General features: G+C 35.6%; 1 protein-coding gene across 1 annotated transcript; it reads left to right on the plus strand.

The window, feature by feature from the left end:
- The first annotated feature begins 29,576 nt into the window (after positions 1 to 29,576).
- LOC116895877 lies at positions 29,577 to 82,551 on the plus strand. The gene is made up of 26 exons (XM_032896974.1): positions 29,577 to 29,614; positions 30,210 to 30,291; positions 34,812 to 34,889; positions 36,500 to 36,563; positions 37,097 to 37,279; positions 39,522 to 39,700; positions 40,108 to 40,269; positions 41,262 to 41,371; positions 41,759 to 41,948; positions 43,379 to 43,637; positions 44,566 to 44,708; positions 45,889 to 46,047; positions 48,444 to 48,553; positions 50,213 to 50,399; positions 53,691 to 53,925; positions 59,311 to 59,447; positions 60,701 to 60,859; positions 63,254 to 63,363; positions 64,488 to 64,674; positions 68,035 to 68,272; positions 72,796 to 72,799; positions 73,755 to 73,851; positions 75,080 to 75,238; positions 77,687 to 77,796; positions 78,857 to 79,043; positions 82,351 to 82,551. Exons 1-26 carry the CDS (start codon positions 29,577 to 29,579, stop codon positions 82,549 to 82,551), a joined length of 3,768 nt encoding a protein of 1,255 aa, XP_032752865.1.
- Positions 82,552 to 144,179: the final 61,628 nt, after the last annotated feature.

Consider the following 144,179-nt stretch of genomic DNA (forward strand, 5'->3'; position numbering starts at 1 on the left):
AATATTGTTGCTCTTACAAGTTTGCACAGCACTTCACCTCCTTCAATACTTTCTAGAACTCCTCAATTGGGGACCCTCTTCTGAGTTCAATGGTTTACAGCTAGGATTCGCCTCTGTATTTGTCATGCTTTGGCTCTCAGGTGACAGCTACATCAGGTTCTTGTCTGCATGTACTTCTTGTCTTCAGTATTGTCTACTTTTGTGACTGTATATGTATGGGCTAGATCCTGTAGGACAGAATATGAATGGCCATTCCTTCAGTTTCTGCTCCAATCTTTGTCTCCATATCTCCTCCTATGAATACTTTTGTCTTGACTTTTAAGAAGGACTGAAGCATTTGGACTTGGGTTGTCCTATTTCTTGTTCCTCATTTGCTCTGTGGATTTTATTTTGTATAATTTGATTTTTTGGAGGCTAATATCCAGTTATCATTGAGTGTAAACCGTGTGCATTTTTGTGATTGAGTTATCTCACTAAGTATGATATTTTTTAGTTTCTGTCACATGCTTATGAATTTGAAGTTGAACATTTCATTAGGTACTTCTCAGACATTCAATATTTCTCATCAGAGAATTTTGTTTAGCTCTATACCCATTTCCAGTATGGGTATTGGATCTTTAGAGTCTAAGTTCTTGAGTTCTTTGTATATATTGGATATTAGCCCTCTATCAGATGGAGGACTGGTAAGGATCTTTTCCCAATTAGTCCTAATCACAGTGGGGATTTTTTTTGTTTTTTGTTTTTGTTTGTTTGTGTTTGTCTTACAGAACCTTTGCAGTTTAATAAAGTCCCGTTTGTTGACTCTTGATCTTAGAGTATAAGTCATTGATTTTTTGTTCAGGAAATTTTTCCAGTACTCATATCCTCAGAGACCTTCCCCATTTTTTCTTCTATTACTTTGAGTGTATCGGATTTGATGTGGAGATCCTTGATCCACTTGGACTTGAGCTTTATATATGGCAATAAGAATGGATTGATTTGCAATCTTCTATATGGTGACCTCCAGTTGAACCAGCACCATTTGTTGAAAATGCTATCTTTTTTCCATTGATGATTTTGGCTCATTTGTCAAAGATCAAGTGAACTTAGGTGTGTGGGTTCCTTTCTGGGTCTTCAGTTATATTCCACTGGTCTACCTGTCTATGTGCCAATACAATTTAGTTTTCATGACTTTTGCTCTGTAATACTGCTTTAGGTCAGGGATGGTGATTCCCATAGGAGCTCTTTTATTGTTGAAGTTACTTTTCACTATCTTGGGGCTTTTGTTATTCCAAATGAGTTTGAAAATTGTTCTTTCTAATAGCTCTAGGAAGCAATGAATTGGAATTTTGATGGGGATTGCATTGAATCTATAGATTGCTTTTGGCAAAATGGCCATTTTTACTATACTCAATCCATGAGCATGGGTGATTTTTCCATCTTCTGCAATGTTCTTCAGTTCTTTCTTCAGAGACTTGAAGTTCTTGTCATCCAGACTTTCACTTGCTTGGTTAGTGTAACACAGAAGTAATTTATGTAATTTGTGGCTATTTTGAAGAGTGTAATTTCCCTAATTTCTTTTGCAGCCTATTTATCCTTTGAGCAGAGGAAGACTACTGATTTGTTTGAGTTAATTTTATACCCAGGTACTTTGCTGAAGTTGTTTATTAGGCATAGTTCTTCTCTGGTGGAACTTTCAGAGTTACTTAAATATATTCTTAATCTTTTGCAAATAATATTTTGAATTTTTCATTTCCAACTTGTATCCCTTTGACCTCCTATTGTTGTCTGACAGGTCTAGCTAGGACTTTGAATACTATATTGAATAAGTAGTGAGAGAGAGGGAAACCTTGTCTAGTCCCTGGTTTTAGTGAGATTGCTTCAAGTCTCTCTCCACTTAGTTTGATGTTAGGTACTGTTTTGCTGTATATTGCCTTTACTATGTTTAGGTATGGGACTTGTATTCCTGATCTTTCCAAGACTTTTATCATGAAGGGGTGTTGAATTTTGTCAAATGTTTTCTTAGCAATTAATGAGATGTTCATGTTTGTTTTTTCCTTTGAGTTTGTTTATATAGTAGATAAAGTTGATAGATTTCCCAATATTGTACCATCCCTGCATCCATGGAATGAACCCTACTTAGTCATTATGGATGATCATTTTCATGTGTTCTTGGATTTAGATTGATAGAATTTTATTGAGTTTTTTGCATTGATATTAAGAGGGAAATTGGTCTAAAGTTTTCTTTGTTGAGTCCTTGTGTGGTTTACATATAAACATAATTGTGATTTCATAGAAGGAATTGGGTAATGCTCCTTCTGTTTCTATTTTGTGGAATAATTGAACAGTTTTGGTATGAGGTCTCCTATGAATGTCTGATAGAATTCTACATTAACTTATGTGGTCCTGATATTTTTTCGACTGTCACTTTTAATGACTGCTTCTATGTGGTTAGGAGTTGTGGGAATATTTAGGTTGCTTGTCTGATCCCAATTTAATTTTGGTACCTGGTATCTGTCTAGAATAATTGTCCATTTCATCCAAATTTTCCAGTTTTTTTTAATATAGGTTTTTGTAGTAAGATCTATTAATTTTTTTTGGAATTTCATCAGATTCTGTTGTTTTGTCTCTCTTTTGATTTATGATTTTTTTAATTTGGATACACTCTCTATGCCCTCTGGTTAGTCTGGCTAAGGGTTTATCTATCTTGTTCATTTTCTTAAAGAACCAGTTCCAGGTTTTGTTAATTCTTTGTATAGTTCTTTTTGTTTCTACTTTATTGATTTCAGCCCTGAATTTGAGGATTTTTCCTGCCTTTTACTGCTCTTGTGTGTATTTGCTTCTTTTTGTTTTAGAGCCTTTAGGCGTGCTCTCAACCTGGTAGTGTATCCTCTCTCTAGTTTCTTTTTGGAGACACTCTAATCTTTTAGTATTCCTCTTAGCATTGCTTCCATTGTGTCCCATAAGTTTGGGTATGTTGTGTCTTCATTTTCATCAAATTCTAAATAGTCTTTAATTTCTTTCTAATTTCTTCCTTGTCCAAATCACCATTGAGTAGAATATTGTTCAACTTTCATGTATAAGTGGGATTTCTGTTGTTTATATTGTTATTGAAGACAAGCCTCATTCTGTGGTTATCTGATAGGATGCATGGGATTATTTCAATCATCTTGTATCTATTGAGGACTAATTTATGACTGATTCTATGGTCAATTTTCTAGAAGGTACCATGAGGGGCTGAGAAAAAGGTATATTCTTTCATGTTAGGATGAAATGTTATATAAATATCTGTTAAATCCATTTGCTTCGTAACTTCTGTTGGTTCTCTATGTGTCTGTGTATGTGAGTATGTGTGTGTGTAATTATATATGTATATACATAATTATGTATAATGTATGTAATTTCTGCAAATAAAAGACAAAAATGATTTTTATGCTTCTTATCACTTCTCTTGCTGTTTCCCTCTCTAGAATCTCTATGCAACATGATATATTCCTTTTTGTATTTGACTTCTTCTGTTTTCCTTCTTTTGTGTTTGCATGTAAAATTTGAAGCTAACTATCATAGATGAGAGGGAATATTCAGTATTTGCCATTATGTGTTTGGGATACCAACTTTACCAACTTAAAACAATGGCTTTTTTGTAGGTCTATCAATTTATTTTCAAGTGTCGTTTCAGGTTTTTACAGTTGAATGGACTTCTACAGTATATGTGTATCACAATTTTGTCTAAGAAACAGTTTAAAAACAATTACACTGTTTCCATTTCCTAAATATTGTGAATAAACGGGCAATGAGCAGACATTGTGTGCTGGCTCTGCACCCTGTCCCACAACACCCAGAGGATGCCTGACTCCAAGGTGCTGTGAAACCAACAGGATGACAGGAGAGGCCAAAACATGTAATCCAACACCTGGAGGAACAGGATCCCCCAGGATCTAGAGACATAGGAACCCCGGCCGAACCAGTGGAACAGCTGAACATGGCCTGATCCTGGACACGGAGCACACCAGGTGTGCTGGCTCTGCATCCACTATTACAACACCCAGAGGGAACCCAACTCCCAGAGGCTCTGAAATTCACATGATCCTTAGGATCCCTGGATCACAAAGGAAGCTTGATGCCCAGGAGATCTCACACAACCAGGACCACTGGAGCTCTGATAAACTCAAGATTACATTTGAGGCCATAACATTTTTCCCAATACACAGCATAGCTAGGACCACATAGTAATCAAGGAAACACAGAACCCTGCCCAGCCAGAGAAATGGGTTAATTCCAAGTTGCTCCACTGACTGAAATAAACCCAGGGATCTGGTTCCTAAATTACTCTTACAACACTGTGAGAATACTTGACTCCAAGGACCTCTACATACCCAGGATCTCAGGACCTCAGGATCACAGGATATGAGAATCACAGAATCACAGAGACAGCTGAACTCTGGGGAGTTCTGACAAAACCAGGATCATAGGAGAGCCAGGCTCCAGTCATACTCAGCAATGGGCAGGTAGCAGTACTGATAACCAGAGGGCAATAGGCAAGCACAAGAATATAAGCAACAGAAACCAAGGGTACTTGGTATCATCAGAACATAGTTCTCCCACTACAAAAAGTCCTAAACCTAATGAAGGCAATATAGAGCAAACTAGTAGCCAACATCAAAATGAATGGACAGAAACTTGAAGCAATCCCACCAAAACCAGGGACTAGACAAGGCTGCCCACTTTCTCCCTACTTATTCAAATATACTACTCAAAGTCTTAGACAGAGCAATCAGACAACAAAAGGACGTCAAAGGGATACAAATTTGAAAGGAAGGAGTCAAAATATCACTATGTTTAGATGATATAATGCTTTACTTAAATGACCCTATATGTTCACCAGAGAATTACCAAGCCTGATAACAACTTCAACAAAGTGGCTGGGTATAAAATTAAATCAAACAAATCAGTAACCTTCCTCTACTCAAAGGATAAACAGGCTGAGACTGATATTAAGGAGATAACCCCCCTGAAAATAGTGCCAAATAATATAAAATACCTCAATGTGACTCTAACAATGCATGTGAAAGATCTGTATTAGAAGAACTTCAAGTCTCTGAAGAAAGAATTTGAAGATGATCTCAGAAGATGGAAAGAATATCCATGCTCATGGATTGGCAGAATTAATATAGTAAAAGTGACCATTTTGCCAAAAGCAATCTACCGATTTAATGCAATCCCTATTAAAATTCCAACTCGATTATTCATAGAGTTAGGAAGAACAAATTGAAAATTCATTTGGAATACCAAAAGACCCAGCATAGCTAAAACTACCCTGAGCAATTAAAAAAAAAAAAAACTTTTGGGATAATCACCATCTCTGACCTGAAGCAATATTTCAGAGCAATAGCGATAAAAACTACATATTACTTTACAGAGACAGGTATGTAGATCAGTGGAATATATCTAAAGACCCAGAATTGAACCTATGGTCACTTGATCTTTGACAAAGGAGCAAAAACCATCCTGTAGAACAACAAATGGTGCTGGTTCAACTGGAGGTCAGCATGTAGAAGAATGAAAAATTGATACTTTTTTTTTCTTTTTTCTTTTTTTTTTCAGAGCTGGAGACCGAACCCAGGGCCTTGCACTTGCTAGGCAAGCGCTCTACCACTGAGCTAAATCCCCAACCCAAATCAATACAGTTTTATAGTCCTGTACAAAGCTTAAGTCTAAGTGCATCAAGGACCTCCACATAAAACCAGATACACTCAAACTAATAGAAGAAAAAGTGGGGAAGAGCCTCAAACACATAGGCACTGGAAAAATTTCCTAAACAAAACAATGACTTATGCTCTAAGGTCAAGAATCGACAAATGGGACCTGAGGAAACTGCAAAGCTAATGTAAGGCAAAGGACACTGTCATTAGGACAAAATGGTAACCAACAGATTGGGAACATATCTTTACCAATCCTATATTTTAAAGAGCACTAATATCCAAAATATCCAAAGAATCTAAGAAGTTAGACTCTAGAGAGCCAAATAATCCTATTAAAAAATGAGGTACAGAGCTAAGTAAAACATTTTCAGCTGAGGAGTATCAAATGGCTGAGAAGCACCCAAAGAAATGTTCAATATTTTTAGTCATCAGGTTAATGCAAATCAAAACAACCATGTGATTCCTCCACACATCAATTAGAATGACTAAGATCAAAAATTCAGGAGACAAAAGATGTGGAGATAGAGGAGCACTCCTCTGTTGTTGGTGGGATTGCAAGCTGGTACAGCCACTCTGGAAATCAATCTAGAGTTTCCTCAGAAAATTGGGTACTGTATTAACTGAATACCCAGCTATACCCCTTTTGGGCATGTGCCTGAAATGATGCTCTAACATACAACAAGGACACATGCTCCACTATGTTCATAGCAGTCTTAGGTATAAGTGCCAAAACAGGAAAGAAACTAGATTCCCTTCAACAGTGGAAATATATATAGAAAATGTGGAACATCTAAACAATTTAGTAATATTCAGCTCTCATAAACAATGACTCCATGAAATTCATAGCCAAATAGATGTAACTAGAAAATATCATCCTGGGCAACGTAACCAAATCACCAAAAATCACACATGGTTTGTACTCACTGATAAATTGATAATATCTGAAAATTTCAAATTACCCATGATATAATCCACAGACCACATGAAGCTCAAGAAGAAGAATGACCAAAGTACAGATGCTTTAGTACTTCTTAAACTTGAGAACAAAAATATTCACAGGATGGGATATGGAACCAAAATTTGTAGCAGAGACTGAAGGAATGGCCATTCAAATCCTGCTCCACCTGGGTATATAACCCATGTATATGTGTGTGTGTTTGTGTGTGTGTGTGTGTGTGTGTGTGTGTGTTTGTATATATATATATATATATATATATATATATATTTATATCCACCAAAACTAAATAATATCCACCAAAACTACATAAAGCCAAGAATGCATGCTGAGAAGAGGCTGGTATAGCTGTCTTCTGAGAGGCTCAGCTGAAGCCGGTCAAATACAGAGCTTAATGCTAGAAGCAAAACATTGGAGTGAGAAAAGTATCCATTTTGGAGGAATTAGAGAAAGGGTTGAGGCAGCTGAAGGGGCTTGCAAACCATATAACAACAATTCCAATAAACCAGAGCTCCCAGGGACTAATTCTTTACTCAAAACTACACATGGACAGGCCCATGGCTCCAGCTTCATATGTACCAGAAAATGGACTTGTTGCACACCAATGGGAGGAGAAGACCTTGGTCCTGCCAAGGCTGGACTCTCTTCCTCCTCCCCCAGTAAAGGTGAATGTTAGGGGGGAGATAAGTGGGTAACTGGGGAGGGAGAGCACCCAATTAGAAGAAGGGGATGGGAGGTAAGATAGGTAGCTTATGGACAGGGACCCAGGAAAGGGAATAACTGTTGAAATGTAAGTAAAAAATATTCGATAAAAATAAAAGAAAAGAAAGAAAATTCGAAATACCGTATCACAGAAAAGCAAGAATTGAATTTAAAAATCACATCTCATGATGATGATAGAGGAATTGAGGATAAACATAAATATCTGCCTTAAAGATATACTGGAGAACACCTGTAAGCAATAGTAGAAGCCCTTAAAGAGGAAACACACAAGTCCCTTAGAGAATTACAGGAAAGCACCAGCAAACAAGTTAAAGAATTTAATAAAACCATCCAAGATCTAAAAATCTAAATAGCAACAATAAAGAAATCACAAAGGGAGACAGTCCTGGAGTTAGAACAACTAGGAAAAAGATCAGAACTTACAGACCCTGCACCCAAATATCGTGGGGATGGGAGCAGCACATATAGAGGTGCAGACTGCAGGACAGACTGCCACTTCTGCCCACCTCTAGCCACATCACTGGTCCAATGGAAACTGCATAGTGCTTCTGAACACAGGATTATAGGAACAGTCGACTACTTGCTACCGGTACTATTCTGGCCTGCACCCAGAGCTGAACTCAACTGAAATAGTCAAACAGTTCCCTGCACCCAAATCCTGTGGTGGAGAGAGCTGGACCTTCAGAGGTGCAGACATTCCTGAGAAATCGAAGGAGACAATCCTCTGCCCACATTCCTGACCCAAGAGGGAAGTGCCTAGTGCCAGCTGTTCCCCCTGGGTGCAAGGGATAAAGAGTAGTCAGGGCCAATACACACCTGATTCATGCCTGCCCCAAGAGCTGAAAGACAATCACAAGGAATGCCTAGACACCTGAGAGCAGAGCACCTCTTCCCAGAAAGGGCAGAAAGAAGACAGGAAAACAGTTCTACAGGAGTGCTAACACAGAGGCCAACAGGAGGGTCAAGCCACTGTCAGAGACAGCAAGAGAAGCTAACACCAGAGACAACCAGATGGCAAGAGGCAAGCATAGGATCCTAAGCAACAGAAACCAAGACTACTTGGCATCATCAGAGCATAGTTTTCCAACCAAAGAAAGTACTGGATATCCAAACACACCAGGAAAGCAAGATTTAGATTTAAAATCACATTTTATGATAATGATGGAAGACTTTAAGAGAGACGTAAATAGTTCCCTTAAAGAAATGCAGGACAACACAAATAAAGAAGTAGAAACACTTAAAGAGAATACACAAAAATTCATGAAAGAATGATAGGAAAATACAACCAAACTGGCAAAGGATTTGAAAAAATAACCCAGGATTTAAAAATGGAAATTGAAACAATAAAGAAACCACAAAGGGAGACAACCCTGAAGATAGAAAACCTAAAGAGACCAGGAGTCAGATAGACAAGCATCACCAACAGAATGCAAGTGATAGAAGGGAGAATCTCAGGGGAAGAAGGTACCAAGGAATACATCAATACAACTGTCAAAGATAATGTAAATAGCAAATAGCTGTTTGCCAAAAACATCCAGGAAATCCAGGACATAAAGAGAAGATCAAACGTAAGGATAATAGGTATGGAAGGGAGTGAAGGCCTGGAGAGATGGCTCAGAGGTTAAGAGCACTGACTGCTCTTCCATAGTTCCTGAGTTCAAGTCCCAGCAACCACATGGTGGCTCACAAGCATCTGTAATGGGATCCAATTCCCTCTTCTGGTTTGTCATAAGATAGTGACAACATACTTACATAAATAAAATAATTAAATCTTTAAGAAAAAAAGAAAAAAGAAGAGAATAAATACTCCCAACTTGAAGGGCCAATAATATATTCAACAAAATTATAGAAGAAAACTTCCCTAACCTAAGAAAGACATGACCATAAACATGTAAGAAGCATACAAAACTCCAAATAGATTGGATCAGAAGAGAAATTCCTCCTGTCACATAATAGTAAAAACACCAAAAAGCACAAAATAAAGAAAGAATATTAAAAGCAGTAAGGAAAAAAGGTTAAGTGACTTATAAGCAGACCTATAAGAATTACAAAAGATGTCTTGCTAGAGACTATGAAAGCCTGAAATTCTTGGCAGTTGTCATACAGACCCTAGGAGAACACAAATTCCAACCCATGCTCCTTTATGCAACAAAACTCTGAAACTAACATTCAGGGAGAAACCAAGATATTACATTACAAAACCAAATTTTTACAAAATCTTTCTACAATTCCAGTCCTACAAAGGATAATAGATGGAAAACTCCAACATAAGGAGAGAAACTATGCCATACAAAAAGCAAGATTATAATCTCATTGTAATAAAACCAAAAGAGAGAAACACAAACATGATTCCGCATGTAACAATGAAAATAATAGGAAGTGGCAATCAGTCTTCCTTAATAGCTCTCAATATCAACAGACTCAATTCCCCAATAAAATACATAGATTAACAGAATGGATATGTAAAGGGGACCCAGCATTTTGCTGCATAAAGGAAACACACCTCAGTGACAAAGACACTACCTCAGAGTAAAAGGCTGGAAAACAACTTTCCAAGGAATTGTTCCGAAGAAAGAGTCTGGAGTTGCCATTCTAATACTGAATATAACTGGCTTTCAACCGAAAGTCATCAAATAAGTTAGGCAAGGATACTTTATATTCATCAAAGTAAAAATCCACCCAGATGAACTCTCAATCCTAAATATCTATGCTCCAAATGCAAGGACATCTACATTCCTAAAAGAAACCTTAAAGCTCAAAGAACACATTGCAGCTCACAGGATAATAGTCAGTGATTTCAACATCCCACTTTCATCAATGAGCCTATCCAGGGCTCAGACTGCATATGTAGCAGATAATAGCCCTATTGTGGCACCAGTGGTAGGGGTAGCCCTTGTTCCTGCCAAAGGTGGACCACCAGTACAGTGTGTTGAGGGTCGGTGAATGTGAGTGAACACCCTTATGGGGAAGGAAGAATGGTATGGTAGCTTATGGACAGGAAACTGGGAATGGGAATAATCTTTGAAATGTAAAAATGTATACTAAATAAATATAAAAAAAATTAAAAAGTAAGAGGTATGCTTCTGTTATATTTTGTTAAGAACATATTTTTCTTTCTTCCAATTTTTTTAACATCTACTAGCATTTAAATTTTGATAGTAAATGGATGTTGTCAAGGGATATTGCACCATTGTAAATTTACAAATATGTTTGCAATTGTAGGAGCAATAGTTATACCACATTAGGCATATTTGAGACAGTGTTATTGTTTCATCTGAACATGAGATATTATTTGTGTCACATTTACAAGGGGTGAATTATAGTGGCGATTCCTAGTTGTCAACTTGACTATATCTGGAATAAACTACAATCCACAATGGAAGGCTTAGCTTTGATCCTGATCTTGAGGCTGAGATATAAATGTTTCTGACCTGAATCTTGGCATGAAGAACTTGTAGCATTGTGGCTATGAATCCCAGGAGACTAAGGAAAGGAGGTCTCTGAGTTCAAGATCATCTGGAACAAAGCAAGTCTCTGATCCAGGTATGATGGTGGTATACACCTTTGATCTGGGACACAGCTCCTGCTGGAGACATACATAAGGTCATTAGAAGAAGGAAGACTCTCTATCTTTGCCTACCTGCCTTGTGGGACTGCGCCACTGCTGCTGGTCATTGGTGAGGAGTTGGATTACAGAATTAAGTCATCAAAAATTCTCTTACTATATATAAGTATACCCATAAGTTTTGTGACTCTAGAGAAGTTTTATACATCATTCTTTGCTTTTTTTGAATGTTAGTTTCTTAAGTGTTTTATGTAGTTTAGATATTATCCCCTTGTCTGATAATGGCTTAGTGATGATTCTTTTTCAATATGTGTGTTGCCAATATGTCTATTGATAGTGTTTTTTGCTATACTGAAAGTTTTCAGATTCATGATATTCCCATTTGTTGATTGTTGATATTAGAACACAAGCCTTTAGTGTTGTCCGAAAATTTCCTCCTGTGCCAATGATTTTGAGGTTCTTTCCCACTTTCTAGTCTATTAGATTCAGTGTATCTGTTTTTTGTTGAGGTCATTGATTCTCTTGGACTTCAGGTTTGTGCAAGGTAACAAGTATAGATTTATTTTCATTTTTATAGAAATCAACTGCCAGTTAGACCTGCCCTATTTATAGAAGGTGCCTTTTTTTCCACTGTATATTTTTGACTTCTGTGTCAATGATCAGGTGTGCATAAGGATGTGGTTTTATTTACATGTCTTCAGTTCTATTTTATCATTCTGTCTGTTTCTGTACCAATACATATCATGCTGTTTTTATTACTATTGCTATATATTATAGATTGTGGTCAGAGATGGTGATTCCCCCAAAGTTTTTGTGTTGCTGAGATTTCTTTTTGCTATCCCATGTGTTTTGTCTTTCCATATATAAGTTGATAATTATTCACCCCAAGTCTGTGAAGAATTGTCTTGGAATTCTGAAGGGGATTACATTAAATTAAGATAAACATTTTCACTATGTTCATCCTAACTATCCATGAGCATGGGAGATCTTTCTATCTTCAGGGATCTTCTTTGATTTCTTTCTTCAGGGATTTGAAATTTTTGTCATACAGATCTTTCACTTGTTTGATTAGAGTTATACCAAGATATTTAATATTATTTTGGCTATTGTGATAGGTGTTGTTTGCCTGATTTCTTTCTTAGCATGTTTTAATGAAAGCTAATTATTTGTTTGAGCTAATTTTATTTCCAGCTACTGTGATGAAATTTATCATCTGTAGGAGTTCTCTGGTTGGAAAGAGATATTTTAAGTTATGTTGGTCCAATTCAGAGAGAAGAAATTCAACAAAATGATGAAGTAAATACTTGTCATAAAGTTCCAGAGAGAATGCAGATCAAAATCAAAGAAACATTTGCACTTAATCTTATTAACCATTTTATCCAGCATCAAGTTATCTAAAATACTTTATAGCATCTAGTATCATTTACATCAACATCTCTGTAAACAAATGAACAGTATCACTGTGCTAAATCTGAGATACCATAGTAGAAAGAAGAGTTGTGACCAAGATAGAAAGAAATTACTTTGTAATATTGTAGACACTGTGAAAAGGAGGGCTGTGCATTCAATTTAAATTAATATGGTAGAAATTTACACAGCTATTGATCTGCAAAAATCACTTTTGTCCTAATGACACAGACTTTGGTATCCTTGTACTGTAGTTATGAAATATACATTTGTCTCTCCTTATATTGGAATATGTTTTCTCATTTATAATTTTGGAAGATAATCATGACTTTATAAGTGAGAAGCTTAAGAATATCAAGCTAGTAACCAAGTAATAAACCCAGTGGGTGGGCCTACAAGTAAAAGTATTTTAATTATTAGAAAATACATCCGAGAAAAGTCCCCAGAGTAATAACATCAGAAACATGGGAGGAAACAAAAATCTTAAGGATGTAAAATGTCTAAAGGAAATATAACAGGAGGAAAGTTATAATAAGTGGGAATGATTGACCAATACTTGGAGTCCAATTTAAGCAATTATTTTAGACTATTATTTTTAAAAATAATTGAAAGATTATAAACTACATTAAGAGATATTTGAATATATAAGTCTGTTGTTTTAGATAAATATATTTCTGATAACTTAATGTGCTGTTTAGATAAATGAATAAGATGGTTTGGGTAATTTCCACTCACAGAAAAACACACATGGTATGCACTCATTGATAAGTGGCTATTAACACAAATGCTTGAATTACCCTAGATGCATAGAACACATGAAACTCAAGAAGGATGACCAAAATGCGAATGCTTCACTCCTTCTTTTAAAGGGGAACAAGAACACCCTTGGCAGGGAATAGGGAGGCAAAGTTTGGAACAGAGGCAGAAGGAACACCCATTCAGAGCCTGCCCCACATGTGGCCCATTCATATACAGCGACCAAACTAGAAATGATGGATGAAGCAAAGAAAGGAAGGCCTACAGGAACCGGATGTAGATCTCTCCTGAGAGACACAGCCAGAGTACAGCAAATATATAGGCGAATGCTAGCAGCAAACCACTGAACTGAGAACGGGACCCCCGTTGTAGGAATCAGAGAAAGAACTGGAAGAGCTTGAAGGGCCTCGAGACCCCATATGAACAACAATGCCAAGCAACCAGAGCTTCCAGGGACTTAGCCACTTCCCCAAGACTATACATGGACTGTCCCTGGGCTCCAACTGCATAGGTAGCAGTAAATAGCCTAGTAAGAGCACCAGTGGTAGGGGAAGCCCTTGGTCCTGCCAAAACTGAATCCCCAGTGAACGTGATTTTTTGGGGGGAGGGTAGTAATGGGGGGAGGATGGGGAGGGGAATAACCATAGAGAAGGCGAGGTGGAGGGTTAGGGGGATGTTGGCCCAGAAATCAGGAGAGGGAATAACAATCAAAATGTAAATAAGAAATAACCAAGTTAATAAAGATGAAAAAAAAAAAAAATACCCAATTTAATAAAGATGGAAAAAATGCATATTAAATAGATATTGGTGTTTACTAAATGAAAAAAAAAAAGAATAGGTACAAGCTTCCATATCAAATCTGGATGAGGCAACTGAATAGAAGGAAAATCATCCCAAGAGCAGGTTAAACCTAGATAACCCTACTTCCACTGTTAGGAGCCCTCTAAATACCTCAATCTATGCAAGCACAATTGTATGTGGGGGACCCAGTGAATACCCATGCAGGCTCCCTGATTGCCACTTCAGTCTGTCTGAGCCTCTCCTACCCTGGTTAATGACTCTGTGGGCTCTGTTCTCATGATATTCTTGTGCCTGTGGCTCCTACAATCTTTCATTCTCCTCTTCCACTGGGTTTCTTGTGCTTTACCTTATATTCTCTCATCTTAAAGGCAATAAATTACAGTAATTTTTATCCATTTTGAGTGACCATAAGCCAGGAACACAGATTTGGTTTACTGTAAATTCAATGTTTCAATATAAAAGTAGTTTCAAACTTTTACAGGACAAATAGAGTCCTAAAATACGCATTACTGTGCATATGAGAGAAACGGCTATATGAAGATGGCAGGAGGAATTTTATAAGGGGAAACTCATCTGATGACATTCTTACATTTTCCTTTCATAAAAGCTAGTGGTCTGCTAAGTTAATAAGTTCACAAAAGCTTTCTATCTGTTAATCACAGGGTGTTAGTTCCCAAACATAGTTAGCATGGAATGGTTATTTGGGAGAACCAGAACTTACCCCCAGGTAAGTTAATTGGGCTCTGCACATGCAACATTGCACACTATCCTGTCGTGAAATTCTAATCAGTTAGTCTGTGAAGGTACCACTTCATTGTAAAGAGTTCTCATTCACATAGGAATGGATAGTGAGACAGTTTAAGCTATTATACAGAGAAATTAGTTGACAACTATTTGTGAAGCAGAGCTATGAGCAAAATGAAGGGAAGGAAGTAAACTGTAATCAATAGATTAGAACAGAATTTCAGGCAAGGGGAAAGAGTAGATGAATCTATAACTTACAACATGCTTGGAATATCACAGGAAGCTCAGTGAGGCTGGTTTGCAGTGAAGAATGGGCTTGCTAGATGAATCAATGCTCCCTGCTAATGTTTTAGTCTCCTCAGTTGAGCACCTATACAGCTTTGTCATAAGTGTCCTGGATCTCACTTCTGAGCACTGTGGAGAAAGCTTTCAGCAGAACTGCTCTAGTTTCACAAACCACTCTCAGCTAGGGTTTCTAAAATGCTTGGGAAGGATTGCTTCCACTTTTTTACATTTTTCAATGGGAAGTCACTTTCTATTCAAGCTTACTATGTATTAAAATGTTTTGAAAAACACAACGTACTATAGTTTATATTTGTTTTCCTCACTAGTGTTCAGAGAGTCTCTCTGGGTATCTGCTACATATAATGGATTATTAAAGTCCTTGGAAATTAAACTCCACATGTAAACCTCACTTCTTACATCTTTTCTCTCTCACACACCTTTCTTCTTATGAGAAGTATGAGCATACACACCAGAACATAGAGCATATTCTGTATCATGTCTTCCAAAAGCACCGTTTGCTTTTTCCAGCATCATGACTAAGTAGACTTGGCAGTGGGAAATATTTTGGCAGAGTTGAGGTATGAATTCCTTCTTGCATTTTAGTATGGGCCAAATGGATGAATAGATAGGAACTCCCAGCCCTGGAGTATGCCATGCCTAGAAGAACTAGTCATTGGCACAGTTACAGCAAATCTGAGGAATTCTTTGACTTGTATTCCTTGGCATAAAGAAAAGCAAACAAATCACCTTAAAATGCATTAACGTTAAATTTTTGTTATAATTTTAAAAATTCTTTCAATTTGTGTATCTTCATATAGTAAACCTATCATGAAAAAAAGAAAACATATACATAAAACCTATGTTCAAGACATAGTACTTGATTATGTCTTCTCTTTATTATAATTTACATTAATTTAAAGTTTACAGAATAAAACTAAGGAATATCTACTTTAGGATTCAATAGAAATCCTTGTAAATTCTCAACTGGATATTTATATATGACAAATTGTTGATACCTGTTCATGTACTTCAAATACCCAAAATCTTGTAACTATTTTGTGTTATTGATTATATTTATCATATCTACATGATTTTCATTTATATATGTATCCAATTTAAATATTAAATATTTTAACAGGTGTTTTATTTATGTTATAAATTCAATCCCATATTTCCAATGTACTCTATATTGTAAAAACTTCTTTAACATTCAAAAACCTCATTGTTTTACTATATAATTATTTTTCCTAAAAGTTGATATGTATTTATTTTTCAGGGTAAGTGTACTGAGAGCAACTGAAGGAGTTTTGGTAGTTAATATGTTAAACACATCTCTTTTAATATTTACCTTCTCTTTTGCTTTGCAATGTAACTAATTGTGCAGTTTTCAAATGTAATTCTAAGACTATGCTGTGTAATTATAATAATATATGATAGCAGGATTCATAGATCAAGGTCTTAGTAAGAACATACATGTAATCAAGATGGGTAGTGCCTTTTGAGAGAAATTACTGACTGTCTCACAAAAATCAAGAATGGGACTTGTGATCTTATATGTTATATGTGAGTGTTCCTTATTCAGTTTTCTTTTTTGTTGTTATGTTTACTATATGAAGATAGACAAATTGAAAGAATTTTTTAAATATTCATGTCCTAATGGACCACTTTAAACTGAAATTCTTTTATCGGTTCCACATTCTAATGCCAGTTCAGTAACAAGTAATTGTATGGGAGACTTCCTTTCCTGTTTTGGATAAGGTTATATTTTCATAATATAACAATTATTTAAAGTAATACATGAATAGAAATTAATTTTTCTCTCTTCAGTAATGATACCATTGAAGTGAACCAAGGAGTAAAATGTACTGATGTACTCTCAATGGAAATGAACTTCAAAGGCTATCAGTTAAAAATAAGAGACAACAAAGAATGTTAAAAGTGGCAAAGGAAAAGACCATACAACATACAAAGCTAGACCTATCAGACTTAAAAATGATATCTCAACAGAGTCTCTAAACCGGGAAGAGCCTGGACAAACATATTGCAAGCTCTAAACACCACAGATATTAACCTAGACTACTATGCCTAGGAAAACTCTCAATTACACAGATGGAAAAAACAAGATATCCAAGACAAATCTCAAATTAAAAAATATCTATCCACAAATCCAGCCATGCAGAAAATACTAGAGTTCTAAGATAATGGACCCATGAAGCCAATTATAGTAGCCATTCTAACATCTAATAAAAGAGACATTCAACTAAAATTAAACAAAAGACACAGGTTCCTTCATACTCATCAAAGGAAAAATCTATCAACAGTAATTCTGAACATCTCTGCCCAAATTACACAAGATTGCTACATTTGTCAAAGAAACATTACTAAATCTTAAATTGAACATCAAGCCCCACACATCGATGGTGGGCAACTTCACATCCACACCTTTGTTGCAGATTTTTCTTTACTTTCTTGGGTGTTCAAGCATCCCCATGCCACTCCCAATAGCCAACCAGAATTCCATACTCCTCTCCTGTTTCCTGCTCCAACCCAGCTGTCTCGCACCATCTGCCTTCCCCTGCCATTCCATTCCCCCTTTCAAGCCAGGATCAAGCATGCTTGCTTTTGCCTTTCTTCCTGTCCAGCACTTTGGGTATGTGGAGTGTAGCATGGGTATCCTGTATTTTATGGCTAATACTCATTTGCAAGAGGTGTATGTCCTTTTGGGACTGGGTTACCACACTCAAGATGATATTCTCAAGTCCATCCATAGAATTATTGTGTCCTTAAGCATAAATGCTAACATAATAAAATACTAAAAGGTGTTCTATCTTGCTGATTTTTTTCATAAACACTATTTCTTAAATTCTATATAAAAAAGTGATAATAGAACTTATAAAATCAGACATCATCAAAATTAAATTCTTTTGTTTCAAAAGACAATATGGAGAAAATAAAAAAAAAAGTTCAGAATAAAGAAGTTGAAGTAGTTTATCCAAAGCAAAATGTATGCCTGAGTTTCGAACAAAATGTTATAGCTCAAAATAGCAAATTGTAAAGTTAAAAACTGGCAATTTTGATTAATTATCTTACTAAACACAAAGCATGAATGGCCAAAAATAAATTGAAAATATTCAAAAACCAATATATTTTAACCAATATAATTGTTTACTATACTTTGTTATTCTTAGACCTCATCATAATATGTTAATTTGACATTAACATTTGAAAACAACAAAGGAGGGAAAATTAAAGACAACCTTAATATTCATATTTTTCAATAATTTCAAAAATGCTAGACCACACTGTTACATAGGCAGATATCCTCACTAATTGAAAGCCCCAAATCACAGTTATTAACTCATACATTTTTTACTAGGCATTGGATTTTCTACCTTAGTATTGTTTTCTATACTGATGAACTAAGCTGTTTACTTTGCATACCATTTAAATTTATAATTTATGATGAAGTTATTTATCCCCTCCTTTCCTTCCCCTCTTGTTCTGCCTTCACTTGTGTCAATTTTGCTTTTTGTTATGTTTTTGCAAATTACCTAATTTCAAATTTTGGAGTAATTTGAGAAGTTGAAATACTGAAAACTGTATTTTACTCTTTTTATTTTCTATGTATTTATTTGGAAAAATGAGCATGGAACCATACCTGTGCTTTAGGACATGTGAGGTCACAGCACAACTCAAGGGAGACAGTTACTTTCTTCATATCATTGCTAGGAACTGAACTCAGTACAAGAGATCTGTACTCAGTGAGTCAACTTGAAATTATTCCTGAAATAAACTTTAATGAAATTTATTACAAATCCCATAGTCTCAGACTATGTATGAATGTAGTGTCACATTCAGTTTATTCTGTTTCAGTGTTATAAGCTGGATTTTCCTAACTCACATTATGTACATTTGAAATCTAAATCACTTGTCCTGGCACAAAGTCATCTGATAAGCATATGGATTTTTACATACAACCATTTTATCCATTTCAACACTGGCAATCCAGTGGGGCCATTTTCATTTTTTGCATTTATATTTTCATTAGATATTTTTATTTACATTTCCAATGTTATCCCCTTCCACAACCACCCACCCACCCACCCTTCACATCTCCCTGTGTTGATTTCCTCTACACTGGGAGTCCATCTATTGCAGGACCAAGGGTTTCTCCTCCTGTGCTGCCCAACAAGACTATCCTCTTCTACATATGCAGCTGGAGCCATAGGTCTATCCCTGTGTACACTTTGGGTAATGGTTAATCTCTGTGAGCTCTGGTTGGTTGGTACTGTTATTCTTATGGGGTTGCAAACTTCTTTAGCTCCTTCAATCCTTTCTATAACTGCTCCAGACCCCGTTCTTGGTTCGGAGGATGGTTGCGAGCCTCTGCCTCTGTATTTGTCATGCTATGGCAGAGCCTCTCGGGAGACAGCTGTATCAGGCTTCTGTCAGCATGTTCTTCTAGACATCAGCAATACTGTCTGGATTTGGTGCATGTATAGATCTGGACTGGATCCTCAGTTAATGTTGGCTCTGAATGGTCATTCCTTTAGTCTCTGCTTCATACTCTGCCTCCATTGCTCCTCTTATTAATACTTTGGTTCCCCCTGTTTTCGTTGTATATGATTGGACACTATGAGCTAATCTGCTGTAAGTGTAGTTCTAAGTATGTCAGTGTTGGTAGGTAGTGTCACTTTTAAGGGACTAGGTCTACAAGAAATATCCGTCATTGAACGTGCTGTCTTTTGAAGAGATTAATGTTTAACTGAAAGTTTTAGTACTTTCTTCAATACCATTTTCAGAGAGTAAAGCCCTTTCTTCTTGTCTGGGTTCCTTTCATAGCAGGTAATTGCTTGTAATGACCCATTATGGGGCCATTTGCTGTCATATGACATAGTCAGAGTGGCATGAATAGAGGATTAATGGAGATTATAGACTATTTCTCATTACAAAACAGTAAGCAAAATAAAATAAACTTGTATGTCTAGTTTGGGGAGTATAGTAATTTACATAAGTATATTTCTATTGGTTTTGATCAATATGTATCATCTATCCATGAATGTATGCATATATGTATGCAAGTACCTATCATATGTCTATACCTCTATTATTTATCATATCTATATCTATATCCATATCTATATCAAGATTCATCTATATCTACCTATCTATCATCTATTTATCTATCTATCTATCTATCTTATTATATGGTTTAAAATCTGTTATTAATTACAAAAATATTGTGGTTCAAAATTTTTAAAAGTAATTTTTTAAAGCCAAAAGTAGAAGGTCAGGAAGTATATGTGTCACTTTGTCAGATATGACATAAGCATTGACTTCACAGTGGTCTGTCACCGTGGTTACTATAGAATCCTCAGATATCAGTGGTTGGTCTACCAACTGCAATAACCAGTTTGGTTTTAGTCCAGGGAAATATAGAGATAATATTACAACGATTACTACATTCTCCACTTCAGGCTCTATTGTAAAGGTATGTTCTCAATAACTAATTTGATTCTTACAGTAGTCTAATGGAATCAGTACATGTTTTGTCTTGATTCCTCCAGATCATGTGAACTAATTTTACCTCAACAGTGGGGTCATGAAAATTTACTCATGGTACAGTTTTCAGTACCAATTGTCTAAAAAATCAAAGAAATCATGTGAGGAAAGGTATGCTTTGAGCTTCCAAAGGAATGTTTTTCTGGAATTCTTCTATAACTAAGTAATGAGAGAGGATTATATTCTGGACTATCTAATTGCTTTACCTACTATAACCACAGAATTTTATTGTAATCTTGTAAGACTTCAACCAAAAATCTATGAAATCTCTAATTTTCAGCAAATTGTTATTATTTCCAATATATACATTGTATTCTTTAAAACATTTCTCAGTAATTTGTATCAATTCTGATTAGAAAGGAATAAAGTTCCAAACATGATGATTTACTTCTAATATTCTTTACCATGAAACTTTATTGGTACTATTTTGTAAAGTATTTTTATATTATTTGTGATGTGTGGGATGACCACCATTGACAGATGTTTCTTTTTGACTTTTTGATGGTTAGGAATCTTCAAGTATTTCTATGTATGTTTTGGTGTCTTTGTACATATTTCTTGAGAGACAAAACATGCTTGGGCATAGTGATTTTCACATACCAAATATATACATGAAATAGTTGAATAATATGAGTAGGGAATGAAGAGTAAAAACAATTTAAAAAGAGTATTTACTCCATTATTATCAGAAAGAATGTTATTTGGAGAAAAAATGTTCAGAGGCATCTGGAAGTGTTCAGAGTGAAAAAGAAACAGACGTGGTAAGACCAAGACTGTCTGGTACAGAATGAAGAATATCAGACTAGAAAAATGATAATGCCTGTGACCAGAAGAAAAACACTGCCTCCATAAAGAGGAGGAAATTCTAGAATTTTCTTCTGTATTGCTTTATTTTACAACACTGTAATGTATTTATGTAAAATCAGAGTTATACAGCACACAATGTCCATGAAAAATGTTTTTGATTGATAGAGTTGTGCTATCTTAATTACTTCTGTGTAATTACACATATCAGTGAAAATACAGTTTGCAAAAGGCATAATTTATTACTATCAGTCAAATTCCTTCATTTTAAAGCCATAAGCCTTCTAAGTTTACATGATCTTTCTATGAATATAATGTATACATCATATACTATGTTAATTATGAGGATTACAGATTAAATACCAGGTTGTTTCATTCTGCATATTTTATGTCTCTAGGGTTTACTATAAAAATTTTACGGTATACTCATAAGCATGTATCCTTTATTGTAGGCCTCAGAGTTGTCTGACCATCCTGTGCAGGAAGCATTCTGAGTTTTTCTCACTTAAGCACATTTTTCCTTAAAGTGTCTAGGGAGCTTTGTCTCCATTAGATAATAAGGGCCATAGTGTTAATGGCACCTGAATATTGACATTTTCATGTTGACTTTTCCCAGGTTCAATGAATTAGGTAGTAAGAAACATTGGAGATGAATATATATTATACAATATTTTCAAAGTATTCCTTCAAAATGCAGATATCTACCATCTACCCATCAACCTATCAATGTGTCTATCTCTCTATATATCTATATCTCTCTATGTATCAATGTATGAATGTATCTTTCTATTTAACACACACACATCTATCTATCTATATCTATATATATAACATCTATATATATGCTTTATATATATATAACACACACACACACACATATATATATATATATATATATATATGTGCTTTAAATCCAAAGGGTAGAAGGAGATGATATGCATGTATCACATTGTCAGATAGACCATGAGATCTCTACTATTATATCATAAAATACTGTCAGCCTGACTGTACAGAGTCCTCAGACTTCAATACTTGGTCTACTAAGTGCTGTAAGTAGTTTGTTATTCAGTGTCTGAAATGAAAAGAAAAATTCACATCCATTGAACATTCTCCATTCCACATCTCATTGTAAAGTTAATTTCGATAATAAATTTGATTCTCATGATTGACTAATAAATTGTATTAGGAAGTGGTCTGTCTTGATTTGTTCAAATCATGTGAAATAACTCTCAATTCACTAGTGTCTTGAGAAGCTATTTATGTTAGGAATATTCCCTAACATTTCCTTACAGAAAGAGAGTTATCATTTTAGGACAAGAATGAATTGACCTAAACAGGAAAAAGGTTTCTGTAAACGTTCAAAAAATATCTGTCCAAGTTAGAAGTGAGAATTATTTTATGCTCAATCCAGTTTTTTGTGCACCATGATTACAAGGACTTTTTTTGTAATAGCTCAGACTACAACCTAAAATATAAGAACTCCCTGGATTTCTGCATATTGTTTTCCTCAAAATTTAACATTATCACTATTAGATAGGAACAACACTCCATGCATCATTTGCTTCCAAATTTGTTAAACGTGGAACTGAATTGTTCCTATTTTTTTTTAACCATAACTTTACATTATTGTTGGATGCATTTGAGGACTGCAATTGGCTGCTGTATCTCTTTGACTCTGATACTTGGGGAGACTAAGGGCTTTCTAACTAAAACACATGGTGTCTCTCGACATTTCTTGAAAGAAGTAACATATGATTCAATTAAAATTTTATTCACTTAAGTAAATGTATATTAAGTATTTAAATAGTGTGTGCAAGACACAGTAGAGAAACCATCAAATGAGTAGTCACTATATTCATAGAGGGAAAGCTATGATTATTGATGAAAGAGCACAAATATACAGAGCTCAGGGCAGAGAGAAAAACAATTTTATGTGACAGAGTCTGTCTAGTAAAGAAGGGAGAAAATCATGAGAAACATTGAAAGGTAGCTGGGCCAAAATAAAATTCGCCTTCATACGGAATAATGTTCTAGAACGTTTTGAGAGTTTCCATGCTGTAGAATAGACAGGAAGTTTTGGAAAGTGAAAGATATCTAGATGGAAGATTGAGTCTGGCATCTAGACATCTAAAATCTTTGAGACATAACTAGTTAAATAATTAATTAAAAACTATTTTCTCCACATTTATTCATGTAATGTATAAATGGTAATTTGTGGCATGTAAATACATAGATTTCTTTGTGATATTCTCTTATTTAACATACTTCAAATTATCAGTCTTTTAAAATCAGAATTATGTAGCAGCAAATCTTTACAAAGACATTTAATTTGATAAAATTTTGCTCTTAATAAGTACTGAATTATTACAAATACCAGTTAAACCATATAGTTTGCAGAATGAGTAATTTATTACTATCATCAAAATTCCAATTTTTTAAAGATATAGGCATTCTAATTTTACTTGATCTCACTGGGATGGTCACAATTCCCTGGTATATTAATTACATAATTAATTCTGAGATTTATAGAGTATGTCCCAGGTTGTTTCAATCACATTCTTTTGCCTCTAGGCTTTACTCTATAAAGTTTACTATACAATAATAACTGGTGTTCTTCTCTGTATCCTTCAAAGCCGTCTGGCTTCAGTGTGTGGTGATTTCTGGGTCTATGTCAGTAAAGCACATTCTACGTTAAAGTCCCTTGTGAGTTTGTGTGTATTCAAATCTGAGTTTTATAGTGTTAATGAAGTTTCCATACTAGCTTTTTCACATGGAACCTTGACAGCCAATCTTTGGGGTAGCATATGCATTTCACAATGTTTTACATCAATATTCCTTTTATTATACACATATCTACATCTATCTATCTATCTATCTATCTATCTATCTATTTATCTATCTATCCATGTATCTGTCTTCTATTTCATTTACATCATACAGTTATATCTTCATCTTCATGTATACTGATAGTTGTGAAAATGTCATTCATTACAAACAATTGTGGTTCCACCTATGTTCAAAAATAATGTTTTAAAGCCACACGGAGAGAAAATAAACTGCACATGCCACTCTTGCCCAATGGCATGAGCCTTAGAATCTTGACATCACAATGTCCTTCAGCCTGACAACTACAGAATCCTCCGACTTCAATAGCTTACTGGCCACTGAAGGAACCAGTTCAGTGTTTAGAGGCAGGAAGGCGAACGAAAATTTCACTTTCTTTGATAAGTTCTTCACTGCAGGCTCTACTAAAAAGGTATATTTTAATATTTAATTTGAATCTCATGGTAGACTAATAGTATCAGGAAGTATTCTGTCGTGATTCTTCCAGATCATGTGAAATAACCCTCAACTCAGAGTAGCTTCTTGTAAAGGTTATCATTGTAGCAATATTCAAAACCAATCTTCTATAGAAACAAGGTTATCACATGAAGAGAGGTATATTTTGAGCTACACAGGAGATTGATTTCTATAAACTGAAAAAAACATACAAGTTAAGCCTGAGGATTATTTTACTCAACCCAATTGTTTTATCCACTATGACTGCAGATTTTTTTTAAAAGAAACTGGTAAATCTAATCTACAGTCTAAGAATTCTCTGGTTTTCAGGAAATGGTTATTGTTTCCAAGACACCTTGTGTTCCTTGGAATCTAATTCTCAGAATTTAACATTGAGTCAGATTTGATATGCACAACTTTCATGACATGGTCATTTACTTTCAATTTTGTTCATCATGAAACTGAGGTAGTACTATTTTTTAAACATATCTTTACATTATGCTTGATGTTGTATGATGGCAACTATTGGCTGTTCTCTCTTTGATTCATGTGAGTCAAGTATCTAAGTGAAAGCTATGACATTTCTGTGCCTATTCTTTGAAAGGTGTAACATAGGTAGTGGGTTGAACTGTTGTCACTTAAATAATTATGTATTTTACTTATCCAAACAAAATGAGCAGGGCCCAGTAAAGAAAACAACAAAACAGAAAGCCACTGCATTATTACAGGTACAAATTTTATTATGTATAAAAGAGAAAAAATGTTCAGAGTCCTCTTGAATATTTCAGAATATATAGAGAAAAAACAGGGTTGATATGACCAAGTCTGGGAAAAGAGAAGGAAGACTATCAGAAGAGAAAAATGGAGATAGCTTTTTCATGATAAAGCGCTGATGAAGAGAGGTGGAGTGTTCTAGCACATGTTAGGAGTTAGTATAGTGAAGAAAGGGATGGAGATGTTTGATAAAAGACAGTAACCTGGCAGGAGTTAAATGTAAAACAGGAATGTTTAACCCCTTCAGGAATAAAGAAGGTCGGATGGGTATTGATATCCTAATATGAACAACTTAATGGAGAGCCACATATCCCTTTTGCCACAGCCAAGACAAATGTCTACCTTTGCTAGACAAGACCAATTTCACAAATTTTGATGAATGCTTTCTTTTTCATTTTTGTTATTTTTGTTGTTGTTGTTGTTCTTTTTTGTTGTTTGTTTATTTGTTTATTTGTTTGTAACCATCAGGAATTGTTCTATACTGTATCTTGAGCTAGACCAAGCTTGGCATTTCTGATACCCTCCCAGAGGCCTAACTAAAACATCAAGATAACCTGATCATTTCCTTCACATCTACTATGTTAGCTTACAAAGGTTTAGTTATGGCATTTTCTCAGAGTATTATATCTCATATCTGGTATAACATATATCTACATTAGGATTCAAAAATATTTCAAATTATCAGTTATAAAATAGCGGTGCAATAATTGAATTGGACAGTATCACCGCAACTTTTGGAAGTGCATTAAAGTCTTGCAGCATCTACTGTTTGAGAACCATTTCTCTAGATCCTTCCAACTACACTTCTTCAAACTATTCCCCTTGACCCTTCTAAAAAGGGTCCCACTTCTGAAAAGATCCCAGTTCTTCAATATGCTTAAATAGTTTCCTTCATACATGATATATTTTCTGTTACATTTTAAAGTTGTCTATAGCCCTGCAGAATCATGCTTGGAAAATTGAGTCTGTATTTTAACACCATGCACCCTTTGAAACTCAGTATGATTATCGGTTTTATAACTTACCCACTGAATACTTGTTCTTCTAGGTGGCAATCTTTATCAGGAGAATTCATTTTTTTTCAACATGGAAACTATTGAGTCAGAAGAGGTGGGAGGAGTACAGCAACACGTGGTTTGCCAAGGCCCCGTGAAACTCAAAAGAGGCTGGAAAAGTAATAAACGATATCTCATCTTGCTCAATAATCTTTTGATTGTATCTAATAGACAGTAAGTATATGCATCTTACCTTCCTTGTTATAAGAGTCCACACTGTGGAAAGGTCTTAATGTACAAAGCTATTTATAATTTCCTTTATTTTTTGAGATTATAATTACTTTACTATTCTCCTTCGTTTTCCTCATACATGTCTTTCCATATACCATCCTTGTTCTGTTTTAAATCATGGCTATGTACTTTTTATTACTTTTTCTTGCATATTATTTTATATGGAAGCTAATAAAAGATACACATATATAATAGATATATGTATACATATATATGTATAGTTTCTAAGTACTTAAATATATCTTGCCCAGTCAGCATAATATTGCTTGTATTTGTGTTTTCAGGGGTGGACATTTGGAATTAGATAAGCAATCTGTGTGATAGTCCTAGGGGGGAATTTTTCTTATTTTCAAATTTCTTTTGTGGCATATACCTCGCCAAGTAGGACTGATGTTTATTGGACCAACCTACTTATTTCCAATTTGTTTTGACACAAAATTTTAGCACATTTAAAAAATTAATTAATTTAAGTTATAATTCTGCTGTTTGAATTTGGCAAAAGAATAGCAAGGAAGCTACCAAGGACAGAGATATGCTAGCTTATGCCCACATTTCTAGCATTTTAAAAACTAACTTATTAGAATTGCAACTCTTAATGAGATCCCTGTGAACTATACAGTGACCCATTTCTCTAAATATAATATTAAATTTATCAAAAGAAGAGCCATCTTTTCTTTGGTTACAGAAATATTATAGGAACAAAATGGCTGGACATAAGGGGCCACACATGTCAGCCTCCTGCTCTCATAGCTTCCAAATTAATATGAAGAGATGAGAAGAAGCTGCTCTTCTCCACTAACCAAAGGAAACTGCTGGCACTAGATCTTGCTTGGTGATTTTTGCAGAAACCTGAGAAAACTGATGATTAAATGAAGCTGTGTACATGGTTATACTAGTACAAAAAATTAGGAATGTTGGGAGGAGATCTGTCAGTAAATAGATTGAAAAGGAGAAAGTGACAAAAATTACTAAACACATTGTATTTGTAGTAGAATTCTCGGGGAGGAAATTACTTATAAAAAGAATCACAAAAGGAAATTTAAGTTTCAAAGATTATTGTTTGTTAACACTAATAATAATATCAGAATGCTTGATAGAAAGTCATATTTCTAATTATTTGGATAAATTATTGGAAAAAAGAATCATCATTTTAGTGGCTTGTGTGATAAGTACTTTGTGGCTTTTCTAAAGGAGCTACTGGAATGAGCTAATGTGAAATTTTTAGTACATGGAGTTGGATAAGAGAAATGAAATTTTATTAAGTGAAGCAATATTTTCTTTTTATGCTGGAAAGAATGTAATTGATTAAAATAAAAAATCGTTAACTAATTTCCTTCGTTTATTATGGGGAAAAACAAAGTAAAATAGTTACTCCTTAACTAAATCCAGGTAAGAAATATTGAAATCATTCGATTTCTAAAAATGCATCTGTGATTGAGAGAGAAATGGATGTATTCTCCTTTGCTCTGAGGCAGGAAGAACTGGGTCTTACCACAATTCCAACTACATTGCAATTAAACTAACATAGATAACTTGGTTTTCTCTCTAGGAAAATGAAAAAGTTTAAGATAAAACATGTCATTCCGTTGACTCACCTGTGGCTTGGTGATGAAGTGGACATATTCAGGACAGACAACAGCTCTGCTTCCAGGTCCATTTACCTATACTGGCCAATGGGAAATGCTGTGGCAACCTTTCGGTAAGACCTAGAGTTCAGACCTGTGATCACATGAGGATAGCTTCAGAAATTGTGGGCCAACTTAATGGTGTGTAATTCACTTCCCAGTGAAAGAGTATACTCATTCTAAAATTATACAAGTAAAAAATGATAACCTGATGGCTATTGGTGACCACGGAAGAGTGCATATCTAGTAACTTCTTTCACAAAAAGTTTTCATCATCCCAAAATGTTTGCAAAAATAGAATCATTTTTAATCTATCTGTATATAGCATACCACCTCAAATTTCTCCCTTCTATGATGTCCCTAGATTTTCTATACTCTTCACCCTATATATTTATACATGTAGCTAGGTTCCTCTGGTTTTGATCTGTGATGTTCACTAATTCTCCACAAAAATCATGGGGCAGAACACAGGTGCACTGTCTTCTAAGAATAATGTGTACAGTATAAAGTCTTACTCTATCCTAGACATTCTTCTCCCCAAAATGATCTGCTTTTATATGAGTTTTAAAAGTGCACACAGGAATCACTTTCCAATAATATAGTGTAGTATACTTAAATTTGACAAATACTTTCTACACTCCCACATTTTCTTCAAGATTAGCATTCAATTGTGTTATAAAATATTACTTATGCAAAACCAAATATTTGAATGTTGGTGTGGTAGAATATCACTGGTGTCTGTAGTCAATGAAGAAGGACTAGTGTCATAAGAACATCAGAGTCAGGTGTAATTTACAGAGTTCGAATTTGCATTCTTATCTTTCATGAGAACATGTGCTCATGGCATTCTGATACTTCTTTTCCACATGAAATATTCATGCACAGCCAAAATTTGAATGCTTTTCATTTCTCTGTCCAAAGCCTTAGCATCATCACACAGTTGACTTGTATAACACAAACCCACGTTTTATAAGCTTTCTAGCCTTTATGACTTTCCTTTTTCCTGTAAAATCATTTGTCATAGACCCTGAGCAAGATCAGCTTTTGTTGTTCCCTGAATATTTTCTACACCTCTGTTAAAATCTCTAATGATTGTTCTTAAATGCTCCCTTTTCGAATATGAAAAGTATTATATTGAGAGATGGTAATGCGTCACATGACAGTGTTTCCAGTGCAAAGAATTATGACATTTAGAAGTGGATTCATGTGGACGCTACCCAGTACATCTATACTATAATTGATGGCCACAGAGATAAGATATTTTTATGCATAATAACCTTAAAAATCTTACCATTTATCTCAACTGTTTTTTTCCAATTTTACAGTTCCATGGAACAGACCATTTGGTGGTACTTTTTTCTACAAAGGTATTTTATTATGTTCATATTTTAATTCCTTAGTGATACAGGAATGGTTGTGTGTGTTTTAGTTTAATACACACACACACACACACACACACACACACACACACATATATATGATAGTCTGTCACGAAATCAGTTGTTAATTGGGTGTTCAATGGATAAATCTTTAAATTATCGTGTGTATTGCTTTTTTAATTTTGAGGAATTTCTGTATTTATTATTTCTTCTTTGTATTGGAGTAAACACTACTCTCAACTCTTATTTTAAATTTCACTAATTAGATGTCACTCTAGCAAGCACATTCAAACTTCTGCTGCTTCCTCCTTTGAGGTCAAGCAGATTTATACCCGTCTGTTGGTTTCAGACACATCATTTTGAGGACTGACTATACTACTTAGGTCAATATGCTATTCCCTGATCATGTCCTTGTCTCTGAAATATTTTTGAGTATTTGCCAGTCGAATAATGTATATTGCTTTATTTATTTTCATGTATTGAATGCTAAAATGATTCTAAAAAAAATTAACAGGGATTAGCTTGAAATAAGCTACTAATAAATTAATTTTGCTGTGTTGTATGCCTTTATTGCATTTGGCAGATCCATTCGTGAAGTCAAGAAGCAGAACAAAATAGATCTGTCCATGCAGATATTCACCGAGGACATTGCATGCTCTGACAGTGTATGTGAATACAAAACCAAAACTATTATTCCAAGTTCATGATGAGGAGAGGGACAGTTTGTAAAGGAATGGCAGATGCAGACCTAAGAAGAGCATGGATTGGAAGAGGGAGAGGGGGAGAGAGGTAGAAAGGGAAAGAGAGGGAGACAGAGAGACAGAGAATTTAGGCACTATTTTATGGAAAAGTTATATCTGTGTTCCGTGCAGATACAGGTCTTTCATGTGTGATATGGAGAAAGCAACATAAATCAAGTCTGATCCATTTAGTAGAGATATGAAAAGGGGAAGTACTTTTTGTTAAATCACTGAAAATGGAGTCAGATAATTACAACAGCATATATTTCCAAGTGAAGTATTATTATTACAATTAAACTGACCCCTTTTGAGACTTTATTGCTTATATATAGACTTGTATTTTGTTTCTACAATTCTTTATTCATTTTTAAATATTTGTGTCTAATAATTCTAAATATATGAGATTATCATAAAGAATTAGTTTTTTCCCATACCTAACTGTTCAGTGATATTTTAGCTCTTCATCATTATCCTGTCCTCTTTCTCTACATCTCTTACTGTGCATCATCATACTTGCATTTGAACATCAGTTTCAGAAAATCATGGCTTTTTATCCTCATGTTCATTTGAATGATCTAGTCATAAGGGTATCTTTGCATATAACTTCTGTTCAGAAATTACCCCTATAAATTTAAGAATGCTCTGTGTGTGTATGTTTGTGTGTGTGTGTGTGTGTGTGTGTGTGTGTGTGTGTGTGTCTGTGGTCATCTTTGTTTACAGTGCTGCTCAGGACAAAACTCACAAACACACATGTATTATACAGTAGTTCTATCATTGAGTTAAACACAATTATCTATTAAATAATTGTCTATTTTTCTAATGTTTATATTATTGTGCCCTTTCCAGTATTTGGTTTAGTGCAGATCAAAAATATAACTGTTATGTAGTATGTAGAAAGCATTGAAGACATTTCCTACTGTAATGCAGAATAGACTGTAGTTTAGAGGATCACCATCTCTCTGTCTTTGATAAATGATAATTGATATAAAATGGACCTAGAGTCAATATTTTAACATGTCACTGTTGATACCGCACTAGATGTACAAAGGTTTATAAAATGAAGAAATTATAGATCACCAAGCAATTTCTTATTTATAGCAGGTCTATGCCATACACAACAGTAATTAAAAATAATATAAAAGAAACTTCGAGCCAGTGACATAAATCAGGAGAACACTCACTAGATTGACTGAACCACATGTGTCCTCAAGACGGAGAAGAGTAGAAGAGCAGAACATCCCTTAGGGAAATACTTTCCTGCCTCTGCAGTTTTATTACAGCTGTGGCAAATGCTCAGCATTGTACATAATCAATCTTCTAGATGTCTTTCAATGCCATTGTGATTTAGATCCAATTGCTTAAAAATGAACATTTTTACTGATGTTTTCCCATGACTCTAGTGCTTTAGCATTTTATCCTTCCATAATTATTGAAAACCTTTTGTTTAGTTTAGAAGATTGGTAACAGGTAATTTTTACCTTTTAGTCAGTTTATGATATGTTTATTTCCTTGTTATCTTTGAAGAGATATTATCAGAACATCAAAACTTTCTTCCAACTTACATTAATATCCTCCATTATTTTCTTTTCTCCTAGTTTTCAAGTGAATATTCAGAAATAATGCATATATATACATTTTCATATATATATACATTTTCTTATATATATTCATTTTCTTATTGGTTTTCTTTGATTTTGTTTATTGTTTAGCTTTTTCTTTTTATATTTTAAAATTCTTTGAATCATCAGAGTATTTCATTATACTTAAGATAAACCTGTAAAGATTTTCTGTAGATAAATTGGAAAATGTTTTAGCTATTTTTACTTTAGGACTTTTCCACCTAATGTCACTTTTTTCCTTACATACACTTAAGCTTAAACGTAGGTCACTCAGACACTGCTTTCATTTTAAAATACATCAACAAAGATGATTTTAGAATTATCTTTATTTGATTGTTTCTCAGAAGTGTAGAAGCCCACTGCCAAATCACCTACATAACCCCTAGATTTCAAAAAACCTCCCCAAAATTCATATTCTTTTCTTGTCTTAAGTTCAATAATTACCAACATTAAAAATGTTGACTTTTTGGTTTTATACTGTATAGATAACAACTGCACTGTCTTCATGAGTCAATGCTTATGCCATGGCTGGGGACAGCATTTTACTCCATGCCTACATGGCTTTAAGTGATCTGTTTTGAAATTCATACTCTGTTAGTTATAGCATCACCTCAGTAGCACCATTTAGTTTATTGATATGAATTTTCGATATTTATAGTTTTTATTTCTACTTGAGGGTATAGTTAAATATTTTTCACATTAAACATATTTCTTATGTACCTTTGAACAAGTATTAAAACCTTTTATCCCTCATAAAAGGAACATGTAAGCTACTAGAAGATTTATCTCTCCTAAGTGTTCCTTACATTTCTGTGGTTCACCATGTGTTAAGAAATAATTTAACATATGTAATAAAACTACCATTTACATTTTCATTTTCATGTTTTAAAAACATTATTTTTAGAAATATTTTGTTTAAAATTCTCTCCATATTAAAATCTGTCTGCTTTATTAACAAAATCAACATCAGGTAGAGATATACACATCTTTGCAATCATTAATTAGACCTTAATATACTTCTAATGCTCTGAACACAAAATATTTTACAATAATGTAAATTAAAGTCCAATATGAATTATTACACTTTCATGTGTGGAATTCTATATAATAAAACTTTGCTGTCTTAAAATTATATAGACATTTTCAGATATTCAACAAAATGTCAGATTCTTTACTTTTCTTTAATTGTGCTATGCCCACTCTGTATGTATATGTGTTTGTGTATGTGTCCATGGGTGTATGTGTTTTTGTGCATGCATGTGTGTGTGTGTGTGTGTTTGTGTATGTGTGCCCATGTGTTTTTGTGTGTGTGTGCATGTGTGTATCTGTGCTTGTGTGTATGGGTTCCTGTGCATGTGTGTGTGCCTGTGTGTTTGTGTTAATATGTATGTGTGTGTGTGTGTGTGTGTGTGTGTTATGTGTGTGTACATGTGTATGTGTTCCTGGGAGTATGTGGTATTTGATTGGATGCATTTATTTCAATGTGTCATTTTTGTGTAAGAAGCAAACTTCCAGGTGTTTATTTCCTTCTGTTATGTATGATTTCTGAGCCCTGATCTATATTTTCATCCATAGATGATTAATTTTACATTCTGAACAAAACCTCACATTGATTCCTTCCTTGTTACATTATAACCACAAGACCAGAGCTTTTATATCTTTTTATATTGTAAGATAATTTTGAATAATTGTTAACCTTTGCATAGCAAGATATAAAATCAGTTAGTATAAGTTCTCCTAGTTCATAAAATTCAACTAATCTGACATGTAACATTAGGGTCTGGATGTATCTTCAGGCACACACACACACACACACACACACACAATCATTTTTAAGGTATTAGATTATGTCTCTCAGTTGATTAACAAACTATAACTGTAAAAATAATGAAACCTCTGTGAAAGAAATGGCTTGTGTATTGGTTTCCTTCGATCTTGATTCAAAGTTGTTTTTCTGGATAGTGACAGTTGTGCTGTGTGTCTTATGTAAGGGACTGTTTCCTAGACACTTAACAATCCTCATTACAGATATCTGATAATATAGAAACTAACTTCATAAAAATATACTTATCTACTCTGTCTGGTTATGTATTAGATTTCCAGGACATCAGTGGTTTCTTCTCAGATTACTATGCTTTGATTTCATGCTATTTTTCTTCTTGCTGTCTCCCTAGGCCTCTGGAGCAGATTCTAAATGTGGGAGGCAGTAGAGAGCTAATAGTACAAATACCTCGTTTTTTCCTGGGAGTGCTAAGAAATGGGATCTTGTTTCTAAAATATTCATTTTGGGTTCCTAGATCTATCACTATAAAAGATCTCAACATTCAATATCTGTATATCATCTAAATATTTACAAAGCCTCGTATGATGGGAGTGCTCACTAATTTTAACTTTTGTAGAAATCATAGCTGCTTCTCATCCTCATATCCCTAGAACTGTGCACATGTATCACATGGAAGTAATTTCTAACGATGGAAGTCCAGTAGGGAGGAAGCAAACATGGCTGCTCTCTTTTTAAGTTCCCTCCATGACTGCCTTCTGCCATAATGAAAGAAAAATTAAGATTCTGAGCTCTAGTACACGTGGCGACTCAGTCACCCTTTAACTACAAAACTTGTTGTAGTTATGTTTGTTTTCTCAAGTCCCAAGTACTAAATTTTATGAGAAATATGTTAGACTGGGTGTGTTCCAGACATATTTTACAGGAAGAAAATAAAAGGAGTTGTTAGAGATTATAAATTCTAAATAATGATTAAATCATATTAATTTTGTTGTCATGAGCTTTCCTGTTTTTTATGACATTTTTGCTCTCTGTACATTCTATAGCCTCTATATGTACCAGCAACAAACTTCGATACAGGGAATGACATAATCAGCAAGTTAATACCAATGATGACAAAACATGTAAGTTACTTTTAATCTACTTTGAGTTAAAATTTGAGTTATTCTTTTGAGACTCATATATGTGGAAATGTGAAAATACAGAAGAAATTTGATCACAATACTTTTACAAATCGTATAGGACAAATAGATCCTTTTGAAACTGAAGGCATCAAAGACATAACAACAACAGTCCTTAGGGTGACATTTTTCTTAAAATCTTGTCTACTTTTCTGTGAAATGAAACTCATCACCCAATATTTTAAGCTACATGTTTAGTTTCACTAGATAATCAAGATACACTGTAATAAATTGTGATTCATTTGTGATATGCTCTCACCTAAATTAATGGATGCCAATGTAAGAGGGAATAATTTTCTCCCTTTCTTTTCTTGAAAATTAGACTATATTCCCCATTTGATATGTAATTGTTTCGTCTTTCCAATTTCTACTTGTTTTTATTTCTCTGTGTGGAGTACATGTTCTGGTGTGTTTATTTTTAACTTGTAATAAATCTTTAATAAATGTGTCAATATTCCTATGTTCTTTCTGTGTATATATCTTTGTATATCTTTTTCTTTCTATTTTTAAATGTGTATGTGTATCTCTGTGTAACTGTGTGTGTGTGTGTGTTTATGTGTATATGTGTATGTGTGTGTGTGTTTCTCTGTGTGTGTCCCTGTCTATCACGTTCTGTGAGTTTGTACAATGAGAATCTGTATGTCAGTCTTTCTCTCCATCTCTGTGCCCCTCTGTCTCTCCTTCTCTCACTCTGAGTCTTTCTATTTCCGTCACATTATCTCCTCTCTTTGTATGCTGGGGTATAGATGGGTGTTGGTGGTGTGTCTGCTTTAGTGCTTTTTGTCTGATAGCTTAATACTTAACACGCTTGGGGACAATGTCATAGGCTTTAATATGAATCTACAAGGAAATTAAATTAATAAGAATTCTTGTTAGAGCTACTTCTGGATGGTGCTCAAAATTTTTACAGAATGTTCAGTTTAGATGATTGTTTGAAATGGATCCATAACACTAGTACAGTAAATATGTTCAAGAACTTCTTTTCAGCATTGGGCGTATATTTCAGGATAGACACATGTCCTTCATCTCCACAGACTGAACATCTCTGAATGAAAGCCAAAGGTTGTTTTGACTCCTAGGTAACCTCAAAGACTCTGTTTTGACTATTTTTTTCACTGTAGCTGAAGTTATCATACCTTTCAAATGTTACTTTGCTAAAGTCATCCTAGTCACCATGAATATATGCATCTGTGGGCAATAGGTTGTGTGCTCTTGTTAAGTCCATTTTCAGTATTTCGCACAGAGTCTGCGCAAATGTTAGAAATTTGACAATAATATTTGTCTTGGATAGTAATAATGGTTGGATGCAATTTCTCATTTTGTTGTTGATCAGAAGATTAAGGCTTCCTCACAGAGGTAAGACAAGTACCCTATTGCTTTCTCCTGAAATCAGTCCTTTTTACTCAAGTCTGTGGTAAGAAGACATATGATTAATAATGGTCTAAATAATTTCCCATCCAGAGAGCTAGAAATGTTAAGTAAAGGAGATTGCTAGACTCTTCAAGACTCTGATGTCAGTTTATTTGTGACAGTTGGTTCTTTTTACCTTCTAGAACATTGAAGATTATCAGCTGTGGTTCTGCCCTGGCCATGGGAAAGCTCCAAGGCCACTCCAAGGTAATAATAAAAGGAAAATCGAAGGAGGCACTAGCTGAGTTTGGTGAATTCTCAATGTTTTCTTATTTAGTCTTATACTCATACATTAACACAAAATGACATAAACATAATTTTATTCACTTAAATCACAATTAATAACTAGTATAAACTTCAGACAGAAGACAATAGATCATAAGCATCAATCTGACGTCTGAGAAAAAAATGACTGGAATTTTTCAGTGCTTTTCTATTTGATAAACAGAATTTTCCTGAAAGGCAAACAAAGCAAAACCCTAGACATCATGTTTCTGATAAAAAAAATTTTAAAAATTATTTGGTGATAACTAGAGAAAATCCTCTTAGCTAAAAGAAGAAGAAAAAGAAGGAAGAGAATAGAGGAGGAGGAAGAGGAGGAGGAGTAAGGGGAAGAGGAGGAGCAGAAAGAGGGGGAAGAATGAGTAGGAGGAAAGATACAGAAAAGCTTTCTAAATTGTATCAGAAGGGTTGTCCATATTCAGTAACTTAAGTTACAATTCATGTTTTTTTGCTCATAGGGCATGAGTATCCACATGACATTATGATGATAAATGTTCAAAAGAACTTCCGTCCACAAGAATTAAGAAATTTTACAAGTATAAATTCCTTACCTCAGCTATTCAAGAAATATCTAACATCTGATGCACAGGGGCAATTCATCTTAAAGCCCAAAGACTCAGAAAGAATCCAGCAGGAAAAAAGTGAGTTTGCCATCTTCTTTCAGGTGGATTTCTTACTTCCCATTTTAATTTGTCATAAAATATTCTATCATTCTCTTGCCTGGGAGAGGGGCACTGTAAAAAACAATATGAAAATTAAAACACTATATTCCAGGTCCATCTTAAGAGAACTCTAAATTCTGATATGAAGTCTAGTCTTGTTTATAGGGAGAACATTTCATTTTGTCCAGGCAGATATTTACCATAAACTGGTATGCCAAGACATTGTGTACACACGTTTGTCCCATTATAATTACAGGTCTAGGACATGGATCCTGATAAGTTCTTCATCAAGTGGTTTCATGATCAGAGCACAAAATGACTTATGAACTGCATATTGGCATCCTATTGCAATGAAAGCTACATAGAAAAATTATATGCATTTATATGAAGATAATCTGTTGCAGGCTTGAATAGAAATCACCTTAACCTTGAAGCCCAGGCTCTAATCTCATTTCAAATCAACTAACAAATATCGTTTAGACCTATATCTAGAGTTGAATTGCCCCTAACATTGGTATCCTGGAGCTTTTGAATTTTTTTAAAATATTTTTTGAAATGATAGAATACTTTTATAATTGCTCCTTACTCTCCTATCTTGAAAACCTCCCACTTACATGTCTTGATTTATTTTAATTTTTTTCCTTTTATATTAATTATTTTATTTAGATTTGAATTGTTGTCCCTTTAGTGGTCCCACACCAAGAATATCCCACCTCATTGCACTCCCTCATAGCCACTAAGAGGGTGCTCTCCATCAGCCTACCTACTCCCATCTCAACCCTCTGGCATCCCCCTTCCCTGGTGCATCAAGCCTCCACAGACACAAATACATGCCCTCCTCCTGAGGCCAGAACAGGCAGGCATCTGTATCATATCAAGCAGGGCCCGCAGACTGGCTATGTTTGCTCTTGGGTTTTTGGCTAAGGCCTGACAACTCTGAGGGGTCTGGCTAATCCTCTGATGGGGTTGATACCACTTTTTCCTTCTTCATTCCTTCCCCTAACTCTTCGATTTGGGACCCAGGGTTCAGTCGGATGGTTGGCTGTAAGTATCTGCATCTGTCTCTGTCAGATGCTGGTAGACCTTCTCAGAGGACAGCGATGTCAGCTCCCTGTCTGCAACTATGTCTTTGAATCAGCCACATTGTCATGGTTTAGAGTGTAGGCATGGGTTGAGCCGGAAGTTAAGGCAATCTCTGGATGACTTTTCCTTTAGTCTCCGCTCAGTTTTTGACCCTGCATTTCCTCATTTCCTTTAGACAGAAACAATTCTGAGTCAAATATTTTGAAATTGGTTTTGAGATATATATATATAATATATATATGTATATATACATATATATGTGTGTGTGTGTATGTATATATATGTATGCATATATGTGTATGTATATATATATACATACATACAAACAAACATACACATACACACACACGCACACGCACACACACACCACACTTAGACTTCTTTCTCAGTCTATATTCTATTACTTGTGATGTCAGCCCTCATGATTTTGCATTAGATACCCAGGCAGACAGTATGTTCTACAGTGAACAATACTATATTATATTGTATTGTGTGACTCATTTGTTTACTTTTAATTTATTTGTTTTAAGTAACATATTTAAAATTTTATTTTTCTGCCAATATTCTAAAGAAAACTCAGAAATGAAAAAGAAACTTGGATTTCAGCTTTGAACTTACACTACAGGAAGACAGGTCCAGTGTCTGTCAAAAACAGTCATGTATATTTTCCCATGAGGGAGACATGCTGATGCTGAAATAAACTTGACAATGGTTCTTCAAAATGCCAAACAAGAAAACATAGCATGAAAAGAGTTTCACCATGACAGTTGAAGAAAATAGAAAATTTCTTAATATGAATAAAATGAGGGTGGCTATGAAAATGGATGTGACTACAGAAGCAACAGCCTGTACATAGCTCAGGGAGATTGTTCAACCTATGTATCTAGTATTTCATGATACAGTGTGGAGTTAGACAGCATCATCTTGTGAGAATTCCCACTGGAGAACACTAGACCATGTGTTAGAGACATAACTAAGATTAATAACAGTGAAGGGTATATGGGAAGAAGGCTATATAATATAAACACAACAGGATGATTAACCCATTATAACAAGGACATTTAACAATTGAAATTCGTTTTGTAAAAGGTCTGTATAAATTATACTATCCCATGTGATGATCACATCTCCTCCTCAGATAAAAATGGAAAAACTCTTAAGAAACCAAAAACTTCTATAACATCGTGGTGGCACAGGGGCTCTGTGCGCCACCAGGACCAAGTATGCAGTAGCCCACGAGTTAGTAAGGGAGGAAAACTGTTTGGAAGAGAACTCAGTTCCATTTGTCATGATAACAAACTGCCCTCAGCAATTCTGGTATGTATCACATGGTTCTTCTCTGGCTTGCCTAAGACAAAATCCTATTTCTTAAATACCTGATCCCTTCACTTCTATCAAAATGTGGAGTAAAAGAATTGTGTCTCAAATCATTGGCTTTCCAATAGAAAGATGAGAGAGGGCTATTCAGGTACTGTCTATTGGAAAAGTTGGATTTAATCTCAAGTATTTTGGAAAATCTGATAAAAAGAAATGTCCGATCTTAAAGGGTAAATATTAGGGTAGGATGTGCACAACAAAAGATTGAGGCACAGAACCAGCTTAAGGTCCGCTGTGTTCATGCCATTCCTTGAACTACACTTATGTACATTGGTCTGTTTCTCAAGGAGACAATCGTGCCCTGTGCTGCATGAAGCCTGACAGGTGTTTCTCAATCTCATTCTCAGGACATGCTGTCCCTACTAAAAAGGGAAGGGCCCACAACCAAGGGTGTCTTTACAGTATCTCCGAGTGTAGCCCTGTGCCAAACAGTGAAGGACAAATTGGATTCAGACGAAGAGGTGGACATGAACAAGCTATCTGTGCATGTAGTGGCCTGGATCTTTAAGGTAGGGAGAGTACGTCCTTCATCTATGCTCAGGATTCCTCTGAGTATGGGAATAGTTTTTTCATTTTGCATTCCCTTGAGTGACAGTAGATATGTATGAGAGAAACCTGATAAGCTCCAAGTCTCCTCTGTCAGTGTTAATAACATGGATGATGTTTTGCTCAGAAATTGTTTAAGCAGCATTATTGTTGGATTATCAAAAGTAAACTCTGCCTTCCTTTCTAGGAGCCCAAATCTCATAGCAAAAGTTACTATCCTATTCTCAGGTGTACAATATTTCTGACTCTCTTTACACATGTTTGGGGCCCACAGTTCAGGACATAGTATATATATATATATATATATATATATATATATATATATATATATATAAATATATAATCTGGGGCTCAAAGTCACAGGATATTTTGTTATTTGTTCCTTGAAGAGGTGTTGTTTTCAGTAATAATCTCCATCCATTGTAAAGAGAAATTTTTTATGGGTAAGGGCTATATTATCTGTGAATATTAAGTTAAATATTTATAAAGAGGTAGGAGTACAGTTGTTTAGTGAAATAGTGGCAGGACATTCTCTAAAACAATGACCACATGTGCCTCCATGCTTCCAATACCGGACATGGTTTTGTGCTCTGGAGAAATCAGATAATAGTTCCTATGGTTGCCTTTGTTGTGGTTACAGTAATTGTATGATTCTATCATTTAAAATAGTATTCAAGCTGAAGTATTGATCCCTTATATGTGCTAGTTTACTCAGCCATCCACTAGAGGCATGTTGAGCTAAAGAAAGATTTTTCTCTAGTCAAAGTAAATCTGAAAATCTGTCCTTTGAATACATGAAACTTACTGGACCTATATATCAAGGAATGTTCTAACTAGGGGAAATTTTGGGAGCTGTGTAGAAAGTTGGAACTAAACTGAAATTTATCAGTGAATGTATTTTGAATAATTCCCATGATTAATATTTTCACAAAATATTTTTTCCTCTCTTTATAAGGACTTCCTACAAAACATTGAAGGAAGTCTGATGACTTCAAAGCTCTATGATGAATGGATTGCTGTAACCGAAAAGATCAATGAGGAAGAGAAATTAGCAGCAGTGCAGAGGTAATTGTTGGCCAACTCTATGAACAACATCATCACAATAGAAGTAATATTTGCTTACACACATTAGAGATTATATATCACAAAAAAATTACTAAAAACAATGTCAGACAACAAAAGGTTTCAATTGCTCACAAACATGAGAGACACTTTCAACAGAAATGTGAGTTAGAGTGGTAATTACAGTAGCCCAGCCTTACAATCTTACCTTCATATTCCAGTAATATTTGTCTTTTATTCTGAATTGGGTAAATACTGTAAGCAACAATTTGAGTACAAATTCTTTCATTTTATTTTGAGAGCATCCTGCACTTTCTACAATTACTCTTTCCCTTCCTTCATTTTTACACATTGAGTACACTTTATTACAATAACTGTCTCTGTGTTCAGTCTTTTAGAAAAACTGCCAACTGCAAATGCTGCTCTGCTGGGGCAACTTTTTCAAATTTTATTTGAAGTTAAAAGTAATTCTTCGGTTAATGGAATGTCTTCTTACCATCTGTCTTGTGGGATAGCCCCATGTCTCTTATTCATGCCCAGCTCCTGCAATAATGGGGGGACAAATGACATTGCCAAAAAGGTAATTAGAAAAGAACTTTATGCCTAGCTTTGCTATGTCTTTACAATGAGACCAGAAAACAGGAATATCTCAAGATATTCTCAAGAATTTGTTGGTGCTTGTTGTGATTATTGCTTTGTTTTATTTTTGTTACAATTCATAAATTAAGTACAGCTTTGAAAGGGTTCTTCTGGAAGGGAGGAATCATTGATGCATTTTAAATAAAATATAAATGGGTATTTGAGGCCAATGACTTAGTCTTTTTTCATTGTCACTTAGAATATCCTTAGACTAACTCAGTGAGAACAAATGCTGTGAAATGATACAAACAATAATAATAATCCTAGGTACTGGGTTCAATAATCAAGAATTAATTCTGGTATAATCAGTGTAGAATATGTGAAATTGTACCTGTTTTCAAGGTGGTTTCCCCAACAAAGCAAAGGAAATGCAATTTGAATTTTTTTTATCAGATATGCTCATTAGGACCCCTGATTAGTATGATTAAATATACCATTGGCCTCTGGATGCTGGTTATGATTGGTTTTGAGATCGGTTATAGAGTACATGTTTCTATGTTAGCCATCTTTCAAATACTATAATAAAATACCAAAGTCTATACAGTATAGCAATCAAATGTTTATTTTGACTCTAAGTATTTGAGTTTCTGATTCATTTTTAATTGAGCAATTGCCCTCGGATCTGTAAGGATCACATTGTAAAACAGCCCAACTGAGAAACAACAATATTTCTCACATTTTGTTGAAACAAAGATCAGGAGGAAAAGATGAGGTTCCAAAGTACATGCCATTGGAGATCCATAATTATCCCGTTTCCTCCATGTAGACCTAATTTCATACCTCCCAATATAATGAACCATTAGATCAAGATGTTACGATTGCATTTGTACTGAGTCATCACTGTATTAAGATTAAGTAATTAAGGATATGTGAAGAAATGACACATTGATATATTGATGTAGCTGTTAAAATTGTACTGCACTGAGACATGTGAATTTGACTGCTCAGATCGGTTTGCTTGTCACTTGCATTTTAGACAGCCCATGGGAACTTTCAGTGAGATGGTAGCCACATTCAGAGGCCATCTTCCCTCCTTAGCTCTGCCTTTCTATAGGCATCCTTACAATCATGCTCATACATGTATGTATCAAATGTAACCAAAGCTATTTCAGTGGACAGTACGTATCACGTAGTGGCCATCACAATGTAAAAGCTGGAAATCATACTCTTATATAGCACTGCACTGTGGTGATGACACTTGAACCTTTGATCACACAATCCTTTAAATTTCTGACAGAAGCCTGCCCCTATATATTTTAACAGCTAACTTTTCCTCAGAATTTTGAACTGCATATTTTAGCCTCCAAGACTAATAAATAAAATGTGGTTTACAACCATGCAAAATGACAGAGACCCCGTCATTTGTTGCAGATATCTCTGACAACATTTATGATTGAAAATGCTCGAAAACTATTCGGGGAGGACTTGGTTGAGGTTTGGTATGAAACATCTCTATTTCATCCTCCCGGAGAGAAGTCCTCACGTTCCCAGAATACTGCCATAAACACCAGCACCATGAAGGAAGTAGAACGTGGACACTGCAGCTGCCCCAGTGGCAAGACATGTACTCCTGGCTATGATGCACTGCCGAGAAGTGCAGTTGATCATCCTCCCTATGAGGGCATTATGGGTATGGATAGTTATTCTACTACCGTAACTTCAATTTGTAAACCTTGAGCACTGAAAATATGAATTATAGCAAACAACAATGAAGAATTTGCTAAACCATGTTAAGGGAAACCTCAGCTGTAAGTTGTAGGTATCATCTTATAGTTAGAATTTGCCTCCAAATATTAGAACCTCTTTCCACTGGTCCAGTGTATGTTATAGGTTAATCCCAGAAATGAGATTAATTAATTAAGGATATGTAAGAAATGATACTTACAGTGATAATATTGAGTCTTAACATAGATTCGTAAAATAAAGGGAATAGCAACTCAATAGCGAATTGGATTTTGTCTATGTAACAGTTCTGGCTGTCATGGAACTTGCTTTGTGTACCTAGCTGACATCAAATTTACAGAGATCTTCTTGGCTCTGCTTCCTGAGATCTGAGAATAAAGGCATGTGCCACCATGCTAGTCTCTTATGAATATCTGAAAGTACAGCATAATATACCCATATGGTTGACATAGACGGTATGATCTCAGATTTGAACTCACAGATCAGTGGAGAAAGCCAAGGAGTGTAACAGAAATGCAGTCAGAAAAGTTGTCTTGTGAGCTACAGATACTGTTGTTCATATATTGTTGCCCATGTCAGACAGAAAGTCACAGAAGGGGATGAAGAGATTGTTGGTATATGACTGCTTGATTCTATTACGTATATGCATGGCTTTCAGGGCAAACACAAGAACTTACTTGTTATACTGAAATATGGGTCACATATAAGTATATACCCAGTGCCTTATGAAGGAAGGTCATTATAAATGTTATAATGTTAATTAATTATTTTCTGTGTGTTTGTATTAATGAATAAGGCATGCAGGCTGTAAAATGAAGAGAGTATGCTAGGGCTCAGTGAGTTCATTTACAACAATGATTTACCTTCTTTCTTAGATTCAGAGAAACACAAAAGCAGTAGTGTATATGCCAGCCCACCAGTACCTTATCAAAATCTACCACATCCAAAAAAGAAATGTTATTTTGGGAAATCTCTTACCAGTATTTTTGAAGACAAAAAGATGTCTGATCTAATAATCGTGAGTATCATTTTGGGTCTCTACAGCACCTTTGTTCTAAGTAAGTTATTTAATCAAACTGATTAAGGTTTAGATAAACTGTCTTGAAGGTAAGATCATTAAAATAGAAATAAGTTCCACTGAAATATGAGTCATGTACTTGAACGAAATTGAAAAATAAAAGGAAAAAGAAATAGTATTCCCATATTTTACACTGATTGTTTAGAAGATCCAAACCCACCAGCCTTTTGGAGGAAATGGATCTGTGGATGTGCCCTGCTGACGACCCAACTGTAAGGTCTTCCAGCTTCTTCTTGACTCCATGTTTCTTTGGAGTAAATCCCTTAATATCATTGCTATGAGATTACTCAATCTTTTATAATTAAAAATACTCATAGACTCTAATTTATGTTATCAACACATTAGATATACACATTGTTTTTATGATACGTTAACATATGTAATCCTATTGGACTATATTTAAATGCCACTTAATCTATTTTAAATTAGGAATTTATGCTGAGTGAACAAATTTATCGTGTCAGACACATGAGCATTACTGCCCATTTCTTAGGTATTTTACAACAGAAATTTCTGGTAACCATATTTGTAAACATGTAATCAATTTAAAATAGAGAAAATGTGGAGTAAAGAGTATAGTCATCATTTTCACAGAGGAAAATTAAGGAAGAAGGATTGAGATATAGTTGGGTTCTTAAATATGATGGAATCTTTAGACATATTTAAAACTAAAAAGTCACAGAAAAGGAGAATAAAGGTCTTTGAAGCATAGTGAAAAAATCTTATTTAAAAATACAAAACTTATGATTCGTAATACACTCATGACAGGTAGGAAGTAAAATAGTGATTTGATCTCTGAAAGGGAAATATCTCAATAGTTACTTAGAATAGCATGCATGAGAAAGTTATTCATAGAAGGAAACATAAAGTAATAGAGGACCATTCACCAAAATGCTTTGGGGGACAAACAAAACCATAATGTTTCAAATTGGAGAAAAAATGGATTACAGAAAATAATGTATTTGGAAGTTAAAACAGAAAGAAGTTCAATGTCTTCTTCATTCCTCTCAGTTTGACCTCTGCTTCCAAACTGCTTCTGCTCATATTCACAATAAAAGACAGTTTTGTGCTTCAGTCGTGTGGATCTCTAATAATACAAGCTTATCCTTATCCTACACAGGATATGCTGTCCATAATTGCCGAAAAAGGGCAAGACTCAGATGACATTTTCAAAATTATACCTGAAAATTCACACTATTCCTTGAGGAATAGGATTGACAATAAACAATACATAAATTGGAATCAAGAAAGTGTGATAATTATAGCTTCCGTTTTCACGGTAAGGAAGGTTTTGGCGTCAACAACATTAAGTTTCTCTTCGTAGATGCAAATATTCTCTCTGTCCTTGAGACTACATGATGATGAGTGGTCCCTGGAACTATGGACACATGACATCTTGATAAGAGTCCTGGTAGGTAAAAGTCTGACAAACGCAATGATTCAGCACAAAGACACTGGTGAACAGCTTCTCTTGGAGGTTAACTTCCTTATAGGTCAGAAGGGATTTAGTGTGGCATTGCAAAAGTTCCCACTGATTTCAACACTGACCATTCCTTTTGAAGTAATAGCTGAACAAGTAATAATAGTGGTAAAAGTGTGTTCTACAAAATACATGTATTAAGTAATACCAAAAATATCCTAACATAATAACAGTTAAAAATGGTTACTCCACCACTGACCTACAAAAGGATAGAGAATTTGGAAGTTGCCCCATGTCCAGTAAATACACGAAGTTGTTTTGCCTCTCAATCAAAAAATAAACAAGCACTTTCACTTTTGCCAGATACTGCGATTCTAATTCCATGTCAAATAGTCAAGAGTTAGCCTAACCTACTTTTAACTTGTCTACCAGTCTTAACTTGCCAGTGAGTTGCAGTGACTCTAGAGCCATTAACATTATTTTATTTTTGTTTGGGCAATGATCTGAGTTTGCCTCTCAGAAGATAGTGGAGCTATGGCCCAGACAAAAAGAGAAAAGATAATGCTCTGGGATTAACTATGCTTAATAACATTAGGCAAAGGTACCTATTGATCCATCCTTGGCCCTTGAACTTGCAAAGTGTTTCTAGATCTCATTGCCAGAAACCTGGGACCACATCATGGGGAGAAAGTTAAGATCAGTGACTGAAGGTTGCAATGTGAATTCAAAGCAATTTACAGGTCCAAAATCCCTGGAATTCTTCCATTTTCATTACTTTCTTTTCTTAGTACAACACAAACCTCATTGTGGTATATCATGAACAAAGTTACTTTCCATTCTTCAAACGAGCTAAAGTCTCCAATTAAATTCAAATAGTTGAATATTTCCAATTTTTAAGAAATTATATGAAACTGTGACCTTCTCACATGGAAAACAAATAAGAAACTTGACCACTAGCAGAGGTGTATGTGTATTTTACAGCTTTACTCTGTGAGAGCTAAAAGTACAGAATCACCAGTTATACAATCAGGATGAGGTAACATCTGATGCTGCCATTGTTTGATAGTTTCCTATTTCCAAGAAGAGGACTTTGGTTTTGTTTTGTTTTGATTTAATAGTTGCTATCATTTCATTATATTTTATACTAATTTACTCGTTCACTGTCTATCTTGTATTCTGCCCCGCACCACTTCTCCCCCGCAGAGTTTCTATCTTTCTCCAAGCAGGTTGGGGCCCCTGTGTTATCTTCCCTTCCTGGTACATCAACTCTCTTCAGGGTGAGCACAACTTCTCCCATGTGGACAGTTGGGGAAGGGTTTTCACAGTCATCAGCTTATGGATAGCTTCTCCTCCACCTGTTGAGGGATCCACAAGGAGACCAAGCTTTACATTTGCTATAAATTAGCTGTTGGTCATGCTGCAGTTCCTGTAGTGTTTTTGGTGGGTATTTCAGTCTTTGATAGCTCCCAGAGTTCACGGGCATTTGATTCCCTATCTCTTAGTGTGGAGTTCCTATCTCCTTCATTGCTTGGAATCCTTCCTCCATTTCTTTCACACAAGTCCATGATTGATCCATAAGATTCACAGATTGGCAGTGGCTCTTTACGTCCTATTTCAGAGAAGCATCTTGATGGACCTTTTCAGAGGGCAGTTTAGATAGGCCCCTGACTCGTTGTTCCACAAAGGAGTTGACTTTCTTCAAGGCAGACAGCTTTGGGCTTTGAAGTAGAGTTTACATCTATGATTGCAAGCAGTGGTATGATGAGAACCAGGAGAGCCAAATTGAACATAGAGTATGTTTATTTCATTGCTACAGCAACTAGGACGCTGAGTTTTTATTCTAGTCTTCGGTAAGAAAACACAAGATCCTTCATATAGGTTCCATGTTTGAGCCAAGATTCTGGCCAGATGACAGTTTGGGAAAATTTTATGGAAGTCCAGTCACAACCACTGTTTCTAAGCCATCCTAATACTGTAACACTAATATATTTCCTTATGGTTTGGTGATTCTTAGCCGCCACACCATTTTGCTGCTCTTTTCATAATTAAAATTTTTCTATGATATGAATTATATTGAAAAATGGATATAATATCTAATATGGAGTATATATAATATGTGAACCCCCAAAAGATTATGACACACAAGTTGAGAATCACTGGACCTAACTGTTAGTCTTAAACAAAAATGTTTATCAAGTACTTTCAACAATGTACATTGACCTTTACCTTTTTTGGTTTTATTTTCATTAAAAAAGGACTTTATTAGAAGCATTGATGGAAGCTTGCTGACATCTGATTTATATGAAAAATGGCTTAGCGTCCTAGATGAAGGAACTGTGATTGAAAAAGTTATTGCCATCCAAAGGTAATGATAGAGAAGCACGTGGGGAACTGCACCAATATAGAAGCAGTGCTTTTGTAAGTTACATAGGCTTGTGATTACAGGATTATTAGCTGGAATGATCTCCCAGGCCAAGAGGATACCTTAGCTCAGACTTGCATTGCCACTTTATCAACATGTTCCTTTCACAAACTAGAGGGTTGAACCATGTCTGTTATCCCTCCCAGAGTCGTCCTTATTTATAACTGTCATGGTTTAGAAGTCAGCCTATGTAACACATTGTGTGCAGGTCAACTTAGACTATTGGTTTAGTTCCTGTAAGAGACAAATTAATAAAACTATGTGTGCATAATGCCTGTCAGTTATTTGTATCTTAGTATTATTACCACGATTTTGTGAATATTTCACATATTAAATATATGTCATAGATTAGAACGTGAAGTTATTATTGAATTCTTCTTTCTCAACTATAACTCCCCAGGGAAGTATAGCTATACTTACAGTTCCCAGGGAACTATAACTCCCCTAGGTCAGGGATAGCCTTGACTTCTTGGAATCATTTTCCTGTGTGTTTCTCCATAGAATGATATGGTTTGTAACAGGAGCTTTGAGCTCCACTTGCTAACCAGTTACACTGCACCTCTGCCTTGGCTGACGCAGAAGCTTTTATAACTGCATTGTGTCTTGTCACTAGTGTTATTTCTTCTCCTTATTTTCTAGAGTGTCACAAGACTGTTACATGGATTCATAATACATTAGATATTAAGTGTGTCTCCATGATGGCTGGAAAGATGGTTTGGCATTTAGTAACACTGGATGTTTTCATACACAGAATACACATGGTTTGCAACAATCTTCACTCACTCTATCTTTTTTTTCTCATTGTTTCTTTTTTTTTATCTTTATTAACTTGAGTATTTCTCATTTACATTTCGATTATTATTCCCTTTCCCGGGTTCCAGGCCAACATCCCCCTAACCCTTGCCCCTTCCATTTTGTATGGGTGTTCCCCTCCCCATCCTCCCCCCATTACCGCCCTACCACCAACAATCAAGTTCACTGGGGTTCAGTTTTGGCAGGACCAAGTTGGGCTTCCCTTTCACTTGTGCTCTTACTAGTCTATTCATTCCTACATATGAGGTTGGAGCTCAGGGTCAGTCCATGTATAGTCTTTGGGTAGTGGCTTAGTCCCTGGAAGATCTGGTTGCGTGGCATTGTTGTTCATATGAGGTCTCAAGACCTTTCAAGCTCTTCCAGTTCTTAATCTGATTACTTCAACAGGGGTACAGTTCTCAGTTCAGTGGTATGCTGATGGCATTCGCCTTTGTATTTGCTGTATTCTGGCTGTGTCTCTCAGGAGAGATCTACATCCAGTTCCTGTCGACCTGCACTCCTACTACTGATCCTAACACCTTCCTTTTGTTTCTGTATGTAGTAGTCTTACATCTAGTACACAGATATCCAAACTTAGTTTTAAAATATTTTCCAATGATTTCATACAGAAAAATGATTTCAGAAAATATTTAAATCTAGTACTCTAGCTATATGTTCTTTTTTTTCTTTTGAATTCTGATTATACTATGAGTTGGTCTACAAAATATCTATCTTCTTTTTCTGTAGTTAGTTTTGTAAGTAACATGACATTTCAGATGATCTAACATAAAATTCTTTTTCTTTGTTTAGCCTTTTATTAAAGATCCCAACAGAAAACCTTATACTACTAAACCATCTCATTTCTGTATTAGCAATAATAAAAGACTCATCCATGAATAATTTAGACAGTGACAAATTAGCTCTCCGCATAGCTCCTTATCTGCTAAGGGATGAGACTACAAGGAACTCACCGTTTTTGCAGGATATCTCAAGAAAGGTAAGGGGATCTGATTTTTTGCCTTTGGAAACAAAATACTCAGTGTGAAGCAAGAGTATTCAGAAAGATCACTTCTATAAAAGGAAAACCTAGGACTGCATTCTCCTTGTGTGGAATGGAATATGTCTTGATCTATATCAGGAAGATTTGGGAAAAGAGATTGTTAACGTAGTTTTATATATGTGAATAATATCATTTTTTTTGTTCTTTCTTTCCTTTGAGATATTGATTGTTGACAACACTAGGTTTCACGTATAATGGTAGTCAAAGAAAACTATAGAGAAGTTTAAAAAAATCCTATTTACCTAGGTTTTGATTGCTTTTTTCCACTGTAGCACTATTTGTAGAGTATATAATAATTGTGTTGAATATTAGTGAGACTATTATATTATTAAATATTCATATTAAGTGAATTGATGGTCATATGAAAGCACATTTTATATAAATATATATTTATACATTTAAGTGTACATATATATATTTGTGTACATATATATGTATATATATATATATGAAAAATTGATGTATATGTTGTATATGTCTCATTATTTTAGAACTATCCTATTTTAGGTAAAGTTTTGTGTTTCTCAGGTTTAATGTAGTTAGTAATTTTATTGTAAACTCATATAAAGTAATATTTTTCACTAATTATTTACTCAATATTTTGATTACATTCCCTTCCTCCAAGTCCCATCTTCACAACACCTTCCTTCTTTCATTCTTCTTTATCTCAGTAGGATACAACTTTTATGGACACCAACTCACTCTCATACTTCAATTCAGAATGGGAATAAGTGCATCTCCTCCCTCTAAAGCCAAGCATGGCAGCCCAGCTATAAGAAGAAAATCCATGCTAAAAAACAGAGTCAGAGCCAGTGCCCACACCAACAGTTAGGCAACCTACCTGAGGTCTAGCTGTACATCTGCTACATATGTGTAGGGGACCTAGATCCTGCAACTGGAGTTTATGAAGGGGTGATTCTGCAGATTCAATCCTGAAGGATCACAATTATTAAAGGAAACAACAAGATACCAGGATATAAAGGGAGAGACATGTCTGGGAAGTTCCAGTATTGGGGAAGTAGAAAAATCCACAGGGCTTGAACCAGACCAGTGACTTATTTCAATGTACATTTCAAGTAAAGCTGTTTGAACAAAAGCTTATGTGCCAATACCTCCCATACTACATTTTTAAAAATGCTTTTTAATTTTAGTTTGATTTTTACTTTTAACTTAAAACGTTATTTAATTTTTAATTTTGGAATTTAGGGTATGGGGGACTTTAGCAAAGGATATAATGAAGGACTGAAAAATGAAATGAGAGTTACTTGAAAGCACATTGAGAAATTTACAGAGAATCAATAAAGGACATATACTTTGAATAGGGTAAAAGACCATATAGGTAAAAAAATGAAAGAAAGCAAGGTATATTTTAACTAGTAGTTTCCAGGGATTAGGTCCACAGGGAGGAAGACATAGTGATGTTACATAAGATGGAGGAGGATAGTCTAAGGGACAGCTTGAATAGGCTTCTCATCCAGGACTCTACTTGGCTTGTACTAAAATCATACATTTTTAAGTTACTTTCTAATTACCAAGCTACTGGAAACCTAAAATGCAAGCCTGTATCAAATTGCATGTTAGGTCCAAATGAAGTAATAAATACATTTTCACTCTTAATAGCTATCAATGATTCTTCCTTTATTGGTAATTCTTTTCGAATATATTCCTTTGCATGGTCTAGTATGAAAACAATGAAGTAAAACTATTCTGTACAATCTGCATATAAAATAAGGCAATCATTTGACTGTGATATTCCTAAGAATCATTTCTTTCCTATCCTGTGCAGGACAGTTCAAACATAAACTTAGGTGCATGTTGGGAAGAAACATATGGCATGTGTAGGGTTGACTTAACCTAAGCCATCATCTCAGAAGAAAAGTAACTTATCAGTGTTACTCAATTTAAGAAGTGTCATAATTTTCTATTATTGCTGTGATGAAACACTGATGAAAACAAATTATGCAAGACAGGTTACACTCTGGGATAGACTTGCAGTTACCAGTTAACTACTGGGAAATGTCAGGGCCCAAAATGAAGCAGGGTAGGAACCTGGAGGCAAGAACTGAAGTAGAAGCTGAGAAGGAGTTCTGCCTACTGCCTTGTACATCACATCTTTATTTTTCTGGCTAAGAGCTCAAGGGTGGCACCATCCTGGAAATCTGGGCCCCATGAAATCCAAGGTTAATCAGGACAATATAATTTAAACTTCCTTACACAATAAGTCAATCAGATGGAGGCATTTTCTCAATTAAGATTCTCTCTTCTCCTCAACTTCTTCTCTCAGTCTCCCTTGTATTGCCTTGATAAAATACCAGGAGCTAAAACACCAATTAAAAGTGCACATGGAGGAACCCATGACACCAGCTGGATATGTAGCAGAAGATTGTCTTGTTGGGCATCCCTGGGAGGGGCTCCCCTTAGTCCTGTGGAGTCTTGAAGACCCATGGTACGGAAAAGCTTGGGTGTTGAGGCAGGAGTGGGTGGATGAGTGAGGGAGCACAGTCATGGAGGCAGGGGGAGGAGATACAGAGTTTGAGGAGGGGAAAATAGGAAGGAGTCTAATGTATGAAATGTAATGAATTAAATAAACAATAAAAAATAAAACAATATGACCAAAGAAACTTATTGAAGTAAGTGTTTATTTGGGACTTAGAAATACAGAGGGAGTATAGTCCTTTACTGGCATCACAGAGGAGCATGGCTGCAGAAAGGAAGGACAACAAAATGGGAAGTACGTCCTGATAGCTCTCTTCTTCAGAAGCAAATATGTAGCAGGAAAAGTACTTTGAAAATAGGGCCCTGTAATTTGTGACCCAAATTCTAAGCAGTGGCATACTTGCACCAGGAGGGACAAGGACTTAGACCAGCAGAAATTTTGTCACAAAGAGGATATTGCCATGCCTGGAAGTAGAATAACACCCCATACAAAACATCACAAAACCACCCCCCCAAAGTCAACAAACATCAGTCATTAATTTGATTCATTCACAGTTTTTGTCAGCATATCATTTCTGAAAGGTTCTTCTATTCCTTGCAATCTATATCATATTTTAACAACTTTTGATAAATTTAAAGACCTTAAAGTTGTCATTTCAGACACTATATTTCATGGGTTCCTATCTCTTTGTGGCAACTGTTATTTTTCTCATATTTTTGGATTTTACTTTAAATTTCTATTTTGTAACCTATGTGAAATGAATCTCTTGTTTTTGCCTTGTCGTATTACAGACGTCTCTTATACAAATCATGATTGACAACTATCTGCTAATATTTGGAAATGATAAAACGTATTTTAAAAAAACTGACAAAATAGTGGATGGACTAAAATCCTCTACAGATTCTATAAGGTCTGCTGACAAATCACCTATTATGAAAGAAGCCATAGGTGGACACAATGAGAAATCCTGGAATGATGAAAAATTAAATATTTCACATGCTGCTCTGAAAAAGGGAGGTTCTACAGGTATGAAAAAATTTATTTAGTCATCAAATGTATGGAAGGATGATATCATTCCATGTTTTCATAAATTTGTAAATATCAGAGTAGCATTGAGAAACAATAATATTTGAATATGGGTAAAGCTTTTAAACAGGACTTTAATTAAATTATACTTAAATATGTGCTTCTATAGACAGACAAATATGTATATATACTTAAATGTTCATATATATACACATATAAACATATATTTATATACATCTCGATACAAAAAGGAATGTTTGACAAACTATTTAGAGGATCCAACGATATTTTCTGCTTATTTGCCTTTTTCTTCCCATGGTCCTTAAGTAACAGAGGAGTTTTTGCATATGAAATTTTTATTTTTAATACGATCATTTAGAAATAATGATTTGACTTAAAAGTCCATTAAATATTCTGCAACATTAAACCCTGCACCAATGTCAAGAAACTTTGTTATCCTAGTAAAAAAAACTACTAATATTTGTTTAATTTCCTATGAGAGACAATCTTGCCAAGTGCTTAGATTAGTATAAATATTAAATTGGACAGGATCTGCTACAAAACCTATGTGAAGAATGATAAAGAGGTTAAAACTCTCCTGATTAACAGGTAGTAACTATTATATTGAAATACATTGTTAACTCAGCCAATTCTTTGCACAATGTTAAAAAAATATACAAAGACCCAAATTCCATGGGGAAGAGAGCTGAACACCCAGAAGTGCAGACATCCCGAGACCTCAGGACAGACTGCCACTTCTGCAGACCTCTGCCCACATCCCTGGTCCAAGAGGAAACTGCACAGTGCCTCTGGACACAGGAATATAGGAACAATTAGTTTCCAGTACCTGCGGTTTTGTTCTGTATCCACGATTGTTCTGAATCAACCAAACATTCTAATCGGGGAGGGGAGTAGATGGGGGGCTCATGGACAGGAAACCAGGAAAGGTAATACCATTTGAATTGTAAGTAAAGAAATATATCTAATAAAATAAATAAATAAATACATTAATTTAAAAAGAAAATATACTGAAATATTATTCTAATCTGAGGTGAGGTGAATCTATCATCTAAGAATGTTTGTCTAACTATGAAATTATATGTTTCATTTAGCATGACGAAACAGAATAACTGTCACACATAAGTGGTAGAGCATGACTTAAGAATGTCTAAAGTCATTCTATTTTAGTATTCCCTTCTTACTCCCACTTTATCATAGCTGAGGAAATTATTACAAGTTATTACTTCAGTTTTATATTATACAGTATTAGTTACAAACAGTTTTCAATCATTATACTTATTTTATGCTGTATATACACATTGTTTGCTATTATAAAAATGTTATTAAAATGGGTCCTGCTTACACTCCAATGTGCCTTGCTCATGGCTCTCCATAGTCTTTGGAAATTGGCATTTTTCAGTCTCTACCTCTACAGCCAAGTTACAGTACTAGTTTTCCCACCCCAGTGTCTAAATTATAGCCAGAAGCTAATGACAAGGAATAATCCTTCAGAGTTTTGCCTCATTTCCCATACAATACAAAGTTCTCAATAAAATTCCATTAACAATCAAAATTAATCATCACACATGATGAAATTAGAGGTAGATCATGGTTTTTAGACTATACAAAATGACTTGAAATGACAGTCCAGTGTCTAAAGCTATTAAGATGCTGGCTTTGTGACATGAATTTGGGTCATCAAAACTTACTTTAAGAAACAAACAAAACTAGGTATTGACGTATAAGCATCTCTAGACCAAAACTTCTATCTGAAAGCAGATGGCAGTTGGAGACAGTAATGAACAGAAGCTTTTTGGACAGATATTCCTTACATATTGTTCAGTAATGATAAAAAGAGACCTTGTGGCAGAGAGAGAGAGAGAGAGAGAGAGAGAGAGAGAGAGAGAGAGAGAGAGAGAGAGAAATAGAGAGAGACTGAGAGGCTCTCCTCAAATGTAAATAAGAGAAATCTCTAAATATACTGCAAAAGTTAAATATCTGCATGTGTTTTAAACACCCCACCCACCCACACACACACACACACACACACACACACACACACACACGCACAAAACCCACAAAGCTGCATGTATTACATGCACTCAGAAATGCACAGAAGTATACAGCGTACTTGTTTTATCTCTCTTTATATCCTGAGACCTTAACATGAAATAGTCTTTGTACATGGTTTGTCTATCTCAAAAGTGTCCCTAATGCAAATTTGACATATGGAAATATTAGAGAAAACCTTAAAGTAAATGGTAATTTCCATAATTACTGGTTCTTGTTCCCTCTGAACTACTGTAGGTATAAATCCAAAAACTTTTATTATTATTTTAAAATTTTATTGAAAATTGAATTATAGCACTGTAGTCTGACTTTTTGCATTTCATTCCATCACATTCAGTACACTTTCAAACTCATGTCAATATCTTTTTACATGTTTATTTATATATTTTTTATCTGTGAAAGTATGAATACTACTTGAATCCATTTTCTTGTGTTTCTTAATATGGCTTCCAAGAAGTAGTGTGTGTATTAGGCAATCTATATCCAGATCATTGCTGTTAAATTTAATATTCTGTCAGTCATCATTAGCTGCCTATATGAAATTTGACCATAGCTTTACCATAGCTTTAATATCTGCATTGTTATTGCTATCATTGTGGTTTTGCCATTATTTTTGTGAGAGGCAACATCAAAACAGACTTTCCAGTATGCTGTCTCTTACAGTCTTTGTAACACCTCTCCCACAATGTTCGCTGAGCCATATAGAATTTAGCGATAATGTACATGTATTCACTGATGCTGCCTTTTCCACGGTGCACTTATCTCTTCACTGTGTCCAGGTTTGTTTTGCAGAATGTTATTATTTTATGTACGAAGAAGTTCTCTGATGGAGAACAGTGGCTCCACTTATTTGTGGATATAAGACTAATATTTAGAATGCTGTAATGAACCTGGCTGATACAGTAAATTAATGTAATAAAGTTTAAGGTTTATGGCTAGTCTAGCTCCATAAATCTGGCAAGATTTCTAGCACCACCCATGATTTCAATCCTGTTGAGAGGATTAATTAATTCTTCCAATTGTTAAAATATTTGATATGACTTTCCACAAAATATGGATGCCTTAGGTAGCACTTGGGTTCCTGTCAAGGTGGGAGCTTGAGAGCCTGCTGCCAAAATTCTTGGGGATGTCTCAGCAGTCAACTGATTGTAGCTGGATATGTCTTAGAAGATTTTAGATTTAAGTCAAGTTTCAAAGGTAGATAAAATAGTAGACAGGTTGACATGTTAGGGAAGTAATGATAGTTGTACCCATCTATAACCTCAATAAAGTATGACAATAACCAATATGGAAAGATATTAGTATAGGTGGGATACGTGACACTAACAGGTCAGTTGTAAACAACTGTTCTTTGATTAGACTTAAATGTATTTTCATTACCACATAATTGAACATAGTTCTGTGTCTTTCATTTGTTTTCTCAGACAAAAACTTATTATTTATACATCTTCATAGTACAACATTTTATGCCTTGTTATTTCTCTTTAGAATTTTCTGTACAGGTCCTTTGACTTGTCCAAGTCACACAATTTCACTCTTCTCTGACAAGATAAATTCATCTTCCTAGTATAATATAAAATAAATGAAATATAAATATACAATACTTTCATTTTTGGCTACGTATTTTTCTTCTTTCCACATCTGAAATTAGCCTTTATTGACTATAGTGTGCAATGTTAAAGTTGAAATTTCAAATAAAAAGAGAATGCTTTCTATACTACGTTAAGAACTTTAATAGTGACTGCCTTAATTATGCAATGTTGATAATCATTCTATCACCTAGACCTTCCTTACAGTTTGTGCTGTCCATCATCTAGATACTTATGAACTATTTTGGAACTAATGGCTTGCTGTGCTCATATTTGGTCATACTCAATGGACTCATGTTTTCTACTACATTTGTAATATAGTGGGAAAATATTAAAATTGAATGAGGAGGAGGGGACACACATTAGAAAGGCAGAAGACAAAGTATCTCCTTTTGAAGATAATGTGATAGTAAACATAAGTGAGTCTAAATATTCCATATGAATACTCTTATTTCTTGTAAACTATTTCAAAAACTGTCAACATACAAAATTATCACACAAAGTGAGTACTCTTTTTTATAAAAGACACAAATTGGCTGAAAGTGAAATCAATGGAACGCCATCATACAAAGTAAATTTTAAAGTATTATGTTACTTGGGGGAAACTCTAACCATTAAGTAACAGACTTTTATGATTTAAAAAAATGCAAAAAAGAAAAAAAATGAAAGAAGAAAAAAGAAGCAACTCAAAAAAAACCTACAAAATATTACAAATTGAAGTGATATCAAAATGAAAATATTTTCCCATGCTCATGAATCAGTAAGATTTATATAGTAAAAACTAGACTGTCCTATAACATCATCCCTTTAAAGACTGGTAAAATTGTAACACTCTTTACTTTATTAGGAGTAAAAAATTATAGAACTGATTTTTTTTTACTCACTTTCCTCCCAGTCTTCTGTTATGTTCCTTCACCACACCCACAAAGCCTCATCACATGACTTTGAAAACATTAAATGAAAAAGGACAACACCAATGAACATGAAAAAACTAAATGGGACCTCAAACTATACAAAGAAATATAGGCAATTTTTTCCTGAACAAGTGTATGCAATTTTATCTAAAACAAGTGTAATTTTTGGGTGCAGGAGAAAAATAGAACCTGTTTTCTTATCCAAACTGATAGTCTATATATTATTGTTTGGAGACGGTTAATGCTTAGAGTTATTAATTAGCAGTATTTAGGGGTCTTTGTTATTTTGTTGTTGCCATATATTTTCCCCTTGTTTGATGAATGACTATACAATTATTTATCATTTCTGTCCTCTTGGGTGTATGCTTTATCTTCACTCTGCTATTTCCCATTTGTAGACCAAGATCACTGAAGAGAAATGGATTACTGATATTTAAACTATGTAATGTTTTTCCTCTTTTGTTGTTATGAATGATACTTTTGCTCAGTAATAAAGTGTAGGCTAGTATCTGTATTCTGTGACAACATGTTGAACATTGATCCAGTCCACCTAAATGTTAGAATATCCATTGAAATTCAGGTGTTAGTCTAATGCGGTCAGCTTTATGTGTGACTTAGCATTTTTCCTTCATAGTTTTTATTTTTCTCCTTTTTGTTAGTCTTTGATTATTATGTGACTACTTGATGTTGTCTATGCTTCTAGTACGTTAACAGGTATCTCTTTCTGATTTGGAGGCTATACAATGAAAACGGTGTGCTAGGGCTAAGTGAGTTCAGTTACAACAATGATTTCCCTTCTTTCTTAGATTCAGAGAAACAACAAGGCAGTAGTGTATATGCCAGCCCACCAGGACCTTCCATAAATCCACCACAAACGACAAAGAAATGCTTGTTTGGTAAAGCTCTTAGAAGTATTTTTGAAGACGAAAAGGTGTCTGGTCTAATATTTGTGAGTATCATTTTGGGTTTCTACATCAAACAAAAACATTGTTCTGAGAAAGTTATTCAATCAAACTGTTGAAGGTTTAGATAACCTATCCATGAGTGTAAGATCATGTTAAAATAGAAATAAGTTCCACAGTATTTTGAATCATGTACTTGTAAGAAAAAAGGAAATAGTCTTCCCATGTTTTGCACAGATTGTATCAAAGATCCACAACCTTCAGCTTGTGGGAGGAAATGGGTTTATGGAAGTCCCACTGATTGCCCAAATGTAACGTCTTCCAGCTTCTTTAAGACTCCACATTTCTCTGGAGTCTCCCATAATATAGCCTCTGAGATTACTCAATCTTTTAAATTAAAAATATCTATAGATTTTTATTTACATTATCAATGAATTAGATATACACACTGTACTTGATATGTATTAACATCTTTGAACCTAGTGGACTATATTTAAATGCCACCTAATATGGCTTAATATATTTTCAATGAGGTATTAAACTTCTTTGGAAACATATCTTTACTTTCCAGCATCTATTTTCTCACTATACCTGTACTAGTAATTTATGCTGTTTGTGATCAAATTTATCTGATAAGAAACATGAACATTACTGTTTATTTCTTATTATTCTAGAGCACAATTTTCTGGTAAACATATTTGTAATCATATAATTAATTGAAAATGAAGTAAATCTTGAATGGTATTCATTTTTATAGAATAAAATTATAGAAGAACGATTAAAGTATGCTTAGGTTAGTGTATGTGACAGTATCTTTAGACATAGTTGAAAATAAGAACTGACAAAAAGGAAATGAAAGTCTCAGAAATGTACTGAAGAAAATCTTTATTAAAAACACAAAAGTTAGGATTCATAATAGAGGTCAGGACTGACAGGAAGTAAAATAGTTGTTTGATCTCTGTAATGGAAATATCCCAATATTGACTTCGAATGGCAAACCTGAGAAAGTTATCTTAGAGGGAAACAAAGAGCAATTGAGGACCATTCACAAAAAGGTTTTGTGGAACAGAAGTCCAAAAAGAAAAAAAAAAACATGAATTTTCAAATTGTGGAAACAAAGGATTAGGGAAGAAAAGATATTTGGAAGCTAAAACAGAAAAAAGTTCAATGTCCTCTTCATTCCTCTCTGTTATAACTCTCTGCATCCAACTATCCTTTGCTCAGGTTTACAATACAAGACATATTTGTGCTTCAGATGTGTTGATCTCTAATAATGCAAGTTTATCCTTATCCTACACAGGATATGTTGTCCATAATTGCTGAAAAAGGGCAAGACTCAGATGACATTTTCAAGATTATACCTGAAAATTCACACTGGTCCTTGAGGAATAAGATTGACAGTGAACAATACATAAATTGGAATCAAGAAAGTGTGATAATTATAGCATCCGTTTTAATGGTAAGGAAGGTTTGCCATCAACAGCATTAAGCATCCCTCTAGGATGCATATGTGCTTTCTGTCCTTGACACTGCATGATGGTGACTGGTTCCTGGAATTATGGACACATGACATCTTGATATGTGTCCTGGTAGGTAAGAGTCTGACAAACGCAAAGATTCAGCACAAAGACACTGGTGAACAGCACCTCTTGGAGGTTAACTTCCTTATAGGTCAGAAGGGATTTAGTGTGGCATTGCAAAAGTTCCCACTGATTTCAACACTGACCATTCCTTTTGAAGTAATAGCTGAACAAGTAATAATAGCGGTAAAAGTGTGTTCAACAAAATACATGTCTTAAGTAATACCAAAAATATCCTAACATAATAACAGTTAAAAATAACTAGTCAATCACTGATGCACAAAAGGATATAGAATTTGGATATTACCCATGTCCAGTAGATACATGAAGTTGTTTTCCTTCTCAATCAAAAATAAAGCAGCACTTTCACTTTTGCCAGATACTGCGATTCTGATTCCATGTCAAATAGTCAAGAGTTAGCCTAACCTACTTTTAACTTGTCTACCAGTCTTAACTTGCCAGTGAGTTGCAGTGACTCTAGAGCCATTAACATTATTTAATTTTTGTTTGGGCAATGATCTGAGTTTGCCTCTCAGAAGATAGTGGAGCTAAGGCACAGACAAAAAGAGAAAAGATAATGCTCTGGGATTAACTATGCTTAATAACATTAGGCAAAGGTACCTAATGATCCCTCCTTGGCCCTTGGACTTGCCAAGTGTGTCTAGTTCTCATTGCCAGAAACCTGGGACCACATCATGGGGAGAAAGTTAGGATCAGTGACTGAAGGTTGCAATGTGTATTCAAAGCAATTTACAGGTCCAAAATCCCTGGAATTCTTCCATTTTCATTACTTTCTTTTCTTAGTACAACACAAACCTCATTGTGGTATATCATGAACAAAGTTACTTTCCGTTCTTCAAACGAGCTAAAGTCTCCAACTAAATTCAAGTAGTTGAATATTTCCAAATTTTAAGAAAAATATATGAAACTGTGACCTTCTCACATGGAAAACAAATAAGAAACTTGACCACTAGCAGAGGTGTATGTGTATTTTACAGCTTTACTCTGTGAGAGCTAAAAGTACAGAATCACCAATTATACAATCAGGGTGAGGTAACTTCTGATGCTGCCACTGTTTGATAGTTTCCTATTTCCAAGGAGAGGAGTTTTGTTTTGTTTTGATTTAATAGTTGCTATCATATCATTATATTTTATATTAATTTACTCGTTCATTGTCTATCTTGTATTCTGCCCGCACCACTTCTCCCCCGCAGAGTTTCTATCTTTCTCCAAGCAGGTTGGGGCCCCTGTGTTATCTTCCCTTTCTGGTACATCAACTCTCTTCAGGGTTAGCACAACTTCTCTCCCTGAGGCCAGTTGGGGAAGGGTTTTCATAGTCAACAGCTTATTGATATTCTCTTTTCAACATGTTGGGGGAATCCACATAGAGACTAAGCTTTACATTTGCTATAAATTTGCCATAGTTCATGCTGTAGCTCGTGTAGGGTTTTTGGTTGGTAGTTCAGCCTTTGATAGCTCCCAGCGTTCCTGGTTAGTTGATTCTGTAGCTCTTCGTACTGAGTTCCTATCTCCGTCATGGCATGCATTCCTTCCTGCATTCCTTTCACACAACTCCATGATTGATCCATGAGATTCAAATATTGGATGTGGCTCTTCCCATCCTACTGCTGTCAGCTGCTGGGTGGAGCTTCTCAGAGGGCAGGTATGATAGGCTCCTGATCGGAAGTTCCACATAGGAGCAGGACCTATTCAAGGCAGACAGAGCTTTGGAATGGGGAAGTGGAGTGTAGATCTATGATTGCAAGTAGTGGTGTTGACGAGAAGCCAGGAAAGCAAATATGAACATAGACTAGGTTTATTCCATTGCTGCAGCAACTAGGACTCTGATTTTTGATTCTAGTGTTAGGTAAGAAAACACAAGATGCTGCACATAGGTTCCATGTTTGAACCAAGATTCTGTCCAGATGACAGATTGGGAAACTTCTATGGAAGTACAGTCACAACCAATGATTCTAAGCCATCCTAATACTGTAACACTAATATATTTCCTCATGGTTTGGTGATTCTTAGCCGCCACACCATTTTGATGCTCTTTTTATAATTAAAATTTTTCTAATGATATGAAATATATTGAAAAATGGATATAATATCTAATATGGAGTATTTATAATATGTGAACCCCCACATGGATTATGACACACAAGTTGAGAATCACTGGACCTAACTGCTAGTCTTAAACAAAAATGTTTATCAAGTACTTTCAACAATCTACATTGACCATTACTTTTTTGTTTTTATTTTCATTAAAAAAGAACTTTATTAGAAGCATTGGTGGAAGCTTGCTGACATCTGATTTATATGAAAAATGGCTTAGCGTCCTAGATGAAGGAACTGTGATTGAAAAAGTTATTGCCATCCAAAGGTAATGATAGAGTAAGCATGTGGGGAATTGCACCAATATAGAAGCAGTGCTTTTGTAAGGTACATAGGCTTGTGATTACAGGATTATTAGCTGGAATGATCTCCCAGGATAAGAGGATACCTTAGTTCAGACTTGTATTGCCAGTTTTTCAACATGTTCCTTTCACAAACTAGAGGGTTGAACCATGTCTGTAATCCCTCCCAGAGTCGTCCTTGTTTATAATTGTCATGGTTTAGAAGTCAGCTTATGTATCACATATGTGAAGGTCAATCTAGAGTATTGATTTAGTTCCTGTGTAAGGCAAATTAATAGAACTCTGTGTGTATAATGCCTGTCAGTTATTTGTATCCTAGTATTATTACCATAATTTTGTGAATATTTCACATGTTAAATATATGTCATTGATTAGAACATGAAACTATTACGGAATTCTTCTTTCTCAACTATAACTCCCCAGGGAAGTATAGCTATACTTACAGTTCCCAGGGAACTATAACTCCCTAGGTCAGGGATAGCCTTGACTTCTTGGAATCATTTTCCTGTGTGATTCTACATAGAATGGTATGGTTTGTAACAGGAGCTTTGAGCTCCACTTGCTAACCAGTTACACTGCACCTCTGCCTTGTCTGTACAGAAGCTTTCATAACTGCATTGTGTCTTGTCACTAGTGTTATTTTTTCTCCTTATTTTCTAGAGTGTCACACGAGTGTTACAGGGATTCATAGTACATTAGATATTAAGTGTGTTTCCATGGTGGCTGGAAAGATGGCTTGGCATTTAGTAACACTGGATGTTTTCATACACAGAATACACATGGTTTGCAACAATCTTCATTCACTCTAATACCAGTGATCCTAACACCTTCCTCTTGTTTCTGTAGGTAGCAGTCATACATCTAGTACACAGATATTCAAACTCAGTTTTTAAATATTTTCCAGTGATTTCACACAGAAAAGTGATTTCAGAAAATATTAAAATAATACTCTAGCTATATATTCTTTCTTCTTTTGAATTCTGATTATACTATGAATTGATCTGCAAAATATCTTTTTCTTCTGTAGTGTGTTATGTAACTAACATTTCATTTCAGATGGTCTAACATAAAATTATTTTTCTTTGTTTAGTCTTTTAGTAAAGATCCCACCAGAAAACCTTACACTACTATACCATCTCATTTATGTATTAGCAATAATAAAAGACTCATCCATGAATAATTTAGACAGTGACAGATTAGCTCTCCGCATAGCTCCTTATCTGCTAAGGGATGAGACTACAAGGAACTCACCGTTTTTGCAGGATATCTCAAGAAAGGTAAGGGGATCTGATTTTTTGCCTTTGGAAACAAAATACTCATTTGAAGCAAGATTTAGGAACACTTCGGAAAGCTTATTTCTGTAAAAGGAAAACCTAGGACTACATTCTTCTAGAGTGGAGTGGAATAAGTATTGATCTATATAAGGAAGATTTGGGAAGGGAGATGTAGTTCAAAGTAAGTGGGTAATTTCATTCTTTCTTTGTTCTTTCTTTCTTATTTCTTTCTTTTTCTTTCTTTCATTATTTCTTAGATATTGATTGTGGCCAACAATAAGTTTCACGTATAATGGTAGTCAAAGAAGACTAAAGTGAAGTTTAAAAAAATCATAATTACCTATGTTTTGATTTTTTTTTCAGTTTAGCCCTATTTTTGGAGTATATACTAGTTGTGTTTCATATTGATGAGACAATCATATTATTAAATATTCACATAAAGTGAATTGCTGGTCATATGAAAGAACATTTCATATATATACATTATTTATGTACATATATACACATATGCATATATGTGTACACATAAATGATATATATACATGTACATATATATATATATATATGTACATATATATATACGTGTGTGGGAAGTATTGGTGTATGTTATTTTGTATACTTTCCATTATTTTATAACTAACCTATTATAAGTGCAGCTTTGTATTCCTCAGGTTTAATGAAGCTATTAGTTTTATTATAAACCCAGATACATTAATATTTTCTACTAATTATTTACTCTATATTCTGATTGCATTCCCTTCCTCTACTTTCCATCTTCACAATGACTTCCTTTCTCCATTGTCCTATATCTCAGTAGCATATATCTTCTATGCACACCAACTCACTCTCATACATCAACTCACAACATGAATAAGTGCATCTCCTCCCTCTGAAGCCTGACAAAGCATCCCAGCTACAAGAAAGCAATCCAGTGCTAGACAACAGAGTCAGTGCCAGTACCCACACCAATAGTCAGATAACGTACCTGAGATCAAGCTGTACATCTGCTACATATGTGAAGGGGACCTAGATCCTGCAACTAGTGCTGAAAAAGAGGTGATCCTGCAGATTCAAAGCTGAAGCAGCACAATGATTAAAGAAACAAAAAGATACTATGATATAGAAGGAGAGGAATGTCTGGGGAGTTCCAGTATTGAGGATGTAGAAAAATCCAGAGGATTTGAAGCAGACCAGTGACTTATTTCAATGTACAGTTCAAGGAAAGCTGTTTGGACAAAAGGGTATAATGTATGAAAACTTATGCGCCAATAAATACCTCAAACAATGAATTATTTTAAAAACGCATTTAAATTTTAGTTTGATTTTTACTTTTAATTTAAAACATTATTTAATTTTAGTTTTTGAAATTTGAGTACGGGGGACTTTAGCAAAGGATATACTGAAGGACTGAAAAATGAAATGAGGGTTACTTGGTAGCACACTGAGAAATTTACAGAGAATCAATATAAAAGTCCTATATGTTGAACAGTGTAAAAGGCAATGAACAGGTAAAAAATAAGAAACAAAGCATGGATTATTTTAACTATTAGTTTCCAGGAATTAGGTCCAGAGAAAAGAATATATAGTGATATTACACCAGATGGAGGACGATAGCGAAGGTGACAGGTTGAATAGGCTTCTCATCCAGGAATCTACTTGCCTTAGACTAGAAACATACCTTTTTAAGTTACTTTCTAATTACCAAGCTACTGGAAACCTAAAATGCAAGCCTATATCAAATTGCATGTTTGGTCCAAGTGAAGCAATCAATACATTTTTTTCACTCATAATGGCTATTAATGATTCTTCCTTTATGGACAATTCTTTTCAAATATATTCTTTTGCATGATCAAGTATGAAAACAATGAAGTAAAACTATTCAGTACAATCTGCATATAAAATAAGACAATCATGTGACTGTGATTTTCCTAAGAATCATTTCTTTCCTATCCTGTGCAGGACTGCTCAAACACAAACTTAGGTGCATGATGGGAAGAAACATATGGCATGTTTTGGGTTGACTTAACCTAAGCCATCATCTCAGAAGAAAAGTAACTCATCACTGTTACTCAATTTAGAAGGGTCATAATTTTCTACTTCTGCTGTGACCACACACTGATGAAAACAAATGATGCAAGACAGGTTACACTGTGTGATAGACTTGCAGTTACCAGTTAACTACAGAGAAATATCAGGGCCCAAAATGAAGCAGTGCAGGAAACTAGAGGCAAGAACTGAAGTAGAAGCTGAGAAGGAGTTCTGCCTCTTGCCTTGTACCTCATATCATTATTTTTCTGATTAATAGCTCATGGGTGGTACCATCCTGGAGATCTGGGCCCTATGAATTCCAAGGTTAATCAGGACAATATATTTTAGACTTCCCTATACAACAGGTCAATCTGATGGAGGAATCTTCTCAATTAAGATTCCCTCTTCTCACCAACTTCTTCTCTCAGTCACCTTTCTATTGCCTCGATAAAATACCAGGAGATAAAACACCAACTAAACCCTGCACGTGGGGGAACCCAATGTTCGAGCTGGATATGTAGCAGAAGTTTGCCTTATTGGGCATCCCTGGGAGGGGAGCCCCTTAGTCCTTGATGACCCAGGGTACAGAAATGCTTGGGTGTTGATGCAGGAGTGGGTAGACAAGTGAGGGAGCACAGTCATAGAGGGAGGGGTAGAGATACAGAGTTTGTGGAGGGAAAAATAGGGGGATAATGTATGAAATGTAATTAAATAAAAAACAATAAAAAGTAAAACATCATGAACAGGGAAACTCATTGAAGTAAGTGTTTATTTGGGACTTAGAAATACAGAGGGAGTATAGTCCTTTACTGGCATCACAGAGGAGCATGGCTGCAGAAAGGAAGGACAAGAAAATGAGAAGTAAGTCCTGGCTCTTCACTTGGGAAGCAAACATGGAGCAGAGACAGTTTATTGAAAATAGGCACCTATATTTTGTGACTCCAATTCTAAGCAGTGGCTTACTTTCACAAGGAGGGCCAAGGACTTACACCAGCAGAAATTTGTCACAAAGTTTGTATTGCCATGCCTGGAACTAGAATGGCATCCCATTCAAACCATCACAACAAAACAATGCCCCCAAAGAATTCAACAAACATCAGTAATTAAATTGATTCATTCATAGTTTTTGTCAGCATATCATTTTTGAAATGTTCTTCTCAATTCCTTGCAATCTATTTGATATTTTAAAATTTTCATAATCAAGAACTTTCATTTCATCAGTACCTATCTGTTTGTGGTAACTGTTATTTTTCTCATATTTTTGGACTTCACTTTAATTTCTCTTTTGTAACCCATGTGAAATGACAATCTCGTTTTTGCCTCATGATATTACAGATGTCTATTATACAAATCATGATTGACAACTATCTGCTAATATTTGGAAATTATCCAACATATGGTAAACACATTGACAAAAGGTCTGATGGATTAAAGACCTCTACAGATTCCATAAAGTTTGCTGACAAATCACCTATTACGGAAGAATTCATAGTTGGAAACAATGGGAAATCCTGTGATAATGATGAAAATTTCAATATTTTATATGCTGCTCTGAAAAAGGAAGGTCCTACAGGTATGAAAAGATTTATTTAGTCATCAAATGCATGGACGTATGATATCATTCCCTATTTTCATAAATCTGTAAATATCAGAGGAGCATTGAGACACACAATAATATTTTAATATGGGGTTGTGGATTTAGCTCAGTGGTAGAGTGCTTGCCTAACAAGTGCAAGGCCCTGGGTTAGGTCCCCAGCTTCGAAAAAAAGAAAGAAAAAAATATTCTAATATGGGTAAAGCTTCTAAATAGCACTTTAATTAAATTATACTTAAAGATATGCTTCTATAGACATACAAATATATATACTTAATATATATTATATATATATAAACATATATTTACATGCATCTCTATACATACAGGAATTTATGACACTCTCTTTATTTAGAGAATCCAACAATATTTTGTTTAATTCCCATTTTTCTTCCCATGGTCCTTAAGTCACAGAGGAGTTTTTGTATATGAAATTGTTGTTTTTCATAAGGTCATTGAGAAATAATGATTTGACTTAAAATTCATTAAACATTCTGCAATATTAATACCTGCATCACTGTAATCCATCTTTATTATCCTTGTAATTTATGTTTACTATCCTATGAGAGACAATCTTGCCAAGTTCTTAGCATTGATATAAATATTAAATTGTACAGGATCTGTTACAAAATCTATGTGAAGAATGATAAAGAGATTAAAACACAGCTGATTAAGAGGTAGTAACACTTATATTCAAATACATTGTTAACTCAAGTAATTCTTTGTGTAGTGTTAGAAAATATACCAAGACACAAATTCCATGGGGAAGAGAGCTAACACCCAGAAGTACAGACATTCTGAGACTGCAGGACAGACTGCCACTTGTGCAGACCTCGCCCATATCCCTGATCCCAGAGGAAACTGCACAGTGCCTCTGGACACAGGAATATAGGAACAATCATTTGCAGGTACCTGAGGTTCTGTTCTGTGGCAAGGACTGTACTAAACCAACCAAACACTCTCATTGGGGAGTGGTAGGGGATGTGGGCTTATGGACAGGAAACTGGGAAATGGAATACCATTTGAAATATAAGAAAAGAAATATATCTAATAAAATAAATAAATTAATTAAAAGAAGAAACTATACCAAAATATTATTCTTATCTGAGGTGAGGTAAACCTATAATCTGAGAATATTTGTCTAACTATGACATTTTGTGTTACATTTAGAATGACAAAACAGAACAACTACCAAATATAAATGGTAGAGGATGACTTAAGAACGTCTAAAGTCATTCGATTTTAATGTTCCCCTCTTCCTCCCACTTTATCACAGCTGAGGAAATTATTCCAAGTTATTAATTCAGTTTTATGTTTCACTATATTAGTTACAAATAGTTTTCAAATATTACACTTATTTTATGCTGTATATTACATTGTTTGCTATTATAAAAATGTTATTAAAATGGGTTACTGCTTACACTCCAGTGTGCCTTGTTCATGGTTCTCCATAGTCTTTGGAAAATGTCATTTTTTAGGCTTTACCTCTACACCCCTGTATTACAGTATTAGTTTTCCTACATCAGTTACCAAAGTATGGCCAGAAGCTAATGACATTGATTAACACCTCAGAGTTTGGCCTTGAGTCCAATACAGTACAAAGTTCTCAATAAAATTTCATTAACAATCAAAATTAATCATCACGCATAATAAAATCAGAGGTGGGTCATGGTTTTTAGATTATACAAAATGACTTGAAATGATAGTCCAGTGTCTAAAGCTATTAAGATGCTGGCTTTGTGACATTAATTTAGGTCATCAAAACTTATTTTAAGAAACAAACAAAACTAGGTATTGACGTAAAAGCATCTCTAGACCAAAGCTTCTATCTGAAAGCAGATGGCAGTTGGAGACAGTAATTAGAAAAAGATAAGAGTCCAGAATGAAAAAAGAGACCTTGAGAGAGAGAGGGGGAGGGATGGAGAGAGAGGGGGGGAGGGGGGGAAAGAGGGAGAGAGAGAGAGAGAGAGAGAGAGAGAGAGAGAGAGAGAGAGACCAATACTGGAGGCACTCCTCTAATATAAGTAAGTTTAAAGCTCTAAATATACTGCAAGTGATGTGATCTGCACGTGTTTTAAACACACACACACACACACACACACACACATGCACACAAACCCACAAAGCTACATGTATTACATACACTCAGAAATGCACAACACGGAAACATACAGTGTACTTGTTTTATCTCACTTCATAACCTGAGACCTTAACGTGAATGGTCTTTATTCACGGTTTTTGTATCTCAAAACGGTCCCTAATACAGATCTGAGATATGGAAATATTAGAGAAAAAACTTAGAGTAAAATAATTGGTAATTTCCAAAATGACTGGTTCTTTGTTCCTTCTGAACTCCCATAAGTATAAGTTCAAAAATTTTTAATTTATTATTATTTTAAATTTTTATTAAAAATTGAATTATAGCAATGTAGCCTGACTTTTCTCCATTCGTTTTGTCACATTCATATCACTCTCATACTCACTTAAATATATTTCATTTGTTTATTTATATATTTTTATCTTTAAAAATAAGAATACAACTTGAGTCCACTTTCTTGTGTTTGTTAATATTGCTTCCAAGAGGTACAGTGTGTACTAGACAAACAATATGCAGATCATTTCTGGAAAATTTAATATTCTGCCAGTCATCATTAGCTGCCTGTATGAAATTTGACCTATGAAATTTGACATAAGAATTGACCATAGCTTTAATATCTGCATTGATATTGCTATCATTGTGGTTTTGCCATTATTTTTGTGAGAGGCAACATCAAAACAGACTTTCCACTATGCTGTCTCTTAGAGTCTTTGTAATTCCTCTCTTACAATGTTCCCTGAGCTATAGAGATTTAGCTGTAATGTGCATGTATTCACTGGTTCTGCCTTTTCCACAATACACTTATCTCTTCACTGTGTCCAGGTTTATTTTCTATAATGTTATTATTTTATGTACAAAGAGGCTTCTCTGATGAAGAGAGGTGGTTCAACTTATTTGTGGACATAAGACTAGTATTTAGAATGCTATAAAGAACATGGCTGATTAAGTAAATTAATGTAATAAATTTTAAGGTTTATGGCTAGTCTAGCCTCCATAAATTTGACAAGATTTCTAGCACCACCCATGATTTCAATCCTGTTGAGGGAAATTCTTCTAATTGTTAAAATATTTGATATGAGTTTCCACAAAATATGGATGCTTTAGGTAGCACTTGGATTCCTGTCAAGTTTGGGGGCTTGAGTGCCTGTTGCCAAATAAATCTTACAGAGATGTCTCAGCAGTCAACTGATTGTAGCAGGATATGTCTTAGAAGATTTTAGCTTTAAGTCATGTTTCAAAGGTAGATAAAATAGTAGGCAGGTTGATATGTTAGGGAAATAATGAAAGTTGTATCTTCCTGTAGCCCCTATAAAGTATGACAATAACCAGTATGGAAAGATATCAGTATAGGTGTAATACGTGATACTAACAGGTAGTTGTAAACAACTGCTGTTTGATTAGATTTAAATGTATTTTCATTACCACATAATTGCACATTGTCCTGGGTCTTTCATTTGTTTTCTCACACACAATGCTATTCCACAAACCTCTTTTAGTTCAAAATTTTATTCCTTGTTCTTTCTCTTTAGAATTATCTGTACAGGTCCTTTGACTTGTCCAAATCACAAAATTTCACTCCTCTCTGACAAGATAAATTCATTTTCCTAGTATAAGAGAAAATAAATGCAATACAAATATACAATTCCTTCATTTTTGTCTACTTATTTTTCTTCTTTCCACATCTGAAATTAGTCTTTATCGACTATAGTGTGAAATGTTAACAGTTGAAATTTCAAGTAATAAGAGGATGCTTTCCATACTGAGTTAAGAACATTTAACAGTGGCTGCCTTAATTCTGCAATGTTGATAATCATTCTATCACCTAGACTCTCCTTCCAGTGGGTGCTGCCCATCCTCTAGGTACTTATGAACTACTTTGGAACCGATGGCTTGCTGTGCTCATATTTGTTCATACTCAATGGACTTATGTTTTGTACTGGATTGTAATATTGTGGAAAATATTGCAATTGATTGAGGGCAAGGGGACACACATTAGAAATGCAGAAGACAAAGTATCTCTTTTTGAAGATTATGGGATAGTAAACATAAGTGAATCTAAATATTAAATACAAATAATCATATTTCTTGTAAACTATTGCAAAAAATATCAACATATGAATTATCACACAAAGTGAGTACTATTTCTTTATAAAAGTCACAAACTTGTTGAAAGTTAAATCAATGATACACCATCATACACAGTAAACTTCAGAAGTATTATGTTACTTTGGGGAAACTCTAACCAATAAGTAAAAGATTTTTATGAAAATAAAACAAAAGGCAAAAGAAAAAAAGAAAAAAGGTGCAACCAAAAAGATAATTTAAATATATCCCCATGCTCATGAACCAGCAGATTTATATAGTAAAAAGCCTAAAATAACATTATGTTTCTCTCCTTTTAAAGATTGGTAAAACTGATAAGATTTTTGATGTTATTAAGAGAACAAATATTATACAATGGATTTTTTTTACCCACATTCCTCTGAGTCTTTTGGCATGTTCCCTTGACCTCACCCCCACACCTCAAAAACTTAACTTTGAAAACATTAAATGAACAAGGACAACACCAATGAACATGAAAAACTAAGTAAATGGGACCTCAAAACTATGCAAAAAAATATAGGCAATTTCTTCCTGGACAAGGATATGCAATTTTCTCTAAAACAAATGTAATTTTTGGATGCAGGAGAAAAATGGATAAGTTTTCTTATCCAAACTGATAGTCAGTATATTATTGGCTTGAGACAGTTAATGCTTAGAGTTATTAATTAGCAGTATTTATGGGTCTCTGTTATTTTGTTGTTGCAATATGTTTTTACCCTTGTTTGATGAATGACTACAGGGTTATTTATCATTTGTTCTCTTGAGTGTATGCCTTATCTTCAGCCTGCTATTTCCCTTTTGTAGACCAAGATCACTGAAGAGAAATGGCTTACTGGTGATTACACTATGTAACGTTTCTCTTCTTTTGTTGTTATAAATGATACTTTTGCTCAGTAGTAAAGTGTGGGCGAGTGTCTGTACTCTGTGACAACATGTTGAACATTGATTCAGGCCCACCTAAATGTTAGAATATCCATTGAAATTCAGGTGTTTGTCTAATGTGGTCAGCTTTATGTGTGAATTGATCTTTTTCCTTCATAGTTTGTATTTCCTCCTTTTTGGTAGTTTTGATTATTACGTGACCACTTCATGTTGTCTATGCTTCTAGTACATTAACAGGTATTTCTTTCTATTTCATTATATTTCTATACAATGAAAACTGTAAGCTAGGGGTAAGTGAATTCAGTTACAACAATGATTTCCCTTCTTTCTTAGATTCAGAGAAACAACAAGGCAGTAGTGTATGTGCAAGCCCACCAGGACCTCCCGTAAATCACCACAAACAACAAAGAAATGCTTGTTTGGCAAAACTCTTAGGAGTATTTTTGAAGACAAAAAGGTGTCTGGTCTAATATTTGTGAGTATCATTTTGGGTTTCTACATCACCATTGTTCTGAGAAAGTTATTCAATCAAACTGTTGAAGGTTTAGATAACCTATCCATGAGTGTAAGATCATGTTAAAATAGAAATAAATTCCACTGTATTTTGAATCATGTACTTGTAAGAAAAAAGGAAATAGTCTTCCCATGTTTTGCACAGTTTGAATAAGAGATCCAACCTGACGAGCTTCTGGGAGGAAATGGGTCCTGGAAGTGCCCTGCTGATTGCCCAAATGAAAAGTCTTCCAGCTTTTTTATGACTCCATATTTCTCTGGAGTCAATAACTTGGTATCATTTCCTATGAGATTACTCAATCTTTTAAATTAATATCTACAGACTTTTATTTTATATTATCAATGTATTATGTATACATACTGTATTTGATAAGTATTAACATCTTTGATCATAGCAGACTATATTTAAATGCAACCTAATATGGCTTAATCTTTTTTAAATGAGGTAGTAAACTTCTTTGGAAACTTATATTTTCTCTCCAGCATCTATTTTAGAACTATAGCTGTGCTATAGTGAACAAATTTATCTTCCAGAAACATGAGCATTACTGCCAATTTCTTAGGTATTCTAGAGCAGAATTTTCTGGTAACCATATTTTTAACAAATAATTAATTGACAATGAAGTAAGTCTTGAATGTTATTCATTTTTATAGAGTAAATTTGTGGAAGAACGTTTGAAGTATGCTTGGGTTATAAAATGTGACAGTATCTTTAGACATAGTTGAAAATAAGAACTGATAAAAACGGAAATGAAAATCTCAGAAATGTACTGAAAAAAATCTTTCTTAAAAACACAAAAGTTAGGATTCATAATAGAGGCCAGGATAGACAGGAAGTAAAATAGTGGTTTGATCTCTGTAAAGGAAATATCCCAATAGTAACTTAGAATCGCAAGCATGAGAAAGTTATCTTAGGGGGTAACAAAATGCAATAGAGGACCATTCACCAAAATGTTTTGTGGAATAAAAGTCCAAAAAAAAATCCATGATATTTCAAATTGTGGAAACAAAGGAATAGGCAAGAAAATATATTTGAAAGCTAAAAAAGAAAAAAGTTCAATGTCTTCTTCATTCCTCTCTGTTATAGTTCTGCATCCAACTTTCCTTTGTTCAGGTTCACAATACAAGACATAGTTGTGCTTCAGATGTGTGGATCTCTAATAATGCAAGCTTATCCTTATCCTACACAGGATATGTTGTCCATAATTGCCAAAAAAGGGCAAGAATCAGATGATTTATTCAAAATTATACATGAAAATTCACACTTTTCCTTAAGGAATAGGATTGACAGTGAACAATGCATTGACTGGAATGTAGAAAGCGTCCTAGATATAGCATCCGTTTTCAAGGTAAGGCAGGTTTTTGAATCAACAACATTAAGCATCCCTCAAGAGATGCATATGTGCTTTCTGTCCTTGAGATTAAATGAAATGACTGGTTCCTGGAACTTTGGACCCATGCCCTCTTGATAAGAAGTATGGTAGGTAAAAGTCTGACAAACACAAAGATTCATCACAAGGACACTTGTGAACAGCTTCTGTTGGAAGCTAACTTCCTCATATATGAGAAGGGCTTTAGTTTGCCGTTAACAAATGTTCAAACTGATTTCACCTCTGACTATACCACGTCAAGTAATAGCTAAGTTATAATAGTGATAAAAGTGTGTTTTACAAAATGCCTTCCTTAAATAATACTTTCCAAAAAATATCCCTCACAAATAACTGTTCAAAATGGCTAGTCTACCACTGACCTACAATAGGCTATCCAGGTTGGATATTGATCTCTGTCCAGTAGATATATGAAATTGTTTTTCTTCTCAATCAAAAATACTCCAGCACTTTCACGTTTGCCAGATATTGCCATCCTAATTCCATGTCAAACAGTCAAGAATTAACCTAACCTACTTTTAACTTGTCTACCATTCTTAATTTGTCAGGGAGCTGCAGTGACTCTAGAACAAATATCTTTGTTTTATTCTTGTTTGGGCCATGATCTGAGTTAGCCTCTCAGAAGACTGTGGATCTATGGCCTAGACATCAAGAGAAAAGATTATGCTCTGGGATTAACTATGCTTATTAACATTAGGCAAAGGTACAAAATGATTGCTCCTTGGTCCTTGAGTTTGCCAAGTTTGTCTGGTCTTCATTGCCAGAAACCTGGGACCATATCATGAGGAGAAAAGTTAAGATCAGTGACTGAACTTAGCCATGTGCATTCAAAGCAATTTACAGGTACAAGAGGACCTGGGATTCTTCCATTTTTATGACTTTCTAGCCTTAGAACAATAAGAAAGTTCATTGTGGTATTTGAGAAACAAAGACACTTCCTGTTCTTCAAACAAGCTGAAGCTTAAAACTTAATTTAAATAGATGAATACGTACAGATTTTAAGAAAAAGATAGGAAACTCTGAGACCTTCTCTCATGGAAAGCAAGGAAGAAACTTAACCACTATTCCTGCTGGGTCTGTAAGCATAGGTGTACACATATATTACAGCTTTACTCTGTGTGAGCTAAAATACAGATTCATAAATTATACAATCACGATGAAGTAATTTCTGGTGCTGCCATTTTTTGATACTTGCCTCTTTCAAAGAATAGGATTTTGGTTTGTTTGTTTTGGTGATTTTATTATTAGTTACTATCATCATCATCATCATCATCATCATCATCATCTATCATCATCATCATCTACAATTATTTGTTTTTTCACTTTAATTCTTGTATGCTGCCCTCTACCTCTTCTCCCCTCACAGAGTTTCTCTCCTTCTCTGAGCCGATTAGGGCCCCATGGGTTATACTCCCACCTTGGCACTCCAACTCTCTTCAGGGTTAGCACATCTTCTCACCTTGATGCCAGTTGGGGAAGGTTTTTCACAGTCAACAGCTTACAGAGACCCCCTGTGACACATATTGGGGGCCTCACATGGAGATTAAGCTTTACATTTGATATAAATGTGCTGTATGTCATGATGCAGCTTCTGTGGGGTTTTTGGTTGGTAGTTCAGCCTTTGGTAGCTCCCAGTGGTCCTGGTTCTTTGATTCTATAGCTCTTTCTATGGAGTGCCTATCTCCTTCATCGCATGGAATCCTTCCCGCATTTCTTCCACACAAGTTCTTGATTAATCTATAGGATCCAATGATTGACTGGGGCTCTTCATATCCTATTTCATTCAGCCTCTGTGTAAAGCCTCTCAGAGGGCAGATATGATAGTCTCCTGTCTGGATGTTCCACATAGGTGCTGGCTCCCTTCCAGGCAGAGAGAGATTTGGGCTGGGGAGTGGAGTGCAGATCTATGGTTGCAAGTTGTGGTATGGACTTTAATCCAGGAGAGGCAATTTGAACAGGGATTAGGTTTATTTCTTTGCTACAGGACTCTGTTTCTTTGCTTCTAGTCTTAGGTAAGAAAACACAAGATCCTGCATATAGGTTCCATGCTTGAGCCAAGATTCTGGCTAGATGACAGTTTGGGAAATTTTTATGGAATACATTCTCAACCAGTGATTCTCAGCCACCCTAATACTGTAACTCTAATATATTTCCTCATGGTTTGGTGACTCTTAACAATTACATCATTTTCTGCTCTTCACAATTAAAATTTTGCTGATATGAGTTATAATGATAAGTGGATAGAATATCTGATGAGGATTATACATGATATGTGACCCCCAAAAAAGATTATGACACACAAGTTGGGAATCACTGGCCTTAACTGCTCATTTTAAACAAAAATGTTTATCAAGTACTTTCAACAATGTACATTGCCCATTACTTTTTTGTTTTATTTTCATTAAAAAGGACTTTATTAAAAACATAGATGGAAGCTTGCTGACATCTGATTTATATGAAGATTGGCTTACCGTCATGGATGAAGGGAGTCTGGTTGGAAGCATTACTGCCATCCAAAGGTAATGATAGAGCAAGCACGTGGGGAACTGCACCAATATAGAAGCAGTGCTTTTGTAAGGTACATAGGCTTGTGTTTACAGGATTATTAGCTGGAAATGATCTCTCATGCCAAGAGGTTTCCTTAGCCCAGACATGCATTGCCACTTTTTAAACATGTTCATTTCTCAAGCTAGATGATAGAATCATGGATGTAATCCTACCTGGCAGTCTTCTCCTTTATAACTGTCATGGTTTAAAAGACAGCCTACGTAACACATTGAGTGCATGTCAGCCTAGAGTGAGATAAATTAAAAGTATGTGCATATAATACCAGTGGATTCTTTGCATCCCAGTATCGTTGCCATGGTATTGTGAATATTTCACCTGTTAAATATATGTGATTTATTAGAACATGAAGCTATTACTGAATTCTTCTTCCTCAATTATAACTACCTAGAGAAGTCTGGGACAGGTATAGTTTGACTTCTTTGAATCAATTTCCTGTGTGATACTCCATAGACTGATTTTGAGCTCCCACTGCTACCCAGGAGCCCTGCATCTCTGCCTTGCTTGAAGCAGAAGCTTTTACAACTGAATTGTGTAGGTTCACCAGTTTTATTTCTGCTCCATATGTTCTAGATTGTCACAAGTGTGTTACATGGATTCATACTACTTTAGATATAAAACGTATCTCCATGGGGGCTAGAAAGATGGTTGGCTGTTTAATAACACTGGATGTTTTCATACACAGAACACACATGGTTTACAATAATCTTCATTCATTCTAGTACCAGTGATCCTAACACCTTCCTCTGGCTTTTGCCATTTGCAGTCATACAACTATTATTCAGAAATTCATACATAGTTTTAAAGTATTTTCCATGATCTTACACAGAAATATGATTTCAGAAAATATTTTATGTAATACTCTAGCTATATATTCTTACTTCTTTTGAATTCTGATTGTATTATGATATGGTCTACACAATATTTACCATGTTTTATTTTTTGCAGTTAGTTTTATAACTAACATTAGTTTTCAGACTGTCTAACATAAAATTCTCCTTTTTCTTTGTTTAGACTTTTACTAAGGATCCCACAAGAAAATTTTAGTGTACTAAACCATCTCATTTCTGTATTAGCAATAATCAAAGACTCATCCATGAATAATTTAAACAGTAAGAGATTATCTATCCGCATAGCTCCTTATGCCCTTTGGGATCGGACTAGAAGGGGCTCATTGTTTGGGAGTGATATGTCAAAAAAGGTAAGAGGATCTGATTTTTGCCTTTGGGAACAAAATTCTCATTGTGATGCAAGAATTAGGAACACTTTGGAAAGATCATTTATGTAAAAGGAAAACCTAGGGTTGCATTTTTTCTGGAGTGGGGTGGAATATGTATTGATCTGTTTCAGGAACATTTGGAAAGGGAGATTGTTAGTGTAGTTCAAAGTAAGTTAATAATTTCATTATTTCTTTGTTCTTTCTTTTTTCTTTTTATATATTTATTGTGGCCAATTATATGTTTCACGTATAATGGTTGTCAAAGAAGACTAGAGTGAAGAGTATAAAAATCCTGATTTCCTAATTATTTTTTTCCAGTGTAGCCCTATTTTGGAGATTAGAATAGTTGTATTTCATAGTGGTGATAATATTATATTATTTAATATTCACATCAAGTGAATTGCTGGTCGTGTGTGTGTGTGTGTGTGTGTGTGTGTGTGTGTGTGTGAATGAAGAATTGGTGTGTGTATGTTATTTTGTGTAATTTGTATTATTTTAACACTAAACTATCTTAAGTACAGTTTTAAACACTAAGGTTTTATGTACCTATTAATTTATGGTAAACACATATACATTAATATTTTTCACTAATTATTTACTCTATATCAAGATTACAGGCCCTTCCTCTAAGTCCCTTCTTCACAACCACTTCCTACCTCCATTCTCCTTTACTGCAAGAATTTAGACGTGAAATTCTTACTCTTATATATAAATTCACAATAGGAATAAATTCACCTCCCTCTGAACCTAGACAAAGAAGCCCAGCTAAAAGAAACAATCCAGTGGTAGACAACAAAGTCAGAGCCAGTGCACACACCAAAATTTAGGGAACCTACCTGAGATCAAGCTGCACATCTGCTACATATATGTAGGGGACCTAGATCCTGCTGCTAGTGCAGATGAAGGGGACATCCTACAGATTCAAAGCTAAAGGATCACAATGATTAAAGGCTACAGCAAGGTACCTGGATATAGACGAAGAGGCATCTCTAAGGATTGCAAGTATTGAGGGAGTGAAAATCCAGAGGGATTGAACCAGACCAGTGACTTAATTCAATGTACATCTGCAAGTAAGCTGTTTGGACAAAAGGCTATAATGCCTGACACCTTATGGCACATCACATCTCACACAGTGCAATTTTGAAAATGTTTTCTAATTTTAGGGGTTTTTTTAATTTTTAATTTAAACCTAAAATTTAATTTTAATTTTTGAAATTAGGGAAGGAGTATTATTACCAAGGGATATAAGGTAGGATTGAAAATGGAATGTGATTACTTGGTACTATAATGTGAAATTTACAGAGAATCAATAATGGACATATATTTTGAGAAGGATAAAAGGCAATAAACAGATAAAAATTAAAGAAAACACGGTACATGTTAACTAATACTTTCCAGGGATTAGGTCCAGAGGAAGGAAGACATAGTGATGTTACACAAGATGGATGAGGAGGCCTAAGTGACAGCGTGAATAGGATTCATACCCAGGAATCTACTTGGCTTGGACTAGAAACATACCATTTTAAGTTACTTTCTAATTACCAAGCTACTGGAAACCTAAAATCCAAACCTATATCAAATTGCATGTTAGGTCCAAATTAAGCAATAAATACATTTTTCACTCTTAACAACTATTAATTATTCTCCCTTTATGGACAATTCTTTTCAAATATATTCTTTTGCATGATCAAGTATGAAAACAAAGAAATAAAACTATCTCTACAATATGCATATAAAATAAGACAATCCTCTGACTGTGATTTTCCTAAGAATCATTTCTTTCCTATCCTGTGCAGGACTGCTCAAACATAAACTTAAGTGCATCTTTGGAAAAAACATATGTGATTAGTAGAGTTGACTTAACCTATGCCATCATCTCAGAACAAAAGTAACTTATCAGTGTTGTCAATTTAAGAAGTGTCATAATTTTCTCTTATTGCTGAGACAAAACATTGATGAAAAGCAACTTATAGAAGACAAGTTACACTGCGTGATATACTTGCAGTTACCAGTTAAGTACAGAGAAATGTCAGGGCCCAAAATGAAACAAGATAGGAATCTGAAGGCAAGAACAGAAGTAGAAGCTGAGAAGGAGTTCTGTCTCCTGCCTTGTATCTCACATCTTTCTTTTTCTGACTAATAGCTAAAGGGTGGCACCATCCTGGAGATCTGGGCCCTACAATTTGCAAGTTTAATCAGGACAATATACCTTAGACTTTTATAAAATACATCAATCTGATGGAGGCATTTTCTGAATTAAGACTCCTTCTCACCAAGTATTCTTTCAGTCCCTTTCTATTGCCTTACTAAAGTACCAGGAGCAAAAACACCAACAAAAGAGTCCACATGGAGGAACCCATAGCTCCAGCTCAATAGAAAATTATGACACTTCTTATATTGAACAACACTGATAAGTTACTTTTGATAAGGCACAGGATTGCCTTATTGGGCATCACTGGGAGGGTAGCCCCTTAGTCCTGTGGAGTCTTGATGACGCAGGGTATGGAAATGCTTGGTGTTGAGGCAGGAGTAGGTGGGCCAGTGAGGCAGAACAGTCATAGAGACGGGGAGGAGAGACAGGGTTTGTGGAAGGGAAACTGGGAAGGGGGATAATGTCCAAAATGTAAATAAATAAAATAACAAATAAAAAATAAAAAAACAATGACCAGAAAATCTCATTGAAGTGTTATGGAGAGGGAGTATAGTCCGTCAATGTCATGACAGAGGAGCATGGCTGTAGAAAGGCTGAACAATCAAACAGGAAGCTGAGACCTGATGGCCCTTATCATGGGAAGTAAACCTGTAGCAGGGAAAGTACATTGAAATTGGGTACCTCTATTTTGTAACCCTAATCTAAGCACTGTCATATTTCCATCAGGATGGCGCAGGGATTTAACCCACCAGAAATTTGTCAAAAAGTGTGTATTGCCATGCCTGGAATTAGAGTGGCATCCCTTTCAAATCATCACAACAAAACCACACCCACCCCCGAAAAATTCAACAAACCACTGACATCAGTTCGATTCACTCACAGTTTTTGGCAGCATGTCAGTTCTGAAATTTTGCTTTGGTTGAGTAGTCCTTCTGTTCCTTGCAATCTATATGAAACTTTAACAAGTTTTAGTAAACTGCAAAGAACTCAGAGTCTCCATTGCTGAGACTTCATTTCATGAGTTCCTATCTGTTTGTGGCAACCGTTATTTTTCTCATAATTTTGGATTTCATTTTTCAGTTTCCATTTTGTAAACTATGTGAAATGACACTCTTGAATTTGCCTTGTGTATTACAGATATCTCTTATGCAAATCATGATTGACAACTATATTCCAATATTTGAAAATGATAATAAATATTGCTCTGATGGACTAAAGACATCTGCTGATTTCATAAATTCTTCAGGAAAATCAACTATTATGAAAGAAGTCATAGGTGACCACAATGGGAAAACCTGTGATGATGAAGAATTAGATATTTCATATACTATCCTGTAGGAGGAAGGTCCTATAGGTAAGCCAAGATTTAGTTAATCAACAAATGACTGGAATGATAATATCATTCCCTGATTTCATTAATTTGTAAATCTCATAGCAGCACTGGGGCACAAAATTATATTAGAGTACAGGAAATTTTTTAAAAGCAGTTTCATTAAAATATGCTTAAATATATATATTTAATAAATATATATATAGAAGCATATATACATATATATATATATCACATGCTTATGTACATCTACATACACAGAGTTATGTATGGCTGAGTATTTAGCCCCTATAAGAATCCCACAATATTGTCTTTCTTCTCATGGTCCTTAAGTCATAGGGGATATCATTCATTTGAAATTATTATTTTTGATAAGATCATTTGGAAACAATTATTTGATTTATATATCCATTACACATTCTGCATACTTAAGCCCTGCACCACTGTCAACATGCTCAATTAACCTAGTGCAAAAATACTAATTTTTTAAATTTCCTATGACAGACAAACTTGCCAAATGATTAGCTAGCTTTAGTACAAATATTAAATTGCACTGGATGCACTACAAAACATATGTGAAGAATGATAGAGGCTAAAACACACGTGATCATTAGGTAGTAACACACATACACATCCATTGATAACTCAATTAATTCTTTGTATAGAGTTAAGAAAATATATTGAAATATTACCAGTATCTGAAGTAACATGAATCTATCATCTGAGAATATTTGTCTAACAATGACATTTTTTGTTTCGTTTAGCAGGACAGAACAGAACAACCACCACATATAAGTGGTAGAGGATGACTGAAGACATTCTAAGGTCATTCTATTCTCATGTTCCTGTCTACCTCCCACTAAATCATAGCAGAAGATATTATTACAAGATCCTACTTCTGCTTTATATTTCACCATATTAGTTACAAATAGTTTCCCTAATTATTATTATTTTATGCTGTAGTTTATATATTGTTTGATATTATAATAAATTTTATTAAATTGTGTTATTGATTTCACTACAATGTGTCTTGTTCATGATTCTCCATAGTTTTTGGAAAATGGCATTTTTCAGTCTCTGCCTCTACAGCCCACTTCTAGTACTAGTTTTCCCACCTCAGTTACCTAAGTATGGCCAGAAGCTAATGACATTAAAAATCTCTCAGAGTTATGCCTCGAATCCAGTGCCATAAAAAACTAAATAAAATTCCATTAACAAAATTAATCATCACACTTGTTGAAATTAGAGGTGGATTATGGTTTTTAGAATACACAAAATGACCTGAAAACATAAGTGCCTAAGCAATTGAGATACTGCCTTTGTGAAATGAATTTGGGTCATAAAAACATACATTAAGAAACAAGCAAAACTGGGTATTGTAGCACCAGCATCTCTAGACCAGAAGCTTCTACCTGGATGGAAATCAGAGTTGGAGACAGAAATTAACAGAAGGCATTTGGCCAGATTTTCCTGACATGTTGTTCAGTAATGATTAAAAAGAGATCTTGTGACAGAGAGAGAGAGAGAGAGGGAGAGGAGAGAGGAGAGGGGAGAGGGAGGAGGGGAGGGAGAGGAGAGGAGAGAGGAAAGGGGAGGAGGGAGGGGAGGGAGGGAGAGGAGAGGAGAGGAGGGAGAGAGGGAGGGGAGAGGAGAGGAGGAGAGGAGGGAGAGGAGAGGGAGGAGAGGAGGAGGAGGAGAGAGGGAGAGGAGAGAAGAGGAGAGAAGGAAGAGAAGAGAAGAGAGAGAAGAGAGAAGAGAGAGAGACAAACCCTGGAGGCTCTTAAATTTCAATAAACTGAAAGCTGCATTACATACACTCAGATATGCACAGAAGCATACAGCATATTTGTTGTATCTTCATAATCTGAGACCTCAACGTGAAATAGTCTTTATTCATGGTTTGTCTATCTCAAAAGGGTCTTTAATACATTGGAGATATGGAAATCTTAGAGAAAATCTCCAGTAAAGTAATTGATTATTTCCAAAATTATTTTTTCTTTGCCCCTCCTGAACTCCCAATATTACTAGTTCAAAATGTTTTCATTTATTACTATTTTTTCATTTTTATTGAAAATTGAATTATACTACTGCAGGCTGAATTTTCTCCCTTCAGTCACTGCAATCTCAAATTCATTTGAATATTGTTTTATATATATATACATATATATTTATAAATGTGTGTGTGTCTTTAAAAATATGAATACAAGTTGAGACTGTTTTCTGTGTTTGTGAATATGGTTTTCATGATGTTCAGTGTATATTAGACAATCCATATGCAGATATTTGCTGGAAAAATAAATATTCTGGCAGTGACCTTTAGCTGCACATAACTTTGAAACATGAAATTTTAACCATTGTCTTAATACTTCATTGACACTCCTGTCATTGTGGTTTTCCACCCATTTTTATGAAAGGCAATTTCAAAACAGACTTTCAAATCTGCTGGCTTTTACAGTAACCACTCTTCTACAATGTTCCCTGAGCTACAGAGAGTTTAGCCATAATGTACATAAATTCACTGGTGCTAGATTTTCCACAGTGCACTTATTTCTTCATCGTGTCCAGATTTTGTTTTCTGGAATGGTCCCCATTTTCTGTACAAAGGAGCTTCTTTGATGATGGATGATGGCCCCACTTATTGGTGGATATAAGACTAATATTTAGAATGCTGTAAGGAACTTGGTGACTTAATAAATTTATGTGATAAACATTAATGTTTATGACCTCAGTAGCTCCATACATCTGACTAGATTTTTTCATACTAGTCATGATTTCAATCCCTTTGAGAGAAATTCTTCCAATTGTTAAAGTATTTCAAGTGACTTTTCCCAAAATATGATGCTTTAGTTAGCACTTGGATTCCTGACAAGGTTGGGGGCTTGAGTGCCTGTTGCCAAATAAATCTTACAGGGATGTCTCAGCAGTTAACTGATTCTAGCTGGATATGTCTATCTTTAAGTCAAGTTTCTAAGGTAGATAAAACAGTATGCAGGTTGGCATGTTAGGGAAACAATTGATAGTTGTACCCACCTTGAACACCTATGAAATATGACAATAACTAGTATGGTGCGATTTCAGTATAGGTGCAATGAGTGACACTAACAGTTCAATTGTAAACAACTGCTCTTTGAGTATACTTAAATGTATTTTCTTTTCCCCAGAATTAAACATTGTTCTGGGTCTTTTGTTTGCTTTCTCAGAAAAATGTTATTCCAAAGTATTCCTTTAAAGTTCAACATTTTATGCCTTGTCATTTCTCTTTAGGACCATCCATGGAGGTCCTTTCACTTTTCTAAGTCACACAATTTCACTCCTCTATGACAAGATAAATTCATCTTCCTAGTAGAATATAAAATAAATGAAATATAAATATACAATTCCTTCATTTTTGGCTACGTATTTTTCTTCTTTCCACATCTGAAATTAGCCAGAATTGACTATAGTGTGAAATGTTAAAAGTTGAAATTTCAAGTAATAAGAGAATGCTTTCCATACTGAGTTAAGTGAAGAACATTTAGCAGTGATGGTCTTATTTCTGCAAGGATGATAATCATTCTATCCCCTAGAGTTTCCTTACAGAGGGTGCTGCCCATCCTCTAGGTACTTATCAACTATTATGGAACCAATGGCTTGCTGTGCACATCTTTGGTCATACACAATGGACTCTTGTTTCATACAGCATTTGTAAACAAGTAGGAAAATATTACACCTGAATGAGGCCAGGGGGACACACATTAGTACTGAAGTAACCAAAGTTCTCTTTTTGAAGATTCTTTGATAGTAAACTTAAGTGACCCTAAGTATTCCGTAAAATGCTCATATATCTTGTAAACTCAACATGTAGCAACATACAAAATTATCACACAAAGTGAATATTCTTTCTTTATAAACATCACAAACTTGCTGAAAGGTAAATCAATGAAACACCATCATTCCACAGTAAACTTCAAAAGTATTAAGTGTCTTGGGGAAATTCTAACCAAGAAGTAAAATAGCTTTTGATTAAAAAAAAATAATGAAACCAAAACCAAAAGAACAAAAAGAGAGAGAAAATACAACCCAAGACAACAACAAAAAATAATCTTATAAATTGAAGAGATATCACATAATGGAAAGATTCCCCCATTCACATAAATCAGTAAGATTTATATAGTGAAAAACCTAGACCACTCTATAACACCATTATGATTCTATCCTTTTAAAGCTTGATAAAATTTATCACACTTTTGATGTTATTAGGAGAAAAAAAATACTAAAGAATTGATTTTTTTTACTCACTTTCCTCCCAGTCTTCTAACATGATCCTGTGACCTCACATATAAACTCTCACCAACACGACTTCCAAAACATTAACTGAACGACGACAACACCAAGGAACATGTAAAACTAAATGGGACCTGAAACCTACACAAAGAAATGTAGGCAATTGCATCATAACAAGTGTATGCAATTGGATCTAAAACAAGTATAATTTTTTGATGCAGGAGAAATATGGAAACCCCTTTTTGTATCCAAACAGATAGTGTGTATATTATTGTTTTGAGACTGTTAATGCTTAGAGTTATTAATGAGCAGCATATATGAGTCTTTTTTATTTTGTTGCCATACACTTTTCCCCTTTTTGATGAATGACTACAGGGTCATTTATCATTTTTTTCCTCTTCCAGATGTACCTTATCTTCAGACTGCTGTTTTCCTTTTGTAGAACAAGATTGTTAATGAGAAACGGCTTACTGGTGATTACATTATGTAATGTTTCTCCTCTTTGGTTTATATGAAATACACTTTAGCTCAAAGTCTAGGCTAGTATCTGTATTCTTTGACAATATGAAGGAGGTTGATGCAGGACCAACTGTATTTTAGAATGTCAATTGAAAATTCAGGTGTTGTTCTAATGTGGTCAGCTTTATATGTGACTTGGACTTTTTCTTTCATAAATGTTTGTATTTTCAATTCTCTCTTCAGTTTCTCTTTGATTATTATGTGCCTACTTGATGTTTTCTATGATTCTAATGCTTTAATATGTATCTCTTTCTGATTTCCGGGAAATTGTTCTCAGACAAACTCTATACAAATTGTTATAGTAGCAGTTTTATTCTCATGCTTATTGTAGTGTCCTGAAATTATGCATGAGGAACCCTGTCTCAGTTGGTTCTGATTGGTAAATAAAGATGTTGATAGCCAGGGTCTAGGCAGGGCACACAGAGGCAGCAGGTTTAGGATGCTTGGAAAAAGGACCAGGGAGGAAGGAGGCATGGAGACTCACCAGGACAGAGGCAGTGGAGAGAGGTTCAGGACAGAGAAGCAGCTGACATGTAAGAGGCAGAGAAAATGCTGGCCCACGGGGGGCTGCCCAATGGGGTCCAGGGCAACAAAGATGAATATAGACTTTAGCAAGTAATAGCGTGGGGATATCAGAGGGGCCAGTTTAGGCACTTGGAGGATAGGAAGTTGTCTCACCATTGAGATGTTAAAGGCATATAAAAACAAAGACTGCTTGTATGTGTTTTCACTTGAGAATGTAAAGCATTGGGGTGGTTAGGAGGAATGTGCCTCAGCCCCTCAGCTTTGGGATCACTTGAGTAGGATTTATTGGGTACAGAAACAGATGTTGTTCAATGTGTAAGTGATAACTCACTCTTAAAAATTAATTGGATATTCCCGAATGTAAAACAGGACCTGTGCCTTGAGATTAAGGGGTGGGAAGAATTGGATTCCTAGCAGAGCTGCATGATTTTTGCCCTAGCAGCACGAGTTTTGGACTGGGACCAAAGACTGCGCTAGGTTGGCATGAATACTTCTGGGGTTCATGCCTTAAGACTGGGACACACAATGGTAGACCCAGAGATATGAGCAGTGGGCTAGTGATTCAACCACTCTCTCAGCTTCTGCAAAAGCTTATGTTGTGTATCTTAAAAGCTCCTGCTGGGAGAAGGCAGGCAGCAAATATCAGGTAGTTCCTGCTGAGGAGAAGGCAGGACACTGAGAACAAGTCTAAATAAAATACAGGAATGGAGGAATTGATGGAAATTTAAGACTTTATCATATAGCAAAATCTTGGGTTCCTTAAAAAAGAGTCCCACAGGAATCCTAGGCTTGCTTCTCATTGCATACAACACTGTCAGCTTCAGTATAGGCTTACACTTAATAGAAGACACTTAATTGAAATTAAGTAGAAAAAGATATTAATTCAATTCATATAAAGAGGAAGGTGATATAATATATATTTATATCTCCACAAAAATATTAATCCCCAAAGGGGAGAATGAATGAAAATTCCTTGTTTTTAACTATGTATGGCTATATAAAACAATTCAGGCCTTTGATCTACAAATAAGCTCGGGGGGAAACATTAAGTAATTTGGAGGACTGTTTTCTCAACAGATAATTTGTTTAGGATTGCTTTAAATTGTTTTAATTTCCAAAACACAGATGGTTATAAGTTTGGTGGTTATGGTATTACAAATCTTCTGTGACAGAGGTCATGATAGAGGAAGCCTAAAAAACAGGTGGCTGCTAATATGAATCAATCTGTATTTTTAATGATTTTGTGTTGCTGGGCCAAGGACATGCTATTTTGAGAAAGAGGTTCAGTATTTGTGTTAACAGAAAATAAGACAAGGCTTTGGATCTCTCCCCAAAATAGATTGATTAGATAAGATATGGCAAGTCTCCCTGAAGGTTTTGACTACAAACAGGAAAGAAAAATTCAAGAAGACCAAACAGGATAGGTAAGATGATATCCTGATTCCTTCACATGAGCAGCAATAAAACTGTTTACACATAAAGAAAAAGTTTCTAGCCAAAACTTCAGCTAAAACTATCCAATAAATCTCATTGGTTACAGAATCCTTAAGAATTAGCATGCTGTATTTCACATAGCATGAATGGTGATCTACTACATTTGGTTAGTGATCAAATTAACTCATAAAAAGACAGTTGTCTTTCATCTTCTCAAACAGGGAGCAAAAATTCATATTTAACTGCTCTGTGTACTTTGTATAATCCATATGAATATCTTTATATAACTAAAATTTTGGTTGTAAGATTTTTATATTGCAGAAAGAAACACCAAGTTGCTGCTCTGACAAGACACATCCTTGGTGATGCTGAAAAGACCTACTCTTGAGTTTTCCTGACTGACTCTGCCTCCTGATGCTGTTTCTAGAGACTTGCTTCAGGAATAGCTACTGATTTCTGATGAACTTGTTTCAGCCAGGATTTCAGAAAGATCGTCAGAACTTTATTCAAGCCCTAGATTTTCTTTGCATGAAAATACAGGATAAAATATATATTATTTTATATACTTAAATTTCAAATGCTATCTCCCTTCCCAGTTTCATCTCTGTAAAAGCCCCCTATCCCTACCTCTCTATCCTGCATTTATGAGGGAGCTCCCCAATCCATCCACATATTCCTTCCTCACCACACTTAGCTCTGCCAAGACAGGGTAAATTAGCCATTCATAATTTTGGCTTCGCTTGATATCTATCAGATTGTTCTGGACCAGAAGGCTAAAGACAGATGCTCCAACTTTATGAGAAATACAGACCATGGTCAAGGCAGTTAGCTGTTTGTACTAATTATATAATTTTTTGGAAGAACATATATGGGCTACTTATATATTCAGATAATATTTAATTCAATTTCATAGTTCTGATGAGGTTTTAAGAAGTTATAGGCTCATAATCCAATTTAAGGTGTTAAGCATTAAGGAAGATATTCTAGATTTGACAGGATGATTTTCTGATGATAATGCATGTTAAAATCAAAATATAATTTAGGTAGAGAATTATAAACTTTTTTATTGGATATTTTTTATTTACATACTGTTATACCCTTTCCCATTTTGTGTCCTTAAGGGTTTATCCCATTCGCTCCACTAAATCTATAAGGATTTCCCCCTCCCGTACCATCCCCTCATATCATCTCCCTGCCCTGAAATTCCCCTATACTGCAGGGTCCAGCTGTAGAAGGAAAAAGATCTTTCCTCCATTGGTGCCCCACAAGGCCATTTTCTGTTACAAATGCAAATGGAGCCATAAGGTCCATGTGTATTCTTTGGGTAGTGATTTAGTCCATGAGAGCTCTGGTTGATTGGTATTGTTGTTCTTATAGGTTTAAGGCACTTCACCTCCTTCAATACTTTCTATAACTCCTCCATTGGGGACCCTCTTCTCAGTTCAATGGTTTACAGCTAGGATTCACTCTGTATTTGTCATGCTTTGGCTTGACACTCTCAGGTAACAGCTATTTCAATCTCTTGTCTACATGTACTTCTTGGCTTCAATATTATATATATAGTTTTATATGATATATATATATATATATATGGCTAGATCCCTAGATAGGACAGGATCTGAATAGTAATTCCTTCAGTTTCTGCTCCAATCTTTGTCTCCATATCTCCTCCTACAAATATTTTGGCCCACCTTTTTAAGAAGAACTGAAGCATGTTTCACTATGGTCATCCTTCTTTTTGATCTTTATGTGTCTGTGGATTGTATTTTTTGGTAATTTGATCTTTTAGGCTAATATTCAATCATAAGTGTATAGTCCATGTGTGTATTTTTTGTGATTAGGTTACCTCACTCAGGATGATATCTATTTGCTACCATTTGCCTAGGAATTTCATAAAAATATTGATTTTGACAGCGGAATAATGCTCAATTGTGAAGCTATACCACTTTTCTTATCCATTCCTCTGTAGAAGAGCATCTGGCTTCTTTCCATTTAATGGCTATTATAAATAAAGCTGCTACGAACATAGTGGAGCATGAGTCCTTGTTATATGTAGGAGCTTCTATTGGGTTTATTCCCAGAAGTGGTATAGATAGGTCCTCAGATTAGTACTATGGCCAAAATTCTGAAGAACTTTTTGATTTCCGAGAGGTTTTCATCAGCTTTTGGAGGAGGTTCCTCTTTCTTCACATACACCCAGAATATGTTGTCACCCTGTTTTTTTGATCTTAGCCATTCAGTTTGGTGTGAGGTAGAATCTCAGGGATGTTTTGATTTGAATTTCCCTGATGACTAAGAACGTAGAATATTTCTTTAGGTACTTCTCAACCATCGATAATCCTCATCTGAAAATTCTTGTTTACCTATGTATCCATTTTCAGTATGGTTATTTGGATCTTTAGATTCTATGTTCTTGAGTTCTTTGTATATATTGGATATTAGCCCTCTACCAGATGTAGGATTGGTAAAGATCTTTTTCCAATTTGATGGTTGCCATTTAGTCCTAATGACAGTGTTTTTTGACATACAGAAGTTTTTCAGTTTTATAACGACTCATTTGTTTTTTCTTGATCTTATAGCATAAGCCATTGGTGTTTTGTTCAGGAAAATTTGCCTAGTGCCCATATGTTCGAATCACTTATGAACTTTTTCTTCTATTACTTCGAGTGTATCTGGTTTAATGTGGAGAAATTTGATCCACTTGAGTTGAACTTTATATAGAGAAGTAAGTATGGGTTGATTTGCAATCTTCCATATGCTGACCTCCAGTTGATACAGCACAATTTGTTGAAAATGCTATATATTTTAACTGGATATTTTTAGCTCCTTTTCAAAAAATCAAGTGAACATAGGTGTGCAGGTTCTTTCTGGTATTAAATTCTACTGCACTGATCTACCTGTCTGTCCCTGTACCAATACCATTTAGTTTTTAAGACTATTGCTCAGTAATACTGCTTGGAGGTCAGGAATGGTGATTTCTAGAAGCTCTTTTATTGTTGAGATTATTTTCACTACCTTGGGGCTTTTGTTATTCCAAATGAATTTGCAAATTGCTCTTTCTAATAACTCACTGAAGAAATGAATTGAAATTTTGTTGGGGATTCATTGAATATGTAGAGTTCTTTTGCCAAAATGGCCATTTTTACTATATTCAGTCCCTGTGCAGTCTTTGCATCTTCTGAGGTTTTCTTCAATTTCTTTCTTCAGATTTTTGAAGGTCTTGTCATAAAGATCCTTTACTCTCTTGGTTAGTGTAACACAGAGGTATTTTATGTTATTTGCAGAAAGAAGCACCAAGATGCTACTCTGGCAAGATACATCCTTTAGGATGCTGAAAAGACTTACTGTTGAGACTTCCTGACTGTCTGTCTCCTGATGCTGTTTCTAGAGACTTGTTTCAGAGCAGCCTCAGGAATAGCTGCTGATTCCTGATGAACTTGTTTCAGCCAGGCTTTCAGACATATCCAGTCAGAACTTCATTCAAGCCCTGAGTTTTCGATGCATGCAAATACAGGATAAAATATATATTATTTTATATACTTAAATTTCAAATGCTATCTCCCTTCCCAGTTTCATCTCTGTAAAAGCCCCCTATCCCTACCTCTCTATCCTGCATTTATGAGGGAGCTCCCCAATCCATCCACATATTCCTTCCTCACCACACTTAGCTCTGCCAAGACAAGGTAAATTAACCAGTCATAAGTTGTGCTTCACTTAATATCTGTTAGGTGGTTCTGGGCCAGAAGGCTAAAGACAGATGCTCCAACTTTATGAGAATTAAGGACCACTATCAAGGCAGTAGTTGTCTGTACCAATTATATAATTTTTGGAAGATGCATACTTGGGCTACTTATATATTCAGATAATATTTAATTCAATTTCATAGTTCTGATGTGGTTAAAGAAGTGTTATAGGCTCATAATCCAATTTAAGATGTTAAGCATTAAGGAAGATGTTCTAGATTTGATAGGATGATTTTCAGATAGTAATGCAAGTTAAAATCAAAATATAATTTAGGGAGAGAATTATAAACTTTTTTATTGGATATTTTTTATTTACATTTCAACTGTTATACCCTTTCCCATTTTGTGTCCTTAAGCCACCTATCCCATCTCGCTCCACTAAATCTATAAGGATTTCCCCCTCCCCAACCATCCCCTCATATCATCTCCCTGCCCTGAAATTCCCCTATACTGCAGGGTCCAGCTGTGGCAGGAAAAAGGTCTTTTCCTCCCATTGGTGCCCCACAAGGCCATCATCTGCTACATATGCAATGGAGCCATGGGTCTGTCCATGTATAGTCTCTGGGTAGTGATTTAGTCCTGTAGCTCTGGTTCATTGGTATTATTGCTCTTACAGTTTGCGGCACTTCACCTCCTTCAATACTTTCTATAACTCCTCCAATGTGGACCCTGTTCTCAGTTCAATGGTTTACAGCTAGGATTCACCTCTGTATTTGTCATGCTTTGGCTGAGCCTCTCAGAGACAGCAATATCAGGTTCCTCTCAGCATGTACTCCTTGGCTTCAATATTGTCTAGTTTTGATGACTGTGTATATATGGGCTACATCCCAGGTAGGACAGGATCTGAATGGTCATTCCTTCAGTTTCTGCTCCAATCTTTGTCTCCATATATCCTCCTATGAATGCTTTTGTCCCACATTTTAAGAAGGACTAAAGCATTTTCACTTTTGTTGTTCTACTTCTTCATCTTCATGTTACTGTATGTGGACACAATGTGGATTGTATTTTGCGTAATTTGATTTTTTTGGATAATATCCACTTATCATTGAGTATAAACTATGTGTGTAATTTTGTTATTGAGTTACCTTACTCACTATGATATTTTCTAGTTTTTTCTTTTGCCTACGAATTTCATGTTGAACATTTCATTAGGTACTTCTCAGAAATGCGATATTCCTAATTAGAGAATTCTGTTTAGGTCTATACCCATTTTCAGTATGGTTATTTGGATCTTTAGAGTCTAAGTTCTTGAGTTCTTTATATATATTGAATATTAACCCTCTATCAGATGTAGGATTGGTAAAGATCTTTTCCTAATTTGACAGTTGCCATTTAGTCCTAATAACAGTGTCTTTTGCCTTACAGAATCTTTGCAGTTTTATGAGGTCTCATTTGTCGATTCTTGATCTTAGAGCATAAGCCATTGGTTTTTTGTTCAGGAAATTTTTCCAGTACTCATATCCTCAGAGACCTTCCCCATTTTTTCTTCTATTACTTTGAGTGTATCTGGTTTGATGTGGAGATCTTTGATCCACTTGAACTTGAGCTTTATATATATCAATAAGAATGTATTGATTTGCAATCTTCCATATGCTGATCTCCAGTTGAACCAGTACCATTTGTTGAAAATGCTATCATTTTTCCATTGGACGGTTTTGGCTCAATTGTCAAAAATCAAGTGACCATGGGTGTGCAGGTTCCTTCCTGGGTCATCAGTTCTATTGCACTGATCTACCTGCCTGTCTCTGTACCAATACCATTTATTTTTTATCACTATTGCTCTGTAATACTGCTTGAATTCAGGGATGGTGATTCCCCAGAAGCTCTTTTATTGTTGAGGATACTTTTCACTATCCTGAGGCTTTTGTTATTCCAAATGAATTTGCAAATTGCTCTTTCTAATAAGTATTAAGAAATGAATTGGAATTTTGATGGGGATTGCATTGAATCTGTAGATTGCATTTGGCAAAATGGACATTGTTACTATACTCAATCCATGAGCATAGACAGTCTTTCCATCTTCTGAGATCTTCTTCAATTTCTTTCTTCAGAGACTTGAAATTCTTGTCATCCAGACTTTCACTTGCTTGGTTAGTGTAACACAGAGATAATTTGTGTACTTTGTGGCTATTTTGAAGGGTGTAATTTCCCTAATTTCTTTCTCACCCTGTTTATCCTTTGAGTAGAAGAAGGCTACTGATCTGTTTGAGTTAATTTTATACACAGGCACTTTACTGAAGTTTATTATCAGGCTTAGTTCTTCTCTGGTGGAACTTTCAGAGTCACTTAAGTATACTATTAATCTTCTGCAAATAATGATATTTTGAATTTTTTCCTTTCCAATTTGTATTCATTTGACCTCCTACTGTTGTCTGACTGCTTTGGCTAGGACTTCAAGTACTATATTGAATAAGTAGGGAGAGAGAGAGGGCAACCTTTTCTCGTCCCTGCTATTATCGGGATTGCTTCAAGTTTCTCTCCATTTAGTTTGATGTTAGGTACTGGTTTGCTGTGTATTGTCTTTACTATGTTTATGTATGGGGCTTGTATTCCTGATGTTTTCAAGACTTTTATCATGCAGAAGTATTGAACTTTGTCAAATGTTTTCTCAGCAACTAATAAGATGATCTTATTGTTTGTTTTTTCTTTGCATTGGTTTATATAGTAGATTAAGTTGATAGATTTCCTTATATTGAACCATCCATGCATCCATGGAATGAATCCTACTTAGTCATTATGGATGATCATTTTCATGTGTTCTTGGATTTAGTTTGCTAGAATTTTTATTGAGTATTTTTGCATCTATATTCAGAGGAAAATTGGTCTAAATATCTGTTTGTTGAGTCCTTGTGTGGTTTAGGTATAAGTGTAACTGGGATTCATAGAAAGAATTGGGTAATGTTCCTTCTGTTTGTGGAATAATTGGACAGTTTTGGTATGAGGTCTCCTATGAATGTCTGATAGAATTCTACATTAACTTATGTGGTCCTGAACTTTTTTTGACTGTCACTTTTAGTGACTGCTTCTATGTGGTTAGGAGTTGTGGGACTGTTTAGATGGCCTGTCTGATCCCAATTTAATTTTGGTACCTGGTATCTGTCTAGAAAAATTGTCCATATCATCCAAATTTTCCAGTTATTTTGAATATAGGCTTTTGTAGTAGGATCTAGTAATTTTTTGGAATTTCATCAGATTCTGTTGCTTTGTCTCTCTTTTGATCTATGAATTTGTTAATTTGGATACACTCTCTGTGCCCTCTGGTTAGTCTGGCTAAGGGTTTATCTATCTTGTTCATTTTCTTAAAGAATCAGTCCAGGATTTGTTGATTCTTTTATAGTTCTTTTTGTTTCTACTTTGTTGATTTCAGCCCTGAAATTGATTTTTTCCTGCCTTCTACTTCTCTTGTGTATATTTGCTTCTTTTTGTTCTAGAGCCTTTAGGTGTGCTCTCAACTTGGTAGGGTATGCTTTCTCTAGTTTCTTTTTGGAGACACTCTGAAATATTAGTATTCCTCTTAGCATTGCTTCCATTCTGTCCCATAAGTTTGGGTATGTTGTGTCTTCATTTTCATTAAATTTTAAATAGTCTTTAATTTGATTCTAATTTCTTCCTTGTCCAAATTATTAGAATGTAGAGTAGAATATTGTTCAACTTTCATGTATAAGTGGGATTTCTGTTGTTTATATTGTTATTGAAGACAAGCCTCATTCTGTGGTTATCTGATAGGATGCATGGGATTATTTCAATCTTCTTGTATCTATTGAGGACTAATTTGTGACTGATTCTATGGTCAATTTTCTAGAAGGTACCATGAGGGGCTGAGAAAAAGGTATATTCTTTCATGTTAGGGTGAAATGTTATATAAATATCTGTTAAATCCATTTGCTTCATAACTTCTGTTAGTTTCTCTATGTATCTGTTTGTGTATGTGAATAGGTTTGTGTGTGTGTGATTATATATATATACATAATTATGTATAATATATGTAATTTCTGTAAATAAAAGACGAACATGATTTTTATGCTTCTAATCACTTCTCTTGCTGTTTCCCTCTCTAGAATCTCTACACCATATGAAATAGTCTCTTTTATTTTTTTGACTCTTCCAGTTTTTCTTCTTTTATGTTTACATGTAAGATTTGGAGCTAACAATCATAGATGAGAGGGGATATTCAGTATTTGCCTTTATGTGTTTGGGATACCAATTTTACCAACTTAAAACAATGGCTATTTTGTAGGTCTATCAATTTACTTTCAAGTGTCGTTTCAGGTTTTTTACAATTGAATGGACTTCTACAGTATATATGTATCACAATTTTGTCTATGCATCAGTTTAAAAACAATTACACTGTTTCCATATCCTAAATATTGGGAATAAGCTGGCAATAAGCAGACATAGTGTGCTGGCTCTGTACCCTGTCCCACAACACCCAGAGGAATCTCGAAGCCCAGGTGATCTGGCATGGCTAGACTCACAGTTTGACCTGCCACAAGAGCAGACCTGGGAACATTGACTCTGCCCCAACCCCTACAACAGCCAGAGGAAGCCTGACTCCCAGGTGCTGTGAAATGAACAGGATGACAAGAGAGGCCAAAACATGTAATCCAACACCTGGAGGAACTGGATCCCCCAGGATCTAGAGACATAGGAACCCCTGCCCAGCCAGTGGAACAGCTGAACATGGCCTGAACCTGGACACAGAGGACACCTGGCCTGCTGGCTCTGCGTCCATTATTACAACTCCCAGAGGGAACCCAACTCCCAGAGGCTCTGAAATTTACAGGATCCCAGGATCCCAGGATCACAAAGGAAGCTTGATGCCCAGGAGTTCTCACACAACCCGGAACACTGGAGCTCTTATAAACTCAAGATTACATTTGAGGCCACAACATTTTTCCCAATATCCAGCATAACTTGAACCACACAGAAATCAGGGAAACACAAAACCCTGCTCAGCCAGAGGAACAGGTTACTTCCATGTTGCTCGAGTGACTGGAATAAACCCAGGGATCTGGCTCCTTATCTATTCTTCCAGCACTTGAGGATACTTGATTCCAAGGAGCTCTGACACACCCAGGATCTCAGGACCACAGAATCACAGAAACAGCTGAACTCTGGGGAGTTCTGACACAACCAGGATCATAGGAGAGACAGGCTCCAGTCACAGATAGCAAGGGGCAGGTAGCAGTACAGATAACCAGACTGCAAGAGGCAAGGAGAAGAATATAAGCAACAGAAACCAAGGCTACACAGTTCTCCCACTACAAAAAGTCCTAAACATATTAAAGGCAATATAGAGCAAACCAGTAGTCAACATCAAAATGAATGGACAAAAACTTGAAGCAATCCCACCAAAACCAGGGACTAGACAAGGCTGCCCACTTTCTCCCTACATATTCAAATATACTACTCAAAGTCTTAGCCGGAGCAATCAGACAACAAAAGGGGGTAAAAAAGGATACAAACTTGAAAGTAAGGAGTCAAAATATCACTATGTTTAGATGATATAATACTATACTTAAATCACTCCAAATGTTCACCAGAGAATTACCAAGACTGATAACCAACTTCAACAAAGTGGCTGGGTATAAAATTAAATCAAACAAATCAGTAACCTTCCTCTACTCAAAGGATAAACAGGCTGAGACAGAAATTAAGGAGATAACGCCCCTCAAAATAGTCCCAAATAATATAAAATACCTCAGTGTAACTCTAACAAAGCATGTGAAATATCTGTATGAGAAGAACTTCAACTCTCTGAAGAAAGAATTTGAAGAAGATCTCAGAAATTGGAAAGAATTCCCATGCTCGTGGATTGGCAGGATTAATATAGTAGAAATGGCCATTTTGACAAAAGCAATATACAGATTTAATGTGATCCCTATCAAAATTCCAACTCAATTATTCATAGAGTTAGGAAGAGCAAATTGAAAATTCATTTGGAATACCAAAATACCCAGTATAGCTAAAACTATCCTGAATAATAAAAAAACACTTCTGGGAGAATCACCATCTCTGACCTGAAGCAATATTACAGAGCGATAGCGATAAAAACTATATATTACTTTACAGAGACAGATACGTAGATCAGTGGAACAGAATTAAAGACCCAGAATTGAACCCATACACCTATGGTTACTTGATCTTTGACAAAGGATCAAAAGCATCTGGTTGAACAACAAATAGTACTGGTTCAACTGGAGGTCAGCATGTAAAGAATGAAAAATCGAGAAATTCTTATAGCCCTGTACAAAGCTTAAGTCTAAGTGGATCAAGGACATAAAATCAGATATACTCAAACTAATAGAAGAAAAATTGGGGAAGACACTCAAACACATAGGCACTGGAGAAAATTTCCTGAACAAAATAATGGCTTATGCTCTAAGATCAAGACAGATGGGACCTCGGGAAACTGCAAAGCTTCTGTAAGGCAAAGGACACTGTCATTAGGATAAAATGGCAGCCAAGAGTTCAGGAAAAGATCTTTACCAATCCTATATTTGAAATAACACTAATATCCAAAGAATCTAAGAAGTTAGACTCCAGAGAGCCAAATAACCCTATTAAAAATGAGGTACAGAGCTAAGTAAAACATTTTCAGCTGAGGAATATCAAATTGCTGACAAGTACCCAAATAAATGTTCAATATTTTTAGTCATCAAGTTAATGCAAATCAAAACAACCCTGTGATTCCTCCTCATACCAATTAGAGTGACTAAGATAAAAAACCCAGGAGACAAAAGATGTTGACAATGATGTGGAGATAGAGGAACACTCCTCTGTTGTTGGTGGGATTGCAAGCTGGTACAACCACTCTGGAAATCAGTCTAGGGATTCCTCAGAAAATTGGATATTGTATTACCTGAATACCCAACTATACCCCTTTTGGGCATGTCCCTGAAATGATGCTCTAACATACAACAAGGACACATGGTCCACTATGTTTATAGCAGCCTTAGATATAAGTGCCAAAAGCAGGAAGGAAACTAGATGCCCTTCAACAGTGGAATGTATATAGAAAATGTGGAACATCTACACAATGTAGTAATATTCAGCTCTCATAAACAATGACTTCATGAAATTCATAGGCAAATGGATGTAACTAGAAAATATCATCCTGGGTGAGGTAATTGAATCACCAAAAATCACACATGATATGTACTCACTGATAAATTGATAATATCTGAAAATTTCAAATTACCCAAGATATAATGCACAGACCACATGAAGCTCAAGAAGAATAACGACCAAAGTATAGACGGTTTAGTATTTCTTAAAAGTGAGAACAAAAACATTCACAGGATAGGATATGGAACCAAAATTTGTAGCAGAGACTGAAGGTCTAGCCATTCAGATCCTGCTCCAGCCCTTATATGTATAGCCACCAAAACTACATAATATTGATGAAGCCAAGAAGTGCATGCTGACAGTAGTCTGGTATAGCTGTGTACTGAGAGGCTCAGCTGAAGTCTGTCAAATACAATACAATAAATACAGAGCTGAATGCTAGCAGCCAAACATTGGAATGAGAAAAGGATCCTCTTTGGAGGAATTAGAGAAAGGAGTGAGGCAACTGAAGGGGCTTTCAACCCTATAAGAACAACAATTCAAATAAACCAGAGCTTCCAGGGACTAAACCTTTACTCAAAGACTACAGATGGACAGGCCCATGGCTCCAGCTTCATATTTAGCAGAGAATGGTCTTGTTGGACACCAATGGGAGGAGAAGACATTGGCCCTGCCAAGGCTAGACTCCCCCACCCCCAGTGAAGGTGAATGTTAGCAGGGATATAAAGGGGTAGATGGGAAGGGGATCACCCTAATAGAAGAAGGGGATGGGAGGTAAGATAGGTGGCTTATGGACAGGGACCCAGGAAAGGGAATAACCCTTGAAATATAAATAAAAAATATTTGATAAAATAAAAGAAAAGAAAGAAAGTTCTACATACCCCAGAAAATCAAGAATCGAATATAAAAATCACATCTCATGATGATGATAGAGGAATTGAGGACAGACATAAATATCTGCCTTAAAGAAATACTGGAGAGCACCTGTAAGCAAAAGTAGAAGCCCTTAAAGGGGAAACACACAAGTCCATTAGAAAATTATAGGAAAATATAAGCAAACAGGTTAAAGAATTTAACAAAACCATCCAAGATCTAAAAGTCTAAATAGCAACATAAAGAAATCACAAAGGGAGACAGTCCTGGAGTTAGAACAACTAGGAAAAAGATAAGAACTTACACACCCTGCACCCAAATACCATGGGAACGAGAGTTGAACATCTAGAGGTGCAGAAGGCAGGACAGACTGCCACTTCTGCCCACCTCTTGCCACATCACTGGTCCAATGGAAACTGCATAGTGCTTTTGAACGCAGGATTATAGGAACAGTCGACTACTTGCTACCAGTACTATTCTGGCCTAAACCCAGAGCTGAACTCAACTGAAACAGTCAAACAGTTTCCTGCACTCAAATCCTATGGTGGAGAGAGCTGGACCTTCAGAGGTACAAACACTCCTGAGAAATCAAAGGAGACAATCCTCTGCCCACATTCCTGACCCAAGAGGGAAGTGCCTAGGGCCAGCTGTTCCCCCTGGGTGCAAGGGACAAAGAGTAGTCAGGGGCAATACACACCTGATTCATGCCTGCCCCAAGAGCTGAAAGACAATCACAAGGAATGCCTACACACCTGAGAGCAGAGCACCTCTTCCCAGAAAGGGCTGAAAGAAGACAGGAAAACAGTTCTACAGGAGTGCTAACACAGAGGCCTACAGGAGAGTCAAGCCACTGTCAGAGACAGCAAGAGACGCTGACACCAGAGACAACCCAATGGCAAGAGGCAAGCATAGGATCCTAAGCAACAGAAACCAACAAAACCAAAGAAAGTACTGGATATCCAAACACACCAGGAAAGCAAGATTTAGATTTAAAATCACATTTTATGATAATGATGGAAGACTTTAAGAGAGACGTAAATAATTCCCTTAAAGAAATGCAGGACAACACAAATATGAAGTAGAAACCCTTAAAGAGGATACATAAAAATTCCTGAAAGAATTACGAGAAATACAACCAAATGGGTGATATAGTTGAACAAAACAGTCCAGGATTTAAAAATGGAAATGGAAACAATAAAGAAAGCACAGAGGGATAAAACCCTGAAGACAGAAAACTAAAGAGACCAGGAGTCAGATGTATAAGCATCACCAACAGAATGCATGTAATAGAATAGAGAATGTCAGTGGAAGAAGATACCATAGAAAACACCATTACAACTGTCAAAGATAGTGTAAAACACAAAAAGCTCTTAACTTAAAACATCCAGGAAATCTAGGACTTAATAAGAAGATCTAATGTAAGGATAATAGGTATAGAAGAGAGTGAAGGCCTGGAGAGAAGGCTCAGAGGTTAAGAGCACTGACTGCTCTTCCAGATTTCCTGGGTTCAAGTCTCAGCTTGGTGGCTCACAACCATTTGTTATGAGATCCAACACCCTCTTCTGGTGTATCAGAAGGTAGTGACAGCATATTCATATAAATAAAATAAATAAATCTTTAAAAAATGAAAAAGAGAAAAGAAGAGAATAAAGACTCCCACCTTAAAGGACCAATAAATATATTCAACAGAATTATAGACGAAAACTTCCCTAACCTAAAGAAAGAGATGCCCATAAACATGTAAGAAGCATACAGAACTCCAAATAGATTGGACCAGAAGAGAAGTTTCTCCTGTCACTTAATAGTCAAAACACCAAAAAGCACAAAACAGAGAAAGAATATTAAAAGCAGTAAGGAAAAAAGGTCAAGTGACATATAAGGCAAATCTATAAGAATTTCAATAGATGTCTCACCGGAGACAATGAAAGCCAGAAAATCTTGGACAGATGTCATACAGACCCTAAGAGAACACAAATGCAAGCCCATGCTACTATATGCAGAAAAATTCTCAAACTAGCGTTCAGCGAGAAACCAAGATATTACATTTCGAAACCAAATTTTTACAATATCTTTCTACAAAACCAGCCCTACAATGGATAATAGATGGAAAACTCCAACACACAGAAAGAAACTATGCCATACAAAAGACAAGATTATAATCTCATTGTAATAAAACTAAAAGATAGAAACACAAGCATGATTCCACATCTAACAATGAAAATAATAGGAAGTGACAATCAGTATTCCTTAATAACTCTCAATATCAATGGACTCAATTCCCCAATAAAAAGACATAGAGTAACAGAATGGATACGTAAAGAGGACCCAGCATTTTGCTGCATAAAGAAACACATCTCAGTGACAAAGGCAGACACTACCTCATAGTAAAAGGCTGGAAAACAACTTTCCATGCAAATGGTCCAAAGAAACATTCTGGAGTTGTCTTTCTGATATTGAAAATAATTGACTTTCAACAAAAGTCACCAAAAAAGGAAGGACACTTATATTCATCAAAGGAAATATCCACCCTAATGAACTCTCAATCCTAGATATCTATACTGCAAACGCACGGATACCTACATTCATAAAAGACACCTTATTAAAGCTCAAAACACACATTGCACCTCACACAATAATAGTGGTTGATTACAACACCCCACTTTCATTAATGGACAGATCATGGAAACAGAAATTAAACAAAGACATAGAGAAACTAACAGAAATTATGATCCAAATGGGCACAACAGATATGTATAGAACATTCTATCCTAAAACAAAAGGATATACTTTCTTCTTAGCACCTCAAGGAACCTTCAGTCCACAGTGATCTGATAGGATGCATAGGATTATTTCTATTTTCTTGCATCTTTTGAGGCCTGTTTTGTGACTGATTATGCCAATTTGAGAGTCTTCCCGACTTTTTCTTCTATTAGTTTGAAGTTATCTGGTTTGATGAGAAGGTCCTTGATTCACTTGAACCTATGCTTTGTAAGAAGCACCTTTGTTAGGGTGTTAAGAAAGGATTGATTTGCATTCTTTTACTTGTTAACCCCCACTTGAATCAGCACCATTTTTTGAAAATGCTATCTTTTTTCCATTGGATGGTTTTGGCTCCTTTATCAAAAATCAAGTGACCATAGGTGTGTGGTTCATTTCTGGATCTTTAATTTTCTTCTACTGATCTGCCTGTCTTTGTACTAATGCCATAAAGTTTTTATCAGTATTTCTCTGTAATACTGCTTGATGTTAGGGATGGTGATTCCCCCAGAAGTACTTTTATTGTTGAGGATAGTTTTAGCTATCCTGGGTTTTTGTTATTCCAAATGAATTTGCAAATTTTTCTTTCTATATCTATGAAGAATTGGATTGAAATTTAGATGGGGATTGCATTAAATCTGTATTTCGCTTTTGGTAACATGGCCATCTTTTACTATATTAATCCTGCCAATCCATTAGCATAGGAGATCTTTCCACCTTCTGAGATCTTCAATTCATTTCTTCAAAGACTTGAATGTCATATCATACAGATCTTTCACTTGCTTGTTTAAAGTCACACTAAGGTATTTTATATTATTTGGGACTATTAGGAATGGTGTTATTTCCGTAATTTTTTTCTCAGTCTGTTTATCCTACTGACTTGTTAGAGTTAATTTTATACCCAGCCACTTTGCTGAAGTTTTTTCTCAGGCTTAGTAGTTCTTTGGTGGAACTTTTGGGGTCCCTTCAGTATACTATCATATCATCTGCAAATAGTGATATTTTGACTTCTTTCTTTCCAATTTGTATCCCTTTGACCTCCTTTTGTTGTCTGGTTGCTCTGGCTAGGACTTCAAGAACTATATTGAATAAGTAGGGAGAGAGTGGGCAGCCTTGTCTAGTCCCTGATTTTAGTGGGATTGCTTCAAGTTTCTCTCCATTTATTTTATTGTTAGCTACTGGTTTGCTGTATATGGCTTTTACTATGTTTGTGTTTGGGCCTTGATTTCCTGTTCTTTTCAGGACTTTTATCATGAAGGGGTGTTGAATTTTGTCAAATGCTTTCTCAGCCCATTCAATAAAATGTTCTTTCTTATGATATTCATATATTGTGTGTGTGTGTGTGTGTGTGTGCATGCAGATTCCCACACTTGAGGTTAGAGATTGACATAAGGTTTCTTCTTCTGTCATCTTCCATATTATTTATTTATTAATCCTTTTTGCTGTTGTTGCTTTAAGATTATAATTAAAATCTTACTTCCTTCACTATCCTTCTTCCAGCCCTTATGTATACCCCTACTCAAATGCATGGGCTCCTTTTTCACTAATTGATGTGTGTGTGTGTGTGTGTGTGTGTGTGTGTGTGTGTGTGTGTTTGAAAAGTTCAGAGATCTTATGTTACTTGTGTGAATGCTTTCAGGGCTGATTGACCTTTAGTACTGGGCAATCAATTGGTATGCTCTTTTATGAGCAAGACCACTTCTCCTACTCCCAATATTCCTAGGTTGCCTATGTTCTTTGTGTATTATTGAAGCTTCTTGTGCCCTCCTCAAACATTGTAATGTTCACTGTTGTGCTCCTTGGTTAGCTCACATCTGTCCAATAATGTTTGTGAGATTTTCTTTGGTATCTGTGGGAGACACAGTCTCAAAGAAATCACCCTGATTCTCTGGCTCTTGTCATCTTTCCATTCCCCTTTCACAATGCTCCATGCATTTCCATAAATGATCTCTCATTGAATAAACTCTCAGCCTGTGTTTAGACTGGATAACTAAGAAGTTCCATGTATTTACCTGCCTCCACGATCTTCCAGTGAATGGGTTAAAGGCAGTTGGGTTTTTATTTATTTATTTATTTATTTTTTTTTGTTTTTGAGTACTTGAATCTGAACTGAAGATGCTCATTATCCTTTGTGAGGACTGTAACCATTGAGCTATCTCCTTCACATATAGAGTTTTAGGTTTCTAAACCTAAACGACAATGTTGGTGTATCACATTCAAACAACTGTTTCCTTTGTTGACTCATTATAGATGACACTATTCACCCAGTATCCAAATAGAAAACCTTATGATCTTTTACAAGAACATGTTGTGGTTTCAGAGCTAATTCATCACCAACAGCTGAAAAGGAAGAGTAACCCTCTAACTTCACATGCACAAAAACAAAAAGGAGTACAAAATGAACAAATTAGAATGCATGTGGACACAAACCGATATTCTCTGTGCATCATGATAAGTTCAGGTGGCATAGGACAGAAAGTATGAGCTCTTGAGGAAGGGTAGATATTGAAAAATTGATACTTAAAATAGTAGCATTATGTGTTTTGGACTTTAATAAAACAAATGTAATTTATAAGGTGGTAAAATGTTTTAATCTTATTTATTTTTCCCCTGATTTACTTTTTCATTATCATCCATTATAAAAAAAATTCAGCAAGGAAAGCTACTAAAACATCTTTGTGCAATTTTTAATCTTAAAGTCTATCATACACAAAAGTTAAGAACATCAGAATATGAGTTAATTATTAAAAACCATTCTAATTTTCTTATTTTGAATTATAATACCATTCTATTTTAATATTTCCTTTATCCAAAGTAATTTTCTTATTATACAGTCTTATGTGTATACTGGTATGTTCATTTAAGCCAAAAGGGAATTAAATCAATTTGTGCTTAGCTTAGGTAATTATTTCATTTACTTTATAATTATTATTCTGAATATGAAATAGTCATCGTCCAAGAAAAAGTTAAAGCCCATGAAATTCAATTATCATTTGAATTCAGACATGCAGCTTCAAGGTGTTCTCTATCTGAAGTGTGTATATGTTTAACTTTGAATTTTATAGACAGTAAGAACTAGCTTACTGCACATGGATAATTCTCTTTGTCTCATGTTCCTAATGATAGACAATTAATTCTGGAAAAAAAACTTATTGAAAATACTATAATTTTAAAGTAAAGAGAAATAAAACAGAGTGAACACTGGGACACAAAATCAAATCAAAATAGATTAACATAAACCCATATTTGTAGTAAAGAATTGCAAATATCTGTGAGATATTTTATAATATTAAGAAGTCATTTGAAATCACACTCCATCAATAGCATTGCAGTCATGCTATATAAAGCTTTTAAAGAGAATTTATATCCATGAATTCATACTTTACTTTATAACATGAAAATTAGAAGTTTGATTTCTAAATGGTAGAAAATTAAAAGTTTATAGAAAATAGCCAACTTTGCAAATAGAAAAATAAACAATAGTACACACAACTAAATTAAATAGTATTCTTGAAAAGTCTTGTTATAATAATATAGTGTAGTTATGTATGTACCAAAAAACTTGTTATACAAGAGAAATAATTTTAAACAAAAAAGAGAAAATCAATTACAATAGAACAAACATCAAACAAGCAAGCAGGTTGACCTTTTTATAAAACATACTAAGGGTCTCAGATATGCAAATATATTTTTTAGTTCTAGAACAGCACAATTTTCACTTATTTTTTATTGTTTATAGTTTATTTGGTTGAGAATCCAATGTTAAAGATGCTCAAAGCAATGAACATACAATACTTCACCTTTTAGAAAAAAATGTCATATAAATTAAAACAATGGTTTTAACTATGTTTTTGCATCACATTCAGGAAGCTCACAATATAGCCATTTTTCCCAGAAACAATCTAGGAAGATAGAAATGAAAACAACCACTTTTCGGGTAGAGTGATCTGGCTAGCAAGTTTTATTTCCTGGGATTGCATTTGCCAGTCTAATTTTTTATGAGATTTGTTTTCTTTCCTTCAACCAGGAGGAGGAACGTCTTAAGAGAAATATCCTGAAAGACAAAGCATACCAACATAATTACAAGGTCTCCGACTAGCACTTGTAATGGGATTAGAATTGAAATATAAGGTCATTATGAAATATTGTATTTCTTTCCACAGAACTAGTGCATACCATTTTATAACTGGTGTGTGTTTAATGTTGTGTGCCTGAAAATAATAAAGAATTAGATAATAATAATAACTGGTATAATAATAACTGAGCATAGTGTCCTACAGCTGGATTGTCAGCACTCAAGGTAGATCCCTGTACCGACAGGGCTTCCTTTTAAAGTAACTTTTTTATGCAAAGAATTGTTTTCTGCCATCTTTATACCAGGTAAGGTCATGAGATGTACCTGTATCCTGTAGCAATTGTTTCTGGATTGAAACTTTCTATCATGGATTGAGACTCAGTAAAAGTTAAAAGTTAAGAACTCACAAGACTCATGAAATTACTGAAGCTTGCAAGAGTCAGAAGAACCATTTGCAAATTTATATAATCAGCCAGGAATGAGAGGGAGAGAAGAATGTCTAACCAACTGAATTGCCTCAAGTCCTGTAAAAGCTCTGTCAAGAAAGATTCTTGATTGATTAGTCGTGCTAGCACAACTTTAATACCTCCTGGGTGAGAGACAGAAAATTTCTGTTAATGATACCTTGACTAGTAGGTAAATTGCATATAAGAGTAGGCTTTCCTTCTAAAACCCATTGTGAAACACAGACTGGATTAACTGGGGAAAAAATAAAAAAATAAATCTTCAAATTACGTAGTCATGGATGGGACAGAAGAAAGTGGTCATGAGAGGCATTAGAAAAGGGAGATTAAATGTTCAAAATAAATTATATAATATATTCAACTAATAAATTCAATATTAAAATTAAAATTATGACTTTTCTTAGAATTTTAAAACCATTAAATATTAAGAAGGAATAAACTGTAGAAGCTGAGTTATTCTATCAAAAGTGCAGAATGTACACGAATATGGTGTTATATATAATCTAATGTCTATCATATTTATATAACACAGAGCTGACTGTTGATGAAGTGTTTTCTGTAGTACTCATACATACAACCTACATAGAAATAAGAGCTAGTTGGATCCTAGCATTCCCTGGAGAGTATCGTCCTTTGTGAAAAGGAATGGAACTTTTCCTTGTTTATCTGGAAATGTTTTGCAGGAAAACCATGCTAATGAGAAAGGACAGAAAATGAATGGCAGCAATCATCACCAGGTTAGAAACTCTAGCCTGAAAAAAGCATACACTTAGAAAAATAAAATAAAATAAAATAAAATAAAATAAAATAAAATACCACAAAAACAAAACCATTGATGACATCCTTTACTGAGTATGCTTGAAGCGGCTGTCTTTTCACTTTACAGATATGGATTTTCTATGTGGAACTCCATACAAAACCTTCACCACCGAAAGCAAGATATTTATCAACTGCTGCCATATGGAAATGCCAGTGTGCTTAAAACATGGGGCCCAGATTTTCATTTTGAACTGGCCCTGGATATAATGTAAAGCCACTTTTCCCTAGACTTGATAGTTTCTGTTTCTGTATGTATGTATGTATGTATGTATGTATGTATGTATGTATGTTATGTGTAAGATACTAATTCTACAAGTGCAAGTCTGGAGGTCAAAATATAGCCTGCTAAAACAGTTATTTACTCTACTGTAGGTCCTGGGGATAGAATAGAAGTGGCTGGGCATGGTAGAATGTATATTCATGTGATAAACTATCATTGGTCCAGATTTTGCTTTTACAATGTTTTATCATGAACAAACATTGGAACTCAAGAGGATTAGAAGCTGGTACTGTGCATTGTCTAAGATGGATATTTATGGTGTCATACAATGAGCAAAATGAACCTCATTGAAACATTTCAAGTGCCTTGGTCTCATTTTGAGTAATTGGAATTACATCTTTAGAAACATATTCTGATTTTGTTTTCCTGTATTTTCAGTAATATTTGACTTAATTTTAGTTTTTAACTCTTATTGTTATGGTGTGTGTGTGTGTGTGTGTGTGTGTGTGTGTGTGTGTGGTATAACATTGTGTTGTGTGTGCACTCATACTATGATATGATAGGTTAGAGGACAATTATGTTGTCAGTTCTCTTCTTCCACCTTTCTTTGGGTCCCAAGAATCAAACTCAAATGTAGTTGGGCTTATGGACTAGGCGTCATTCCTAATCCACCATTTCAGGTGCTGGTTGTCAATTCTCAGTAAAAGGTAATTCTCTCCTGTCATGTAGGAACTGATACAACAACAGCAACAAAATACAAACTAACAAGTAAAATTTATTAGGAGCTGTTCAGTCCAGTTTTTCTGCTTAACATTCATTAGTCTATCAGAACTGTTTAACAAACACCTTGAAACCTAGACTTAATCAGCTGAGAGTATTCCATTCTGGACAGTACAAGTTCAACTTATCTGTGTGTTTCTGAATTCTTTATACTTGGCTTGCAGATATCAATATTGTCACAGTTCTCACATAAACTTTTGTCCAAACGTACTCCTAATGTTTCATTCTCAGTATCCCAAATCTCTCCTCCTATGAGCTCACAGTTGATTGTATTTAATTGTTCAGATAATATGTTTTATTTTGAAAATAGGATCTCCAAACACAAAGAAGAGTCTAAATGGGGGGCTAATTCTTTAATAATTGTATATGAGATAATTTTTGTTTTTATATTAATTGTTTGTTTATTTATTTTTACACTCCAGTTCTTATTCCCCTCCAAGTTCACCCTCCAACTATTCCAGATCCCACACCTCCACCCCAACCACCTGTCTCCATGAGGATGTACCCACCCCATGCACCCTACCAGACCTATAAACTCCGAGGGATGTCCAGTCTCTTGAGGGTTAGGTGCATCTTTTCTGACTGAATGCATATCAAGGAGTCCTCTGCTGTATATGTGTTGGAGGCCTTGTCTCAGCTGGTGTATGCTGCCTGGTTGGTTATGAGTTTTTGAGAGATCTCAGAGGGATGTCCAGATCAATTGAGGCAATAGGGTCACCCTCCTTCTCAGTTTCCTTCAGCTTTTCCCTAATTCAACCAAAGATGTCAGCAGCTTTTGTTCATTGGTTGGGTGTCCATATCCGCCTCTGACTCTTTCAGCTGCTTGTTCAGTCTTTTGGAGAGCAGTCATGATAGGCCCTTTTGTGAGCGCCCTATACCCTCAGTAATGGTGCCAGGCCTTGGGGACTTCCCTTGAGCTAGATCCCACTTTGGGCCTGTTGCTGGACCTTCTTTTCTTCAGGTTTTTTCTCCATTTCCATCCATGAAGTTCTTTCAGACAGGAAAAGTTATGCATCAGAGCTTTGGCTATAGGATAGCAACCTCATCCCTTACTTTATGCCCTGTCTTTGTGCTGGAGGTGGGCTTTACCAGTTCCCTCTCCCCACTGTACAGCATTTCATCTAGGGTTCTCCTCTATGAATCTGGAGAGATTCTTACCTCCCGAGTCTCATACATTCTGGAGGGTCCTCCCAACATCTTTCCTCCTAAGGTTACCTGTTTGCATTCAATCTGCTGGCCTTCAGGGCTTCATTCCTCCCCCCCATACACACACACACACACACACACACACACACACACACACACACACACAGTACCAGATCATGTTCCCTTCTCCCCCTCTCCTGTCTCTCACTCCCTCCCCCCTTGTGTTTGTTTTCATCTCCCCTGCAAGTGGGACCGAGGCATCCTTACTTGGGCCCTTCAGCTTGTTGATCTTGTATGTTCTGAGGACTGTACATACACACACACACACACACACACACACACACACACACACACACACACACACACACACACACATCCCACAAGCACCGCAGGCTCTGCATGGCCATTCCTTCAGTCTCTGCCCCAAACTTTGCTTGCATATCCCCTCCTATGAATATTTTTTGTTCCCTCTTCTAAGAAGGACTGAAGAATCTGCACTTTGGTCATCCTTCTTCTGGAGCTTCATGTGGTTTGTGGATTGTATCTTGGGTAATTAGAGCTTTTGGGCTAATAAACACTTATCAGTGATACATGCCATGTGGGCTTTTCTGTGACTACATTACCTAACTCAGGATGATATTTTCTAGTTCAATTTATTTGCCTATGAATTTCATGAAGTCATTGTTTTTGATAGCTGAGTAGTACTCCTTTGTGTAGATTTACCACATTTTCTCTATCCATTCCTCTGCTGAAGGGCATCTGGTTTGTTTCTAGCTTCTGGATATTATAAATGGCTGCTATGAACTTAATGGAGCATGTGCCTTTTTTGTATGTTGGAGCATCTTTTGGGTATATGCTCAGGAGTGATATAGCTATGTCTTCAGGTAATTCAATGTCCAATTTTCTGAGGAACCTCCAGATTGATTTCCAGAGTGGTTGTATCAGTTTGCAATCCCAATAATGGAGGAGTGTTCCTCTTTCTCTACATCCTTGGCAGCATCTACTGTCACCTGAACCTTTTATCTTAGCCATTCTGACTGGTGTGAGTTGGAATCTCAGGGTTGTTTTGATTTGTATTTCCTTGAAGACTAAGGATGTTGAGCATTTCTTTATGTACTTTTCAGCCATTCAGTAAGTTTTTCATGTAAGATCTCTCTAGTTTCTTTAACAGTACACTTAGAGGTATGAATTTTCCTCTTAGCACTGCTTTCATTGTGCCCTATAGGTTTGGGTATGATGTGTCAACATGTTCATTAAATTCCACGAATTCTTTAATTTCTTTCTTCATGTCATCCTCGACCAAATTAGTACTGAGTAGAGAGTTGTTCACTTTCCACATATATTTGTGGTTTTCTGTTGCTTTTGCTGTTGGAGAACAGCTTTAGGCTATGGTGTCTGATAGGAAGCATGGGATTATTTCAATCTTCTTGTATCAGTTGAGGGTTGTTTTGTGACTAATTGTATGGTCAACTTTGGAGAAGGTAAATGAGGTGCTGAAAAGAAGGTATATACTTTTGTTTTAGGGTAAAATGTTCTTTAGGTATCTGTTAAACACATTGGGTTCATAAACTCTATTAGTTTCACTGTGTCTCTGTTTAGTTTCTGTTTCAATGACGTCCATTGGAGTGAGCAAGGTGTTGAAATCTCCCACTATTATTGTGTGGTATTTAATGTGTGTTTTGAGCTATAGTAAAGTTTCTTCTATGAATGTGAATGTCCTTGTCTTTAGGACAAGGATGTTCAGAATTTAGACTTTCTTCTGGTGGATTTTCACTTTGACAAATGTGAAGTGTCCTTCCTCACTCCACTTGATAATTTTTGGTTGAAATTCTATTTTATTGGATATTGAGATGGCAATGCCAGCTTCATGGGACTAATTGCTCGTAAGACCTTTTTTTCCATCCTTTTACTCTCTGATAGTTGCTGTTTTTGTTATTAAAGTAGCTTCCTTGTATTCAGCAATGATATTGTTTCATATCCTGTCTGTTAGTTTATGTCTTTTAATAGGTGAGTTGAGTCAATTAATATTGACAGACATTAAAAACAGATGACTGCGTGTTCCTGTTTTTTTTTGTTTTGTTTTTTTTTTTTTTTTTTTTTTTTTTTGGTGACTTTATGTACTTGTGGTTTCTCTCCTTTTGGCTTTGTTTTGAGATCCTTAATTTCTTGTCTTTTCTTTGGTGTCTGTATCTTTCGTTTTTTTTTTTTTTTTATTAACTTGAATATTTCTTATATACATTTCGAGTGTTATTCCCTTTCCCGGTTTCCGGGCAAACATCCCCCTCCCCCTCCCCTTCCTTAGGGGTGTTCCCCTCCCCACCCTCCTCCTATTGCCGCCCTCCCCCCAACTGTCTAGTTCACTGGGGGTTCAGTCTTAGCAGGACCCAGGGCTTCCCTTTCCACTGGTGCTCTTACTAGGATATTCATTGCTACCTATGAGGTCAGAGTCCAGGTTCAGTCCATGTATAGTCTTTAGGTAGTGGCTTAGTCCCTGGAAGCTCTGGTTGCTTGGCATTGTTGTACATATGGGGTCTCAAGCCCCTTCAAGCTCTTCCAGTTCTTTCTCTGATTCCTTCCACGGGGGTCCCGTTCTCAGTTCAGTGGTTTGCTGCTGGCATTCGCCTCTGTATTTGCTGTATTCTGGCTGTGTCTCTCAGGAGCGATCTACACTTCTGCACTTCTTTGCTTCTTCCATCTTATCTAATTGGGTGGCTGTATATATATGGGCCACATGTGGGGCAGGCTCTGAATGGGTGTCCCTTCAGTCTCTGTTTTAATCTTTGCCTCTCTCTTCCCTGCCAAGGGTATTCTTGTTCCCCTTTTAAAGAAGGAGTGAAGCATTCACATTTTGATCATCCGTCTTGAGTTTCATTTGTTCTAGGCATCTAGGGTAATTCAGGCATTTGGGCTAATAGCCACTTATCAATGAGTGCATACCATGTATGTCTTTCTGTGATTGGGTTAGCTCACTCAGGATGATATTTTCCAGTTCCAACCATTTGCCTACCAATTTCATAAAGTCGTTGTTTTTGATAGCTGAGTAATATTCCATTGTGTAGATGTACCACATTTTCTGTATCCATTCCTCTGTTGAAGGGCATCTGGGTTCTTTCCAGCTTCTGGCTATTATAAATAAGGCTGCGATGAACATAGTGGAGCACGTGTCTTTTTTATATGTTGGGGCATCTTTTGGGTATATGCCCAGGAGAGGTATAGCTGGATCCTCAGGCAGTTCAATGTCCAATTTTCTGAGGAACCTCCAGACTGATTTCCAGAATGGTTGTAGCAGTCTGCAACCCCACCAACAATGGAGGAGTGTTCGTCTTTCTCCGAATCCTCGCAGCATTTGCTGTCACCTGAGTTTTTGATCTTAGCCATTCTCACTGGTGTGAGGTGAAATCTCAGGTTTGTTTTGATTTGCATTTCCCTGATGACTAAAGATGTTGAACATTTCTTTAGGTGTTTCTCAGCCATTCGGCATTCCTCAGCTGTGAATTCTTTGTTTAGCTCTGAACCCCATTTTTTAATAGGGTTATTTGTCTCCCTGCGGTCTAACTTTTTGAGTTCTTTGTATATTTTGGATATAAGGCCTCTATCTGTTGTAGGATTGGTAAAGATCTTTTCCCAATCTGTTGGTTGCCGTTTTGTCCTAACCACAGTGTCCTTTGCCTTACAGAAGCTTTGCAGTTTTATGAGATCCCATTTGTCGATTCTTGATCTTAGAGCATAAGCCATTGGTGTTTTGTTCAGGAAATTTTTTCCAGTGCCCATGTGTTCCAGATGCTTCCCTAGTTTTTCTTCTATTAGTTTGAGTGTGTCTGGTTTGATGTGGAGGTCCTTGATCCACTTGGACTTAAGCTTTGTACAGGGTGATAAGCATGGATCGATCTGCATTCTTCTACATGTTGACCTCCAGTTGAACCAGCACCATTTGCTGAAAATGCTATCTTTTTTCCATTGGATGGTTTTGGCTCCTTTGTCAAAAAAATCAAGTGACCATAGGTGTGTGGGGTTCATTTCTGGGTCTTCAAATCTGTTCCATTGGTCTATCTGTCTGTCTGTGTACCAATACCATGCAGTTTTATCACTATTGCTCTGTAATACTGCTTGAGTTCAGGGATAGTGATTCCCCCTGAAGTCCTTTTTTATTGTTGAGGATAGTTTTAGCTATCCTGGGTTTTTTGTTATTCCAGATGAATTTGCAAATTGTTCTGTCTAACTCTTTGAAGAATTGGATTGGTATTTTGATGGGATTGCATTGAATCTGTAGATCGCTTTTGGTAAAATGGCCATTTTATATTAATCCTGCCAATCCATGAGCATGGGAGATCTTTCCACCTTCTGAGGTCTTCTTCAATTTCTTTCTTCAGTGTCTTGAAGTTCTTATTGTACAGATCTTTTACTTGCTTGGTTAAAGTCACACACCGGTACTTTATATTATTTGGGTCTATTATGAAGGTGTCATTTCCTAATTTCTTTCTCGGCTTGTTTTCTTTTGTGTAGAGGAAGGCTACTGATTTATTTGAGTTAATTTTATACCCAGCCACTTTGCTGAAGTTGTTTATCAGCTTTAGTAGTTCTCTGGTGGAACTTTTGGGATCACTTTAAATATACTATCATATCATCTGCAAATAGTGATATTTTTGACTTCTTCTTTTCCATCTGTATCCCTTGACCTCCTTTTGTTGTCTGATTGCTCTGGCTAGAACTTCAAGAACTATATTGAATAAGTAGGGAGAGAGTGGGCAGCCTTGTCTAGTCCCTGATTTTAATGGGATTGCTTCAAGTTTCTCTCCATTTAGTTTAATGTTAGCCACTGGTTTGCTGTATATGGCTTTTACTATGTTTAGGTATGGGCCTTGAATTCCCTATTCTTTCCAGGACTTTTATCATGAAGGGGTGTTGAATTTTGTCAAATGCTTTCTCAGCATCTAATGAAATGATCATGTGGTTTTGTTCTTTTCAGTTTGTTTATATAATGGATCACGTTGATGGTTTTCCATATATTAAACCATCCCTGCATGCCTGGGATGAAGCCTACTTGATCATGGTGGATGATTGTTTTGATGTGCTCTTGGATTCGGTTTGCCAGAATTTTGTTGAGTATTTTTGCGTCGATGTTCATAAGGGAAATTGGTCTGAAGTTCTCTTTCTTTGTTGGGTCTTTGTGTGGTTTAGGTATAAGAGTAATTGTGGCTTCATAGAAGGAGTTTGGTAGTGCTCCATCTGTTTCAATTTTTGTGGAATAGTTTGGATAATATTGGTATGAGGTCTTCTATGAAGGTCTGATAGAATTCTGCACTAAACCCGTCTGGACCTGGGCTCTTTTTGGTTGGGGAGACCTTTAATGACTGCTTCTATTTCCTTAGGAGTTATGGGGTTGTTTAACTGGTTTATCTGTTCCTGATTTAACTTCAGTACCTGGTATCTGTCTAGGAAATTATCCATTTCCTGCAGATTTTCAAGTTTTGTTGAATATAGGCTTTTATAGTAAGATCTGATGATTTTTTTAATTTCCTCTGAATCTGTAGTTATGTCTCCCTTTTCATTTCTGATTTTGTTAATTTGGACACACTCTCTGTGTCCTCTCGTTAGTCTGGCTAGGGGTTTATCTATCTTGTTGATTTTCTCAAAGAACCAACTTTTGGTTCTGTTGATTCTTTCTATGGTCCTTTTTGTCTCTACTAGGTTGATTTCAGCTCTGAGTTTGATTATTTCCTGTCTTCTACTCCTCCTGGGTGTATTTGCTTCTTTTTGTTCTAGAGCTTTTAGGTGTGCTGTCAAGCTGCTGACATATGCTCTTTCCTGTTTCTTTCTGCAGGCACTCAGCGCTATGAGTTTTCCTCTTAGCACAGCTTTCATTGTGTCCCATAAGTTTGGGTATGTTGTACCTTCATTTTCATTAAATTTAAAAAGTTTTAATTTCTTTCTTTATTTCTTCCTTGACCAGGTTATCATTGAGTAGAGCATTGTTCAATTTCCAATGTATATGTGGGCATTCTTCCTTATTGTTATTGAAGACCAGCTTTAGGCCGTGGTGGTCCGATAGCACGCATGGGATTATTTCTATCTTTCTGTACCTGTTGAGGCCTCGTTTTTTGACCAATTACATGGTCAATTTTGGAGAAAAAATACCATGAGGAGCTGAGAAGAAGGTATATCCTTTTTTGCTTTTAGGGTAGAACGTTCTATAAATATCCGTTAAGTCCATTTGGCTCATGACTTCTCTTAGTCTGTCACGTCTCTGTTTAATTTCTGTTTCCATGATCTGTCCATTGATGAGAGGGGGTGTTGAAATCTCCTACTATTATTGTGTGAGGTGCAATGTGTGTTTTGAGCTTTAGTAAGGTTTCTTTTTTTTATGTAGGTGCCCTTGTATTTGGGGCATAGATATTTAGGATTGAGAGTTCATCTTGGTGGATTTTTCCTTTGATGAATATAAAGTTTCCTTCCTTATCTTTTTTGATGACTTTTAGTTGAAAATTGATTTTATTTGATATTAGAATGGCTACTCCAGCTTGCTTCTTCCGACCATTTGCTTGGAAAGTTGTTTCCCAGCCTTTCACTCTTAGGGTAGTGTCTGTCTTTGTCTCTGAGGTGTGTTTCCTGTAGGCAGTAGAATGCAGGGTCCTCGTTGCGTATCCAGTTTGTTATTCTATGTCTTTTTATTGGGGAGTTGAGGCCATTGATGTTGAGAGATATTAAGGAATAGTGATTATTGCTTCCTGTTATATTCATATTTGGATGTGAGGTTGTGTTTGTGTGCTTTTCTTCTCTTTGTTTTGTTGCCAAGACGATTAGTTTCTTGCCTCTTCTAGGGTATAGCTTGCCTCCTTATGTTGGGCTTTACCATTTATTATCCTTTGTAGTGCTGGATTTGTAGAAAGATATTGTGTAAATTCGGTTTTGTCATGGAATATCTTGGTTTCTCCATCTATGTTAATTGAGAGTTTTGCAGGATACAGTAGCCTGGGCTGGCATTTGTGTTCTCTTAGGGTCTGTATGACATCAGTCCAGGATCTTCTGGCCTTCATAGTTTCTGGCGAGAAGTCTGTTGTGATTCTGATAGGTCTGCCTTTATATGTTACTTGACCTTTTTCCCTTACTGCTTTTAATATTCTTTCTTTATTTTGTGCGTTTAGTGTTTTGACTATTATGTGACGGGAGGTGTTTCTTTTCTGGTCCAATCTATTTGGAGTTCTGTAGGCTTCTTGTATGCCTATGGGTATCTCTTTTTTAGGTTAGGAAGTTTTCTTCATGATTTTTGTTGAAGATATTTACTGGTCCTTTGAGCTGGGAGTCTTCACTCTCTTCTATACCTATTATCCTTAGGTTTGATCTTCTCATTGAGTCCTGGATTTCCTGTATGTTTTGGACCAGTAGCTTTTTCTGCTTTACATTATCTTTGACAGTTGAGTCAATGATTTCTATGGAATCTTCTGCTCCTGAGATTCTCTCTTCCATCTCTTGTATTCTGATGGTGAAGCTTGTATCTACAGCTCCTTGTCTCTTCTTTTGGTTTTCTATATCCAGGGATATTTCCATGTGTTCTTTCTTGATTGCTTCTATTTCCATTTTTAATTCCTTCAACTGTTTGATTGTGTTTTCCTGGAATTCTTTCAGGGTTTTTTGCGATTCCTCTCTGTAGGCTTCTACTTGTTCTCTAAGGGAGTTCTTCACGTCTTTCTTGAAGTCCTCCAGCATCATGATCAAATATGATTTTGAAACTAGATCTTGCTTTTCTGGTGTGTTTGGATATTCCATGCTTGTTTTGGTGGGAGAATTGGGCTCCGATGATGCCATGTAGTCTTGGTTTCTGTTGCTTGTGTTCCTGCGCTTGCCTCTCACCATCAGATTATCTCTAGTGTTACTTTTGTTCTGCTATTTCTGACAGTGGCTAGACTGTCCTATAAGCCTGTGTGTCAGGAGTGCTGTAGACCTGTTTTCCTGTGTTTTCTTTCAGCCAGTTATGGGGACAGAGTGTTCTGCTTTTCGTGTGTAGTTTTGCCCTCTACAGGTCTTCAGCTGTTCCTGTGGGCCTGTGTCTTGAGTTCACCAGGCAGGTCACTTGCAGCAAAAAAGTTGGTCTTCCCTGTGGTCCCAAGGCTCAAGTTCGCTCGTGGGGTGCTGCCCACGGGCTCTCTGCGGTGGCAGCAACCGGGAAGATCTGCGCCGCCTCTTCCGGGAGCCTCCGTGCACCAGGGTTCCAGATGGCCTCCGGTGTTTTTCTCTGGAATCAGTAATATGTGCAGAGAGCAGTCTCTTCTGGTTTCGCAGGCGTGTCTGCCTCTCTGAAGGTTTAGCTCTCCCTCCCACGGGATTTGGGTGCAGAGAACTGTTTATCCGGTCTGTTTCCTTCAGGTTCTGGCGGTGTCTCAGGCAGGGCTCCTGCTGCTCCTGGGCCCTCTCCTACGGGAGCCCAGAGGCCTTATACAGTTTCCTCTTGGGCCAGGGATGTGGGCAGGGGTGGGCAGTGTTGGTGGTCTCTTCTGCTCTGCGGCCTCAGGAGTGCCCACCTGACCAGGTGGTGAGGTCTCTCTCCCTCGGGTTTTGGGAGCAGAGAGCTGCTGCGGGCCGGGATCCGCGGGTGTGGGACTTCCGGTAAACACAGGACGTGCCCGGTCCTAGAGGAATTCTGCCTCCGTGTGTCCCGAGATCACCAGGCCGCTTTCTTGCAGCAGGAAAGTTGGTCTTACCTGTGGTCCCGAGGCTCAAGTTCGCTCGCGGGGTGCTGCCCACGGGCTCTCTGCGGTGGCAGCAACTGGGAAGATCTGCGCCGCCTCTTCCGGGAGCCTCCGTGCACCAGGGTTCCAGATGGCCTCCGGTGTTTTCCTCTGGAATCAGTAATGTGTGCAGAGAGCAGTCTCTTCTGGTTTTGCAGGCGTGTCTGCCTCTCTGAAGGTTTAGCTCTCCTTCCCACGGGATTTGGGTGCAGAGAACTGTTTATCCGGTCTGTTTCCTTCAGGTTCTGGCGGTGTCTCAGGCAGGGCTCCTGCTGCTCCTGGGCCCTCTCCTACGGGAGCCCAGAGGCCTTATACAGTTTCCTCTTGGGCCAGGGATGTGAGCAGGGGTGGGCAGTGTTGGTGGTCTCTTCCGCTCTGCGGCCTCAGGAGTGCCCACCTGACCAGGCGGTGAGGTCTCTCTCCCTCGGGTTTTGGGAGCAGAGAGCTGCTGCGGGCCGGGATCCGTGGGTGTGGGACTCTGTATCTTTCTTGTGTTGGAGTTTTCCTTCCAAGATCCTCTGTAGGGCTGGATTGGTTAATAGATACTGTTTTTCAAAACAGTTTCTCTGTCTAGCCTATGTTTTCCTTGAACTAATAGGCTGACCTTGAATGTACAGAGATCTGCCCACTTCTTTCTCCTGAGTGCTCAGATTTGATGTGTGTGTCCCATTAATATCCATTTCATTAGACATTAATAGCCCCATGTGACAAGTTCTATTCTATTCTATTCTATTCTATTCTATTCTATTCTTATCTGAAGGTTAGATGCTAGTATAAATAGTTACAAAATAATAATACCCGCAAAACATTGTAAATGTCACAATCTTTTAATATGTGATCAACATGTTGTTTCCATGCTTTGAGTATTGTTACCTGTACTTACTAAAATGATGACCACACTAAATGGGGAAATCACCTTACATACAAGTATTTCTGAAGAATATTCACAGGATGTAGACATTTGACTCTTTGTTTTCTTTTGCTATTGTTGTGCTTTTTAAGAATGACAGAAATCACCTGTGATCAAAATTGTTCTCTGAAAGGAAAGTCGGTGAAGAGTGAAGTAGATAAGCTAGAGTCATAATTTATTCACAATGCAGCTGAAAAAGAGAAAGCATACTACAGAAAAGAATAACCTATACTGTCGGATCGCCCATAATCCCAAGGGAATCAGAGTGCTTACTCATGTGCACTGCACAAATCTATAAACACCATAAACTTTGGTTTCTTTTCTTGAGTAAAGAAAAACAAGACTGTAAAAGAGGGACTGATAATTTTTACCATATCCTTTATCCAGAAGAAAAAAACTTTGTTTCTTTTTAAATTTAAATATATTCCACGAGGAGCAGTAGTCCTTTACCATATCATTTTCTGTGGTGACTCTTGCTCTCTATTAATCTTTACTCTTCCTTTGGATTGTGTTCTATGCTTGCTCTTGGAAGATAATATGTATCAGTGACATACTGAGAACATCATATATTAACACTAGATATTCCACACATTATGAATAAGAAAGGCTCTTGTATTTTTAAGCAACAAACCAGGATCCTGGGATGTGACTCAGTTGTTGGTGGCTCAAGATAGGCATTTTGGGGCATGACTGTGATCTCAGCATAGTGGATTTACATGGGAGGATAGGAAATTCAAAACCATAATATTTTAGTAAATAAGTAGAAGGAAGGTCAGAATGAAAGAATGACTGAACAGAATAGAAGACAAAAAGAGATGAAAAGAGGAAAGAAATAAAAGGGGGAAGAGGTAAATGTCAGAGGCAGGAGAATAGCAGAATTTGCATGGACCAAAGAAAGATATTATCCAGATGACATCAGCCAGAATAGAAGGGAGAACAGGAAGAAATAGGCAGATCAGAAGAATCAACAATGGGCATATTTGTTTGAAATTAAAAATTTCTGAGTTTATGCTAAGTTAGATTATTTTTCATATTTAATGAATGACAAATATTTTTGTATGACTCCAGTAAACAAGAGTTTGAAATATTTATCATCTCTTTGCTTTCAGGTAAAATACTTCCTTTGGAGATTCTACTCTTCTGGAAGCTGTATAATTAACTTCCCAGTTATTTCCATATGAAAAAAACCCTCCATTTTAAAAACTTCTATTGTAATTCCATGCTAAATTATCATTTAATATAACTTTATGTAGATTCTCTTGTAATGTTTGCTAATATGTTATCTTTTAGTGGACATCAGAGTGTGAGACCTTCAATTAACAACTCACAAAATAAGCAAGAAAATGGAACTACTTACTGAACTATAAACCAGCAGGGCAAAGTAAAGTGTGAATGCTATCATCTCCTTGGCTCTCTGATATACCATTCTCTCCATTGTATCATCGGACAACTGAACTTGTTGACTGTTTGTTATTGTCAAATGTTACTACATGCTCATTAAAATGACATGAAATATTGATACACCATGCAAATATTATGAAAAATTAGAAATGTTTGATAAACTTTATTATATATATAAATAAATTATAGTCATATGTTAAAATATTATGATGTTTAACACACACTCATAACCATATATATCCTGCACTAAGGAGCACCGATTAGTCCAATTCATGGCATTGCTTTACTTAATTTGATGATTGAAAATATTAATGGAAAATGGCACCAGATTTTTGATGCAAGTGGATGGAATAAAACCTTGGAATAAAGAAGGGATTTTTCTGAAATTATGAGGCAACTATTACTTAATGTTTCTACAAATTTAGATGCACTTAGCACAGAATTATTTGCAAATCAGTGGTAGGTATTAGGACTTAACTATGTAATGGCAGAATTCCATTAAAACATTTCACTATCATAAGTCTTATTAAGTACTTTTGCATTAGTAATAACTATGTAATGGGCACATTCCATCAAAATGTTTTACTATCATAAGTCTATTGAAGACTGAAAAGGTAAATGACAAAATATTTGTCATTAGTAATAAATATTAAAAATCAACACTGTTCATAGTATTAATAAGTACAAGTTCCTAATTTTCTGATAATATCAAACCTTTTATTCACCGGATATCAATACAATTATGAAGTACTGCAATTCAAATAAGCACAATTAAAGAAAATTCAACACTTGAAAATTATTCTCAATTCACATATTTGAGGAATGTTTTTCTTAAAATTAAATGACTGACTGAACCCAACATAATTTTGACAGAAGTCATTTCTTGTGTGACTGACCAGTTGAATAGGAAAAAAGTTACGACATATGTTTATTCTATGTTCTTTGTGTTCTTCACTAGAGAAAACAACAATTTCAAGTGAGGGTGTTGAAATTTTTCTTGTCCGTTCACAGACTAAAAGGAATGACTTGACTCTAAGATGGTATGGTTTCCAGCTATGTAATGTGGATTGCCTAGTGAAAGACAAGTAATTAAAGTAACTCTGTGTGTGTGTGTGTGTGTGTGTGTGTGTGTGTGTGTGTGTATGTACGTATATACAGATATATATTTTTTTTCCTAGAATTAACAGTCCTGAAACTTAAGTAGCATGAATTTTGAAATGACTCATACAATGTCCCAACATAGATAAATTTCAATCATGTCTAAAGAAGGGAACAATGACATCACAATTAAAAGCATTTCCTGCTCTTGCAGAGAATCACTTGAGTTTCCAGAACCCATATCTTGCAACTCACAGTTACCTAACATTCAGCTTCAAGGGATCTGACATCCTCCTCTGGCCTCCATAGCTCCTGCATCCATTTATACACACGTATACACCAATGTACACACCAACGTTCACACAAGGGTAAGTAAGAATATTACATACACTATTTAACTGAGAACTCTCTGATTTCAGTGCTTTAGTTTAAATAGTTCAACTCCTTGACACTTGCATTTGTATTACAATATGATGAATTCAGTCTCATTTTTCTCCTTTCAATTGAAGAAGAGCTGCTTCTAGGTGTCTGACACCCTGAACATTGATGTGGTTATATATTCTTAAATCAGTATACTAGAGGTCTTTTCAAATCTTGGCACCCATGGTGACAGGCCCAGAAAAAAAGAGTCAAAACTAATCTACCAAGTTAGATATTTTCAAGGTTCCAGGTGAAAAGGCTTTGTCCCTTTATTTCATAGTGTTAGGAGATTTCTCTTCTCAAAAAGCACAACAGGGGTCCCATTATGTGGACTTAGGCCTTTTACAGAAATGCCCTAGGCATTGGGTAATTGCTCATAAGATAAAGGGCTACATTATGAATGCTACATAAATCTTTTGTGTCATATTTTACAAATTATATTTTGGCACTGTATTACCTTTGAGCACCCTACAGATGTTTTTCAAAACATTTACCTCCCCTTATATTTTCTGGGACCTAAAGCCATAAAGGCTTCTCTGTTGGATTTCCACTGCACAATTCTCATTTAAAAATATTTTCCAATTCTTGTTTTGATTTATTTCAAGTCACCTGTGTATCAAATGACAAGCCAGCTGGTTGCTGACCTTTAAAAATTCCCAGAACTTTAAGAGAAAACCATGGGAAACCTGTTCAACACATTGCTCATTTCATAATAAGACTAACACTTTTACTCTGCAAAACCTAAATATATTTATATTGTGAGAATTTTAATGCTATTATGTAAATGGAGCATGCAGTATTTTGTTAAGATATATACTCTATGATCACAACAAGATTTCTTTTTAAGATAATTCTTTATTATTTTATCAATATATAGTTGAGATAGAGAAATCCAAAGAAAGCCATTTTAAAATTCTGTAGGTATTAATTTTGCTTGATTTTGAGTTTTATGTTAAGATTTGTTTTTCTCTTAATTACATTTTTGCACGTCTTTCTCTCACTCTATGAACTAGGTACAGCTATGTATGGATATAAGAAAAATGAACTGTGATAGATGTCCTAGAGATGGGATTTCAGGCAGTTGTGAGCCATTTAACACAGATTCTGGAACTGAATTTTGGTCCTCTTCAAAGCTGTATGAAGTACTGACTATCTAGTATTATCTTATTTATTAAATACTATTAAATACCTAATCTATTACTAGTCTTTCTGTCCAGTCATAATTTTTTTTTCAATATAAAATACCAAATCCAGGACATTGTAAGAGCTGTCCTCGGAGGTTAAACTTCAAACTCGATGCTTGGAATATTGACAAATCAATTTAATTACTTTCAGGTGCTCAGGTATGAACTTTAATAGATTACCCTTAAATAGTCGAAATAACCAAATATTGTCAAAACAACGAACAGTATACATGTTTGAAATAATGAAATTAAATCATAGAGTGCATGAGAGTTGTAAATTGCCACTCCTGTAGAAAGACATCTTTCTGAAAGAGCAGGATTTCATTGGGAATCATTGGCATCTCTATTTTCCCACTGTGATGTGTTAGGAACGATACCTACCAGTCTCAGAGGTAAAAAAGAAAAATGACCTATTTTGAACTCTATAAGGTATATTTCTCATATCAGTATTTTACATTCATTTTATGCATCACTGAAAGTATTTATTGTGATTTTCAGGTAACAGATTTTATTCAGAACTCAACTTAGAAACTGCAGTAGCAGTGAAGTTCTATTCTCAAGGTGATACACTACTGAGACAGCCAACCAGTAACAGAAGTGGCCTTGGTTTGGTGTAGCCAAGCAAGAACTGTACTGAGGAGCTTAAAAGACAGTTTTGATCATAGAAGACATTTATAATCTCTGAGATGTTCCTGTGAAATTTTTAAGTCTGAGTGCATAGACCAAACCATGTTCATTCCAAGGAAGAGCAGGAAAAAGAGAGGAGACAAATTGCTCTGATCTTGCACTGCTGAGGAAACAAGAACCAAGGGGGTCGAACAACTGCTTGATCTTATTCTTCACTGATGGTAAATTCTAGAATGTTGTAGAATAGTTTTAAAATTACAGTTAGATAGCTATATGAAACTGTGAACGAAATGTGTTTAGCAATGTTTATCCCTATGTCCATCCCCCTCATCCCCCTCTTCATTCCTGTCTTGCTTCAGGTACTTTTCTTTCTGCCCATCCCTTATAAACTGCTTGAGTTGGAAGACATCTTTACCAACAAAGATTTTATTTTAAGTTATACAAGTCTCTTATGAAAATGTACCCTGAATATGAATATATATATATATATATATATATATATATATGAAACATGTATATAACAAGGCCACTTCTGTTACTGGTTGTCTGTCTCAGTAGTGTACCACCTTGAGAGCAGAATTATATATATATATATATATATATATATATATATATATATATATATATATTTATATTCTAATATATATTTGAAAATGCTATACTATAGAGGAAAATAAACGTACAAAAGTAAGAGTAAAAGGTAGGCCCTACATTTAAGCAATTAAAGAGATGCCAAATATGAGTGGCAATAAAATCACAAATTCTGGAAACCACAGCCCTAGCAAATGTCATTAATTTCGTTTCAACATATTATCTACAATGGTCCATAATTTCCTGTTTTAAAATCTTATTTTTCTAGGGAGACAAATGTTTATATTTTTTTGTTGGTCATATGTATTTTTTATTTGTTTCCAGCAAGTAAACTCTCCTTAGATCTTTCTTTTTTTCCTTTTTTCCTTAGTTGAATATTTATTTATACAAAATGTGGAATGCAGATGACTTCCCCATCTAAAATGCTTTCTCTGTGTGCTCAATATTTTGCATTTATTCTTTTTTATTGGATTTTTTAATGTACATTTCAAATGTTATTCCCTTTCCCAGTTTCCCTCCATAAAGCCCCTATCCCATGCGCTCTCCCACTTCTTCTATGAGGATGTTCTCCCATCCAACCCACCCCTTCCCAACTCTGTGCCCTGACATTTCCCTACGACTGGGGGTCTAGCATTGGCAGGACCAAGGGCTTCTCCTCCCATTGGTGCTCAACAAGGCCAATCCTCTGCTACATATGTAGCAGAAGCTATCGATCTGTCCATGTGTATTCTTTTGGGTGGTGGTTTTGTCCCTGGGAGCTCCAGGTGGTTGGTATTTTTGCAGTTATGGGTTTGCAACCCCCTTCAGCTCCTTCAATCCTTTCTCTAACACCTCTAATGGGGACTGCATTCTCAGTTCAATGGTTGGCTGTTGGCATTCCCCTCAATATTTGTCATGCTCTGACTGAGCCTTTCAGGAGACAGCTACATCGGACTCTGGTCAGCATGCACTTCTTGGCTTAATCAATATTGTAGTTTTGATGACTGTTATGTATATGGGCTGGATCCCCAGTTGGGCAGGCTCTGAATGGCCATTCCTTCATTCTCTGCAGCAAAAATTGTCTCCATATTTTCTCCTGCGAATATTTTTTTCCCCCTCCTAAAAAGAACTGAAGAATCTGCACTTTGGTCATTCTTTTTGAGCTTCATGTGTTCTGTGGATTGTATCTTGGGTTATCTGAACTTTTGGGCTACTATCCACTTATCAATGAGTGCATACTATTTGTGGGGATTTTTTTTTGTGATTGGGTTACCTCATTCAGCATGATATTGTCTAATTCTACCCATTTGACTATGAATTTTATGAAATCATTGTTTTAATAGCTGAGTAGTACTCCACTGTGTAGTTATACCACTTTTTCTGTCTCCATTCCTCTGTTGAAGGACATTTGAGTTCTTTCCAGCTTCTGGCTATTATAAATAAGGTTCCTTTGAACATTGTGGATCTGTGTCTTTGTTGTATGTTGGAGCAACTTTTGGGTATATGCCAAGAATGGTATATAGATGGGTCCTCAGGTAGTGCAATATCCGATTTTCTGGGGAACATCTAGACTGATTTCCAGAGTGGTTGTACCAGTTTGCAATCCTACCAACAATGGAGACATGTTCTTCTTTCTCCACATCCTTGCCAGCATCTGTTTTCACCTGAGTTTTTGATCTTAGCCAATCTTATTGCAGTGAGGTGGAATCTCAGCGTTGTTTTGATTTGCATTTCCCAGATGACTAAGGATGTTGAACATGTCTTTACTTACTCCTCATGATAATGAAAATATTTATTTATTGAAGTAAGCCAATTAAGATTACAAAATGATATAATCCTGGGTTACTAATGATTAAATTACTCTAAGGAGACTTACTTTATCAGTCTTTTTTATTGATGTGAAACAATTACTTGTGGAAAATACAATGAGTATTTTATATGTATATATACATGTATATGTATATTATATAATTATATATGTATATGTGTGAAAAATTATTTAAATGTATGTATATACTAACCCGTATGTTGCTAAATTGCATACATCTTATATTTTTTGCTCATGCAAGTTAGCATACATAGATATATGTGTAGGTATGCTGATCATAAGTTCATGTCATCTTTTTCCTCAGCTGTTCTCTATATTACACTTAAGATACGATTACTAAACACTGGAGCCCACCAATTAAGTTTTCTTGTTCAAGAACAGAGATGAGTGTTCTCCTTTGTCCCCCTGGAGAGTGTAGGTATCACAGTCAGACACAGCCATACCTGTCCTTTTTATGTGCATGTTAGGGACCTGAAGTTAGGTCCTTTTGCTCTCACTGAAAGCACCATATAAACTGAGATACAGCCCTTGATATTAAAGTGTTTTAGAATATAATTATATCATATTATATAATGTATTATATATTACATAATATAATGATAGTCTTTGTTGTGTACACTTTATAATACATCTACAAGGAGTCTTGCTATGAGGAATAGCTTCAACATTATATCTTACTTGATACTAAATCTCTTAAGTAGGAACATTTTCACATCATGTTTTCTTCTCTCAGTAGCTATGGTAAAAGACGTCATTAATGTAACTTTATTTCAATTTTTCTTTCTGTCTGAAACTTCCAAAGTTACAAAGACAGCTTCTCTATGTCCACACTTGCTTATTCATCTCCTAAGTTTCTTTTACATTACTCTGAGTTAATACTCCAGTGATAGAGAAAAGTATACTGTTTCTGCTATCTAGGAAGACATAACAGGCACAAAGAACTGATTCATGTACTAATTATAATTAAACATGAAAAAACATTCTAGTTTTACATTTATTTATAAGAACATGCTTCAAATGAAATTGGGATACTTTAAAACACACCCTTTTCAAAATATCTAAATACATTATTATTATAGTGAATTCTAACTCTCAGGAAAGTGAGCAGCTATTTCCCCAATCTCTTCATAGAGGACTCAAGGAGAGGGACCCCAGATGATATGCCCAGAAGTGGGCTGAGTGAATCGAAGAGTCTACCTCCAGTAGAACGACAGGAACATCAAGTGGAGGGATGTTGCTGCCATCTCACACTCAAAAAATGTCACCCAAAATTGTTCCTGTCTGAAAGAACTACAGGGACATAAATAGAGAAGAGTCTTAAGGAAAGGAGGTCCAGTGACTGGCCCAACTTGGGATTCATCTCAAGGGGAGACTCCAAGTCCTGATATTATTACTGATGCTATAGTGTGCTTACAGACAGGAGCCTAGCATGGCTGTCGTCCGAGAGAGGCCTAACAAGAAGCTGACTCAACATATGCAGATACTCACACCCAACTGATGGACTGAAGTCAGGGGACCCTGTGGTTGGATTTGGGGAAAACTGGAAGAAGCTGAGAAGAATGGCATCCCCATAGAAAGACCATCAGTCTCATCTAACCCAGACCCGTGAGATCTCTCAGACACTGTGTCACCAACAAGGCAGCATACACTAGCTGATATGAGACATATGCTGCAGAGGACTGCCTGGTTTACCCTCAGTGGGAGAAGACTTCCCTAACCACAGAGACTTGAGGGAGGCCTTGAAGGGTGAGGTGGAATGGGATGGGACATCGTTTTTTGAAGACATGGGTGGAGGAGAAATGGGATGAGAACTGTGGGAAGGCAGACCAGGATGGGGGACTGTAACAAAAAGTTAGGTTCCTTAGAAATTTCAAAAACACATCCATTCTTTCTGAGAGGTGAGGGAAAGCCTACAACTATTTACTGTCTTCATTCTGTTTAAATTCAAATTTCTTAGAGACATAGTGTAAGCTAACACAGCTCTTCCCCTGCATAGAGTGCTATGTGTGCTGAATGCTATCGGTCACTGCATCACTTTAAATACCTGGCCTCTCTCATTTCTCAGTGACCATCCAAATTTATTCCTATTTTCCAAATTCCTGTAGTCACAATATTATGGTGTTGCAACTGCCATTTATGGCAATGTCCCATAATAAAATAAAACTTTATTTGTATTTTTCTTCCTTTATTTCTTTTACTGAAAATGAAATTTTTATGCGATATATTCTGATTAATGTTTTGCTTCTTCCTTACTCCTCCAATTTATTCCCTCCCCATTCCCATCTGGATTCACATCCTTTCTGTTCATTAGAACAAACAGACATCAAAGAAACGATCAAATGAAATAAAATATAATGCAATAAATCAATGTCAAACAAAGAGAAATAGAACAAAATAATGAAACAAGAAAAAAAAAGACAAAGAAATGTACGTAGATGCAGAACACACTTTTGTGTACATCAAATTCCCATAAAAACCCAAACCCTAAAGGCATATTTCATCTTGTTCCTTTCTTTCTTTCCTTTTTTTTATTTTGCCAGAACTGCACTTAATAATTGTGTGTGTGTGTACACATATGCACTCATGTGTTTGTTTTGCTGTGTCTGCTGTCTATTCTATCTAATCATTATTTTTTATATTTAAAATGTCTAACCTGAGCTGAAACTTTTTCTCAGTGTGTTCATTCACCAAGTCATCTCTACTTTCCTATCCAATTGTCGACTTAAATGCCAGTTTTAGTAAGCATTTTCTCTGACTTGCAAGTGGTGACAGATACTGGTTTAAAATTTTTCAATATAGGTATAAAAATAACTATTTTTGTTAGGTCTATTTTTTGGATCCTATTAAACATATCCTTTATCAAGGGCACTTCACAGAGATTTTTTTTCAGTGTGAGCTTTACATGATATGGGAGCCCCAACTGGGAAAGGAAAACCTTAAGAAAAATAAACAAACATGATTTTATACAATGTCTACTACCATTGTGTTGTGAACAAGCCAGTTTAAGACTTTCAAGGAGTAGACTCAGGAAAACTGAGCAAGCTGTGTCTTTTCCATCCCCAGCTGCAGTTTTTCTATTTTTATAGGAGATGACCATTTGGTTTCTGTGTAACAGAGCATCTCACACATGGAGCTCTTATGGCATTGAGGGAATGAAAATCTTAGAGAGGATAGGGAGTTTCAGAGGTTTCCATGCTGGAGTTCTGTACAATTGTGTTACAAATTGTGCTAGAGTCTGGGGCAATAACTGCAAATGTCTGAAATCATCAGAAATGGAATAATTGTATATAAAACAATAGAGGTTTACCATAGAGCACTATGGTCCTTGGAGATACTCCACTTTTCTCTTTCTTTCTTTTTTTCTTCCTTCCTTCCTTCCTTCCTTCCTTCCTTCCTTTCTTTCTTTTCTTTTTTCTTTTTTCTGGAAGGTAGACCTGACAGAGTGGAGCTACATGCCAGGGATTCATTGAGAGGTACTCAAGTAATTTTATATAAAAATGTAAGAAGTGTTATGCTAACACTTGGGAAATTTCAGTTTTGATATTTATTTAGTAAATCACACAAAAATATAATAATTTAAGGTTTTCTAAATTTCTTCCAGTGACCTTAAAAATAAAAGAAAATGAAGTTAAATACTGAGGAGAGCTGGAGGCTCTTTCAGTGGGTCAGTGTTCTGTTTTACACCTGCTTTTGCTCACAAACTGTGGTAATTGACAAACTAGGGTGCCCGATACCACCATCGCACTTTCACAGGCACTGCATGCATGCAGTGCACATACACAATGAATAAAAACAGATGATTTTCAATGTACAAAAAAATTCAACTTAAATGAAAAAAAATTCACCATTTCAACCAAGATAAAATATGTTGAATTTGAGGTTTCAAGGGAGCAATTAATGCTGGACACAAGGGTACACATAAGCAATGATTCGTTAAGGAGCAACCACAAAGGTCCAGGCACAGCACTGGATTCTGTCAGGCTGAGTTGCATGTGGTTGTGTGTGATCCATTGTAGTGCACGGAACTGAACTCTGCATCACCAGAGCATCTCCTTTACTCACAGACCCATATCTCCAGCCCTAATATTTTGAAATTGTCATCACTCTTAGAAAACTGTTTTTTATGAATTCACCAAAATATAAAATAACTATACACAAATACTGTGAGAACCCTAATCCCAACATTATGGGAATCATGCTTCCAAAGTACAGTGGCTGACTTCTCAGGTTTACCATCCACAGCAATTTCAATACAACAAGACTAAGAAAACCTTTCATTCTCTGTTTTTTTTTTTTTTTTTTTTTTCCTTTTCTTTTTTTTTGGAGCTGGGGACCGAACCCAGGGCCTTTCGCTTCCTAGGCAAGCGCTCTCCCACTGAGCTAAATCCCCAACCCCAAAACCTTTCATTCTCATTATTTACATTATCAACCTTTAAAACATGCGCTAATAGTTTTACCTTCTCTTCCTTCATTATTCATTTGTGGCAGGTCACCAAAAATTAAAGACCCCTCGATTGCTGTCAAATTAGTAACTCCTACCATACCTGTCTGCACCTTAATTCCAAATATGTTTTGGAGGATCAATATGAGTGAGTCATATTTCTGCTACATATTTTACTGTCTTTTATCGTTCAAGGAAAGTTTATTTGCATATTATAACATCAAAATCTCTTTATGTTCTCACATAAAATAACATTTTAAACTTTATTTTCTATCTTCTCCTTGCCCATCATCCAATACAGCTGATCAAACACATCCTATAAAACCCGTTGTAGTAAATTACCGAGAGATATTCAAATGACAACTCTTTGAACTCTACTACTTTACCAGAGGGGAAAATCCATTAGACAGATGCTAAAAGCTAATAGTTCTAAAAAGCTTATAAAGTACTGTTCTTATTTATAAGTATTTAATAAGACTTATTACTATTACTGTTTTTAATGGTAAAAATAAAATGGTCTCATTGTGTCCAGTAAATACTGTTTTTTAATGGATATTTTTTTTATTTACACTGCAACTGTTATTTCCTTTCCTGGTTTCACATTTGTAAACCCCCTATTCCATCCCCCCCGTTTTTCTATAAGTGTGTTCCCCCCTCTCGAACCACACCCCTCCCTGCCTCCCGACCTTGACATTTCACTACACTGGGGGTTCCAGCTTTGGCAGGACCAAGGGTTTCTCCTCACATTGGTGTCCAACAAGACCATACTCTGCTATATATGCAGCTGGTGCCATGGATCTGTCCATGTGTAGTCTTTGGGTAGTGGTTTAGTCCCAGGGAGCTCTGGTTCGTTGGCATGTTTGGACTTATGGGGTTGCAAGCCCTTCAGCTTCTTCAATCTTTTCTCCAATTCCTCCAATGGGGACCCTTTCTCAGTTCAAAGGTTTGCTACTAACATTCACCTCTGTATTTGTCAGGCTCTGACTGAGCCTCTCAGGAGACAGCTATATCAGGCTCCTGTCAGCATGCACTTCTTGGCTTCATCAATATTGTCTAGTTTTGGTGGTTGTATATATATGGGCTTGATACCCAGGTGGGGCAGGCTCTGAATGGCCATTCCTCAATCTCTGCTCCAAACTTTGTCTCTATTTCCTCTCCTATGGATATTTTTGTTCCCCCTTTTAAGGAGGACTGAAGCATCATGAGCTTTATGTGGTCTATGGATTGTATCTTGGGTAATTCGAGCTTTGGGGCTAATATCCACTTATCAGTACTATTATTTTAATTATTATTTTTTGGGGGGAATGGAGTAGCAGGGAAGAGAAGAAAAGAAAAGGAAGGGAAGAGAAGGGACTGGAAAAGAAGGGTAGAGGGATGACAGGAAATCAAGAAGGAAGAGAAGGAAGAAGGGAGGGGGGGAGAAAAGAAAGGGGAAGAAGGAAGATGGAGAGAAGGAGGAAAGGAGGGAGGAAGGGGAGGACGGGAGAAAGGAAGGAGGGAGAAAGCGAGAAAAGTTATATTAGTTACTGCTATTTTATAGTCTTTCTTTTATTGCTGCATTTATAATTACATCATTTTCCACTTCAGTTACTTATCCCCAAAACTCCTGTACATGAATCCTTTTTCTATTAAATTCATGGCCTGTGTTTGTTTTCATTTTCGCTATAAGCATACATGTATATGTAATATGATATGTATGTGTAATATATATGTATACAATATATAATGCATATGCATATGTACCTACACACATATTCCAAACATACTGTGCTCAGTCTGACCTGTACCACTCCTGTGTATGTCCTTATGTCTGAGCGTTTGTATATGACAACCAATTGCTATACTCTGCCTTGGAGAACACTATTCTCACACTCAGGATTCCTTAGTTGCCTGAAATTCTTTGTGGATGGCTAAAGCTTTGTGGGTTTTGCATTCACTTTGGCATGTCTATTGTTGCTGGCTTTGTTGAACTCATAATGTTGAGCTTGCAATTTTTACCCTACACACTGAGCTGAGGGCCTGACTTAGCCTTTAGAATGAATGGCATTAGGTGGGACACAGCACTTGAGCAAGGTCAAAGACTGATAATCTCTGGCTTTGTAACTCTATCTTATTGTGAGGTCCAGAAGCTGATGGTCTCTGGAAACTACTGTTTATTCTAGTAAGTGCAGGTTCACTTTTCTTACTATATTGTATTAATAAACACTGGTTATATTTCTCTTACTATATTGTGCTAATAAACACTTGTTACTTACTATTCTGTAGCTAAATGCTACTGGTTTCTAGTAATGAGTTCCTGCTGACAACAGCAGGGAATTAAGATGAAAAAAAAAAAAAAAAAAAAAAGACTTAATTGCCAGGACATTTTTCTCTCTGGCTCAGGGACCTCTTGCTGCCAGTTGAGATGCTCCTTAACTTTTCCTGAACTGGAGAGGAAAAGTAAGGGGAGAGGAAAGAATGGAAAAGAAAGAAAATCATTTACACAGAGATCACGCACAGACACACACACACACACACACACACACACATATAAACACTTATACACCTAACACATGCTTGTTGGGCATGACCACTTGTCTCATCTCCATAAGTGTCCATGCATAGTTGAATACATTCACATATATATTTATATACATATACATGTTAATACATATAGCCAAACAGATATTTTCATATATATGTTTGATAGATGGGGCAGTGGCCCCCTTTTGTGACCAATTTATTTCTCTTCATTGGCCTTTTATATATCCTCTTAGACAAAAAGTTCTTTAGCAGATTACCTTATAGATAAGATGTTACATAAAAGGGGAGTTACAGAAGGGTGTTCATAGTAAGTTCAAAGCAGTGATTCATTCTATAAGCATATTATAATTTCAAGTAACATTTTCACATGGTTTTATTTTATCATAGTGCACACCTGTGAATTCATCCTTGAACTTGACCTAGAATCATTTTCCTTGATCACAAATTTGTCACAAGTCTAATTCTTTTGTTAGTGTAATTCTGAAGGCTTATTGTTTTCCTTATTATGCAACTTTTACTTAGTAATCAACAAGAAGGGGGCACATTGCACCCTTTTTTTAACAGCACTGTGCAGTTTATTAACCATTCAAGTTCAGTAGCGTCTGGTGAGATTGGGAACAGAATTGGGATCGCAAAGTGAATGAATATTCAACATCTAACAGGTTGGACGAAGCCACTACATACTCTTCACAAACGTCGTCCACAGTCAATACAGTACTAGCCATTAACCCAGCACACCGAGTGCGCCAGAATGTAAAAGATGCAATGAGAAAAATAGCTATGTTAGAAAGACCAACACTTTTTTTTTTAAAAAAAGAGCAAAACACTTTCAGTTTCTCCCCTTGAGCCTTTAAAACATCTCATAGTCTGATCTACCTATATGGTACAATATCAGCTTTCAAAACATTTGTCAGGAGGGAAAAAGTAAACGACACTAGCCAGTGGACGGAGTCAGGGAGAAAGTCAGTTCTCAGAACAACTTAGTCAGCCTCCCAGGCTCTGTCTTGTCTGCAGGATCTTTGGATTCTTTGTTCTAGTGCACCTCTTCCAAGTTCTTGTCCTTCTCTTGCAAAGGCTCCAGCTTGTCTGCCGTTTGCACCTCCCAGTTCTCTTTGTGAGCCTCCATTTTGTGGGTCAGTTTCTTCTCTGCCATTTTGCTGAAGTTGTTGTTCTCCTCGATGGCTTTCTGGAGCAATTCTTTCTCATGCTCCTACTTATCAGCAAGCTGCTTCAAGAAGTCTGCTTCACCCTTGGTCCTGCCAAGACTGAACCCCGAGTGAACGTAATTGTTGTGGGGAGGGAGTTAATGGGGAGGATGGGCAGGGAACACCCATATAGAGGGGGAGGGAGGGTTAGGGGATGTTTGTCCGGAACCGGAAAGGGAAAAACATTCAAATGTAGATAAGAAATACTCAAGTTAATAAAAAGAAGAAGAAGAAAAAAAGAAGAAGAAGAAGAAGAAGAAGAAGAAGAAGAAGAGGAGGAGGAGGAGGAGGAGGAGGAGGAGGAGGAGGAGGAGGAGGAGGAGGAGGAGGAGGAGGAGGAGGAGGAGGAGGAGGAGGAGAAGTCTGCTTCAAGAGACTTGCATCTTTTTTCTGCAGCTTGACTCAGTGGTTAAGAGCACTCACTGACTGATCTTCAGAGGTTCTGGATTCAATTCCCAATAACCACATGGTAGCTTACATTCTACTGTTCATCCCAACTTTGTTACATCTTTCTCGCAAAATGATTGAAACTATCTCATGAGATTTTCTTCTTAAAATTATTTGAATCAAATAAGAAACTGTATGAAGTCATTAATTCATCTAAACAGCATTTATTCACAAAAGTTCACCATCATGTTGATCTGCAGGGGATTTGCCCAATATGGTGCCCAGGAATCATTAAGCTATGTAACACCGAAGGGAAAGACATTTGTGCAGGAAGAACAGTACTGGGATGAAGCCTCCAAGCACTCCGCATCTTAGAACTCAGCCATTGTAACCAATGCAAAAGGGTGGGCCATCTCTAGAAAATGTATTTGCATGCAGTAGTCTTTCCTAGATTGCTTCTGATAACACAGGAAAAAAACAAAACAAAACAAAACAAAAAAACCACATAACTTTTTCTCGTGACTTATGTCACCACAATTATATTTTCTCTGTTCTGTCTCCACTATATTATGTAAAATGCTAGCAAATCCATTTTCTCTAGATTTGAAGCATATTTATAGAATTATTAAACTTTATTTATAGACTAAATTACAAAGTGTAATTTTTCTTATTTGATAACAATTTTCTATTATTTTATTATGCTTCTTGATCATGCTAAGAGCAATAACTGACAGACAATCAATTTGTCAGTATTCTCCATTGTTAGAGGGCTGGTTCTGAAGGTACTCAGGGCATTCCTAAGCCCTGAGTTTAATTCAATATTCAGTTCTTCCATTTATCTAGTAGCTTGTCTCTGAAATTTATTCCATTCCTTTTTATATCTATGTCATCGTTTTAAAGAATAATATACTAAAGTGTAATATATATTTATTTAGTGTAGTATCTGTGTTTGTGTGTTTGTAAAGAGAAATAAATTAATTTTTAATGTCGCATTAAATAATAAAAATATGCACACAGTTCACTTGTAGTAAATATAGAAAGAAAAAAAGTCTAACAAAGGTATTTAAACAGTAAAGTCTAGGTCAATGAGCTGGCTTAGTGGGTAAGGACACTTGCAACCAAGCCTAACAATTTATGTCATTCTGTTGAATGCACACAACAAAACTACACAAGTTCTCATCTATACTCCTTATGTACTCCACTACAGTCCCTAACATGGATAAATATAGAAACTTGAAAGCATATAGAAATTGTTTCTCATTCATTGTTTTTATCTATAGGATAAAAAAGGAAAAAAAATACTAAATTTTGAAGCAAAACACATACCTAGGAGAAATCTCAACCTTTAGCTATCGATGCTCTGAATGTGAATACTGTATCTGAGAACGTTTTGTTATTTATCACAGCCTAGCTTTGAATGGCTGAGCCATCTCCCCAGCACATGTACACACTTATCTTTAAACAATTTACTGACCGAGTTTTTCTGTATGAACTTTGAAACATTGGGCTCATGACTTCAAATAAAGAATATGTTTGAGGTGGGATAGAGAGGTGACTGGGTAATTAGAACATTCTCTTCTTGCAGGAGATCCCTCTTTAGCTCCCAGCATTGACATCAGGAGTCTTACAGTGGCTTAGAACTACAGCTCCAGAGAAGCAACAACTTTTGGCCTAAGCAGGTACCTGCATTCTTGTGGACACACACATGCACACACACATAATCTAAAACGTAAAAAAAAAGTATTAAAATACATTTGATTGTTTTTCTCATAAAGTTGAAGTGACTAGGGAATATAAAAACCTGAAGTGAACTTCTTTTATATTAAAACAAAAGAACTAAGAAAACTGCACTAGGTCCATTATAAATGAAATTCAAATGTTAATGAAATTATATGAATGTGAATATCTGATTTTCCCATTTAGTCTTTACTATGCCCATCTTATTCTAATTCTGGTTCAGTGTAATGGCTTCTTTTCTCTATTCACTTTCATGCATATTCATTTTCATTAAAAATCTGTAATAGATTTGGAAAGTAGTAATTTTGCACTTGATCTTAGCCCAAAGGCTGAGAGCAATGGAAAGAAGTAATTTTTAAAGAGTTAAAATGAAAAGATTTTATAGACCTCCCCAAATACTATGCATTTGCAAATTGTAAAATAATTTAGTTTGGATGTATATCTTATATGGAATCTGCTTCTTTTCTAAAGATAAAGAATATAGTAAGACATGACTGCATAATATTAGAATGAAACTTTAATGAGAATATTGTTATATGAATTTGATGTGTTGATAATAGGGGTAGAAATGAGTCTTTTAACATAATCTTAGAGATAAATAAAAATAACATTTTGAAAATCATAAAGCTAGGAAAAGTTTCTGCTTTATCCATGTTTATGTTGATGTTATTCTAATATCACCATTACGAATTCAACTGGGAAAAAAGGAACAGATGAAAAAGCAAAAAGAAAATTTGTCTCTGTCTTTCTCCTTTGTCTTTGTTTCTCTTTCATACACACACAAACACAAACACACACAAATATGATGGAGTTCATTAGTCATAAGGCAAATGTAATTATGTTTGTATAAAAATGTATATATATTGAGATTATGAGGCTAAATAAGCAAAAATCAGAGACATCTTTCCTATTATATGTAATATAGTTATGTCCTAAAACTACAAATTTGTGTAGGAAGAAGACAACTGTGGAAGATTATCCAATGTTTGAGAGTGGGAAATAGGGTAAGACAGAAAAATAAAAAATAAAAAAATATGGTCCAATGAATTATATACAAGAATGAAGGTGATAGTCACTTAGTATAATACATGTAAGAACAATTAATATGTGGGCTTTTGAATGTGAACCTTTGGGTGTCCAAGGTAAACCTCTCCTGCCATATAATGCCAAGCATGCGAGTAGTAGTAGGAAAGACATGAAACCACCCTTTTTAGTTTATTATGGGGAAGCCATGTTCCTCTAAGCTCTTGGTCACTGCTGTCCACTGTACTCAGGTTGCAGAACTGTAAAGAAGTTATGTCCTTACAGTATTCATCAGTACAATATCCTGGTCAGAGCATAGTTGAATCACAGAAGTAAAGATGGCTTTGGCCTTTAAAGAAAAGAGTTTAGAATGTACAAAAACTGGACAAATCTCCTCTTTTGGTTAACTGGGCTTTCAAGGTTAATTAAAATGAGTTAACTTGATGTAAGAACAATCTCATAATAATGCAAATAAAACCCTGAGGTTTCTCAAGTACTAACACCTCTTAAAGATCTAGATCCCATTCATGGTTAAACAGAAATTAGCAAAAATCTGTCTTCCTCTACAAATTGATTCACATTTTAGTAGGAACAGAATCACCTGGGGCTAAGCATCGTAATTCTGCACTAGGCCTTGTGACTTGTCTTTATGACACGAGATTTGACAATTAACAGAGTTATTTTGAATAAGTATGAAATTGATGTTAAATGATTCATATTTAAACAGAAAATTGAAATATGCTATCTTCCAATATACATAAATAAAATAAATATTTCTGATTAAGGAGTTTATGGTTTTCCTTGCCTACATTTTATGTCAGGTAATGGTCCTGTAGCATTTTCCTGTGGATATTTATTAGAATATAATAAGTGAAATTTTCAATATTTAATTTCAAGTCAGTTTTCAACAATGAACTTTTCTTCAGTAATCAACACACACACACACACACACACACATATATATATATAATCTACTATTTGATATATATATATATATATAATCTACTATTTACTAGTAAAAACCTGTTTTCAGAAATTTCCAGAGTTTTACAATTTAATATACATACTAAATATCTTAAACATATAACGTAAGTTTATTAAATTTAAAAATAAATCTACATTTTGTATTTCTATATGTTTTAATGAACCAATTTTTTCCTGTTTAAATTACAAAATAGAAGAATATATGTCAATAGTTAAATTATTTTTTAATTATAAGACTGGAATTTAAACATATGCTTTCCACCTTTTTAATGCATTCTAACTTATCACTCTGAACTCTCTTTGCCTGGTTTCATCTTCTTTCCAAAATGATTGTAAATGGTGGAAGATAGAACTTTGAGAATGGCCACACTGCATTTCCTTCTTTTTAAAACTGTCTTGTACACACTTGCTGTCGTTATGGTTATTAGTGCTATTAGTCAATGTACCCAAGAAAACTGCTGGTTACAAACACATACACACATATAATGAGCAGTGATTTTCCACTCAAAGCAATTGAGCTGATATTTTGTATTCAAAATAACACTGCTGACAATGTTCCCATATGTTTTCACAAGAGTACAATTAGGGACAAAATTAGTTATATATAAACTCTAGTTCTTTCTTAAGTACACTGTTCTTCATTGGCAAGAAACATAAAATGATGAGGATAATAATAAAAATAATGACGTATATGAAAAATAGCTATAAAGAAGGATAATGCAGGAGTGGCCAGAATTGAACAACACAAAGTCTCCAAATGGGGAAAAGTCACAGGCAGTGACTTTTCTGTGCTTAGAGCTTGGTGATGAGATGGGAAGGAAAACAGAGATTTTTCTTAACAGGATAGCACCAGAACAAGAAATAGCACTGTGAAAACTGTAGATAGATGACAGTGTGGGCACACTAGGAAATATGCTGAAAAGAACGAACATAAAATGCTTTTTATGATATCCACCTAGAGAACTATGTATTTGCAACATACTGATGATTGGCTTAAGCTCAGGAAGTCTAAAATTCTGATAACCAAAGATATTTTTAAAAACATACATTTTGAAAAAAAATAATGAATAATAAATGATATCACATTTAATCCAAAAATGATTATTTAAATGGCTTGCTAATCTGGGTATTTTACCAAATTAAACTATTGTTTAAAGTATGAAGCTAAAGTATGCAACGGTGTGGTGATACATACTTGTGACCCTGGTACTTGTGAAGTAGAAGCAAGAAAAATGGATATTCAATGTCCGTTTCTAACTGTCCAGTGATTTGGAGGTCAGTCTTGAGACTGTATGTTGTCAAACAAAAGAAAAGCAAGCAACCAAACATTCAAACAACAAAAAAAGCCAACTAAAACTCTGCTATTAATAACTTCTCAGCATTAATTTTCACCAAAGTCTTGTTCATTCTCATTTCTAGTCTGGTTCTTACCACACAATCTGTACCATTCTGTCAAGCAAGTGACACTGTTTTCTTCTGCTTTGATGAAATGTGATGCTGGATGTTGAATATTGGATTATGGCCACCGCTGCCACTGTGGCTGCTGCTGCTGCTGCCACCAAGTCAAGCCAACTGAAAGTGAAGTCAAATTTTGAACATTTTGAGTATGTACATTCATTTTATGTTTGGTGCTATTTCTTTGAAAGTATGTGTTGATGAAAGAAAAAATTATTATTGATAGTTTAAAATATAAATATTAGTCAATCCAGTACATTTATGAATCATTAAAAATCTTGGGTTCTGCTTTCTTATAATCTCTGTTTTAATTGGCTCATTATTAGGAACAACAAATTAGCATGTATAGCATTCTCCAGCTGTCTCTGCTTTCATTCCCATTTTTCTTAATAGTATTCTTGAAATGCGCGCCAAACATATAACTTAAATTCTGACTTATATTCAATAATGCATTTTGGTACCATCTTTGATTTTCATCTCATTGAATTTAAGGGCACAGATTATTTCTCATTCCCTGATAGTAGGTAATTCTAGTACCCCACTTTGTCCAACAAGAATGTCATCTCAAGAGAAATACAGAAAAACTTGAAAATCAAATGATTTCAATCATCAGATGGTCTAATGAATATTTTACACTATTCCATCCAAACATAAAGAATATTCTTTGTACTTAATAGAGCATGCAATAGTCTCTAAAGTACACCATGTCCTGGACCACAAAGAAACCTAAACAAATTCCAGAAATTAAAATAACTCCATGTATCCTGTCTGAAGATAAGCAATAAAACTTAATATTAGCATCAATCAACCTATTGTAAGATCACTTTCATGGATATTGAACAACATATTACAAATGGACAAATGATTCCAAGAGGGCACTGAAAAGGAAAGCAAAGAATTCTTGAGACTGAATGAAATTCTAACTACAACACAATAAAAACTCTTGTAGACAATGAGCAAGCCTAAGTGAGAATTTTATAGTGCTGCACCAACATCAAAAGTGAGAAAGAGCACAACTAGATTATTTAATAATGCAGCTCAAGAATTTGGAAAAACAAGAAACCCAAGCTCCCCCCACAACTGCAATTTATAATAAAAGTCAGAGTAGTAGTTAATGGGATAGAGTCAAAGGGGGAAAAAATCAGCAGGTCAAAGAGGTTGTTCTTTGAAGAAGCCCATACCAGGTTTTTGATCTAGATAATCAAAAGAAAGAAATACCCGACCCAAATTAATAGATTCAGAGTTGAATCGGGAAGAATTACAACACACACCACAGATTCCTTCAAATTACAAATTTGTCTTAAACAAATGAACACATTTCTAGGTTCACCCAAACATCAGAGTGATAGAGAGGGGTAAAATTAGCACAAAATTGGGTAAAGAAGACTTAACAATTGATGAAAGAATGAGTATCACACAAAGAGAGAGAAAAGGATGAGGGATGAATAACACTAAAGATATACAAAGGATATATATATATATATATATATATATATATATATATATACAGCTTAATTGTATAATTGAAGTAAGCAATTCTGATGATAATATTTTTCCCTCAAACATATAGACAAATCTCTGTGGCAGGAATGGGAGACTGGACTTCGAATTGCTGATCAATTGAGTGTAGCAGACCCCAGAAACAGTATAGGTTAATGCCCTACCCTTACACTTTATTTCTGAGGACATTACATAGTTTTATAGTGCTGCACCAACATCAACAAAGGACTTGATGCAACTGAGTTGAAAATGACAGAAAGCCTCTACACTGAGAGATAGATTCCAAGATATTTGTAGGAGCTCTGAAAGCTTTCAATGGCAAAGAACAATGTATAGTTCTAGGCTGCAGTAAAGCCTACAGACCACAACAATGACCAGCAAGTCAAACCATTTTAAAAAGTACTTTTAAAATACTTATATTTCTACCTGATGATGGCCTGCTTGTTAGGAGGGAATTCAAGATTGGCGTAATAACTTTATCCATTTGTCTATACCTTGTCAGGTTGTTGAATGTAGGAAAAAAATTGCTGCCAATTTCTTTAACCTGTAAAATCTCTAACTGCATTCTAACTATACACAGATAATATAGTTTTTAACTCTTATCCGAGATTCTTATTGTAGAAAGAAATCATTTAAAAAAATCACAATTGGTCAAAATGTACACATCATCTGATCATAGATTTTCATCTCAAATTAATATACTACAATGCAATGCCTTCTTCTGAGGCTCTGAGAATAGCAAAGAACATAGGTGTAATAATATTTTAAGAGCCAGAACACTAAGAAATATGTTTCCAGACAGCTGACAGTCTCTTTAAAAAGAAGCAGTAATAAAGAAAAATGGAAATAAATAAAAGAATATGAAGTTAGAAATTAAGAGTAGTGTGAAGGACAAGGTAGGGATGGTGAGAGGAACTGGAGGTAGATGTGGGCT

The sequence above is a fragment of the Rattus rattus genome, chromosome 3 (assembly GCF_011064425.1).
Source record: "Rattus rattus isolate New Zealand chromosome 3, Rrattus_CSIRO_v1, whole genome shotgun sequence".
NCBI lineage: Eukaryota > Metazoa > Chordata > Mammalia > Rodentia > Muridae > Rattus > Rattus rattus.

Excerpts from the sequence above, each read along its gene's own strand:
- LOC116895877 (XM_032896974.1), top strand. The coding sequence starts at position 29,577 with ATGGAACAGACCATTTGGTGGTACTTTTTTCTACAAAG. Across the intron at positions 36,564-37,096 it reads AGCTCCAAGGCCACTCCAAG|GGCATGAGTATCCACATGAC; the intron begins GTAATAATAAAA and ends TTTTGCTCATAG. Across the intron at positions 39,701-40,107 it reads AACTGCCCTCAGCAATTCTG|GACATGCTGTCCCTACTAAA; the intron begins GTATGTATCACA and ends TCTCATTCTCAG.